This window comes from Globicephala melas, chromosome 9 (genome assembly GCF_963455315.2).
Source record: "Globicephala melas chromosome 9, mGloMel1.2, whole genome shotgun sequence".
In the NCBI taxonomy this organism is placed as follows: Eukaryota; Metazoa; Chordata; class Mammalia; order Artiodactyla; family Delphinidae; genus Globicephala; species Globicephala melas.
In genome coordinates, this window is record NC_083322.1 from 4,498,149 (window position 1) to 4,642,327 (window position 144,179).

Sequence of the window (144,179 nt, forward strand, 5' to 3'; positions counted from 1 at the left end):
ACTTCAATAAAAAAATGAATGCTATAACTCAGGCTGCACAGATTCCTCTGGCTGTACCCTCGTTGGTCTGAATCGCGGGTCTCCACAATGTTCACATACAGGTCTATCTAAGGTGATGCTACTGCAGGAACTTAGCACCTAGCTCAGACACTTAGGAAAGGTGGCAACAGTGGCAGAGCTTCTCTCTAGTTCTCTGCAGGGTACTTGTGTCTGCGGATCAAAGGAGGAGGTCGAAGAGGGAGTGTTAAGAGTTTCCAAAGGCCGGGCCGGTCACTGGGTCCACCGTACGAGGAGAAACCCTGACACAGGATGGAGAATTTGAGGGAAACAGGGGGAACCCTGATATGGAGAAGGATGAGAAGGGCCCCTCAGACGGGGAGCAAGGGGAATCAGGCACTTTTGGGGCAACAATGAAGCAAACAGTGGGCTGGACCAGAGCATTCATGAGCCGTACCCACACCCAAAAGACGCTGGAGGTGCCTTTTAACAAAAGACATGAACACAATGAAAATCATTCAAATAAGGGGAAATGACAAAATCTACTCAATGAAGATGAAAGAATAAAATGATTTTACCAGAAAACTGAGGCCGAGGAAATCTATCAAAATTCAACACAAACCTTCGCTCTGAGTCCCCCGACACTCCACGGTCCATAAATACAAAGAAATCTGGATGGGAGGGTATGGAAACCACACTAGCACTGCCTCCGTGGCCCAGTGAATGTCACCGCAGAGGACCAGCTGGCCCCCAGCATCCACGTCCCGTCCTTCCTTCCCCACGTCTGAGTCATCCCAGCCAGGGTCCTGGCTGTGATGTGGTCTCCGTGCCCTTGTCCAACCCCCAGCCCTTGGTTCTCACAGCCGGGCAGTTGGCTGGTCGCTCAGACCAGCGACTAGATGATGCTGGCCGGACACATGTGCTCAGAATCACGGCCCCAGGAGGAAGAAGGGAAGAGACAGACACCACTCCACTGGCCCTCAGTATTCTGGATTTATGATGATTGTGTGAAAACCACCAATTATAGGGGCTGCAGGGGAGAATGATATTGGGCAAGAGAAGATACAAGAAATGTTAAGAAGAGACGTGACCCAACCTTGAATTGCTGACAATCTGGGTGGGGATCTTAAGCCCACCCAGGCCCAATTTCTGATACTGAAGGTGTTGCTCTCCCACTCGAATCTCGAAGTTATAAACTGCTCCCTTGCAGGTTTCCTGCGGTGGTTTTCCCCCGCCTGTCTCTGAATCTTTGGCTCCACGCAGTAACTCGTCATAAAGCTTCCTGTTCTGCATCCACTCCTGTATTTTATGTTTAGTCCTCATCTATCAGCACGCTCTTATCTGCTCCACCGGCACTCTGCATCCCCTAACAGCCGGCACTTTCCCAGTTCATCTCACCAGAGCTTCTACTATCAGAGGCTCCGACTTCTCCCCTCTTCACCTCGTTTTAACACTTCACAGGCTTTTCACTGGGGGGCTTGAAAGCAGTGAAATTATTCAGGCAAACGGGAAATATTTATGAGGCATCTGCTCTGTGTGTGCAAAGCTGCAAGGGTCCCGCCCGGATCCCAGGGCCACCTGCCTCCTGTGTCTATGACCCTTGGTTTTGGGGTCTCTCCCTCCACCAGGTCCTGCCCCTCCCCACACCCTGGCTCTTAGTCCTCTCAGGGCTGCGACAACAGAACTCCAGACTGGGTGGCTATAAACAAAGAAATGGACTTCTCAGTCTGGAAGCTGGAAGTCCAAAGTCAAGGTACCAGCAGACTTGGTGTCTGGTGAGAACCTGGTTCTTGGTTCATTGATGGACGTCTTCTCGGTCACGTCCTCACAGGGTGGAAGGGAGCTCGGTGGGGTGTCTTTTATTAGGGCACAAATTCCTTTTGTGAGGGTTCCACCCTCATGACCTAATCACCTCCCAAAGGCCCCACCTCCTAACACCATCACTTTGGGTGTTAGGTCTGAACACATGAATTTGGGGGGAAACGAACGTTCAGTCCATGGCACCCACCCTGCTTCTCCGTGGGTGTTCAGTGCCTTTGTGGTCTCCCCCTGCCCACCTTCCTCCAGCAGAAACTGCTCTCAGGAAAACACTGGATTCCATCCTTTTCTCCTCTCCCTGGGGACGCACGGTGGCTCCTCCCCTCTCACTGTGTGGAGGATCGGTGCATCTAGACAGGGTGGAGACAGCTGGCCCAGCCTCTCAGGTGGCCTCTCCCCATCCCCCGCTACCTCACACCCAGAACCCTACAGAGCTGTGAGTGCACCTGGCACCTGGGTCCAGCATATTCGTGACACCTCCAGGCACATGTGCATTGAGGGGGAAATCACCCCACAACTTCAATGCCCCCCGATCCCACACAGCCCCTGCTGGCTCACAGCCCTATGGGCTGTGGGCAGGATGGCAGCTCTTCTGTTTCACCCGTGCTCTGAACTCCCATCGCAGAGTGAGAATTCCAGCCTCTTACTCTGAGAAACGTTCACCTAGAATTTAATCTTACCTTTAACCACCTGGGGAATTAAACTTTCATGTTTGATTGACCCTCACTTGTGAGCATACCTGTAATCTGAAAAGCTACATCAGCATTTGAGTTACCTACAGCGTGTGTGTGTGTGAGCCCCTCACTCTGCCCTGGGGTCCACTTTCTTTGGGTTTTCCTTTAATTGGCAAGTCTGGTAATACCACGTGTGCCCAGGTGAGTACTAGCATCTCCCCAGGTTCTATTTCCCCTGCAGGGTGCATGCAGGTGAGAAGGTCCTGGATCTTTGCAATAGAAAGTCATGAGCAGAAGGTGGGACTCACTCACCCCAGGTTGGAAACCCCAGGTGCTGAGGCGTCCACAGGAAGCAGGGTTGCCTCTGAGGGACCAGCTGAAGACACGTGCCCTGAGCCTGGGGCTGGGGGGGTGGTGGTGGTGGTCACAGAATTACTATGGTGTTGATGCCACAAACAATAGCTATTTGTTACGGGGCATCGCTTGGGAAATGTTGCAACATATATTTTACTGTTGGTGGCCTTCAAAAGCTCATATAGGTCATTTATCAGTCAGAATCATTTGCCCATGTGGACTGGTGTCACCTGTCACAGTGCAGAGAGCTTTCAAGTTTCTGAGATTTCTCCCACTTACACATTTACGGTTCCGTAATTCTGGTCCTGGGTGTGGGTTTTTCCCCCTGGGTACCTCTGAATACACACACACACACACACACACACACACACACACACACACACACACACACGCACACACGCACACACACACACACACACACACACACACGTTTAACCAAACACCGTGCAGCTCCTGGCAGTGCCAACACCTCCTGAGGCCTGCCGGCCACACTTCATCCTGGCAAGCCATTCTGGTGACGGTTCGCTGTGACCCATCGCTGACTTGCATGGCTCCCGTGAGGAGCCCCCAGCCACTGATCAGACGGCCAGACAACAAAAGGACACAAGTCATCATCCCCAGAACGCCCACTCCTTGGAAGGTATGGAGATTCAAAACAGGCAGGGCACACAGATGGTGACCATCAAGATCAAACATAGCACACAGGCACGGGAGGCCTGAGATAGCCTGTCTCTTCCTGCCAGTGACGCCAGCAAAGCAGAAGAGCCAGGTGCTGAGTTTGTTTCCCGGGATGCTCTGCGGGACTCCAGTTGTCAACGTCTGTGAACGAGCATGGCCCTAGGGCAGTACCCACCCAGGTGATGTGACTGCAGAGGCCCCGGAAAGGACTCCATGCCAGCTCCCACGAAGCGTTGGGGTAAAGAGGACCCTCCAGCAAACCTTAAATGCCCTCTGTCTCAATCTGTGTCAGAAACCACAGTCTCCCCAAGTTCTCAGTCCACTGATTCAAATGCTAATCTCTTCCAGAAACACCCTCACAGACACACCCAGAAATAATGGTTTGCCAGCTCTATGGGAACCCCTTAGCTCACTCAAGTTGACACATAAAAATCACCACCACAGTGTGTTAACTAACCCTATTGTGAAAGTCACTTTGTAACATGTATGTGCACCAAATCAGCACCTTGTACACCCTAAACTTACACAATGTCATATGTCAATTATATTTCAGTAAAGTTGGGGGGGAAATTAACCACAGCTAGTATGCCGTTTCTACTCTTCTTGGAAATCGGAGGAACGTGATTCTGGCCCCAGTCGTGATGATACTTAACTGTGTGGCCTTGGGAAAGTCACTTCACCTCTCTGAAAAGTTCAAGGGTAGGGCTCAATCAGGAGTCACAAGCTGAATGTCCTCAAAGGCTGGAAAGGAACGACGCTGCGTATAGTCAAGGTGTAAGACAACAGGGAACAGCAGGGCCTGGAGAGCCTGCATGGGCATCTAAAAATATTCCAAAAATTGTACATGCGATCCACAAGAAACACTCCTGCAGGCTACAAATCAGCAACCCTAGGACCACGTGGTCTCTAAAGCCCACTTTACATAAAATTTCTCAATTCCTATCTATATGAGGTAGGGCAGATCATCTCCTAAAGCAATCTGTTTTATGTCCCATAAAAAATCTGTTTTATGTTTTAATCAAGATATATTTGGTTGTCAGGAACATCAATCCAAGACGGCTCGCTCCAGAAAGGAAAATATATTGTAAGTTGTGGGTTTCAGGGATCCCAAGAAAAGCTGAAGAAATGGGGCCAGGACAACCCCAGGGACCTCAGGAGAAGGGTTCCGTAAGCCTTCAGCCCAGAGCCTCACTCTAGTGGGACAGGCTACACTGTGGGTGTTGCTTGATTCTAAGTGCCCACTTTCAGATTCCAAAGGGAGGACTCTTCAGGCCCATCTTAGACCCAGTGACCATCCTTGACCAAGCAGCCATGACCCGGGAGGGCCAGGTCGCATGGTCCAATCACAGCTGTGCAGGCACACCTCTTCATCAGGCGGTAGATGGAGATTTGCAACAGAACTTCCCAATTCAAAGTCAAAATGGAACGTACTCACGTTCCCAATTATGTTTTTCCTGGACATTTCAGATACCTCCTGTCCAGTGGCACCATCAGACCATTTTCTGCTTTCTTCCTCCTGCTAGTTCGTGGATAAAATCTATCCTTCTGCCCTCTCTGCAGTTTTGTTTCCTCCTGCCTACTAAGGACCTGCCTGCCCTGGGTCTCCCTGGCAGCTGTCTGCTGGGTGGGAAGGGAGCCTTAGAAGGTGAGCCCATGGATTAGGTGTCCTCCTGGGACCAGGAGGGTGAAGAGACACAGAGAAGCTTTACCTCGTCATTCATTCTTGGCACATATGAGATGTCGTGGGACTTTATGAGTGCTAAATCAGTTGTATTGCCCATATGATTTGATCGATCTTGTTAGACCTGACAAGAAATCAATTGGCAAAAAATATATGTACCTTCCCAGAATGGGTTCTCCATCTTAAGGTAAAAGAACAGTCTAACAACCACAGAGGAAGATCCAAGAAACAGTCTTGGTAAAATATCCCTGAGCCCATGGTCCTGGGAAGACGCTACTTTCTGACTTCCAAAAACCAGAAGTAAGTGAAGAGGGAAACGGACAAAAGGGACGCAGTAAATTCAGGGATGTCACCACCAGATGACCCTCTGAGCCTCAGAAAAGGCAAACTGTGTGCCCAGACATGCCCCAGGCTCTGACCACAAACACTCACAGACGATAGCAAGGCAGAGGAGCCATTCTGGAGACTCAGGAAGGTACCTGGCCATACCCAAGTCCAAGGTCGCCTAGCATGATAAAAAGAGGAAGACTGACTCGGATCCGAAGTATCCTGACTCTGCCTTTCTCTAGCCGGGTGCCCTGCAGCCTGCAATGTTCCTTCCCTGACCCTCACAGTGCTGGTCTGTAAAACAGGGGTAAGAGGACCTACCGTATCAGACACTGTGAATAATGGCATGAGGCTGACATGAGATAATACACGCAAAGCACTTGCACAGCCGTGGGCACTTGTGGGCACCGTGCAGGCTCCTGATCTCCTTCCATCCCCAGTGAGAAGGGCAAACCCAGTGTTGGATCAGCACAAAGGCGGAATGACTCAGTGAAAGAACCCGGGCCACACACCAAGGTTCACCTATGGATTCTGACAACATAATTAGCTGTGATATCCTTGATTCTTTGCCTATAAATGACCCTGCATCAGAATCACTTGTGGTGCTGTACCAGTCAGCTCTGGCTGCCATAAAAGAAAACCATAAACAAGGTGGCTTAAATACGGAACTGTATTTTCTCACAGCTCTGACACTGGAATTGCAAGATCAAGGTGCTGGCCAATTTGGGTTCTGGTGAGGGCCCTCTTCCTGGCTTGCACATGGCAGCCTTCTCACTGTGTCCTCCCACGGTGGAGAGAGAACAAACCATCTCATGTCTTTTCTTATAAGGCTACTAATCCCACGTGATCAGGGCCCCACCCTTTTGACCTCATTTATCCTTAATTACTTCCTTGAGGGCCCTATCTCCAAAAACAGTGGGTGGCTAGGGCTCCAACATATGAATTTAGGGGAGACACAATTCAGTCCATAGCAAGTGCTTAATAAAAACACAGATTCCTGGGCCCCATCGAGGCCCATAGAATCAGAGCCCATGGGGGTGGGACCCAGTAAGCTGAATGTTCAACAAGCCTCTCTTCCCCCCTCCAGGTGACCACCCTGCACAGTTTGATTTTGAGAACTGCTGGGTATGTCACAGGCAGGCTGGGGCTGCTGTGTCACTTGCTCACAGAGCAATGGAGCCCTTTATAAGAGTGACTTAGCTACCAAAGTGTCCCTTGTCGGCCCAATTTAACAGCAGCCCATATATGAGCAGCTATGGCTGTTCTGCCCCCACTTCCAACCACGGGCCTCTTTATGCTGCTGCTGGGGAGCCTCTGTGGGTTTGAGAATAAAAGTCAGAGGGAACTTTTAGAGACCCTGTTGTTTTAGAGGAGAAAGATGGGAAGAAGCTGAAAAGCAAGCGTGGTTCAGAGGCCAAGCACAGAACAGGCAAAGGCAATGCCAGCCTGCTCTGTGGCCAACACCCATCACCTACCCCTACGACGGCCAAAACTCTGCCAGGTTTAGTCAATGTTTTCTCACTTTTAATCACTTTGGTCAATAGGACTTTAGATATTCATCCTTAGAGTTCAGGAGGAACATTTTACAGGGGAGGAAGCAGAGACACTAAGAGATCTAGGGATTCTGGTTTTAAATTAATTTGGGTCTTTAGCAGCAAAATCCACACTGAACGAATGAGAGACCCGTACTTTCAGGATGGGAGTATCTAGAGAATTCGAGGGTTATCAGTCCATTAACAGTTCTGTGAATTGAGCAAACTGAGACTCTTCCTTTCTAACAGCCCCCAAAACAACTGCATGGATGGAAGGGGGTCTGGGTGGGGGAGCATCTCCCTAGAGCACAGGGCGCCTCTCATGACCACCAGCCTGAGTGGAGGCTCTCCAGGGGTTGGCAGACCCTTACGGTGTCCCGAGGGTCCCGGGGCTGTGTGGGCTGGGAGGGAAATGGGCTGGGAGGTGAAATGAGGTGCAAGGAAAGAGGGGAACAGGTGAGAAGGAGAACCTCACCTAGATTTCTTTAAAACTGCCTTTGGCAACAACGAGCTGTCACGACACACCAGATGCTGGCGAGCACGGGGAGCAACAGGAACTCGCATCATTGCTGGTGGGAACGCAACACGGCGCAGCCAACGGGGAAGACCACACAGGGGTTTCTCACAAAACGAAGCCCTCTCACCCTGTGATCCAGCACCAGCCCCATCTCACGCGGAGGCCCCGCTGCTGCCTGCGCCCTGGGCGCTGTCGATTCTCTGTGGAGACGCAGCCCCTCCTGAGAGGGACCTAAGAGGCAGGAGGGCTGGGTTCTCCACAGACAGTCAGGCCCACGGCTGAGTCATGACCCTCTTTAGGGCAGCCCGTAAACGATGATGGGCCAGCGTCCTCTGCACCCCTGCCCCTCACTCCAGCCCCCAGCTCCGCGTCAGTGTCAGCGGCTACACTAACCCACAGCCTGAAGCAAACCTCACACACACATATCTTCACACACACATACACACACCCCAATTGACACACCACCTACACACACATACCATCACGCACGCACACGTCCCTCTGGTGACAGTGGGCCGCACGAGTGATCTGGGGGAAGGCAGACCTCTACAGAGTAGCCCTAAGGAAGCACACGGAAAGGGTTTCCACGCCTCTGCACACCCCACACACGAGGGTGTTTGGAGATCAGAGAAGGGGCTGACATAGCTGAACGTATACACAAAATACACAGTGAAGCTTGTCCCCCTTTGCAGCTAGCCTCCTGCCCCCAGGCCCTGCGGCCAGATGGGGAGCCAGCCCAAACCACAGGGAGGGAGGCCACCTCCTCTATGTCCCTGGACGAGAGCTGGCCCATCGCCGAGTGACTCACAGACCCCAGCTGCTTTCTCCTGCGGGCCCGGCCTCCCGCCAACAGCCGCCTGCTCGGGGTGGCCCTGACCGAGTGGATTTCATTCTCAGTCAATGAGCTCCATCACAGAGCTATTCTTCACTAGGTGACAATACATTTCAGGCAAGGGCTGGTCACCCATTTAGTATACTAGCGCTTTGGGTCTAAATCAGTGGCCGCGGGCCCGGGCGAGGCAGTGCGGTGTCAGACCCGGTGTGTGTTCTCTCTGGTTCAGCGGGTGATGTATTGGAGTCAGGCTGATGAATCTGCTTTAGCAGATGATCTATTTCCATTTCAAGCCAGTAATTATGTTTTAATGTGTGATATATCCCTTTCTGGATGACATGCATTAAATCCCTAATAACTGTGTATTTATTTCACCGCGTTATGTATGCACACAGCCATTAATATACATTTCGACGTTTAGCGCATCCACTCTACCATGCCATGTATATCCCTGACTCTCTCTGAAGTTTAGAAATGAATGGCATCTCATAAAACACCACTTCATTAAGAATCAGCAGGAATAAGCCAACCAGAAAAATTTTTTATTGATGAAGGTTGAACAGAGAAATATCAAGTTCACTTCTCACTTCTCACAGGAGAACGAGACAATGAAATCTTTCCCGGGAAATTCTGGATGTCAGGAATGCACTTCATCTTGTCAGCGGTAGCACAGCCAGGAAAATAGATAGCCCGCTGTGAATCACTGCCCAAGAAGCCCTCACATCTCAACAGCTGGCAGTGCCTCTGTGTCAAACTGCCTTGACATTTCCATTCCTGAGCAGCCTTTTTGTAGGTGAGTCCTGCATTCCAGTCCCTTCTGGAAGCCCTTGGGTGTTGAGCCTCCGGAATCCTCTCTTCCCCATCACAGCTGGCTTCCCCAGAGCCGATGCTGTGATGGAGTCTGAGCAGGGGTACCTGGCAGGCATGAACGCCTGTGGAGGGCACGATGCTGCAGAGTTGCCCCACGGGGCCCGCTGGCCAGCTTCCACATCCCTGCCCCACATGGAGGTGGTACCCAGGACGGCAGCTGAGGCAGCTCTGTGGGCAAGATAGGTCCTGAAGGCCTCCCAGCATCTGGGGCTGCAGGATTCCCCCCCACGAAGGGGGACCGGCTGGCCACCTCCACACCCCCCTACAAAATACACCCCAGCTCCACTCCCTCTAATGAGGCTCTCTCCAGGAATTTCTCCAGCAATTCCCTCCCCTGTTGACCTTGTCATCTACAAGGAGAATGCTGCAGATGCTCTCCTAGTGAGTGGGATTTAGATCAAGGTCAAGCTAAGCTTTCCTGACAAATGCCATATGATATCACTTATATGTCGAATCTAAAATATGACATATGGGACTTCCCTGGTGGCACAGTGGTTAAGAATCCTCCTGCCAATTCAGGGGACATGGGTTCGAGCCCTGGTCCAGGAAGATCCCACTTGCCGTGGAGTAACTAAGCCCGTGCGCCACAACTACTGAAGCCCGTGTGCCTAGAGCCCGTGCTCCGCAACAAGAGAAGCCACCGTAATGAGAAGCCCGCGCACCGCAATGAAGAGTAGCCCCCGCTCGCCGCAACTAGAGAAAGCCAGCGCACAGCAACAAAGACCCAACGCAGCCAAAAGTAATTAATTAATTTAAAATAATAAAATATGACATATAAGTCATATTTTAGACCTATCTATGAAACAGAAACAGACTCACAGACATAGACAACAGACTCGCGGTTGCCAAGGGGAAGAGGGGGTGGGGAAAGGATGGATTGGAATTTGGGGATGAGCTGATGCAAACTATTATATGTAGGCTGGATAAACAACAAGGTCCTACTGTATAGCATGGGGAACTATGTTCAATATCCTATGATATAGCATAATGAAAAAGAATATGAAAAAGAATGTATATGTGTATAACTGAGTCACTTTGCTGTACAGCAGAAATTAACACAACATTGTAAATCAACTAGACTTCAATAAATTTTTTTTTAAATGAAGAGCTTTTCTGCTTGTTCCCCAGGAACGTGCCATTCCCAGGTACCCCCAGTCCTGCCTGTCACCGAAGAAAGATGTGATCGCTGGGAGGAATGAAGAAAGAGCTCCTGTGAAAGCAAGTGCAACCCTTTGCAGCAGAGGGAGGGTCCCTGGGGATGGGGAGCTGGCTGCATACGTGGGGGTCACCCGAGCCTTCACCTTCCCTTGGAGGTCTCGAACTGTGCCTTCCTGAGGTCGTGGGCTCCCGGGACAGAAATCCTTCCTCCTCTACCCTCAGGCCAGGCTCCCGTAGCACTGCTGGCACACAAGCCCGACAGCTCTTGGTTGCCGGCTTGCCTGTGCCTTGTAGGGTGTGGGCACATCCCCAGCCTCTACCCACCAAGATATCACCCCCCAACCAGCCATAACAGCCAAAAACATCTCCCAACGTGGCTAGATGTCCCCCGAGGCAAGACTGTCCCTGGTTGAGAACCACTGCTGTAGGCGTATTGTTATCAAATGGAACATAGCCAAAAGTGATTTTAAAAAAACATAATAATTATGGAAAATATGAACAGCATGAAAATAACCAATCTGAAAGTCTAGATTTACACTCTAAGTACCTCATTCAAATCCTCCAAGAACTGCACGGCACCCAAACAGCCTTCTTCCGGGGCAGCTGCCACCAGCTCGGGCTGCACCGCCTGGCGGGGTCCCTCCTTCCAGCTCCATCTCCACCCACGGGATCAGCAGATTCCACTCATCTTGCCGTTGCCATAAAGAAATGCCTACTTCCCAGTTCCTGCAAAAATAAAATAGGAGGAAGAGGCGAAGAAGGAGAAGAAGAAAGAGGAAACTATTAGAATCATTTCAAAGATTTTAAAGACATTTCAAAAACAGTTGTTTTTGTTTGTTTGTTTGTTTGTTGCGGTACGCGGGCCTCTCACTGCTGTGGCCTCTCCCGTTGCGGAGCACAGGCTCCGGACGTACAGGCTCAGCGGCCATGGCTCACGGGCCCAGCCGCTCCGCAGCATGTGGGATCTTCCCGGATCGGGGCACGAACCCGTGTCCCCTGCATCGGCAGGCGGACTCTCAACCACTGCGCCACCAGGGAAGCCCAAAGACAAAGGTTTTTTTTTCATTTGAATGACTCATCATCCGCATCACCTTTAGACAAGTATTTTCACTTTTATACATTTCTATCCAGTGTGGGCCACGTGTATATTTTTCAATGACTATATATCAACTACATGTAATTTTGTAGCCTGATTGTTTTACTTAACCTTGTATTATAAGCCTTTTCCCAAGATGCAGTATAGTTTCAGAATTATAAGTAATCATGGTTAGCAATATCTCAACAATGGCAAATCAGTTAGGAGAAGCTCGGTTTCGTTGTGATTAGAATCAATTCCAGACTATCCCAATGAGGTTTATCCTGTGCTCACTCCAAGTCCAGTGAGGGTCTGGATAGCTCACTCACTGTGACACAACCTGACTGTGATATCAGAGTCCCTGCATCAGGGGAAGAGCCCATGGAGAACCCCCAGCAGCTTTACCTGCTCCCCCCAGGTGACCCAGACCACGTCTGCTCCCAGCCCAGCGGCCGGGATTAGTTATTGCCATGGGGCTGGGAAACATTTCCTGTGTATCCAGGAAGAGAGGAAGTGCTGAAACTTCTGTGCGCCCTGATGGTATGTAAGGTACCGTTAGTAAACCGTTCACTCCCATTGCTGAACTTTACTTCCAAAAGCCAACGTTTTATAACTCAAACTCCCTAGTCCTCGTAGGGGAACTCTCAGTTACTTAAATCCTTGATTGCAAACGTCACTGATCGTCAGGGGTGAAACTCAGAAGGTGGTTCTGTTATAGCCAGGTTGGGGACCACGACATTTAAGTCACAAGTAGTTTTCAAGGCAAGGGTGATAGATGCCTCAATTTCCAATGATCTATGACAGGGGTTCCCAAGCTCAGAGCTCTGGGTCCTTGCTGGGAGCCTGGGAAATCATTACAAGGGGCCTACAGATCTGTACTCAAACCAAGCATTGATTGAGCACTGAATAAGTAGTAATGATTGTGCATACAATTTGGGGAATATATGTGACGCTATTGTGACTTACAAAATATAGATGCACTAAACACATTCCTACAATATTTCTGACTTTATGAGTTGGCTCAAGATAGACTATATCAGTCAAAGTCCCAGAAGGAAATAAATGGACACTCAAAGGGGGTGATTGAGGAGTTTACTGAGAGGACTATTAATCCAGGGAAATCAGGAAAAGACGGTGATGCTCCCCAGAGCTAGAAGGAGTGGAGAGCCTTCCACCTCTAGATGAGGGGGCAGCGGAGGGGCTGTAGCCAGTCGCAGCTCCACAGCTGAAGGGGTCAGAGAAATTAGCACCACGACCTCATCCTCCTCCGGGCTCTCCCCACCCCCACGGGGAGCCTAGGGCCCAGGACCTGGTGAGTCAATATAGGGCAACCTCTCAGGGCTCAGAACAGATGGAGAAGGCCAGAGAGTGTGTCTGGAGAGGCACAGAAGAACTTTGGCACTGATGTTAAACATTCATCTGTCATTATGTGAGCACCTACACACTTCTTTACGTTAAAAAGTGTCCTCATACCCTGAAGAGCTGGGAAGCATTGAGCCACTTGCCAAGCCCAGGTTACCCCTGTAGCACTCATTCTGTGATGACTCGGACAACAGAGCCATGTCTCTCGAGGAAGGCAAGTTGTTCTGCAAAATTCCATTCACCGCAACTTCCTTTAATCCATCCCATTATCATAGCATGCTGTGTTAGCCAGGATTCCCTATAACACAGCCTGAGCAAAGATGATGTGCTCACGTTTGATTGCAGGTGCAACCTTAAGGAAGCAAGAGCGACAGGGAAAGGAGAACGAGGTAGGGAAGAGGGGAAAGAAGATAAAAGGTCATGCTTTTCAGAGCTGGCTACACTTTCACGAAAAACACACCTAGTTGCTTAGTCATAAGAGATGTTATGGGAATGTCTAGAACCTCTGCATCTCGGAACCATTCATCTGGGAAGGAAGTGGGAGGATGCTGGCTACTTGCATGTACCTTCCCTCGTTGATCAAAGTCATCCCACGGGGCATTTTCTCCTCACGCATCAAGGCTGTGTCACCAGCACTTCTGGGCAGCCACGGGGGAAGACAGATCTCACGCCCACAGCCTGGCACCTCATCAGAGTTCTGAAGTGGGGGAAGGAACCAAATTCTCTATGGATCCACTGGTCAGCTCCAAGCCTTGGATGTTACCTGCCCCTGTGCCCACTATCACAGGACAGGAAGAGAGATACCTATAGCCCATTGATAGACGACCACGTGGCCACCATCACCAGGGAAACAAATCTCAGCCCTCTCATTCTTCCTCTGCTGCAGGACCAAGACAGAGCATCACCTGGACCATAGAGCTGATGCACCCAAGGCCAATTCTCTTGACACTCCCATTCCATTCTCAGCACCCAAAACACATTATTATCATGCACTACCCAAGCAAAGACTATAGACGTTCATCATTGCCTAGAGAACTCCATTTTCACCCAAGATGTGTGTGGGGGTCTATGTGATATATCCGTGTCAGTGGGTCCCCAAGACTACTCTCGAACTTGATGATTCACTAAAAGGACCCACAGGACTCAGGAAAAGCTGGTATCCTCGTGGCTATGGTTTATGATAAAGAAAAGATACAGATTAAAACCAGCAATAAGAAAAGGTCGTGGTTGGAGGAACCAGCCCCAAGCTTGCAGGTGTCTCTCCCAGTGCAGTTACAGGGGAACACACAACTCCCAGCAAGTGTGTGACAACACAACGCATGCAAAGTGTTGCCAACCAGGGAAGCTCACCTGTGCCGTGGTGTCCAGGGTTTTATCGGGTCTGTCATGTAGTCCAGGCAGCACACCTACAAGGCAAAGAACAGCAGAGATTGCCAGCGAACTACCAGCAGCCAGGAGAGGGGCCTAGAACAGCTTCTCCCAACCAGCCTCAGAAACCAGCCCTGCCAACACCTCGAGCTCAGCCTCCAGACCTGTAAGACAGATCCTCTCGTGTAAGCCACCCTGTCCACCTAGCAAACCAACACAGCTAGGATGTCTACTGCAGGGTCCCCGCCTTGGACAGATGCTTTTTCTCATATAAAGTTTTCTCCCTGTATGAGTTTCCTATGGCTCCTGTAACAAATTATCACAAACGGTGAATTAAAACAACACACATAGCTTCTTTTACGGTTCTGGAGTTTAGAAGTCAAAAACCAGGACTGGGTCAAATCAAGGTGCTGCTAAAGCCATGCTGCATCCCTGGCTCTAGGGGAGAATCTTTCCCTTGCCTTCTCCAGCTTCAAGGGCTCATTCCTTCTGGAATGAGCCACAGCAACTGCCTTCAGCGTCAAAGCAAGCAGCATAGCACCTGCTTCCACTGTCACGTTGCCTTCTCCTGCAACCTAAGAGTCTCCCTCTGGCTCCTTCTTACAAGGACGTTTGGGATACATTTAGGGTCCACCTGGATTATCCACGGTAACTGCCCCATTTTAAGATCTTAACTTAATCGTATCTGTAATGTCCCTTTTGCCATATAAGGTTAACATCCACAGGTTCCAGGGATTAGGAGCTGGGCATCTTTGGCAGGCGTTATTCAGCCTTCCACACTTCTCCCCTGAGCTTGCAAGGAGATTTTATTATGGATTAAAGACCTAAATGTAAGACCTGAAACCATAAAACTTCTAGAATAGAACAGAGGCAGAACACTTTTGGCATAAATCATAGCAATTTTTTTTTTTACCTGTCTCCTAAAGCAAAGGAAATAAAAGCAAAAATAGGGCTTCCCTGGTGGTGCAGTGGCTGAGAGTCCGCCTGCTGGTGCAGGGGACACGGGTTCGTGCTTCGGTCTGGGAAGATCCCACATGCCGCGGAGCAGCTGAGCCCGTGAGCCATGGCCGCTGAGCCTGTGCGTCCGGAGGCTGTGCTCCGCAACGGGAGAGGCCACAGCAGTGAGAGGCCCGCGTACCGCAAAAAAAAAAGAAAAAAAAAAAAAGAAAAAAGAAACAAATGGGATTATGTTGATTTTTAAATGCCAATCTCACATTCCTGGGATAAATCCCTTTTGGCCATGATGTATTATATATTTATATATTTTTAGATTCAAACTGCTAAAGTTGTGTTAAGAACATCTGAGTTCATCATGTCTATTGGTCTGTGGTTTTATTTTCTTGTATTGTCTTTTTCTGGTTTGGGTAGCGATGTAATACTGGACTTTGAGAATGATTTGGAAAGTATTCTCTCCTCTTCAGTTTTCTGAAAGTTTGTTTAGAATTGGTATTACGTCTTCCTTAAATTTTGGTAGACTTCACCACTAAGGCTATAGTTTCCTTTATGTGAAGGTTTTTAACTACAAATTCAATTTTTTAATAAACGCAGGGTGATTCAGTATATCTACTCCTTCTTGGGTGAGTTTTGATAGTTTGTCTTTCAAGAAATTTACCCATTTTTATCTAAGTTGTGGAATTTGTGGATGTTTTTGGCATAAATTGTTCAAAATCTTCTTTTATCCTTATCATGTAGGATATTTCCCTTTTATCCCTGACACTGCTAATTTGGGCCTTATCTCTTTATTTCCCAATCAGTCTTGCTAGAGATTTATCAATTTGGTTGACTTTTTCCAAGAAGCAACCTCCAGTGTCATTGATTTTCTCTCTCGCTTAACTGCCGTTTCCGTTCTTGTCTTTATTGTTCCCTTTTCGTCTGCTTAGCTGGAGCTTCCCGTGCTCTTCTTTTACTAGTTTGCACGCTAGGAAAAATCACGGATAAAAACGTGACTTCTGCACGATATGGAAAACACTCTTCTGTCGGCCGCTTGCACTTTGTTCATTCATTGTTACAGCCACATGCTTTGCAGCAGAACAAAAGATATTCCCTGCCAAGGCGGACAAAGTTTCCTTTAAGGTCAAATTGGACATGCTCTATGTCTGGTCATTATCAGCCTCCATCTTCAGAGAATTTGCCCTCATTACCTACCTATAACCTTAAACCTAGATTAACTCAAGATCCCCTTAAACGTTTGTTAGAAGAAATCTTAGAATATGCTTTTGCAGAAAATCATGCCTGTCCCCTTAGAGTTAGGAACAATGTTTGCATAGAAAATTGAATTCACTTACCAACTTGCTATAATTAACCCAGTAACTTTGACCTAACCGATCTCTTCCAAGTAACATTGCCTCTATGTAAACTGAATCCATTCTCTTGCTAGCTTACAAAATCTCTCATATTACAGGTCTAGATCTTTCTTCTTGCCAGCTATGCAAGTAAAGTTAAAATGGAAGCGTGAGCATTCATTTTGGAAAGCAGTGGGAAATATTCTTCACAGCTCACGCCTTGCCAACAGGCCCCTGGGAGAGGCATTCGGATCGGATGGTAAAGAGTCCTCCACTCGTTGGGCAGTTTTCATTTAAGCTTTGGAATCCTCTGAAGCCCGTGCACGTGGGCTGATCCGCGGGACGGCAGGGAGCTGCCCGGGCTGCAGTGCTTAGGGCGCGACAACACTCCTGGGTGTGCCCTCACCCCTGTGAGACCCCCTGCTCCTGTGGTCCCCGGCTCCCTGGGATTCCCGGTGCTGCGCGGTGGGACTGGCTTCTCTCCTGTCCTGCTGCCTGCCTGAGAAAAAGTCAGGAGATCATCAGGAAGCTCTGGTTCCAGGAAATTACACAAGGTTTTCTCTTTGCTTTAAATTTGATGTTATAAAGAGATGTGAGCAAGGAGAAATCAATCGGGCAGCCTTTGCCGGGAGTCAGGGGGCCAGGGAGTCACGTGATGAGGAGACTGTGGCCTCATCTCTGCTCTGTGGGTGCGTCGGAGCTGCAAGGAGTCACAGCACCATCTCCTTCTGCAGCCCAGCTGCTTTTTTGAAGTACAGTTGATTTACAATGTTGTGTTAATTTCTGGTGGGTAGCAAACTGGTTCCGGCATATGTATACACACATTCTTTTTCAGATTCTTTTTTTTTTTTTTTTTTTTTTTGCTGTACGCGGGCCTCTCACCATTGTGGCCTCTCCCGTTGCGGAGCACAGGCTCCGGACGCGCAGGCTCAGCGACCATGGCTCACGGGCGCAGCCGCTCCGCGGCATGTGGGATCTTCCCGGACCGGGGCACGAACCCGTGTCCCTGCATCGGCAGGCGGACTCTCAACCAACCACTGCGCCACCAGGGAAGCCCTTCAGATTCTTTATCGTTATGGTTTATCACAGGATATTGAATACAGTTCCCTGTGCTATACAGTAGGACCTTGTTGTTTATCCATTCTCTGTATAATAGTTTGCATCTGCTAATCCCAAACTCCCAATCCATCCCTCCCGCTCTCCCTTCCCCCTTGGCAACCACAAGTCTGTTCTCTGTGTTTACGAGTCTGTTTCTGTTTTATAAATATGTTCATTTCTGTCATATTTTAGATTCCACATATAAGTGGTATCATATGGTATTTGTCTTTTACTCTTTCTGACTTGCTTCACTTAGTATGATAATTTCTAGTTGCATCTATGTTGCTGCAAATGGCAATATTTCATTCTTTTTTATATTCCATTCTAGATATATACCACATCTCCTTTATCCATTCATCTGTCAATGGACATTTAGGTTGCTTCCATGTCCTGGCTATTGTGAACAGTGTTGCTATGAACACAGGGGTGCATGTGTCTTTCTGAATTATAGTTTTGTCTGGATATGTGCCCAGGAGTGGGATTGCTGGGTCACGTGGTAGCTCTATTTTTAGTTATTTCAGGAGCCTCCATACTGTTCTCCATAGTGGCTGCACCAATTTACATTCCCACCAACAGTGCAACACCACTGTTTGATGATGTCATCGTGATGTGTCAGTGATGTCACAGTGGCCCTTCTCTCCTTCGATTCCCCCTTCCTTTCTCTGTGATGTTTTCCTTCGTCCACCACCAGTCACCCCCGTCTTCCCCAGGGTCGTCTGTTTCTTTCCAGCAAGCCCTACAGACCTCTGCAACCAAAGGAAGCCACACGCACATTTCTTTATCCCTTTCATTTTATAGGGAGCACCTCTGACTAAAGGTTACCGAGCGCTTACAATGGGCCAGGAATGTGCACCTTTTGAATTCTCAGACAACCCTATGAAGCAGCAACGATTAGGACCTCCATCTGACAGGTGGGCAAGTGAGGCTCAGAGGAGGGGAAGTAACTCACCGAAGATCTCTTGACCAGAAAAGAAAAGGTTGGAATTTGATCCCAGCCCCACTCCAGAACCCCACCTCTTAGCGCCCACACTGTGCGTTATGCATTTTCATTGTCACTTAATGTATGCTATTGTTACAAATAACAGTGGGAAATGTTATATTGATTGTTAGTAGAAACATGCAGAGGGACACACCTAGGACCGCCTCACCTGCCATTACTTTTCATGGGAAAATCTGCAATGTGTGGCTTTCCAGGAACACGCCTGTCTCGTAAAGCAAGGGCCAGCTGTGTCTGCGTTTCAGCCCCATGGCCACCCTGCAGGTCAGGGCCAGCCAGGGCCCTGTTACGGAGGCAGACCCGGCAACACTGGACTGTTGGAATAGCCAGGCGTTGGCTGACACGGCACAGGACAATTGAAATACAGAGAAACCAAGCCAATTCGCAGTCGGGCTGACGTCCCAAGTCACCATCCTGATGCCATAACCCCAGATCAGAAGGTCAGTGTTGCCCTGAGTCTGTCAGACGGCTAACTACCCACCTTGCAACATCCTCGGGGGACAGGGGACAGGTGGGTTTGGAAGAAAAGGTGATGGAGAAGACCTGGAGGAGGTAAGCCAGCCGGGGCCTGGGGTGGGGAATGTCAGGGTCGCTCAGGGCATGGGGTCCATCGAGAGAAGCCACCACGTTCCACGTCATTCATAACAGGCCACAAACTCACAATGGGGTATGACTGCTCCCCAAAAGTAAGGGAATCCATGGACTATATTTTTGGAATGGTGGTCCATGCCTGCTTTGAACGTGACCTCCTGGAATACGCGAGCACTTAAAAGCAGGCCCCATGCATGGGGGACACGCTGACCCGCCCACAGCCAGGAGCCCGGTGCCCGGCCACCCAGCGAGGGTCCAGGAGCTCCGGCTGGGCCAAAGCTGGAGAAAACCCTCCCTTTCTTCACCACATCACCACGAGCCCCTCAACCCCGTCCTCCCATCCCCTGCCCCGCAGCTGCCTGCAGATTCCCCAAGGCCCATCTCCCCACCCGGAGGGTGGCAGGGCTCGACCTCCCCTGGGCACCTGCCCTCCCCCGTTCCCTCCCCTACCAGCCCTGCCCCTCCTGCCTCCTGAGCAATCACTGGTTCCCAGGACACATCCCTCACCACCAGGTGTCCCGAGGCCTTCTCCATCTCACACCACCACATTCAGATCGCCTCCTCCCCCTGCCGACCTCTGCTTCCCCCATCACACTGTCCCTCTCCCTCCCCAAAAGTAGAAGCAGATACAGTGATGGGGACTCAGGGAACCTGGTGGCCAGTTTTAGGGACATAAATAAAATAACGAATCACAAGAGGGGGCAGTGGGAAACATGCTCTTCGGTGGCCTTGTCGGGGGGCAGGGGGAGGGTCTCTGAAACCACCTTCTGAGTGACAACTGCCCAGTGACTGAGCGCTTTAACCAGGTGACTGTAGCCAGACACATGATCGGCTCTAATTTTATTCCCGACATACTTCATGGGGAGAGAGAGAATAAATGGTCTGATGAGAATCTTTGCACCAAGAAGCTGTTTGTTCTCAGAATCTCTTCAGAGATTTCCAATAGAAAATGCTAGAAGGATGTAATTCTACAAGGAAGCTGCACGGTTGTCTTATCTGAGAGCTGGTCAAGTAGATGCACAGTCTGGTCAGAAACACAGGCTCTGTGAGCTTCTCTGATACTGCCAGTGGTCCCCAGGGTCCCGGGGCTGCGGGTGATGGATGGGGCGGGAGCTAGGCACACACGGCTGACTTCACTCCCGCGCCTGGCCTGCCCTCCCAGCTCGGCCTGGCTGCTGCTTACAGATCCAGTTCTGAGTAGATCATCCTGAAAAACAGCTTGAAACCAACACACCGTCTGCGGCTCTAAACTGGAAACTTTGGACAGAATTTAATTTTTTAAAACAGTTTAGGGGCTTCCCTGGTTGCGCAGTGTTTGAGAATCCGCCTGCCAATGCAGGGGACACGGGTTCGATCCCTGGTCCAGAAAGATCCCACAGGCAGCGGAGCAACTAAGCCCGTGCACCACAACTACTGAGCCTGCACTCTAGAGCCCACGATCCACAACTACTGAGCCCACATGCCACAACTACTGAGCTCATGTGCCACAACTACTGAGCCCACATGCCATAACTACTGAGCCTGCGCTCTAGAGCCCACGAGCCGCAACTACTGAGCCGCGTGCCACAACTACTGAAGCCCGCGTGCCTAGAGCCTGTACTCCGCAACAAGAGAAGCCACAGCAATGAGAAGCCTGCACACCTAAATTAAGAGAAGCCCGCGCACCGCAACGAAGAGCAGCCCCCACTCTCCACAACTAGAGAAAGCCTGCGCGCAGCGACGAAAACCCAACGCAGCCATAAATAAATAAATTTTTAAAAAGAAGAAAAGAAAACCATTTAAGTTACACTGGCAGACAGTTGCCAAATGTCTGCAAGAAAACCCGCGACTTATCCCTAAAGCTCCACGCACCCCTCGCCTTCGGCAGCTGCCCCCCACTCCCTCCCCCTCCCGTGGGGGAGATCTGTGGGGAAGCCCGGTCCACGCTGGGTCCTCGCTGGGGAGCCGGGTGGCTCAGCCCCAAGCGGGCTCCCTGAAGAAGGCGGGGGAGGGGCTGCACGGCACAGAGCGCGCGTTAGAATCACAGATGTTAGACGTGGTTTACTTTTTTCCACCAGAAAAGATGTCATTGACTGCAGGCTTGACCAAGAAGTTTCTTTTAATTCTGGAAAGGACACAAAAGAGTGATCTGGGTCGTGCTTAAGAGCTTGGAGCAGAGGCGCTGAGCACGGGGCCTCCAGCTCCGGAGAGAAATTAAGGTCCAAGGGAGGGACGTCCTTTATGAGGGAGACTCTGGCCGTGCATGTGCATCTGTGGGCAGAGGCCAGGCCGGCAGCCTGGCAGTGCTGGCCACCCAGACTCCGCTTCTCTCTTCCTGGGCTTATGGGTCACGATGCTGACCTGTTACAGGAATGAAATTCCACACGTCTCTTGCATGGTTTGGGGAAGCATGCATACGCTCTTGCAAATTATAGGGATTTAGGCATAGATATAAATATAGACCAAGACACCCTCAAACATGGGGCAAAGGGGAAAGAAGGACTTCACACCCCGCCAACTGTTGGAGATCAAACTGGGTCCTCCCTGAAACGCGTATTTCGGAGCCCTGACCCCAGTACCTCATGACGTGGTATTATTTGGAAATAGGGTCTTTACAGAGCAAATCAAGTTAAAATGAGGTCAGCAGGGGAGCCCTCATCCAAGATGGCTGGTGTCCTTATCAAAGGCGGAAATCCGAACACAGAGTCAGACGTGCATACAAGACAGGCAGACATGCATTTATGTGGCGATCAAGACCCGTGTCTACAAGCTGAGAAGAGAGAGGCCTCTGAAGGAACCAACCCAGCAGACACCTTGATCTGGGACTTCCCACCTCTAGAACCAGGAGACAAGAAATCTGAGTTGTTTAAACCACCCAGTCTGTGGTAGTTTTTTGTGGCAGGCCTAGAAGACTGATACACTGGCATATAATAGGCCCTCAATAAAATCTGAAGATGAAATAAATCATATAATGGTAACTACTTGGAAAACTCCCAAAAGGGACGGAACCCCCAACTACTACGTAATCCTTTTTCCTCCCTCCTGGAGCAAGTGACACCAACAGAGCTGATGGCAAGGTCCACCCAGGTGCCAGCCTTCTCCAGGAAGACAGGCCCTCATCCAATGGAAAATACGAACACATGCTTATCTCCTAATTACCGGCCCTGAGGAAGGAAACCCTGCTTGCATGCTCTTTCTGATATATACAGATTAGAGAGAAAAGAAAGCGGTAATTGGATTTCTCCAACATCGACAATCTCTCCCGAGAAGTCACAGATTAGGGAGATATGCACCCTTTGTGCTCCGAATAAGGTAAAGAGGTTGTCCTTGGTTTTCACCTCAAGTCTCTAATGGCTAAAAACACGACAGAAATGGAGAGAACCCCTCTGTGGTGTTGCTGGTGAGGGGGCCAGGCTTCTGTCTGCCCGTCCTGTGAGAAAGCCCCTCTGCCGTTGCTCTGTGTGCCTCTGCGTGCACCCCCAGGGCAAAGCACTGCTCAGACAATTCTTTTTTAAATATTTTTTTTTATGTGGACCATTTTAAAAGTCTTATTGAATTTGTTACAATACTGCTTCTGTTTTATGTTTTGGTTTTTTGGCCACGAGGCATGTGGGATTTTAGCTCCCCGAGCAGGGATCGAACCCGCACTGTCTGCATTGGAAGGTGAAGTCCTAACCACTGGACCGCCAGGGAAGTCCCTGCTCAGACAACTCTAAATCACCCCCCCCACCAGAGGCAGGGCCGAGAAGCAGAACAAGCTGGAAACTCTCCGACCACTGCCCTTGGTAGAACATATAGGGCCTTCCAAACACATGAGCCAGTTTCTATATCTTGGTGTCTTAAAATTTCTCTCTGTGATTAAAAGAAGTCAAAGTGTGATCTGGTCCAGAGAACAGAGGCAGCCTCAAATATGGCGCACCCTAGAACAACTGGCATACCCTATGACCGAGGCATACCTTATAACCACTGGCACAACCTATAGCCAGTGGCATATCCTATGACCAATGGCACACCCCATGACTGATGGACTTACAGGGGCTGTATAGGAATCCACAGGAGAACGTGTGGAGTTTTGTGATACACACCAGGGGGTCTGGTAGCATTAAGGAAAGGAGACATCCATTCACAGGAGATGGCATCCCAGTTGTATCTTAGAGGCCTGGAGGCATTTGAATCGGCAGAGAGGAGCGATCTGGACCTCCAGCTCTCGGTGGGAACCCTGCCTTCCCACCCCCAGTTGACGCTGTGCTACAATAATGGCCTTTCTTGCAGAGAAATATGCTCACATTCCTCTGCTGCTTGCAGTCCTACCATGGCCTCCACTGGCTCCAGGGTGAAGCCCCGAGCATGGCAGCCAAGGCTCCATGGGTCCTGCCTGGTCTCTCCACACCCGTGCCGGGCCATCCCAACCTCTGGCTGCAGTGCTCACCTCCCTCTGCACACCAGTCTCTGTGCCTTTGCCTCTTCATTCCAGGCCACCTGGGGAACTCCTACATCCTTAAAAATAATAAAGTCCCATTCAGATTGTTGTGACCACCCCCCCCAAGAGGGGAAAATCCTCTCTCCCTATTTTCTGGCATGCACACCTCTGCACTAGCAGACCACACAGCTATCACGTGATCACAGGGCTGTCTCCTTTGTGAAACCATAAGCCACTTTGTCAGAATGGGTCCTGGGAGGCCAATTCTGAGATAGAGATAGAGATGGAGATGGGGATGGGGATGGGGGTGGGGGTGGGGATGTGGTGGGGGTGGGGATGGGGATGGGAATGGGGTAGGGGTGGGTATGGGGTGGGGGTGGGGGTGGGGACAGGGGTGGGGGGGTGGGGATGGGGATTGGGGTGGCGATGGGGGGGATGGGGTCGGGGTGGGGGTGGAGTTGGGGGTGAGGGTGGAGTTGGGGGTAGGGGTGGGGATGGGGGTGGGGGGTGGGGTGAGGTGGGTGTGGAGTTGGGGGTCAGGGTGGAGTTGGGGATGGGGGTGGGGGTGGGGATGGGGTGGGGATAGGGATGGGGGTGGGGATGGGGATGGGGACGGGGGTGAGGGGGTGGGGATGGGGATTGGGGTGGGGGTGGGGATGGGGTGGGGGGATCAGGGTGGGGGTGTGGGTGGGGGTGGGGATGGGGATTGGGGTGGGGACGGGTGGGGGGGTGGGGATGGGGATTGGGGTGGGGGTGGGGATGGGGATGGGGGTGGAGTTGGGGGTGAGGATGGGGATGGGGGTGGGGATGGGGATGGGGGTGGGGATGCGGTGGGGGTGGGAGTGGGGATGGGGTGGGGGTGGGGATGGGGATGGGGTGGGGATGGGGTGGGGGTGGGGGGGTGGGGATGGGGACAGGGGTGGGGGTGGGGATGGGGTGGGGGTGGGGACAGGGGTGGGGGTGGGGATGGGGTGGGGATGAGGGTGGGGAGGGGGGCGGGGGTGGGGGTGGGGAGGGGGGCGGGGGTGGGGGTGGGGATGGGGCTGGGGGTGGGGATGGGGGTGGGGATGCGGTGGGGATGGGGGTGGGGATGCGGTGGGGATGGGGTGGGGGTGGGGATGCGGTGGGGATGGGGTGGGGGTGGGGATGCGGTGGGGATGGGGATGGGGATGGGGATGTGGTGGGGGTGGGGGTGTGGATGGGGATGGGGTGGGGGTGGGGGTGGGGATGGGGATGGGGTGGGGGTGGGGATGAGGATGGGGATGGAGTTGGGGATGTGGGTGGGGGTGGGGATGGCGATGGGATGGGGATGTGGGTGGGGATGGGGATGGAGGTGGGGTGGGGATGGGGATGGGGGTGTGGATGGGGGTGGGGATGCGGTGGGGATGGGGATGGGGGTGGGGGTGGGGTGCGGTGGGGATGGGGATGGGGATGGGGGTGGGGTGGGGATGGGGATGGGGTGGGGGTAGTGATGGGGGTGGGTATGGGGTGGGGATGGGGATGGGGTGGGGGTGGGGATGGAGTTGGGGATGTGGGTGGGGATGGGGATGGGGCTGGGGGTGGGGATCGGGATGGGGATGGGGTGGGGGTGGGGATGCGGTGGGGATGGGGATGGGGATGGGGACGGGGGTGGGGGTGGGGATGGGGGTGGCGGTGGGGATGGGGGTTGCGGTGGGGGTGGGGATGGGGGTGGGGATGTGGATGGGGTGGGGATGGGGGTGGGGATGGGGTGGGGGATGGGGGTGGGGATGTGGATGGGGTGGGGATGGGGTGGGGATGGGGTGGGGCTGGGGGTGGGGATGGGGTGGGGATGGAGGTGGGGGTGGGGTGGGGAGTGGGGGTGGGGTGGGGGTGGGGGCGATGGGGGTGGCGGTGGGGATGGGGGTGGCGGTGGGGATGGGGGTGGCGGTGGGGGTGAGGATGGGGATGGGGTGAGGATGGGGATGGGGTGAGGATGGGGATGGGGTGAGGATGGGGATGGGGTTGGGGATGGGGGTGGGGATGCGGTGGGGATGGGGGTGGGGATGGGGGTGGGGATGGGGATGGGGTTGGGGTTGGGGAGGTAAGGGGAGAGAAAGGAAGGGAAGTGGAGGAAAGGGGAGGGGAGGGGAGCACTGTCAAGAGGGAGGGGTCAAGCCGGATGCAGTCTAAAGAAGACTTCAGCTGACCCTGCGTGGAGGCTGTGAGCCAGGGATCACCCTTCAGAGTTGATCCAAGTTGAAGCCAGAGGGCAGTGACTCTGTTACCTCCCTCCCCCCACTTCAGCGAGTCACTGGAGGGGGAGTGGGCGGGAGAACAGGGGTCCATGAAATGGATGTGACCTTGGGGAGGCTGCAGCCCAGGCATCCCCATAGGGGCTGCCGGCTGAGAGGTGTCTGCTGGAGCTAAGACCTCCATCACTGGGGGCGGGGGGGAGGGGGATGTATGTGGTGCATCGCAGCATCCACCACACTCCCTGAGGGAACAGTCCAACTCTCACTCATTACTAGGCACACTATCTCTAGAAAGGGCATCTAACAAGTTCTATTATCTTTAGGACAATAGAACTACTACTCCATTCTGCCGTCCAACGTGTCCCCTGTGGCCTCAAGGAGCTTTGCGACCTCTTATCTCCAGTGCTGACCACAGCCTGCTGGTGATGAAGAACCTTCCAATTTCTCCAGATCGCCAAGGACAAGACTGCACAACCCAAGGGCATAGATCAGGCAGTGCTGTATGTATTTGAAAAGCCATAGCTCTGTGCCTAAGATGTGTATACAGCATAAGGTCCATAGAATATAGCCCACTAAATGTTCTGGTTTTCATACTTAAAACCTGGTATGGATTAGATGCTCTTTTGAAAGAACTTCAGTTAAATCTGCTGGTCAATCTTAGACTCCTATGAAGACAAGTGAAACAGCCAGGTGGGATCACAGTCCTATACCTTGGCGCACTGGTCTGTTCTCTGAGAAGCAGTGTTTGCGTTTTCAGCTCTCCTGTCAGATAAAAACTGCCTTATGTAAAAGAAGGTCATTTCTCTACATCATCCTGCTCGTGGGGTGCACTGCGGCTCACCCCCAATCTCTCCAACTGAGAATAATGCCAGCTCCAGCACCCCACCTGGGCTCCCCTCCAAAATATTTCACCTGACAGCGAAAGCCCAGCCAAATACCATCTTTTCACTCTCATTTCTCATCTGAAATCCTGCAGCATTTGTAGATAGATCAGAGGCTTAACCTCGATCACATATTAACGTATATAGTTTTCCTAATAAGACTACAAAATCTCAAGGGTCGAGAAGGTGCTGAATATTTCCTTCTGGGCACCTGCGCATTCAAGGTGAGATGGTAAGGCAGCTCCAGCCCATCAGTGCGGCGGTGGGCACCTTGGGTGTAGCAAGTGAAGGATGGGGTTTCTATGATCCAGGCTCACACACCACAGTGCAAAGCGGATGTTAGAAACGGGATGGATGGAGGAGGGAGAGGAAGGGGAAGCATCTCGGGCGGATGGAGAGGGGAGGGACCCTCCTGCCCTCTCTCCATCCCCACGCACCCACCTGTGCCCACTCCCTGATAACACTCACTCCCAGAGGCACTGCGGAAACGTTTTCATCCTTACCATCCGTTAAAGCCGGCAAAGTACAGAGGACCTTTGTCTTTACGAATCAACACAGCAACTTCTCAGCTATGGTCCCTTACGTAAAATTTCTAGATGACTCAATTAGTTCCATTTATTCATTCACCAAAACCTTATTTTATCCATTTTAAGCTAAAAGCTTTCTTAAATGGATGACACACCTTCATGCCTTCTTAAGCAGTGAGTACTGATCCTCTACCCTCTTCCTTATTCAGAATCGCCATCGTGCATACGAACTCCTGTGCTGAGCTGACCTTTCTCACCATCGGGGTCAATCCTACAGTTGGGGTGCAGCCCCTTGCCCCCTATGAGTTGCGGCTTCTGGTGGGTGAGTCACAGGGGGGTGGGGGTGGTGAGAGAGATAGAAAGAGAGAAAAAAAATTGTAGCCCTGAGACAGGGAGGCTCCTGGACCCCCCAGCACGAGGATTTGGTGACAGTCACCTCAGCCCTCCTGGGTTCAGGCATCTGGCTCCACCTCCCAGGCGAATTCCGCACAGTGAGAAAGTTGGGTGTGCGGCCAGCAGGGAGAGGGGGGGTCCTTGGACCCAGGCTTGGCCCATGGCTCTGAGTTCTTGTTTCCAAAGAGCCAAGAGGGTTTTAGGGGCACACTGTCTCTGAAGGTAAAATCGTAAAATAGTTTGCTCTCTGTCACCCAAATCCCATTTGGTTCATTACCACTCCGTGCTGTGATAAGGTTTTTAAATAACCTGGAAGCGTTAATGCATGTAATCTGTCCTCCCTTCCCTCAGATTTCAGCTCGGAACTGCCCTCTGAGGATGGATCGTGAGCGCAGCACTTTGCAGCCACGCGGGCCCCCGCACACTCGGCGCTCAGCCCGGAGCCAGAATCCGCGAGCCGCCCAGGACCAGAGCGGACGGCGGTGCTAGGACGCCCTCTGGTGTCCGCCTATGGGACACGCGTCCTGGAAACCTGCTTCCAAGGGTCAGACTGACCGCGGGCATCCGGAATCACACATCTTGACGGGTGACGCTCCCCCAACCCCCGGAAACCTAAGCAGTCGGAAAGCAAAGGCAGGGAAGAGAGCGAAGGACCAAGTACCCAGAGACGGCCCATCTCACACTCTCGCATCCCTATCAGCTTTCCCCCTCCCGGCAAACTCGACAGCTCAATTTACATCCTCCGTTTGGGGACCAGGAAACTGAGGGTCAGAGGTTAAGAAATACACTGAGGGGCTTCCCTGGTGGCGCAGTGGTTGAGAGTCCTTCTGCCGATGCAGGGGACACGGGTTCGTGCCCCGGTCCGGGAAGATCCCACATGCCGCGGAGCGGCTGGGCCCGTGAGCCATGGCCACTGAGCCTGCGCGTCCGGAGCCTGTGCTCCGCAACGGGAGAGGCCACAACAGTGAGAGGCCCGCGTACCGCAAAAAATAAATAAATAAATAAATACACTGAGGTTCACACAATAAGTGAGGACCCAGGATTGAAATCTTGGCCTCCAGATTTTCAGCTCAGGTCTTTTAAACACCGTTATGTACTAATTAATGGAAGGCATGAGTGGATTGCACCAAAAGAAAGCTTCCTATGGTTTGGAGAAGCAGGATGTGGAGAACAGGCACTTGACCTTCTTGTGTGCTCACTGATAAAGGAAAAGAGACACGCCTCTCACAAGCACCGTCAAAGTGTCCAGCGATGTCGTGTACAGGACAGCATTCTGCACAGTGGGCTTACCATTCATATTCTTGTTTTCACTAAGAGATGATTTTGTTGTTAAATTATAAACCAAAGATTAACTTACCCAACCGAGCAGTCATTTATACACTTCCACCACAAACACACATACACACACCCACCTTTCTACCAAGAAATTACTCAAAATCACTACTGAGGTCTACCAGGGCAAGGAAAGTTGCCAAATGTAACAAAGTTTAAGGTAAACACTGAATAACGTTTTAGTGTAAGTTTGTCCCATACAATGTTTGGAATGTGCTGCAAATATTGCATGGGACATAGTTATGCTAAAAAATTATTTGTTGTTTATCAGAAATTTCCATTTAACTGGGTGTCCTGTATTTTTTTCTGGTGACCCCATGTGAAAGCTGACTGGGGCAATCTTCAGGGTCACAAAAGCAGCTTTAGGAAGCCAGGTATGTGAGGAATAGCAATGGGGGGGTCTCAGAATGTGGAAGGTGTACAGAAAGAGAGGTAAGAGGGCACATCAACACAGACACTGCTGGGGGCCAGCCCAGTGCACTGTAAAACAGAGCTGGACAGAGAAACGAAATTCTGCCCAGAAAATTAGGACTATGATGCCCCTTCAGAGCAAGTCTTTAACATTCGACCAGTGTATATTTAGCAAAGGTGGAAAGAAATGACTTTTCTATTAGTAAACATATTATATCTCTTTATGTTCCAAATAAGACATTCATTAAATGCCTTGAGCATCATATAACATTTTACCCTATTTGGAGTGGACGGCAATGAATTTTTTTATGAGTCTATTATCACATGAATGGGGCTAATAATTTACATTTTGTTCATTATGTCAGGATACGGGGAAGCGGGTACTGTGTTTCTGAGTTACTTAAATATTGTCTAAATATATATTCTAGATCAGCACCCCAGTCAGGTTCTTGGCAAACCCATCCCTTAATCCAAATGTGAACAGTATCTCATTACGTACAGCATAGCTTATGTTTTTGCTGGGGCAAGGTACTGAAGAATATGAATACGGCAGATGACTTGAGCTGGCTTTCCAAGTTCTTAATTGATTTGTCTCCACCCAGCTTCCTTTCTATCACCATCCCTAATTTTAAAATAAGTATTTTCAACTTCTATGCATGGAAAAATGTGAGTATATATCCCCCTCGGCCCACAAAATCATCAAAATATCAATGAGATGCCAAACCTCCCACAAATTTTGGAGATGAGGGCCAGAATTATTTTATCTGAATAGTGAAAACAAAAACCAAATACTAATCTTTAAGGCCTTTCAGGTGCAAAAAACTAAAATCAACGTTGTTTATTAAAGTATATGCTAGTCAGGAAGTGCCTCTTCATGCTTCTGTTTGGCCATGACAATAGCAATTCACAAGGTTTTGTCAGAATTAGAGGAATTGATCACAGAAAGCATTTAGAACCATGCCTGGCACAGTATAAGTGCTTAAACCAATCCATGTCATTATTATTATTATTATTGGTGTTGTGCTACGTGAAATAAGTCAGACAGAGAAAGACACTGTATGACATCACTTATATGTGGGCTCTAAAAAATACAACAAACCAGTGAATATAACGAAAAAGCAGCAGGACTCACAGATATGGAGAACAAACTAGTGGCTAAAGGTGGGGAGAGGGAGGGGGGAGGGGCAACATAGGGATGGGGGAGTGGGACGTGCAAACTACTGAGTGAAAGACAGGCTACGAGGATGTATTGTACAACGCGGGGAATAGAGCCAATATTTTGTAATTACTGTAAATGGAGTGTACTCTTTAAAATTATATTAAAAAATAAAAAAATAAAACCAAAAAAAAATTTTTAATAAAAGGCATCAGATGACATCCAAGGGAAGATACTTGTTCTAGGCTTAAGCATAGTCCCAGTCTTCTCCCTCTTTTCCAAGCTAGTTGGGCAGATATTGAGAACCCTCCACCCCCAGGACCGCCGGTCAATTCAAGGAGAAAGTTCATGGAAGGTTCTACGAAGCAGCCCGGCATGTGACTCCACGGATCACAGGCTGCTGTGGTCAAAGTCAGCACACAGGCCGTTGGGGGTGGTTTGGAGGCACCAGCGTTTCTGAGCATCTGAACCGTGAATGCTGTGTTCGTTTGCTAGGGCTCTCGTAACAAAGTACCTCAGACTGAGGGGATCGCACGACAGCAATGCATGGTCTTCCCGTTCTGGAGGTCCCTGGGGACCGGCCGTCTGTGGTTCCGGGTCGAGGACCTGGTATATTTAAGTCCTCCTCTTCCCCCACTTGCTCCCTACCTGACGGGGTCCCACCCCCAGCCCCCCGTGAGAATAAGAACACTAGGCCCAGACAAAGAAAGATAAATATCAAATGATATCGCTTAGATGTGGAATCTAAAAAAAAAAAAAGATACAAGTGAACTTATATACAAAACAGAAATAGACCCACACTTACGGTTCCCAAAGGGGAAAGGAATAAATTAGGAGTTTGGGATTAACATATACACAGACTACTATATATAAAATAGATAAACAGCAAGGACTTACTGTATAGCACAGGGAACTATACTCAATATTTTGTAATAACCTATAACGGAAAAGAATCTGAAAAAATTGATATGTGTATATATATGTATAACTGAATCACTCTGCTGTACACCTGAAACTAGCACAACGTTGTAAACACTGTAAATCAACTTTACTTCAATTTTTAAAAAAACCACACACTAGGCCCTCCGTAGATCTGAGGATGATATAATCAAACTACCGTGAATGGCCTGGTTCAGCGCCTGGCACACAGCAAACATTCAATACATGCAGGGCCTGTCCTCACTTGTAATAGGATTAAATGGATCCATGTCCGGACCTGGCACACTGTAAATGCTACCTATGGCCATCATTACTACTTATTATTGAATTTTACAAAGTAGAGTACGATTGCAACCATCAAGGCATTTAACATACAGCTCGAGAGTTGAGCAGTAAACCCACAGGAAGGTGAATCAGGCAGAGATGGCCATGACGAGGGACCAGTATCAATGTCAGGGGTCCAGGAGCTGAAGCAGGATTTGTGCTGAAGAGGAATGGGTCTGAGGACATCAAAGCTAGAGGCCAAGGTCCTTTACCCGTGTTTAAACGGTGTACTTGAACAACTTAAGATTAAGGGGAAGGGGGGAGGAGGTTGGGGGAAGGATGGAGTGTGAGGTTGGGATTAGCAGATGCAAACTATTATAAGTAGTATGGATAAACAACAAGGTCCTCCTGTAGAACACAGGGAACTATGTTCAATATCCTGTGATAAACCATCATGGAAAAGAATATGAAAAAGAATGTGTGTGTATATATATATATATATATATATATGTATGTATAGTTGAGTCACTTTGCTGTACAGCAGAAATTAACACAACACTGTAAATCAACTATACTTCAATAAAAAATATTATTTAAAAATGAAAAAAAAATTACTAAGGAAAAGAAAGATTAAGGGGGAATTTTCATGAGTTTGTGCTTTAGATCCAAAACCCCACAGGAGCCAGCAGCCCACGGTCCGAGTGGTCCTGGTTTGTGATGTGTGATGATCCAAGACCCACTGTTCACTTTTTCCAGTCCCAGGAGCTCCCCGTGTGTCCAGGCTCCCGAGTCCTTTGCTTCCCATCCACGTTTGCAGCGGCCCCATCACATCTGCCAGCGGTCAGCAGCCACCATCCAGGAGGTCAGCACGTCCCAGGAGCATCAGATGGACACAGACCCAGCCCGTTACCACACGCCCCTAGATGCCCCATCAGAGCCGCCGGGCTGGGCCGGGTGAGGGCGCAGTGGGTGTGGGAATGCAGCTTCCTCACCCAGATTGGCTTTCTCTGCACGTTCCCTGAGATATTCCAAAGATGACGACTTGGGTTCAAAAGGCAAGCAAGCCAATTCCCTTAATGCCTGGAGACACATGTATCCAGGCCTTCAGAGCCACCACGAATTCCCTTATCTGCCTTTGGCAATGAGTTCTTCTTAGAAGGTCTTCACGAATTCCTAATGGTCGGAATTGATTTGCTACATTTTTCGTGTTAAAAAATACTTAAAAAATTAATCTCCAATCTTGGGCTGCTATTCATTTCAAAGCTCCTCCTCCTTTATTACAGGCATCATTTGTTATTTCAGTCAGACCCCCCAACCTCCACAGCCTCCCACACGCCAGAGCACAACACGATCACTGCTTTCTACACCCTCCTCGGCCCGCTGTCCTTTCTGCTTAAAGACTTGACTCCCTCATCACCCAGTGACTGCCGTCACGAAATATCCAGTTGGCTCGAAGAGGTCATTTGACGATCACTAGCATTAAAAAGGGGGATGGGGTAGGCGCGTCCTCTGACGCTGTGAACCCAGGCTTCTCTGGCTTCAAGCTCACAGGTGCCTACGCGGTCCCCTCCCTCTGCCCATCATGCATTCCACCTTGCCTCCCTCCCGTATCTGCGGTTTATCAAAGGTAGCAGGTGGTGGAGGTCATGGGAACTGGTGATGCCTCCCTGCCCTGGCCACTCCCTTGCCTCTGCCCCCAGGAGCTCCCAGCTCAGCCCAGATCTTTCCATGCTCTGTACCTTGTCCATCTCTTTTCCCTTAAACAGAGTACTGTGGCATCAGAAGCCCACAAACATTAGCTGAAAATTTAATTAACTGGTGCTTAATACGAGAGCACTTACTGATTTATTAGTCAACATCCATGAAGAATGTCTCCTACAATTAGAAAAGCAAACAGGTTCCCTCTCTAGCATCCTCTGGGTGATTCTGAGGCCGGGCCCGGGCTCTGGAGGAAAGCATTGCCGGCAATTTCCCAGGATGCCCTGAGCCCGAGAGAGGGGGTTGGAGGTCAGGTGTGTCAGTCGGGGCTCCAATAGCAGGCCCAACAGGAGATGTGCATGGACGTGAGGGCAGGGGCCAGAGAGGGATTTATTTTAAGGAACTGGCTCACATGATTGGAGGGACTTTGCGCATCTGAAACTTAAGAGTGTTGGCTGACCATTTAGGAAGTCAGGAAAGAGTTGGTGTTACAGTCTTGAGTCTGAAATCTGCAAGGCAGCCAGGCTAGCTGGAAACTCAGGCAGGACGTCTATGTTAACAGGCTTGCGGCAGAATTCCTTCTTCCCCAGAAACCCTCAGTGTTTGCTCGTAAAGCCGTCAGTTGATGGGATGCAGCCCAACCACATCAGGGAGGGTGATCTCTTTAATGTCAGCTGATCGTAGATGTGAATCACATCTACAAAACACCTTCATGGTAACATCTAGACTAGTGTTCGGCCAAACAACTGGGCACCAGAGGCCAACCAAGTGGACACATAAAATAACCATCACAGGTACCATGACTCTTCCTTCTGTTTTAGAAAGGGCTGCTCATCTAATCTGCCAATGCCTTTGGGTACGCTTTGAACAAGGCTTACGCCATTAGGTTCTCAATGGGACCATTTCTTTTGGGTCTGACATCTTTGTTTATTTTTTTTATTGAAGTGTAGTTGATTTACAATGTTCTGCTAATTTCTGCTGCACAGCAAGGTGATTCAGTTAAACATATATATACATTCTATTTTTATATTCTTTTCCATTACGGTTTATCACAGGATATTGAATGTAGTTCCCTGTGCTCTCCATTAGGACCTTGTTGTTTATCCATTCTCTATATAACAGTTTGCAACTGCTAACGCCAGACTCCCACCCCATCCCTCCCCCAGCCCCTCTCCCACTTGGCAACCACAAGTCTGTTCTCTGTCTGTGAGTCTGATTCTGTTTCATAGATAAGTTCATCTGTGTCTTATTTTAGATTCCACACATAAGTGGCATTGTATGATATTTGTCTTTCTCTGTCTGACTTACTTCACTTAGTACGATCATCTCTAGGTCCATCCATGGAGCTGCAAATGGCATTATTTCATTCTTTTTTATGGCTGAGTAATATTCCTAAATGGGACCACTTCTTAACAGACTGTGGAATTAATAAAGTTGATGCTTGATTGTAGAATTTTAAAACCTTGAGGAATTTAAAAACTCAATCGGAAAGCTCTGGGAAGGTCCAACATACGTCTAGTGAGCACCTGGTTCATTCCTCTACTTCTTGGAGGTCCCGCGTTCACCATTTTTAAAGTCACAAGAGACTCCTCCCTGATGCCTGAGAAAGGGGAAGTGGGAGAGGGATCTGACGGAAAAATGGAAGGTAATATCCAATACGCACTAAGAGCTTAATACACAGGAATAAATGGATGTTCCATTAAAAGCCAAAAGGCAACAAGTTAAATAGGCCTTCTCCTGCTTATGGCCTGTACACGTGGTGATATATAGATGCAATAAGACTTAATTGGTTTTGTCGAGACGGCACAGAAGAAAAAACTACAGATCCCAATTGCTGCCCCTAATTAGAATTTCAGAGAAACTGATTACCCACTCCTCCATCGTGTTCTAATCTTCTCGATCAAATCTGTGCACCCAGCCTTCCTGGTGAGTCCTCTGATACCCCTCCCATTGGGTCTGAATGATTAGGTCACCCTTGCAGATCGCCACAGATGCTCAGCCCGGGCTGACTGGAGCGCCTGACCCCTAGCATCCTCCAGCACTTACACATGACCTTGTGTTATTTACGATGTCATGTGGATGTCTTGTCTGTGCATCAGAATTGCAAATGTTTAGAACAGCAGCCATATCTTACCACCCACTATTGTGGTCAACAAATGCTCCACGAATGATGCTCCTTTACACAGACGTCTGCAAAATTTTAGACACCATCATGACAACAGTGATTGTGCAGACGGCCAACAGAGCACTTCTACGTGTTCCCTTATTCGATTCTCCCCACATCCCTGTAACATAAGTGACTTCATTTCTCATGTGGTCAACAGGAAACTGAATCTCTCATGTCTTCAGTTACAGACAGTGCTGGAAAACTGCACAGCTACATGTTAAAAAAATGAAATTAGAACATTCTTTAACCCCATACACACAAGTAAACTCAAAATTGATTAAAGACCTAAATGTGAGACCAGACACTATAAAACTCTTGGAGGAAAACATAGGCAGAACACTCTCTGACATAAATCGCAGCAGTACCTTTTTTGATCCACCTCCCAGAGTAATGGAAGTAAAAGCAAAAATAAATGAATGGGACCTACTGAAACTCAAAAGTTTTTGCACAGCAAAGGAAACCATAAACAAAAGGAAAAGACAACCCACAGACTGGGAGAAAATATTTTCAAATGATGTGACCGACAAGGGATTAGTCTCCAAAATTTACAAACAGCTCATGAGGCTTAATATCACCAAAACAAAAAACCCAAGCAAAAAATGGGCAGAAGACCTAAACAGACGTTTCTCCAAAGAAGACATACAAAAGGCCAAGAGGCACATGAAAAGATGGTCAACATCGCTAATTATTAGAGACATGCAAATCAAAACTACAATGAGGTATCACCTCACACTGGTCAGAATGGCCATCATCAAAAAATCTACAAACAACAAATGCTGGAGAGGGTGGGGAGAGAAGGGAACCCTCCTACACTGTTGGTGGGAATGTAAGTTGGTACAGCCACTGTGGATAACAGTATGGAGGTTCCTTAAAAAACTAAAAATAGAACTACCATATGATCCTGCAGTCCTGTCCACTCCTGGACATATACCCAGAGAAAAACATGGTCTGAAAGGATACATGCACCCCAATGTTCACTGCAGCGCTGTTTACAATAACCAAGACATGGAAGTAACCTAAATGTCCATCGACAGAGGAATGGATAAAGAAGTTGTGGTGTATATATACAATGGAATATTACTCAGCCATTAAAAAGAATGAAATAATGCCATTGGCAGCAACATGGATGGACCTAGAGATTGTCATACTGAGTGAAGTAAGTCAGAGAAATAAACATATCATATGATATCACTTATATGCAGAATCTAAAAAAAATAATAATACAAATGAACTTATTTACAAAACAGAAACAGACTCGCAGACTCAGAGAACTTATGGTTACTGGGGGGAAGGGTCAGGGGGAGGGATAGAGAGTTTGGGATTGACCAAAAAAATTGTATATCCCTATATTGTACACCTGTAATTTATATAATATTGTAAGTCAACTATACATCAATAAAAAAGAAAGAAAGGGAAAAAAAAAAGGGGAGAAGAGGGAATTCCCTGGTGGTCCAGTGGTTAGGACTCAGTGCTTTCTTTGCCATGGCCCCGGGTTCAATCCCTGGTCGGGGAACTAAGATCTCACAAGCCGCACAGCTCAGCAAAAAAAAAGAAAAGGAGAAGAGACGCAGGAGAAAGCCATGTGAAGACAGACACCAGAGGGCAGGTGGCCATGGGGTGGCAGAGACAGAGGCTGGAGTGATGCAGCTGCGACCCAAGAAAGGCCAAGGACGATGGCCACCACCAGAAGCCAGAAGAGGGAGCCTGGCCCTGCCAACACCTTGATCTTGGACTTCCAGCCTCCAGAACTGGGAAAGAAGAGATGTCTGTTCTTTAATCAACCCAGTTTGTGATAGTCTGTGCCAGCAGCCCTGGGAGACTCACACAGGCGCTTTGTTTTAATTTGTTTTATTTGCTTTAAACAGTAGGCAGAGGGAAAGGGGAATAAGGAAGGAGACTGATAGTATAAGATAAAAATGAAGGATTCTTCTTGTTATTTCTATCACCTCATTCCTAGTCTCAACGGGCCGAATAAGACAGAATCGTCTGTGTTCATGCGGAATTAAAAGCCAGCAACGAGCATCTTCCGGGAAAGTGTCCTATTTCCTTAGGCTAAGATCAAAGAAAAGAGGCCTGAAAATCCCGTCAGTGCTCCTTGAAGCGACCAACCTGACTCTTGGGAAATGGAGACTGATGTCAGCACATGTGGGATCTCGGGGCAGGGGCAGCTCTGAAGCACTTAGGCCAGGAGAGGAGGCCCTACTGTCCATGAAGCGTCAGTCCACCCTCTTTAAAAAGAAATCTATAAAAACTGATCCTTCAGCTCAGCTGTGACAGAGACTGCTCATCAATGCCCAACATCCACTCTCCTATTTTTCAGTCATGGAACACTGATTTTTAGCTGAGCCCACTGTCCCCCGGCCACACGACTCCATTTACCACCGTCGCTGGCAGGTGGTTATTGCCATGCAATCAAGTTCAAGAAAGTGCTGGATGGTGCTTCCGTGAAATACCCTGAAGAGGGAGGAGTCACTCCCTTTCTAGCCACTTTCTTCTTCCTGCTGGCTGGAGAGCATGTGTGTCAGCTGGCGCTCCAGCCACTACTATGGGCTATGAGGACCAGGGCCACAGTCTAGGGACTGTAGGCCAGAACGTTTGGAGGAGCATGTCCCCGAGGCCCTCAGGGAAATCGTGATGCCAGCCATGGAGGGCCTGCCTACAGGAGAAAATAAAACCTTATGTATTGAAACTACTAGTGATACTAGTTTTTTCCACAAGCAGTCAAGTAAGTAGATCCTTTTATTTACAAATAAAAGCTCCCCTCTTACATTAGACCGATAAAGATATGAAGGGGAAGAAAACAGGCTTCTACACTAAGTTGTGGGGGTTTTTAAAGATTTTTTGATGTGGACCATTTTTAAAATCTTTATTGAATTTGTTACAGTATTGCTTCTGTTTTATGTTTTGGTGTTTTGGCCCTGAGGCATGTGGGATCTTAGCTCCCCGACCAGGGATCAAGCCCGCACCCCCTGCATTGGAAGGCGAAGTCTTAACCACTGGACCGCCAGGGAAGTCCCTACGCTAAGTATTTTTAACCAACCTCCTCTACCCCTGAAATCTTGTTTGTAGATAATTAGATGCATGAAATGGGAATATTTTCTTACTTGCCTGACGGAAATCATTATCCACCCTGAAGAAGAAGTCAGAGCTACTACAAGAGCAGTTTAAATTCTTTCTTTCTGTTTCTTCCCTGCTCTTATCCTTAGTACATCTCATGTTCCAATCTAATAGTAAAATCGAGCCTCTGTCTTCAGCTGACCTGGGGAACTTCTGCTCCCAGTTCTTCGTTACTGGATAACATTGTCATTTCTAAAGTGATTAAAAGAATTTGATCCTATTAAAAATACAACTTTACCAAATTTGAAACTAGCAAATCTATGTCCTTGCATCTTCTGACAAAGGGGACAGAGGGTCCAGCATGTCCTTCCCACACAATCGTTTCTCTTGTTCTTTCAGTTCTTTGGTCCCTGAGTTCAGCCTCTTCCACATATGTGCTGCTTCCAGAGAGGAACTCAATTTGCTTTCATTTTAACAGCTTCAGAGACACAGTTCAGATGCACCGACGAAGGAAATAAATCACCATATTTAGGATCAGACTGGTAACACATGTACGGGGAAAAAGAGCTGGAGTCTGAGGAAGCCTGAAGTGAACTGGGCATTGCAACTGCCTTCTCCCAGACACAGCACCATGAGTCACCCATCCAGGACACATCCACCCAGGGGGACGTGTCCACCCAGGGGGACACATTCACCCCGGAGGACACATCCACCCAGGAGGACACATCCACCCAGGGGGACACGTCCACCCAGGAGGACATATCTACCCAGGGGGACACGTCCACCCAGGAGGACACATCTACCCAGAGGGATGTATACACCCCTGAGGACACATCCACCCAGGATGACACATTCACACAGGGGCACATGTCCACCCAGAGGGACACATCTACCCCAGAGAACACATCCACCCAGGGGGACACATCCACCTAGGAGGACACATTCACCCAGGGGGACGCATCCACCTAGGGGCATGCGTCTACCCCAGAGGAGACATCCACCCAGGGGGACGCATCCACCCAGGAAGAAACATCCACCTAGGGGGACACGTCTACCCCAGATGACAGGTCTACCCCAGAGGGTGCGTCCACCCAGGCAGACACAGATGGCCTTTCCCAGATGGCCTTGCAGCTGGCGTTCCACATGTGACCAGGGTCTGCCCAAGCAGGAGGCAGCAATGGGAAGGAGTAGCCCCATCCTGAGAAGTCATCTTGGGCAGCACAGGGTTGCAGCCTTGTGTTTTCTTCAGGCTGTAGCAGCAAGGGCAGGAGCTACGTGGTGGGCTGGGCCAGTGCTTCCGCATTTCCGGTTGGCTTCCAGGCATTTCTCCTGATGATTGTGTTCTGGCCCTCCTGGGTATTCTGAAGCCACCAGCACTCGTTCTTTTAAAATCTAACTTGGTACAGCCATTATTTTATAATAATTTTTTTTTTTTTTTTTTTTTTTTTGCAGTACTTGGGCCTCTCACTGTTCTGGCCTCTCCTGTTGCGGAGCACAGGCTCCGGACGCGCAGGCTCAGCAGCCATGGCTCACGGGCCCAGCCGCTCCGCGGCATGCGGGATCCTCCCGGACCGGGGCATGAACCCGTGTCCCCTGCATCGGCAGGCGGACTCTCAACCACTGCGCCACCAGGGAAGCCCATATTTTATAATACTTTTAAGTGGAGTATACTCTATAAAAATATTGAATCACTGTGTTTTACACCTGAAACTAGTATTGTAAATCAACTGTACTTCAATTAAAAAATAATTAATATAAATAAATAATGAACTTGCATTCTGTGGTCTGTAACTAAAACCCTGATACATGGGAAAGTGGAACATTGGGATGCTGTATTTTGTATGCAAACCCCTGCTCATTCCCTCAGGAATTCTATACTAAACCTATGTATTATTCTTCAAGCTCTCTGCTGCTGAATATTATTTAAATTTGAAAGTATCAAGAGCAGAAGCAAGTTTTGATGCAGGTATTTCTTAAAATCCCCTCCCAACCTAACTCTGTTGAAATAACTTATCTCGTTTTCAATGTATCCTATCTGTAGGTAAACTACACGCTTTGCAAATGGAAAACGAGAATAATCAGTTCTGAAGGACAACCTCAATTTGGCCAACCTCTAACATTTATTAATAGAATACACTTTGGGGGGAAAAAAAGACAAGCTTGAGAAAGTGAAAGATAGATGTTGTTTGAATTGATCAATAGTTTATAAAAACTCGAGCATGAAATCTGTGGACACGGTTGTTCTTACAATCCTGTGCTTGCTTCATTTCAAGGAGAGACTCCCTTTGGAAGTGATACCCACAGTCTATGCCCACCGGGGGCCCTGCCAACTATGCTGAGCATATGATACTCATGACACCTTTCTGCAAATTTTTTAATTCTCCACTTTCTTACCTGTCTGACACAAACAACAGGTTTAAGCTGGATAATCAGTTTGTGCTTGACCAGAAGGAGAAGGAGATTAGGTGGAGAAGCAAACTGGTCCGTCAACAGGAGTGTCCTTGCTCTGTCCCAGGGCTGAGCCACAAGCCACACGGCTGCCCACCACGCTCAAGCTTCCCCCTAAACCCTGAACCCAAGGATACCACGGCGACGCGCCGGGCGGGAAGAGCCGAAGGCCCTTCCAGGCAGCCCTGCGGCTGCTCTACTTTACTATTCAAGTGTAAAAGTTTAATGGATGCCCTTAAGAAATCAAAATGTGTTTTCCGGCACGTAACTGTTTCTTTTCTCCTCTGCTTTACAAGAAGACTCATGAATCAATAAATACCACGCCCGCCCCCCCCCCACCCCGCCCCGTGGCAGGTCCATCCCTGAGCTGTCTCACCACCTGCTCCTCCGGGAGGGACACAGCCTTGTAATAAGAGGCATCCTTAACGAAGGACCTGGAGGAAGTCGGGGTGTTAACAGCAGCGTCCTCTCCCTCCAGGGAGGGGCTCCCCCTCCAGCAGTGGCCCCTGCGAGGTGGGCGGTCCTCACAACATCCAGCCGCCTCTCCCTCCTGCGCGCCTCTGCTTCCCGGCATGTCAGTGGTCCTTTGAATGTCTCTTCCTGGGAAACTCTGGCGGCTTCGTGGACAAACAGCCACACAGTCCTGTGATCACACAGGACTCCTCACCCAGGCAGAAAGACCTACGCCTGCCGTCCTGAAATTCTGAATAATTTTTGCACAGGGGTCCTGCCCCCAGTCAGCGAGGGGCCTGGTGATGAGACGCGGAGTCCAGTGTGCAGAGAAGAGCCTCAGCGAGGCCCTGCCCTCAGGAACAGAGCCCCGGGCGTCGGGGAGCAGTAAGTCCTTGGGCCGAAGGAACACAGGAAGATTGCCAACTGCTTCGAGGAAAAGCGAGCCCTGAGCTGGGCCTTCCATGTCTGCAAAAGTCAGACTGGCTGAGAACGCAGGCTGAAGGAAGCAGGTTCTCCCCTGAACCTGGACACCCAATCCCTTAGTGAGAGACACGCTGTTCCCTTTCTCCTCATGCAGATCCCTGCATTCCTGCAGACCGAGGGGCTCCTGGTTACATTTCTTTTTTTTTAAAAAAAAAACATTTATTTATTATTTATTTATTTATTTTTGGCTGCGTCGGGTCTTAGTCACGGCTTGCAGGATCTTCATTGAGGCGAACGGGGTCTTTCCTTGTGGTGCGCAGGCTTTTCTCTAGTTGTGGCGTGCAGGTTTTCTCTTCTCCGGTTGTGGCTCGCAGGCTCCAGGGCACTTTGGCTCTGTAGTTTGCAGCACGTGGGCTCTCTCACTGAGGCCCACGAGCTCAGTAGTTGTGGCGCGCGGCCTTAGTTGCCCCGCAGCATGTGGGGTCTTAGTTCCCTGACCAGGGATCGAATCCGCGTCCCATGCATTGTAAGGCAGATTCTTTACCATTGGACCACCAGGGAAGTCCCTGGTTACATTTCTAACAGCTATTCTGTTCCAGGAATTGTGCTGAGCCCTTTCCTTTCCATGTATTCCCTCTTTTAATCCTTCCAATCACACGAGGTATGCATCACGACCCTCCTCTTACAGGTGAGGAAATTGATTGGTACCAAGCTCACAGCTGCCCACTGAGACCCCAGGAGCACTGTAGATAACCTATCAGCTCCAAGGAACCCAAGGCCTGTGTGTTCACAGGGTCTCGTTATGCATTGAATGGCCTCCCCACAAACCTGTATGTCGTAGTCCTAACCCACAGTACCTCAGAACGTGACCTTATTTGGAGATAAGTAGCTTTGTGTTTTTCAGTTTTTTGGGCCACGCCATGCGGCATGCGGGATATTAGTTCCCCAACTAGGGATCGAACCTGTGCCCCCTACAGTGGGAGCGTAGAGTCTTAACCACTGCATCACCAGGGAAGTCCCAGGAAATAAGTAGTTTTGAGGATGTAAGTAGTTGTGATGGTCACCCTGGAGCAGGGTGGGCCCCTCCTCTGAGATGACTGGTGTCCTTAAAAACAGGGAAAAGGTGGACCCAGACGCGCACAGAGGGAGTAAGCCATGGAGACCAGAGTTCTGCTGCCACAAGTACGGCCCTGCCAACACCCTGATCTCGGACTTCCGGCCTTCAGACCGTGAGACAGTGAATTTCTGTTGCTTTAAGTCCCCCTGTTTGTGGTACTTTGTTACTGCAGCTCTGGGAAACTGATACAGGTCTCCTCAACTGTTTCCAGGGCTTCACTATATCATCACAACACCCCAGAGAGAGTCGTGGGACCTCATCATATCCACGCCAAGGCCACTGGAGGCCCAGGGACTCACGGGGACCACACAGCACAGCAGGAACAGAGCAGGGACCAGAACACTGGCACAGCAACTACGTCTGAGGTTCTTTTCACCATCACTTGAAGTCTTCTAAGGAAAAATGTATTCAGTGGTAGAAATACTTCAAAGGTTTTATTGAAATAAAGTGACAGCAGCACAGCAGCATAGACTCAGGGTTGGGGCTTTTGTGCTTTGGGGAACGGAAAAATGTAGATGGGACTTCCCTGGAGGCCCAGTGGTTAAGACTCTGCGCTTCCAACGCAGGGCGCGTGGGTTCGATCCCTGGTCGGGGAACTAAGATCTCGCATGCTGCGCAGCACAGCCAAAAATTTAAATAAATAAAGCATATGTATTCTTTAAAAAAAAAAAAAAAGAAAGAAAAAACTTAAAAAAAAATCTAGTCTGGATCATTCACACATCACTCAAAATTTCATTTTTCCAATTGAGAGGCTAAATATGTGAACAGACAGCAGCCAGACCACATGTGACAACCTGCCTCGGACCCACAACCTGCAGCGTGTGAAATAAAATTCATGTTTTATGGCCAGACAAGAAAAATCTAAACATGAAAACTCTTCTCTGCCCTTTGGCCTCCTCTCTCCCCACACTGTGCACTGTGTACCTGCACCACGCATCGATCAAACCTCCCCCATCAGCAGAAATACCTGCTCAACCAAAAAGAGCCACGTTCTCCCAGCACCAAGACAACCCCTTAAAAGAGAACGTTCCTCCTTGAGCTCGTAAGGGTCACGTGACCCCCCGCGAGGGCACTTAGATCTGGATTACGCAGGCTGTCGATAATACATCATTTAATGTACACTCTGCTCTGTCTCAAGAAAACGCTTCTATAACTATGCCGTGACTTGTAAAGGGCAGAACAGTTCTCAGAGCTTTCTGAGATGCTCTTCCCGGGTTATCATCCTCAAATTTGGCTCAGATAAAATTTTCCAATTCTTTCTTAGATCGACTGATGAATTTTTCATCGACAAGCATCATCAGCCCAGGAAGCCAAACCGCACGAGCAGCAACCAGCCCAAGACAGCCAGGATAACGGACAGCTTCCCTGATTTCTGACCCCACTTCCAGCTCAGGACCAACTGGGGAAAACCCAACATGCTCCCCTAACCAATCACGTGGGGAAGCTGGCTGCCCTAGGTCCCCCGCGCCCATAGTCTCCACCAGGGCGCCCCGGAGCCCCCTTCCCCTGGATGGACCCCTGCGCTCCACCGGCGCTAAGTAAGCAGCCTCTTACTTACGCGGTTCTTCATTTATTTCCATACAACAAAGTTTTATCTTCTTTACCACCAATTATTTTTCCCACAACTAAAAGGAAAGCCGTTTTCATCTTTAATGTTCCTCTGCATTCTCCAGAAGAGGGGCTGCCGTGAAAAACAGCCGGAGGGCAGGGCAGGGGGACAATCACAGTCCCCCCTGGATACCGAACGGGCAGAGCCCACGCGATGGAAGGCTGACCACAGTCTCCAAAGTTCTGAACCAAAAACGTCTGAAAGTAAATGACCTTTAGAAACTCTTTGCCCTAACCACAAATAGGATGCCCACTAAAACTATTAAAATGAATAAAAATTACTTTCCTCTTTAAGAATATCCACCCCACCCCCGAAAAAAAAAAGAATATTCCCCAAAGCACACAATTGTGACTGGAGATTAAAGAAAACTGGGGGTTCTCACTCAAGAACAAAGGATGTCGGCATAACATCATATCGTTCTTATTTTTATCATACTTGTTAAAAGGAATCTGTTTTCCCTAAAAAATAAAAATTGTTGTCCCAGTGACCAGCACACTATCAATCCCCCACCCCCACCCCAGTTAGCACTGTAGGAACCCCTGGCATCTCTCAATCTTTTCCTGTCAGGGATTTTGTTCATATTTGAAATCAAACTCCAATGGATAGGAATTATGTCCTTGCAGAAAAACTGCATAAATGCAGCCTGCAGACTGTAACGCACTGAACGTGTGCATCCTCTCAGATGATGAATGAGAGCATAAGAAATGAAAAATTACGGAAAGAAATGCCCAACAGCCCATTTTCTTAATTACAATCTTCCTGCAAAATATACCAAAATACTTGCTGTAACTTCAACTTTCCTTAATTTTTTTTATCACCAATGACCATCAGAAGCACAATTATCATTTCTCTTCAGTTCACAGTAAAATAAAAGTAATTATTCCAAAGTAAAAACAAAAAACATCCTTTTTAGAAACCTCAATTTCCCTCAGTCTACCAAGAGCAAGATGAGAGAGGGCCCTCATCCGACAACCCGATCCGAAGGCGGCTCTCCCTGGGGGATCCCAGTAGGAAGGATCCCCCAAACTCTGTCCTCTGGACCACTGGTGCCGAGAGGTGTTCCTGTTTCGGGGGGCAGGGTGTAGACACGGAACGCAGTGCACTATATTGTGCTCAGAAGGACACGACGCATCCCAGCATATCAAAAGCTCTCGTCAACTGAGTAAAGAAAGATGCGTTCTAAAAAAAAAAGAAAAAAGAAATGTGCTTTCTTTAACACAAGGTTTCCTAAATATATCTGAGCTTGGAACTTGTTTTTCAGTTCTCTGCTATAACAAGCACATCGGAAGCAGTTGCTTGGTATTAAGCCACAGTTCACTTGTGAGCAGGCCTGAGTAATTTTTGTTGGTCTCCATGGGGTCTCTGGTTCAAGTCCTGTGTCATCCAGCAAGCCCGACTCTGTGTGGTGGACACAGACCGGAATTCTGCTCATCATCAGTCACTTCTCATCCCACGTGGTCAAGAGGACCTGGTCGTGGGGAGGCCGGGGAGACGCAAACTGCTTGGTCTAAAGGTCTGTAACTCTCATCCCCACAAACCCATCTCTGATGTTGGGGAAAGAACACCAAGTCCCTTTCCCATTCTATTCACACCAGCAACAAGCATCCCCCTTGGGTAAGGAACTGAAGAAGCAGATGTCCAGTATTTACAGCCCCAAGGCTTTCTAGAGCAGTCCGCTGGAATGGCAGAGTTTAAGATTTAAGAAAAAATATATACGCTCAAAAATGTATATCCCTTTGTGTGAATGTATCAGTGATTTTTTCTTTTTTTTAAGAAAAAACAAAATCCTGAAAAACTATCCCCAGGTGTGCTTTTTAAGCCCTATCGACATCATTATTCCGTTTTTATGTAGCTGATTTCCTAATGTGACATTGTGAAACCAGGCACCTACTTTACTATGCCATGAATATAACAACTTCTCAGGGCACTGGCACGACAAACTTAGTACACATATCATTATGAGTGGTTTAGTGATCACCACCAAATTACAGAGGATGGCTTCCTCCTTGGAAGGGACACTGTTCATAAAGGCTCGGCACATGTGCTGTCAGTTCTTTAAAAGTTACTCAACTGTAAATCAACCCGGACATGAACGGCATACCACCAGAAAGTTCATAATGCTATTCATCTTTGCCAGTAGGGGACGTTTAAGGTACATATACTATTGTAATAACGTTCTTAAACTCTAATTCAGAGCACTGTAATGATATCACGCAATAATGTTTTGATTACCTATAACGTTTAATTTATCATAGACTAAGAGCTAATGAATAAATGTTAAAACATACTAATTCAGCTCAAGAAAATGACTGCATAATCAGAAATGCAAGTTCAGTATACCATCCTAATTAAGATGAGTCATGTCAGTGGAAAATACCAGTCACTTGTACCTTTATAGCTCACAAACATTTCTCTTGATAGCTTATTTCTAATTATTCTTTAGAGCACTTTTTCTACACTGTGCTGTATCATAAGTCCTTCTATAACAGCTCTCAAATACCACTGATTATGGACGAATCATAGGAGCTCTTTTTCTACAAAAGAAACAAAGCACAGAGCTAAGAAGAGTGAAAAACACCTACTGCTTCTCAATTCAGCAGGAGCAACTGTCTTTCAGTTTTAAAACTGAAAACTAACTGCATCCACTGGCCGTATATTCTATTATACTAAAACCCCAAAAGCCCACTCCCCACCTTCATCTGAAGATCGTAGGCGCTGGCTGCTCTGATTCCTTTTGCCCACTGTTCCACAGGGTAAGGCTCGAACTTTCTGCCAGTCTTCCCTGGCTGCCTCTGCCAGACCGTCTGGTCTCACGAACAACTTTCCCAAGAGAACTCTCCAGAGCAGCCCTCGCGTCTGGCTGACTCTCCTCTTTTCTTCCACGTCTGCTCAGACTCTAGAGAAAAGCTACAGCTCTTGGCTGAAACTTCCAGGCACGGCTGTACCAACCTGACCATCCATGTTTAAAATTGTTTCACGTGCCGGAGGACTTTGTTCTCCAGAGAACAACCGAGTTCTGCAGCCAGCCCCACCTTGGATGCCTCTACTCCATCCAAACCGGGCCTGTGTGTTAGTGAGGCATTTCATTGCCATATCAGCCCCTTCTGGCTGCTTCCCCACACCTCCACCCGGCTGGCGTCTCTCGTGGTCTCAGCTGGGTGTCACTTGCTCGGGAAGCTGCGACGCCACCCAGGGCCCCTGTGGTGTGTCTCAGCGCACCCCGCACTTCTTTCTCTCGTGGCCCTTCCACAGTCTGTGATAATCTGCGATTATCTGCTTAATGCACAGCTCTCCCACTGGAAAGGAGACTCCACCTCAGACTGGCACATCCTGGGGCTAACAGGCACTTAGCAAACGTGCGTTGATGGAACGGGGACTTAGCACAGTACCCAGAACCCAGCAAGCACTCGACAAATGATGGCTTTTCCCAGTTTAAAAAAACAAAAACCGGAGGCAACCGCACAAACCCAGAGGGTGTGGTTCTATAGACTACAGTCTGAGAAGTGCAGTGAGAGCTAGACCACAGCCTCCTGTGGTTTCCTTGACAATGTCCCCATCCCCTCCTAGCTCATCTTTCCAGGAACTCTGGTCATCGGAGTTGTCCAGTAAGGTGGGATTCCTGCGGCCACTGGCTCCCCTGGAGCACATAACCCCCATCAGCAGGTGAGCAAGAAAAAGAAATGAACTGATATTAACAAGGACCAGCAACAAGCCGACAGCAATGCCAGGGTCTGAAGGCAGGATTTCAGCTGGCCCGTTCTCTGCTCAGTCGCCAAGTTCAGCCACACTGCCGTGAAGAGGGACACCAAAAGCACCCCTCAGAACTCGTTCTCATCTGGTCACCACGGCCAAATTAGCTATAAGCACGAGGACAGACTACTCAGGCCAAAGTGTGTCTGATGGGAAACCATTAAAACTGTATCTGCAGTAGGTGCTAGTGCAGCCACGAGTGACTTAAATGGCGCTCTGATCAATTACTACAGTTGATCTGACCCCTTAATGTTGAAAATATAGCCAACGCCGTATCATTTAAATTTCATTGGCCATCATAAACTCTTGGGTTTGTAATTATTAATTTTTAACAATGTATAGCTATATTCCTCTTTTATCAATCAAAAATTTTTGAAATTCTTAGTAGCAAATACTGTTAACTTATATATATATGATTGTACACACACACACATAACCAGAAATAATCTGTCGCATCCCAAGCTAAAAACAAGGGGGTAAAACCTGAGAAATTAATCTTCAGAAAATAAACAGCTGCTTACTTTTGAGACATAAGACAGGGTAGAAAGAACTAATATTTTAACATGAGAAAAATCCTTCCGTGATACCAATATCAAGCGATAGGTCTTTTCCTCCTTTTAAACAAGATTTATTTCCATCCGACCAAGTGAAATTGATATAATTGCCAGTTAGAGCCCCACACAATTATTTTGCCAATCAATTTATATTTCTATTTAACAAGCGTGACAGTTACTTTTAAAAGAAACATTATGAAATAGTCTTCAATCAAGTAAAGAATTCTTTAACAGATAAATATTCTTAATGGCGCTCTCTTGCGGTTTGAAATAAGCTACACGCTTGATTGACCTCACAAGCCTGTTCAGCACAATCGTACTTTTTACAAATGAGATAAAACGCAGGGATCATAAAAAATGAATTCATCACAAAACTGTCGGTACTGCAGTCACACGAGAGCTCGTCAGGCGTATTAGTTAAGTTGGAGAATGAACTGGCCATCGCTACCATAAAATATACTTACGTCTTCAAGATTCCTGCGGGGTCATTTCTTCCGCTGGGCTCTCCCGCTGACCACACTGCAGACGGTGACACAGCGGAGGGAGGTCCTCTCACACACGTGTGCTACGGCATCGCACACCCACCTGTCAGGTATACGGAACACCTACTGGAGTCATGGCTTAAGAGCCAGATTTTTTTTTCAGAAACCTACTAAGTTCTTAACAGCTTTACTGAGATAAAATTAACTTGCTACAGAATTCACCTACTTAGTGTGTATAATTCAATGGCTTTTAGTGTATTCCCAGAGCTGTACAATCCTCACTAGGATCAACTTTGGACACTTTACTCATCCCAGAAAGAAACCCCGTATACCTATTGGTAGGTACATTTCCTCCTAACCTTCCCCACCCCCCAACCCTCTCCCAGGCGACCACTGATTTATTTGATATAAGAGCTAGATTGGGGGAAGGATGTTGTGTACAATTTTATTTTTTATCTTTTTAAAAAATTTTTATTGGAGTATAGTTGATTTACAATTTTGTGTTAGTTTCAGGTGCACAGCAAAGTGATTGTTATACATATACATATATCCACTCTTTTTTAGATTCTACTCCTATATAGGTCATTACAGAGTATTGAATAGAGTTCCCTGTGCTATACAGCAGGTTCTTATTAGTTATTTATTTTATATATAGTAGTGTGTATATGTCGAACCTAATCTTTCAATTTATCCCTCCCCCCTTCCCCCATAAGTTTGTTTTCTACATCTGTGACTATATTTCCATTTTGTAAATAGGTTCATTTGTACCATTTTTTTAGATTCCACATATAAGCGATATCATATGATATTTGTCTTTCTCTGTCTGCCTTACTTCACTTAGTATGATAATCTCTAGGTCCATCCATGTCGCTGCAAATGGCATTATTTCATTCTTTTTTATGGCAGAGTAATATTCCATTTTATATATGTACCACATCTTCTTTATCCATTCAAGAGATACATGTTATATCGTTAAAAAGTCTTAAAGTTATGATGGGTAACACCCCAGACACCCAAAACCCAGCTTTCATCCAAGGATACCCAAACACACAACACTTCTCACTATACAGCATACCCAGCCTGGAAAAACCAGGGATGGAGTCTTCGTGTGAATAGAAATTTAATTCAATATTTAACGGGCACCCACCACGTGCCGGGCACTGCGAAGGTCCTGGGGGCACAAAAATCAGTCCCGTTTTCCAGAACCTCAGCCAGGTGAGGGACAGAGGGCATAGCTGGTGCGTGGGTAAGAAGAGGCTGACTCGGTGGGGAAGGTCCAAGAAGGCTCCACACATTGATGATGCTGGAGCCGAGGGCGAGAGCACTCAGGGAAAGAAACCCCTTCTGGGGCTGATCCCTTCAGGATGCTGTGCACCAACCTCCCCTTGAAATAACACCGTGATACCAAAGGGGGACTTTCAGATCCCAGTGTGTTCAACTAAAGCATGTCTATGGAACACGCATAGCCAAAACTGAGGCACCCTCACACTGGCCATACAGCAGCAGCTCCCAGCACAGAGCCAGGTGTAGTGTGCATCTGTTAATCCCAAACTCCTAATTGATCCCTCCCCACCCTCTCCCCTTTGGTAATCATAAATTTGTTTTCTGTCTGTGAGTCTGCTTCTATTTTGTAAATCAGTTCATTTGTATCATATTTTTAGTTTCCGCATATGAGTGGTATCATGTGATATTCGTCTTCCTCTTACTTCACTTAGCATGATAATCTCTAGGTCCATCCATGTTGCTGCAAATGGCATGATTTCAGTGAATGCATACTTTAGATCAAATAATGACTTCTCTGCTTCCTAACTGTGTGGTCTCGAGCATGTGATTAAATCTCTTTGAGCCATAGTTTTTAACCTGGAAAATGGGGGGATAATAGTAATGCCAACTTCACAGGCTGCTAAGATTAAATAAGGCCACGTGCACTCAGCACTTGGCCAAGTTCCCCACACACTGTGCTCAGCTCGGGGCCACAACCCAAATGGACTCGGGACTTTGGCGACTGGGTCACAATCTTGCTCTCATCTCCAAGGCCCCACCCCACCCGGATGATGCCAGCACGCACCAATCTATCCAACACGCTCATCTCAAAATTCCCTCATCTCTCCCATTTCCAATGGCCTCTACACCATGCCCACTCACTTCAGTGATCCTGTTCTCACTGAGAAGTGCTCTACCTCTGAAATCTTAAACACTTACATCTTCCCTATGAGCCCACCCCCCTGACCTTGAAACTCAGGACCTTCAATACTCCCTTTCCTTTACTCCCCACCCACCCGGACTTCATAGACTTCAAGGACAGAGAAGCCCCAGGACACCTGCCCTGTCGCCACACTTGCCCAGCAAAACCCCACCCCTAAGGAAGCCAACTCGCTGCCTTCCTGCCTCTTCCGTCCGGGCTCCATGGAAGTTCCAGTGAAGGGCGTCCCCTGCCTGCCCTGTGGATTTGTTCCACTAGAAGGATCGGGTGCATCCTGGGCTTCTCCTCCCCTCAACTCTGGACCACATCATCTCCCACCTCTGCGAGGACCTTGATCAAGGAGTTACCTACCCCTCCCCCATTGGTATCTTTTTTGGGTTTTTTTTTTTGGCTGCATTGGGTCTTTGCTGCTGCGCGTGGGCTTCCTCTAGTTGCGGTGAGCAGGGGCTACTCTTCGTTGCGGTGTGCGGGCTTCTCATCGCAGTGGCTTCTCTTGTTGTGGAGCACGAGCTCTAGGCGCGTGGGCTTCAGTAGTTGTGGAACGTGGGCTCATTAGTTGTGGCTCACGGGCTCTAGAGCACAGGCTCAGTAGTTGTGGCGCATGGGCTCAGCTGCTCCGCGGCATGTGGGATCTTCCCAGACCAGGGCTCGAACCCATGTCCTCTGCACTGGCAGGCGGATTCTTAACCACTGCGCCACCAGGGAAGCCTCCCCACTGGTATCTTGAACTTCCCTCTCCTGTTTTCTTCTCCTACCCCTCACACATTTAGGAAAAAAATCATGAGCCTCATGTTCTTTGATCCAGTCTTGGCTAGAAAATTAATCAAAGCAGAAGTGGAAGCCCTCAGGAGGAGGTGATAATGCTCCCTCCGCAAAAACTGAGAGGCTGTTCCCACAGGTGGGCTGTAAAGAGCAACCCAGAGCCAGCCACCGCATCTTGTTAGAAAGGGAACGTGGGCAGATACTCACACACCAGTTAACCAGGTTTTCCTTAAGTAAGGCGTTCCTGTTATATTATCATCATCATAAAGTTATGTTTACATCTGTCAAATGGGGTAAAGTGCCTTCTTGTCATACCTACAGGTTTAATAGTTGTAAAAACTACTGACTTGTAATTTTAGAATGTTTTGTTAAAGTGTGCATTGGTTGAAATTTTTTATAGAAAACTGTTCGCTGAGAGTTATAAGGCATTTTATAAGGCATCACAGAAGGTTGATTTTACCCATCGACTCCATTAATACTTAACTCATTGCTACATTATGATCTAGTGCTAATTCAATCTGAAGAAGAGGTATGTGTAGATTTTCTTAAAATTACTAACAACTCTAAGCGTTTTTCCTCCTTATAGAATGACCAATGCACATTGCAGAATCACATCCCATTTCTACATACAGTATCTGGCAGGTTTATTGAAAAAACCAAAAAAATTATAACTCCAATCTACTAACAGCAACGAGGCCACTGCAATTCTCAACTAGATGAGGAAACAGAAGAGAAACCATCTGCATAAGGAACAGCCAGAATTTAGATTCAGATCTTTCAGATTCAAAAGTCCTTCCTCTGCTCACCAGGGTTTTCAGCCCCAGCTACAGACGGGCATCACCTACGGGGCTTAAAAACAGAAAGTGAAAAATGAATGCCTTCCTTGTTCCCTCCCTCTCCCTGCATCCTGATGCACGTGATCTGGGAGGGGTCTTGGCCGGAGTTGAGGGCCCCTCATCACACCAGTCACGTTCTCATGTATGACTCTGTCCCACCAATGTTATGTTAAAACAAAATGCTCTGATGAAGATTCTGTAAGACGAGAAACAAAAGTACAGTCTCAAAGATAATCTTGTCCCAAACAAGGGCAACGGGAGCTTTACAAGTTCTGTGGTTGAAGGACGGGTTACAGTAGTTCTAGCTCAGCCGACGTGGGTGATACTGGGCTCCTGACACAGGGTCACTTGAGGGGCAGCTAAAACAGGAAGTGGGCACGACCCCTCTGAAGCCCGGGGCCGGCACTGGCACACAGGAACGCATTGCTCTAGGAGTTTGGGGGAAATGCACCTGCTAGCAAGGCACCTGGCCAATCAAAGCAAGGGGGGACCAAGCAGAGGCAGAAACAGTGCGTTCTCTGTGAGAAGCGCAGAGACGGTGAAGCTGGGGAGGCAAAGAGCCCCAGTGGGAAGATGCCCACCAAGACGGGAGACAGGAGGGGCCCCGAGGGCCCCACGGTTCCTGAACAGAAGAGGAAGGCGGCGGAAGCGGTGTTAGGGGAGGTGACTCCTGCCAACACGCAGGGTGCACAGGGCGCCTGCATGGGAGTTGGGAGAGTTGGGATACAGGGGCTGGAATACCAGGAGGAAGCAACCCGGCCCCGGGGCTCTGAGCAGAGCAGACCCCAGTGGGGTCCAAAGCAGAGTTTGGACAAAGGAAGAACCAAGTGGCCTGAGACTCTCCACCGCGGAGCTGGAGGGCCCAGGGCTGCTGAGCATCAGGTGCAAGTGGCAGGGCCTGCCTACGGCCCGGGAAAACCGACTTCACAACACTGAGCGGAAAGATTCCTGTATCACCCCAAACTTCTTAACCTTAAAAAGTAAAACCGGGCTTCCCTGGTGGCGCAGTGGTTGAGAGTCCGCCTGCCGATGCAGGGGACACGGGTTCGTGCCCCGGTCCGGGAAGATCCCACATGCCGCGGAGCGGCTGGGCCCGTGAGCCATGGCCGCTGAGCCTGCATGTCCAGAGCCACGGGAGAGGCCACAACAGTGAGAGGCCCGCGTACCGCAAAAAAAAAAAAAAAAAAAAAAAAGTAAAACCAAATGTTTCTTTACAAAGGCAAATTTTCAGAGAATAAAACATACTTCATGACCTTGAAGAAATACCATAAATAATAGTTTAAAAAGTAACCTAAGTATTATATGAAGAATGCGGTAAAACTAAATCTCCTAATTTAGGAAATTACCTTTCAAGCCAGCAATCCACTCAGCAGATGTCAGAGTAGCTACTCAAAGCTTAAAGCCATGAATTCTGAATTCCCAGGAAGGGGCGGTGGGAACCACGAGGCGTGTCCCTCCACCCGGCCCCCGACGCTCACAGGCCCATCCACACCACTTTCGGCGGCCGAATGGTCACTGCAGGACAGGCAATCCACATCACTTCAGGAAACTTCCTCCCCAAAACTTGGTGTCAATCATCAGAGCCTCCACAGACGTGAAACAAATTTCAGTATTCTTTGAAAGAAGTTCAGGCACAAAGGGGAAAACCAAAAGACCACTACAGCACAAGAGGAGATCTTTATAAAGAGTCTAACTGCTTTTATTACAATGGTGCAAGGTAGTATTTCATCGAACACTCACCAACAGCAAACCGGCATCTTCTATAAAACAATTCCAGTAAGTTCAAACAAGAAAATGAAAGGATACGTTGTCTATACTAATTGTCACACAACGCTGCTTAGTGTTTAACCTCCCCATCCTCCAATAAAGCGTAACCATTTCCTAGCAAACACATGACCAGAAAAGTGTGCTCTGCTTTATTTTGTTTGCCTACACACACATCAGAACATGCCTCACAATTAGAAACGTTTTATGACAACACTCCATGACATGGACATCTACGCGTGCTCGGGATCAGCCAGTTGTACCAAATACCATAAAATACAAAATGATAGGAAATATAAACATCAATTTGTATTTCAAGTTTATAACATTTTATTTACAAAAATAGTCTGGGAGGAAAAGGGTTGAGAGCCCCATACTCGGCCCTGGGTGGGGAGCTATTTTGCGCCGTGTTCTAGGGTTTTCCGTAACAAATCTGAGAGTCGCAGCTGAATTCCTCCAGAATTGGATCTGTGGACTCGAAGCTCGGGTGGAGAGGAGAGCAGGGCGGGGGGGCGGGGGGAGGCTGGGCGCGGAGATGGCTTTGCTGGGCTGCCCGGCACCACGGCACGCGCGCTATGTACAGGAGCCGGTCTCCTCCGGGTCTGAAGGACACTTGCGCACCTGCCGCGACACCACTGGAAGGGCGGTGTCAAAGCCGCCACTAAGACATGACTCCAAAGACGGGGTTGTGGCGGCAGATACTGGGGCCGTACTCCTCGTAGCCCTTCTTGGTGTGACAGACCTGGAAGAACTCCGGCTGCGAGAGGCAACCAGCAGGAGGAGCATAAATGCTCCAGAAGGGAAATGAAACCAAGTCAACGACCAAGCAAATGAGAAACTCTCCTCACCCCAAACCTCCATCCTCTCCCCGATGGCCTCTGTCACAGATTCTGACCTCTTCAAAGCGGGAGCTTATTCCATTTTTTCCAAACTTATTCAGCTTCTATTTAGGAACAACTACGTGCTCGCCCTAAATCAGCAGTTTGTTAGCTAGTCCCAAATTTGAGGCAAGAAAGTAGTAATTACTCGGAAAAGTCACTGGAACTAATGATTAATGCAAGATGTTTTAGGTTATTTTTGGATTCTCTTATCCATATTCTCTGTAACCCCTAATTGGCAAGGATGCCTACGAATTAGCTGTGCAGTTTAAATGGTCATTAAAGTTATTTCTTCTATCTCCGAATTAAACGTGCGGCTGTTTAGAGCCACACACAATTAGAACACACATAATTTAACCTCCAGAAGACAGTATTTATTCAAACTCAGCAGAGAACACAGAGATGAAAAGACAGCACAATCTAGAAAAGGACTTACAGTTGAGGCCAGCATCGAGCCTCCGAACCACACCGCATAGCGCTGCATATGATGTGTTATCACCTGGACCTCCACGGGCTTGGGCTGGAAGGGGAAGTGATGTGTGCTGACTCACCTGTGCAGATGCCCTTCCACACCCTGACGCCCTTCCACCTACTGGACGGGGCTCCACTCTGAGGGCCTCCTCCCATCCCGCAAGCCCTGCCCTCAGGTTCAAGCACCTCTGCACTCCGCCCTAAAAGGAAGGTTCTCAGCCGCTCCTGCTGCCAAATCCACCTGGCCCCCAGCCCCCAGCCCCCTCCCACCCCCCACCCCCGCCCGGCCCCAGGAGGTGAAAAGAACAAAGCACACAAGTCAGGGCAGGTTACCTCTACCTAAAGGCACTTTAAAAAGTAAAATATCCAAGCAAATAACCCAACTGCTTTTTTTTAACTAAACAAATTAGATGTTGTAGCATTTAGAGAGAATTCCAAATAACACTAAGTGTCCCAAAAATACTATAAAAATTACACTTTGCCAACAGTGTGATCCCACTAGGTGAGGACACACAGGTTAGCTCCCATTCACCCCACACCAAAGCCCAAGCTTGCTTGGGTAAACTGAGTAAATTCACCAGCTAGTCAAGAATTATTATCTTGGAGGAACACAGCATGAATGCCCTGCTCGTGTTAGTTATCTGAGTTTAATGAGAATGTTCCCAAAGGGCGTCAAAGTTCCTCACTGTGAACTGACCCATCTCCTTGGGATGCTGGTCATCACACTCCACACCTGACCTCTTACACAAAGGAAACTGCTGGCGTGCGTGGGCCGGTGGGCAGCGTAAAGCTGCACAGCTGCCTCACGAGGTCCGTACCCGCCCTGAGCGCACACCTGGGGTGAGGCCAGGTGACAAACCTCTGAAGTCACTTCACACGGTGGCTGAGAGTGGCTGCAACTTGCACTTCTCCCTCGCTGCCCAGACGGGCACGCCCGCCGGCCTGTGCTGGCGAGGGGCCTCACCTTTATTCTGCCGCCACTGAGCTCCTCGCTGAGTCTCAGTCTGGCGTCCACCACCCTTTTTAAGTCTCTCTGCAGGCGACGTCCAAAGTCCCTGAACATCGTCGAGCCCCCCGAAAGAACGACATTCTAAAAGACACAAAGCAGAGGTTTCCTTGCATGAAATCACCCGCCCACGCTGGCCTAGTGACCTGCCCACGACACACCCCACGCGCCCAGTCGCTTGTTTGAATAACACACTTCAATCTATGTGAAAAGATGATCACCGAAGCAGAGCTAATGCTATCGAGAAAGTATAAACTGTACTTTTCTTCCTGTGTCACAAATTCTTTCTCTTGGTGCTCCTCCTCAATTATAACCAAGTGAAAACACACTGCCTGTTCCATTTCTCAAAGGGCCATCTTCTACCAACACCCCTCCCCGTTTTCTCTTGACAAACTGCAAATCTAGATCTTTCAGACAACATCCTGCCCCAGGATCAACATCACGAATAATCACTGCTGCACCCGGTCACCCGTGGAGAAATCGCTCAGAAACAACAGGAGACGGTTCGGCTCCTATCAGGGTCAAGGGGCCACCAACCCATGCTGCTCTCAGAGGTCACCCCTGCTCACCGACACTCCTCCTCGACCTGGCCAGGAGCTGAGAGAACCAGGACCAAGTCCCAGACAGGTCAGGTGGCAACCTTACTAGAGTAAAACAAGGGCGTTCTGATCCCCACCTTCTTGAAGAGACAGGTCTCTTCACCTGCTAACACCTTCACATAAACTGTGTATCTGTTTGCTACTGAGAATCACCATTTAAAAGCGTTCTTGATATTCTGGGCATCATATCTTAGAATAAGCCTCACAGTTCAATTCTCGACTTCATAAATTATATTGATAAAAAAACTTTATCTAAATCCATCCTGCTCTTCCAATTCTGTCACATGCACTGCTAGCACTCTTTCTAGCATTTTTCTCTCCAGTCCAGGATACAGTCTTGGGTCAGTTGCTGCAATTACTTCTCATATCTCTGTAATGGATTTTTTAATTTAAAAATTAACTCACCAGGGTATGAAAACGATTGTTCATTAAGATCAGAAGCATTGCATTGCTTTCAAAGGTGCAACACATAAGATTCATTTTTTCATTCATTCACACAACAATAAAAACGGTGCTGTGGGGCTTCCCTGGTGGTGCAGTGGTTAAGAATCTGCCTGCCAATGCAGGGGACACGGATTTGAGCCCTGGTCTGGGAGGATCCCACATGCCACGGAGCAACTAAGCCCATGAGCCACAACTACTGAGACTGTGCATCTGGAGCCTGTGCTCCACAAAGGGAGAGGCCATGACAGTGAGAGGCCCGCGCGCCGCGATGAAGAGTGGTCCCCACTTGCCGCAACTAGAGAAAGCCCTCGCACAGAAACGAAGACCCAACACAGCCAAAAATAAATAAATAAAAATTTAAAAAAAAAGGTGCCGTGTATACACTGTGTATACGTGGTCAGATGATTTTAGACAAAGTAGCCAAGATACTACAACAGGAAAAGAATAGTCTTTGCAACAAATGATGCTGAATAATTAATATCCACAGAGGAGAAATGAACATTTGCTTACTTGCCTTACTTCACACACACAATTTAACTCAATATGGATCACAGATTTAAATGCAAGGGCTAAAACTTACAGAGCTTCTAGAAGAAAATATTTTCTTAAAGTCTTCATGACTATGATGTAGGCAAAGATGTCTTTGATCGAACATAAAAAGCGTGAACCATAAAAAATAAAAACTGATAAATTGAACTTTATAAAATGAAAACTTCTGTTCTTCAAAAGATACCACTAAGGAAATGAAAAGACAAGCCACAGACTAGGAAAAAGTATCTGCAATACATACGTCTAACAAAGGACTTATATCCAGAATATAAAAAGAACTCTTACAACTCAATAATAATATAAACAAGCCAATTGAAAAATGGGCAAAAGATTCAAGCAGACATTTCACAAAAGAAGATGCACACATGACCGATAAGTACGTGAAAAGAGAGGCAACAGCATTTGTAATCAGGATCATACAAACCAAATCCATTACACACCAAGTTTAGGTTAAAATACAAACAAATGAAACTCCTGCACATCGCTGGTGGAAGTATGAATGATACAACCACTTTGGGAAAAGTTCAGTCGTTTTTATAAAGTCAGTGGTTACTGTTTTCTTTCCTAAAGACTTTGGCACTTCTCAAATTTTCTAAATGCATTTTAAGCCAGAAACGATCATCCTCTCTCACCTGTAGAGTCTACGTTTCCTACACTAAGACGGTGTTTTATGGTGCTGTCCGCTGACCTGCTGAAAGGCCGCGGAGCCCAATTTGCACAGCACCTCCTCACTCAGTGCGGCTTGTGCCATCTGCTTACCCAGACCACCGTGTGGACTGGGTTCTTCTACAGACTGCAGCTTACTCTGCTGCGTAACTGTTTATCCCATGATGCCAAATAAAAGCCTCAATCGTAAACTACCTCTACAAAAGCAAGGGCCCTGTCTTTATGCTAGTAAAGAACATCCTAGCACACATCATCATGAACACTACACACAGCCTGTTAGCCACCTGACGTTTAAGCCAGAAAGACAAAGTCTATGTTAATAATAAGCTCGTTCAATACCTTATATAGTATTAAAAATAACAAAAACTGCCAGTCCTGTGACGCTAAGTATATTCTGTGCTGGAGACTCTATTCGTACTCTTATCCTGTCTGACAGACACGCCATGCCCCTACCCACCATGCTATTCCTCCGTTAACCAGAGGCACAAAGTAAGATGCTCACAGCGAAGTCTCCACCCCCACCGCTCGCTACAGGTTAAGATGACAACTCTCCCGGCAACCACCCCTACGTGGAAATTTTGAAAGGCTTATACCTCTTTAGGGACAAGAGCTTTTTTTAAAATAAAAAAATTCACAGCTTTTTAGGGAAGCATGCAACTTACTCTGTTACAGCACTTCTGAAACTTTTTTTTAAATATTTATTTTTGGCCACGTTAGGTCTTAGTTGTGGCACGCGGGCTCTCTAGTTGTGGCGCATGGGCTCAGTAGTTGCGGCGCGAGGGCTTAGTTGCCCCACGGCATGTAGGATCTTAGTCCCCAACCAGGGATCGAACCGGCGTCCCCTGCGTTGCAACACGGATTCTTAAGCACTGGACGGCACAAGAGCTTTTTTACTCTTAGACGGAACCCAAAGACTGCAATCCCAGCAAAGTTTGAACAAACTTACTTCTCAAAGATGGGCCGTATGATGCCCCGCCCTGTCCTAGAGGAAATCCAACTCCAAGCTGGCTCGAAATGGCTGCCTGACTGTAGGAGACGTAACAACCGACGACAAATGTCTTCCGAGAATTACCTGCATGTCTCCTCCCCCAGTTACTCCTCTTCTCCCCTCAGCTGCTGTAACCTGGCCTCTGCCCGCATCCTCACCTCGACCCTCGTCCTGCGTGACCTCTGGGCGTCACCTGACACGGCTGATGGCAGCTGTCTCCCCTTGACTCCCAGAGTGTTCTTTCTCTTCTCTCTTCGACTGCTCCTTCCTGGCTTCTTGGATGATTAACTCTGTGTGTCAGCTTGGTCTGGCCACAGCACCCAATGACTGACCCACACGGCAACCTCGGTGTCGCTGTGAAGGTACTTTGCAGATGTGGTCAACGCTAAGAGCGTCCTCCCTAACGCGGATTGGGCCTCTTCCAAGGAGCCAGAGGCCCTGGGCGCAAGAATGAGGCGCTGGCCTCAAGCCCGACACACTCCCGTCAGGGTCTATCCTGGTGCCCACGTGAGGCCGGGCCCTCCTTGGAGGCTCAGTGCACATTTGCTCAACGTTGTCAAAACGGTGTCAAAACAGTCACCATCGGCCCCTCCTCACTCTCTCATAACAATAAGCCTCTGGAAGTTCCTCTCCACCTGGCAGGTCAGTGCTCAGCTGTGACATCACTCTTCCCTCCCCAGCAGCACACGGATCCTGCCATTCCTGGACACCTGGGCAGGAAGCATCAACTACGGGGGTGTGCGTGGAGCCGGGGCTGGACCAGCAAGCCCTGGGCCTGCTCTGTCCACCACCTGGCCCCAAACCACCCGCTCATCTGCTCACACGTCACACTGCACTTGGGAATCTCACCTGAATAGAAGGCCTACTGTGAAAAGGGTTGAACAAACCAATAACGTCTTAAAACGTGTATTTCGCTCTCTCAAGTATTAAAGATATTTCAACTCGTTCACCATTAAGAATAAAAATACATATATAACTCACTTTGCAATAGCTCCTCCGATTTAAAAGGTATTAACATACTTACATAGAACCCAATTCAAGCAATCTGTTCCAGAAAAATAATTCCTTGAACCACATCAAGATGCAGTCACGTCTGCTTGACAACACAACGAATGAGATGTTTTAACAACCCCCAGCCCACTGCCAAAGCAGGTCTAAAAATATTTATTTGCCAGCCCTGCTCTCCCTCCTGGACTTGGTGCCCACCACCTTCAGTACCACTCTGGGCTCCACCCGGAGCAGGGTTCTGCAGCCTCTGCCCTGCGCCTGTGCTCCCACCTATGCCAAGTGGCTTGCACCCCCACCTCATCTCTGCAGGCCGAGCCCTCAGACCAGCTCCCTGCCACCTTCTCCAAGCCCTCCTTGAGCCCCTCTCATTAACTTTCCGTGACACCTCAATAAACGACATTTAGCTTGTGGTGGTTCCCGTGAGAATTATTTCGGTATTATTTTTAGCGTTTTTATAAGCTCTTCAAGACAAGATCCATCTCTCATACATACTTAAATCCTCTAAGTTAACAACAATAGTGTCTTGTATTTAGTAGAGACCCAGCTGCATTACAAAGCAACTCAAAATTGGCTTTGCCCTCGAGTAAAGCATGAAAGCTACTAAACGCTGACTAACCCCAGAGCGAACTAGTTGCTAACAGTGGTTCTCAATTTAGCTGCACATTAAAATCATCTGGGAAGCTTTTAAAATCCGGATGCCCAAAACAGTTACATCAGAATCTCTGGGGGTGGGACCCAGACATCAGTATATTTTAATGCTGCTGGGGTGACGCCCATGGACAGCCAGGGCCGAAAACGTCTTGTTTCAAGCAGCACCTGCTGCTTGCAATGACTTGGCTTCGTGGGGAAATCACAGGCCTCCCAGACTTGGCTCTCACACACGAGTCCCCTCCAGACCCGACCTCCATCATACTTAGAGACTGAACAGAAAAAGGGGGCATGTGAATACCCTTCTGATCTACAGGCCAGACTGAAATAGAAATTAGATTATAACTCCTTTTGTCCAAAATAACTGTTTTACGTTTTTGAAGATTCTAAATTTTCAAAGTCACATTTCATTCTCCACTGACTTCTTTCCCTTGTGCACCAGCCTGAGGAAGGTGTTAACTCAGGACCAAGAAGGTCTCGGGTGCTTCCTCCTGCCCGCTTCTCTGTAAGCAACTCCACCTACAGTTCCCAAGACTGAGCCTGGGAAACATAAGAGGTCCAGGCCCGACTGGTCCAGACAGCGCCTTTGGGAGAAGGTGAGGCAACGGGGAGACCCCTTCCTCTGAGGCTGAGAAGCAGAGCCCTTCCCGCGGGGCCTGTGGCTTCCCCTCTGGCTGGTTCGGCCACCTCGGCCGCCCGTCTGAGCCTGTGGGCACTGCAGGGACAGTGCACCGAGGCAGGAGTCAGGAAACCAGCCTCCTGGAGGGGCACCTTGCCCGGGCACGGAATCCAGCAGGGCACAGCAGACGGGCTGCTTCCCGTGGGCAATCATGAGTTTCTTCGGGTACGAACCTGCTTCCTACTTCTTTAGTGGTTACTGAGTACTTTTTAAGCCCCACGGCACGTGTCTGGGACACTGACAAAAGGGGGCCCAGCAGGTAGGAAGAAACATCGGTAACAGAGGAGGGAATGACAAAGTAACGGTAAGACTGGAGAGGAAAGACGTGCTACCTAAAGACACGTGAACACAGCTCTCCAGAGCGAGACGCCCACGTGCTCTGCAGAAGCACTTGTATGTAGTATGTCTCTAATTACTTTCAAAATCCCACAAACTGTACATCTGTGCATTTCATGAACACAGATGTCGCGGTGGAAGGTTCTTTCCACAGCAAGCTCACGGCTAAACTCTGGAGGGGGAGGAGGAAAGCGGGACCAAAAGTTCACAGTGAATCCGAAGAACAAGGCCGCCCGCCCGGGATGCTGCCCCCGGAGCCCGGAACACGCGGTGACGGCCTCTGGACACGAGGGGGCAGAGCAGTGGCCGGCGGGGGCCACAGGGCCCTGCGGTGAGAGGAGACTTTCCCAACAGCAGCCCTGGCTGCAGTCAGCGAATGAGTGCGTGAGGCCTGAGCCGGAAAGTGTGAGAATCGCGCTTCCCACCTACATCCCCAACGCCTGTTTTCACATACAAAGTTCCTGGGAACACAGACCCTCCTGGTCACTCACGTGTTCTCTGGCAGCAACACAGACCGAATGGCCCACAAAGCTGAAAATACTTACCATCTGGCCCTTTGCAGAAAGAGCTGGCCAACCCCTGGTCTAAAACCACCACGGGGAAAAGCATGACGACAGCCATTATTACCCAGCAGGCAAGCACGCAGGAAAGGGCATGTTTAGGCTTCGATGTTACACCTGCATTCACTCATCAAGCCCTTTGTTCTGGAAACAAGTCCCTTTCGTGGTGGCCGTGGCGGAGGTGCCAGCAGACAGTCCTCACCCTCCCCACGCCCAGGGCTGGCAGTGTGGCTGGGCCACGTGGCAGCGACGGGCCACAGGCGGGAGCCAGGTGCCTGCCAGCCGGCTCCCACGCAGGGGTGACCACCAGCGTGACACTCCAGGGGAGCCGCCTCACAGGGGACAGTCCGTGAACACACAAGTGAACGTGTGCTGCGAGCACCGAGACGCCAGGGCTAGCTTCTCACCTGCTGGGTGGCAGTGCAGACCGGGCCCCGCTGTGTCCCTCCTTCCCCACGGGGTACAGAGCCCAACAAAGGAGAAAAACACGGCCCACCCCCAGTCAGCCCCCCACCAAGCCTACTGAGATCCTAAACCACTCGCAAGCCTACCGTAACTCGGCCAAGGTCCCGCACAGAAGCACTAACACGGCCGGCGGAGCAGGGCCAGGCAACCAGGGCCAAGCAGAAAGCCCTCGAACACCTCAGGGAAGAAATGACTTTTCCAGGGGGTGAAGCAGTCGAGACAGGGTTTCCCTCTTTGAGGAATCGTCTTCCTGCCACATTTTACATAATCTTCAGTGTGATGTGGTGGAAAAAGCACGAGTTTTCAAAGGTGTGGCAAGTGGACTCAAAATCCAACCCTGCCACTTAGCTAAGTGATCCTACCCGGAGCTTAACCCCTCTCAAAACTCAACTGTCTGTCGGACAGCTACACATAAAAGAATGAAATTATAACACTCTCTAATCCCATGTACAAAAACCAACTCAAAATGGATTAAAGACCTAAATGTAAGACCAGAGGCCATAAAACTTCTAGAAGAAAACACAGGCAGAGCACTCTTTGACATAAATCATAGCAATATTTTTTGGATCCGTCTCCTAAAGCAAAGAAAATAAAAGCAAAAATAAACAAATGGGACCTAATTAAACTTAAAACGTTTGCACAGCAAAGGAAACCATCAATAAAACGAAAAGACAACCGATTGAATGGGAGAAAATATTTGCAAATGATACGACTGATAAGGCGTTAATATCCAAAATATATAAACAGCTCATACAACTCAACATGAGAAAAAACAAACGACCCAATCAAAAAATGGGCAGAGGATCTGAACAGACGTTTTTCCAAAGAAGACATACAGATGGCTAAAAGGCACGTGAAAAGTTTCTCAACACCGTTAATCATCAGAGAAATGCAAATTAAAACCACAATGAGCTGTCACCTCACACCTGTCAGAATGGCTATCATCAAAAATACCACAAAAACAAATGCTGGAGAGGGTGTGGAGAAAATGGAACCCTTGTGCACTGTTGGTGGGAATGTAAATTGGTGCAGCCACTATGGAGAACAGTATGGAGGTTTCTCGAAAAGCTAAAAATAGAACTACCTAATGATCTAGCAATTCCACTTCTGGGTATTTATCCAAAAAAAATGAAAACACTTGGGGCTCCCCTGGTGGCGCGGTGGTTGGGAGTCTGCCTGCCGATGCGGGTTCGTGCCCCGGTCCGGGAAGATCCCACATGCTGCGGAGCGGCTGCTCCTGTGAGTCATGGCTGCTGAGCCTGCGCGTCCGGAGCCTGTGCTCCACAACGGGAGAGGCCACAGCAGTGAGAGGCCCGCGTACCGCAAAAAAAAAAAAAAAAAAATGAAAACACTTAACTCAAAAAGATATATGCACCCCTAAGTTCATAGCAGCATTACTTACAATTGCCAAGATATGGAAGCAACCTAAGCGACCATCAACAGATGAATGGATAAAGAAAAATGTGGTGTGTGTGTATATATATATATATATATATATATACACACACACATATACATACATACACACATACACAAGGGAATATTACTCAGCCATAAATAAGAATGAAATGTTGCCATTTGCAGCAACATGGATGGACTTGGAGGGTATTATGCTAAGTGAAACAAATCAGAGAAAGACAAATACTATATGAGCTCACTTATATGTGGAATCTTAAAAAGAAAACAAACCAGTGAACATAACAAAAACAAAGCAGACTCACAGACATACAGAAGAAACTAATGGTTACCAGTGGAGAGAGGGAAGGGGCGAGGGGCAAGACAGGAGTAGGGGATTAAGAGGTACAAACTACTATGTATAAAATAAACAGGCTACAAGGATATACTGTACAAAAACAGGGAATATAGCCAATATTTTATAACAACTAGGAATGGAATATAGCCTTTAAAAATTGAAAATCACTAGGTTGTACACCTAAAACTACATAATATTGTACATCAACTATACCTCAATAATTTTTTTTAGACGTCCAAGACCAGTTTGCTCCACTTGACCCAGGTCCCTCTAGCTTTGCCTCCTTTTCCCATCTCTGGGGCTCAGGGCTATCATCTAATAAACAAGGAGCCCAGGTTACAAGGCCATCTCTACTTCCTGTAAATGTACTGAAAGTGAACTAAACTGTCTGATGAGAAAAAATCTCACCTATGAACAATCTGTAACTGCTGGCAGAAGTTTCTTTTCCGTTAGGATGAAATAAAGACTAAAGAGTGGGGCTTCCCTGGTGGCGCAGTGGTTGGGAGTCCACCTGCCAATGCAGGGGACACAGGTTCGTGCCCTGGCCTGGGAAGATCCCACATGCCGCAGAGCGGCTGGGCCCATGAGCCATGGCCGCTGAGCCTGCGCATCCGGAGCCTGTGCTCCGCAACGGGAGAGGCCACAACAGTGAGAGGCCCACGTAACACACACACACACACACAAAAAAAACTAAAGAGTGCACACCTGTTCCTTGCTTTCATGGACAAGAAGACACAGCTGATGTTAAGTGAGATTTAAGAAGTAGGGAGAGCAAGGCATGTATTTTACTAAACTTACTAATACTCCCACCTGTCTCTAGTTTCCCTTTCTTGCACATTTTGTTGGAGGACAGAGCTGTTTAATTAAGCACATGTAACAATAAAAATAGAATTATAATTTGTTTTCACCCATAAAAAGTTGTCTACATAGGAAAATGTTTTCCAATAATAAGAATAACATTTGTTAACTCTAAAATTTCAATCTTAAAACACAAGTAGAAGGTAAAAGTTATGCATCTTCTACCCCCAAAGATATGTTATTTTCTTTAAGAGTTTAGCATTCATTCAAAACCTTTTCAATATATATATGCAAACTATATTTTTAAATAAAGTAATACTACGTGTGAACTTTACAACTTGCTTTTTCACTTAACAATGTATACTACAGACATCTTTTCATTTCAGTTTACACTGATTCACCTCATTCTTTTTAAAGACTGCGTAGTATCCCATTGTGTAGATGAAACAAAAGTTATTAAGCCCTCACTCCTGAGCCTGACACGCTCCTCTTTAAACTCAAGTCCCTGGGCTGAGAAGGTAAGACAGGGCAGAGGCTGAGGGCTGAAAATTACATGAGTATTTTCTACCTGACTGCTTCACTTCAGGCTCTGACCTCTTCCTGGCAACAGCACATTTGGCACAGACCTAAATATGCATGAAGCAAGACCAGTGAATTCATGGGAACCATGAGGGGAAGGATGCCCTTCATCTTTCCATCAATACGTAAGGTTAAAATTGTCCAGTTTAAAATACAGCTGGCCAGGTAAGAATAAAGCCATGAGAATACTTAAACACTTCTGGTGAGCTGAGTCCTATTTCCAAACATTTAAGTCATCTCCACTCCAAGAAAAATATTTCACCAGTATGCTGGCCTTTAACAAATCCTGTAAGACAGGAGTGAAACAGGAACATCTGCATACTGACGTTAAGAACCTATTATTCCAAGAATGCTGGGCCTTTAACTGTGCAATGAACCCGAGCACCTTACCCTTATAAGGTATAAGCTTATACCTTATACAGCGGACGACGGACATCGATGGGGCAGCTCTGAATGACTTCATCAACAACGTCCGAGATGGACTCCATAAAGTCTGGGTTGGCAAACTGATTTCATATAAATATAAAAGAAACATTACACATTTCTCTCAATAACCTTTTTAAAAAGTAACTAACAAATACAAAATGTACTATACCGTTAAAACCATCACACTGGAATGACTACGTCAAATGTTCATATGTCAGAAGAACCCAAGTGACTGTGCATGGGGTGATGGTGACACGTGCCCTCAGGAGATGACATGTGTGGGGTCAGCAAGGGGAAAACATCAAAGAGTAGCAAAAACAGACCAGCTCTGCATTAGGACACACGGTGAATCCTGCTGTCAGAGTGTGAAACGCGTGTGCGTGATGTATGTGACATGTAATGAAAACGCCACGAATACACAATAAGTATACCACTTATGAATATTAACATCATGATAAAACTAGCCATGATATAAGAAAAAAACACAGTCAATGAAAGATCACACTGTGAACCTGAGCTAGAAGCCTGGGGAGGGTTCGGGGCGGGGGGGTGGCTTTTAAATGAAACAGTCAATATGGTAGCAATCATGTCACTGAGTAAACAGTCTTGGATTCAATTCTGTAAGTTAAATAAGTTAAAGTATAAATAATTCAACTTAAAAAAACTTTAAATACACTTTAAAAATCAAGGAAAGCTTTAACGTACTCAAGGGGAAGAAGGTAACATCCAGTTGCTCACCGGCTGTTCACTGGACGTTTTCGGTTTTATGTCTATTTTAAATCAGTAATATCAAAGGCATGATTATTAGATTATAGTAAGGCATACATTGTGTGCCACTTCCCTATACAAAATGGTCATACACAACTAAAAACAGGCAGCCGCTTGTAACCTACCTATCAAATGTAAACTGAATTAGGCAGAAAAATATACCAAAATACAAATAAAATCCACTTTATTTAAACCTTAAAATGTTGCCTCTTGATGACTGCTTCTGCAAAAGTAATAATAATTCTTTGTGACTATAGTTAAAATGATGATATCTGTAATTCCTAAAGTCCATCTAACTAATGGAAAGGTTAGTCCTCAGACAGAAGCTTTAACTAACTTGCAGCAGGGAACACAGCAGGACCAACTGTCTGGGGTTAAAAGCTGCAACTAGGATGGACCATCACCGAGGATGGAAAGGCTACATGTTACTCTACTCCCATACAAAGGCAGATTGCATTCGGTCCCCGGGATTAACTAGTTTTCATATTACTATGGATTAATTTCATTTCCATTATCTTCTATTGCTCTTAAAGCTTCTCCCTAATCACTCATTATCTCTAACGGAGAACCAAGTCTAAAGAGGGGCATCAGTCAAGCAGGCAACCTGCACAGGGGCTGTAAGAGCTGCAGAGGGTGCAGCGTGTATCCCAGCGTCCTCACGACAGGCGGCCTGAGAGCTGCTCAGGAAACCCCACTGGGGACTCTCCGTACACACATGAGGTGGCAGTATCGCTCCACATGTGCCATACCTCACACTCAAAAAGCTAACATCTTACCTCCGGGTGAAAGAAAATCTCAGGGCCCAGGAACCTTTCGTAGCCAACATCTATGATGAACTTCTTCTGGTTGACTGCATTGATCCCCGTGTACTGTTTGATCCACTTCTGAGGATCCACATCATACTTGGCAAATTCCTTGACGATATCAGGACAAATGTAACAGTATTTCTCCTGCAGACACACACACAGAGATGCCACCAGAGTCTGCCCTCTGACAAGTACCCAGCATCAAACACCCTGAAATGAGTCCCACACACACACAACTCCAGTATGGACGTGTGGCCAAGCCTCACAGACTTTTCATGACTATGCTCTGGACTTGTAAATCTGCTTCCTTTGCAGCTCGGCTATGAACCTCAGCCTTACCCTATCAAATTTTGCTGCATATCATCTGAAGTGATGTCTAAAGGTATCCCTCTCCGCTTTCCTTATTCCTCCTGGGCTCCTACACAGCGCCTGGCCGGGCACACACCGCCATCCACCCTGCACCAGTAGACCGCATTCCCCACGATGAATGCGGTGGATCTCACCCCCATGCCTACCACGGCCCACCGGTGGGTCGTGAACCTGCTGTGCAGCCCGACACAGCACGGTCATCAGCTCCACGACAGTACTCCCTGAGTGCCTAGGCACACGGGATGCGCAAGTGAACAAAACACACACAGACCCCTGCCCACTGGAGCATACGCTCTGGCTAAGTCAAGAGAGTAAAGTGACAGCCGTGATATGTAAGTAAGTGACACAGCACGCTAGAAGGCGGCAGGTACCACGGACAAAAGAAAAGGCCCACTTAGGCAGGATGGAGCTGCCGTACGCCCATACACGAGAAGGCACTCATGGTTTCCACCCCAGCACCGGACCAGCCTGACAGGTGGAAAGTGTCTCCTCAGCATCTAGTGACGCTCGACTGGGGATCTCTGGGTCGATCATCTGTCCTGAGAGCTAACCTCAGCAGAGCAGCAGGTGGCACTTGGGTGGCAGATTCTGAAAGCAAGCTGCCTGTGGGCAAGGTGGGCTTTGCCCAACACCAGGCACACAGCTGGAGCTCACTACACATTTTAGAAGGACCTCTGACGGTCTTTTCATGATACTAAGTTTAAAGTTCCTGAGAATCCCTGAAACAGATCCTAATACCATCCTTGATATACTTTGTCGAATTATAAGCTACACAACCCTGCTCACTGACAACAGAGCGAGTCAGTCCACATGACTTTAAATCTACAGACTGGAGACAGAGACGTTACGTTGCCTCAAGAGGCCTGGTCAACTTCTTAGGGCACCTCAGCTGGCTCAACTGATGGCATGAAACGCCTCCTTGAAGCTGGACGGAGAGCAGCCCCGTCAGCCCTAAGTTCTGGACTCCCACTGCAAGGACAGTGTGTGCCAGAGCCCACCAGCCTCAGGCCCACCTGTGACCCTGGGAGTGACAGGATGCAGGGGCTCTAACCACCCTTTCCAGGATCTCCTCCATCACAGAGAGAAGTGAGGCGAGAACGAACAGCAGAGTCGGGGCAGCTCACCTGCGAGAACACAAGGAGTCTCTCGCACGCCCGACCTTCACTGCTGAGCGACACACTGTCAGGGCCGGACTGGGCCAGCTCCGGGCTCAGGGCCAGAACCGGACCCCAGAGAGCCAGCAAGTGAAGGAAATGCCTCCCGATCATCACACTCAGGGCTCTGCTCACCCCACATCCACCCCGAGGGTCGGGTCCCATTTGTGAAAGAGGGCGTGGTGAGGGAACCTGGATCAGAGATCCAAATCTCTTTCCTTGAAGAAAGGCAAGGAGAGGAAGAGGGAAAGTTGGGGAAATATTTTATTCTAAAAAGGAAGTCTTATGTTGCTTCTATAACCTTCCCACCAGAAGGAAAGGACGGGCCCTGATGCCTTGGCTGGGCATTCGAGGTGCTCCCGTCCTGGGCACACGGGGCAGCAGGCCCCTCCCTCCTCACAGGAGCCCTGACCACTGCCAGTGTGCCTGGGCTCAAAACACCTCTGTTCACCAGGAGTGGCGGGTGAAACGCGGAAGTCCCGCCCCTGCCCCATGCTTCCTTTCCTTTTAGCCAGCCCGGTCCTGGGTGCTTAGTGCGAGGAAGCCAGGGAGCAGCGATGGGGGCGCAGGAGAACAGGCTAGACTCCCCTGCGGCTCAGAAGCTAAGTGTACGCTCAAGGCCATGTGTCGTGCCCACGTTTAAATTCTTCTCCAGAAGCAAACAAAACCCTTGCTCCTCATCTATATGAAGATCACGCTTGTATTACTAAGAATCTCTTGCATTTTGGCTTAAAAAAAAACACAATAATTTGTCCTAATTTTGCAACCTGAAAAGAAAGCTCCTTTCAACAGGGTCTGTCAACTGCTACATACAGAGTCGTACAAAGACCAGACTGATGGATCGGGTCAAGCAGGCATTTTAAAAAGGAACAATGAGCCATTTTTCTTCTACTCTTACGGATTTAATTTTAAAACCTCCTGTAACTTTTCCGGCATGGTAATTACAGTCTGGAAACTACATGTGGATTCTGCTTTATGATCCCACCCTAGAACAGCATTACTCTGAACGGTAATTCACAGGGCACAGAACCACAGACTACAGGTACTGGGAGGTCAGCCAGTGTGAATACTGGCTGACCTCACAGGATTCCTAACGGTCGCTGCTGCTGACGCCTGTTCCTTATTCTAGAAATGAACTTGAAGGGAGACGTGGGAGACACGTCCAGCTAACTAAAGGTTCTACCTGCTCAGGCGCCAATGAAACGATGCTGTACTGTGTAGGGCACTCAATCCCAGCGATCGGGCTGTTCGCATCCGTAGCTGGAAGCTCCACAAGCATAAACAGATCGAGACCCACATTCGTGGGGAGTGGGGAGAAAGGAAGGTGAGGGCGGGGGGTCTCGGCAGCGAGGGAAGCACCCAAACACCTCTCTCACCCGCAAGCCAGCCCCGTTTGCTCCTGCTCTTACCTTGATGGCTTTGGCAGTCTCCAGCGACTGCTCCGGAGGAATCCCCACCTCCCGCTCCCTCAGCAGCTGTTGCATGAAATACGTAATATCTCTCCCTGCGATAGGGATGTGTTTGATGCAGCTCCCAATGACATACCCTTCTGCCTAGGAAGAAGAGGAGACAGACGGTGTGTGAGCGACTCCAGGAGAGAAGGGCTCCCTGGGCGCTAAGTCAGTCTCCCGCCCCGCCCGCGTCACTGCATTTACTGAGTCCCCACTCTGTGCACAGCTCAGGCCTGGAAGTCTTTTCAAACGACCACTGGCACAATTCTGTTAGTAGAACCGGAGATGCCCTGTAAGCCACCAAAATGACGTCTTCGTCAGGAATGTGAAGAGAAAAACCACATGAAACGGTTCATTTCCAAAAAGTACTGCCGTTTGTCAGAACAATGGATCATCATTTTTTTCTTCCTCTAACAGAAAGGAAGAAGTTTATCTATAAAATCATTAAAACGACTATAAATGGACCTGTATTTAAAAGTCAACAATTTGGTTAGCAGGCAGGACACGGCTTCTAACAACCTGGACTCAATCCGGTTCCACGTCTGTGGGCTGAGTGACCGTGGACACATCTGGCAACATGTTTCATCCTCAGTTCCTTCATCCATAATATGGGGCAAACGGGGTTTATAATACAGAATTCATGAAACAGAGTAAGTCCCGCTCACAGCCCTGTTTGGGACCAGTAGTTAGGTACTCAATAAATGGTCCCGTTTACTGTACAAAGAGCGGCACTTGTTAGGAGTGATTCTGGCCAGTTCACCCAAATGCTCTGCCGTGTGAGACCACGCTGGGAGGAGCTGCGATCCTCTTGCTGGGCCGCCCCCTGCCAGCGCCAGGAAGGGAGCTACAGCTCTTTGCCCACCGCCCGCAGCTCGGCCCGAGGGCCCACACCTTTTAAAAGGAGGTATACACACACACACACCCCCCATATGTGCAGAAAATATGCCTGTAATATACATAAATAACTAGTAACAGGGCTCTCTGAGCAGGGGGCCTGGAGGAGGAAGATGAGAAGGAAGAGGAGGTCTGACTGTCCACTGTGTGTCCCGTTGCAGGCAGCTTCGATTCATCTTCAAAAAAGCAAACTTCAGGGGCTTCCCTGGTGGTGCAGTGGTTGAGAGTCCGCCTGCCGATGCAGGGGACACGGGTTCGTGCCCCGGTCCGGGAAGATCCCACATGCCGCGGAGCGGCTGGGCCCGCGAGCCATGGCCGCTGAGCCTGCGCGTCCGGAGCCTGTGCTCCGCAACGGGAGAGACCACAACAGTGAGAGGCCCGCGTACCGCAAAAAAAAAAAAAAGCAAACTTCAAATAATTCATTTAAATAGTCCACTGGACCGAAAGAAAAATATAGACATTGTCTCTTGAACCTGAATTAGGAATAATTTCTCTAATATTTTGAAAATTAAAACCAAAAAGTGACACTGCAGAGCATTCTGCAAGTCAAAAGGAACAATCTCCCCTTCTTGGCTCTTAAATAAATTTTGAAAAACAAGAAGCGATTTCTCTAAAGCATGAGCTGGGTAAAGCCGTCCACATCTTGTCACAGAACACAGAGCTCATCCTTCAGAGCGGTCGTGCACCACACCTACTGATACCCAAGCTGACAGCTCAGAACGTAAGCGAGGAAGGCCCTCCTGGTGATGTACCCCCGGTGATCAAGCAGAGCCCTGGAGACCCCGAATGACTGCTGACATCCTGATTGCAGAAATTTCCCAGCATGAATCCCAACTTGCCAGCACCGAAGACACTGGTTTTCTTCTTCTTTCTCACATACCTGAGTTTAAAGACTCTTGTTACCTTTGCTAAGTACAGTTACGGTTTCTAAAGTGGTATTTTAATTACAGAAGGGTTTTTTCCTTTAATCTCTCCCCTTACCTCCAGTCGAGGGAGGCCTACAGAAAGTGAAGCACTGAACACTCTGCTTACCACTGGGATAGCATGGGTGACCCCATCCCCACTGTCGATGACGATCCCCGTTAACGTACGTTCGCCCACTTGTCGCGAGGTCCAAGACGCTGCTAAGGCCAGCACTGCCTGCACCAAAGACACGGAGACCATCAGCATTCGGGGAAACTCTTCCCAAGGACTGCACCTGATTGTTCTCAGGTTCAATCAATAAGACTTTTCTTACGAGTAACTCTTTCCCTTCCCTATCCTCCATCTTCCCCCCAAAATTCAAATTCCAAATTGAACAACTAACACACAAATTTTGTATACTTCATCTGGAGGGGTCAAGTTTTCAATAAAATAAATCAAAGTTTTGCAAAGAAAAGCCGGAGAGAATCACCAGAGGCAATAGCCTGTGCTATCTCCCAAATTAATTTTCTATGCAACTCCTTCTCCTTTTTCTTAGAAGGGACTGGAATATGCAGAAGACATTTTAGGAGATACTTTTTAAAAATTTATTCCCCAAGATCCCAGTCAATTCCCTTATACAGGGTGGCAGATAAATAACGACATCCAAAACCAACAAAAATCCCCACACTAAGAACAAGTAGCTTCAAAGGAAGTCCTACAAGCTCATGGAACCACAGGAGCCCAAATCCCAAAGGCGGAACCCTCTAGAGACATATGTTTTGTTTTAAAAAGAACCATCATATCAATCTTGTCATCCAGAGAAGAATACATTAGATTCTAAAGCATGTAAAAAGACAAAAGCTGGACAAGCTCTATACCAGCAGTAAAAACATGAAGATATAAATCACAGAACATGGTCTGTACAGTGTTTGAGTTCAAACCTGAATGGGGTGGGCGTGGTGTGTGTGTGTGTGTACGGTGTGGAAAAGGAAGAACGCACAGCACAATCTTACAACAGAGGCCTTGAGAATCACCATTTCTTCCACTATTAGACAGCTAAGGTCATTTGGGAATCATAAAAATCACTTTGTTTTTACCTGAACTGCAATGTAGAGTCCTGGTACATTAAATGATTCAAACATAATTTCTGCAAGATATTCTCTGTTTTCTGGTGTGTTCAGTGGAGGTTCTGTCTGTAAGAAAACATTCACTGTATTTAGTGTTCACCCAAATTTCATGTAACTATATCAGAATCTTAAAAAAGTTAACCTAAAAGCATGTTATAATTAGGATGCTGTACAACTTCCTGATTTGACAGGTAGCGCACACCCAGAGCATCCTCTAAAGAAATTTGTACTTAAAGAAATTGTCTTAAAGAACTTTGGCTGCGGGGCTTAAAAGCTTTGACACAGGGCTTCCCTGGTGGCGCAGTGGTTGAGAATTCGCCTGCCAATGCAGGGGACATGGGATCATGCCCCGGTCTGGGAAGATCCCACATGCCGCGGAGAGGCTGGGCCCATGAGCCATGGCCACTGAGCCTGTGCGTCCGGAGCCTGTGCTCCGCAACGGGAGAGGCCACAACAGTGAGAGGCCCACGTACCACCAAAAAAAAAAAAAAAAAAAGCTTTGACACAGCAGAGTAAAGCCCTCTCTGAACACTTCTGCTCTTATTAACCACCCCAAAACAGGAACAAGTTAGAGAAAAGTGAACTCTACCTTCAATAACATAACAGCCAAACACCCTGAAACTGAAGAGCCCGGCAGCAAGTTGCCAAGGGTAGTAATAACCCCACCAAGACGAGTGAGGATGCCAAGAGGGAACACCAGTGACTTCAGACCCCAGGCAAGCTACACAGGTCTCCAGAGGGAGGAAAAGCAGTGAGCCTTGCTTGGAAAAAGACCAGTTGAACAGAACAGCTGAGAAGCCTCCCTCCACAAGCCCCACCTGCCATCAGAGCACAGGCCGCAAGGTTAGACGAAGCATCTTTGCCATCAGCTGTGAGGCAGAAAAAGCTGGGCAGAAGCAGCTTCACCCAGACACCTTCCCCCGCCCGGCCTCAACTCACACACACACCCTGTCCAGGAAGAATTCCCCTCATTCAAACATGAGGAAAGAACACAAAGAAACCAGCCAAAGGCCATATAAAGACACTGAAAGAAAAAGAGAGGGAAGAGGGGAAAGTAACAGGAAAAACAAATGGCAGGCAAAAAAACATGTACCCAGAAAAATGTAAAAATACAGCAGATGAAAATCATGATAAAGACATTTCAAAAAATTCAAATATCTATTTTAAAATAATAACCATTATCAAATAGGAGGAAATTAACAGGATTACAGAAAGATAAAAAGAATAAATAAACCTGCTTTTTTGTCATTCAGCAATAGGTTGTGAACATTTTTCCATGTCATTAAATATGGTTATACATCACATATTTAAGCTGCAAAACAAAGAAAGAAAGAAAGAAAGAAAGAATAAATAAAAATTCTCTGGACCTTTTGGCAAAAACTCCCACATTACCCTTTGTTATAGACTGAGCTGTGTCTCCCAAAATACCTAAGTTGAAGCCCAACCCCCAGTGTGACCGCATCTGGGGACGAAGCCTCTGGGGAGGTAATCAAGGTTAAATGAGGTCATGGGGGAAGCCCTAATTCGAGAGGACCAATGTCTTTGCAAGAAAAGGAAGAGACACCAGAGAGCTCTCTCTCGCACACGCACAGAGGAAAGACCGCATGAGGACACAGCGGGAAGGCAGCTATCTGCACACCAGGAAGGAAGGTCTCACCAGAAACCAACCCTGACAGCACGCTGATCTCGGACCTAAAGCCTCCAGAACTGTGAGAAAACAAATGTCTGCTGGGTAAGCCACTCAGCCTGTGGGATTTTGTTATGCTTAGTTCGAGCACCTAAAACACCCTGAAAGCAGGAAAAGTACAGCCAGCCTTGGCCATCAACACAGATACGTTTGTAGCACTGGGACACATGGGGCCACACTTACAGAGTCTTCAGGGCAGGAAGGTGTGACCCAAGAATTCTACATCTGGCCACACTGCCAATCAAGTATGTTACAAAAACAAAGGACCTTTAAACATGTAAGAACTTGGGAGAATTTGGTTCCTATGAAGCCTTCATGAATTAACTATTAGAAGATAAGAATGCAGAAAGTATGGCCAAAGATTCACAGTGAGCAATTAATCCATTTAAGATGTAGGAATACAGATTCTTCTTTCCAGGGAATAACAGCTATAGAACAGAATGCAAACATTATAAATTAAAACAGCAGAACCAGCATCAAGTTGAGAGGTACAGATGGAAGGAGAGGCATAGATGGAAGGAGAGAATATAGACAGTGATATCCTCGTACCATGGAATCAAAAGATAATTGTCTTATTATAGAGTATCAGAGACATCAGTAAACCTAAAGTTGTAAATAGCAGAATAAGTTTAGTAACATGATCAATCAAAAGCAGGTGACAGAGGAAGAAAGAAAAGGTAAGAAAATGTGGAAATGTACCAACCTGATCACTAAGCACAGTAGGAAGTAATCACACCTAAACAAACACAGGTAAATATACAGAAGGGTAGTTACATTAAATAGTTTTAATTAATTATTATGAATTATTTTTATAAATAATAAGTCTTAGAATACTAATACATAAATAAAACATATTAAAACCAGAAAGCAAAGCATATAGTAGAACAGCTGAACTAAGGCCACACACACCTGTCGCACAGTGGCAGGCCACACCAGCCCGGTTAAAAGGAGAGCTTGTCCCACCTTCAATTTTACTAAGTTTAGAAAGTGATTTCCTGTCTCAGTGTGTAATGAGCACTGACCTCACAGGAGTCTAAATAAAGTGCTCATGGCAGCACACAGCATGTGGTGAGTTACTGTTACTAAAATCATCAGCAAGTACCAGTGAGAAACTCACTAAAGACTAAAGTTTCTTAGCTAAGACCATGAAACAAAATCAAATTACATTGTCTAGGCAAGAAAAAACAAGGTGCCTCAGAGAGGTCCAAAGTCGGCGTTGCTTCCAAGATCAGAAAAAACCTTGGGACTTCCCTGGTTGTCCAGTGATTAGGACTCCATGCTCCCAACGCAGGCAGCCCGGGTTCGATCCCTAGTCAGAGAACTAGATCTCACGTGTGTGCCGCAACTAAGGAGCCCGCAAGCTGCAACTAAGGAGCCCACATGCCGCAACCAAGACCCGGCACAGCCAAATAAATAAATAAAATATTAAAAAAGAAAAAACCTAAATGCCCATCACTAGGAACTGATTAAACAAATTATGCCACATCCATAAAACGCTACACTTTGCAGCAATTAAAAAGGATGAGCTTTTTGCGTGCTGGTATGAAACAATCTCTATGATAAACAGTTAAGTGAAAAGAGAAAGGCATCTCCACACTTTACACATTCTTAAATGTTCTTCTGTATCAACGACTTTTTTATAAAAAATCAAGGTGTATGGGGGCGAGGAATAGGGAGCTGTTCAATGGGCAGAGCTTCAGTTCTGCAGGATGCGAAGGTTCTAGAGACCTGTCACACAACAATGCGAATACAGGTAACACTCTGAACTACACACTTAAAAAAGGTTAAGGGAGTAAATTTCATATGTTTTTAATCACAATTTTTAAAGGTTTTACAATAAAAAACAAGGTTACCACCATATGTGTATTTCATTACCATTTTATAAAACAAGATTATGTATAATCCATATGCCTGCACACAATTATCTCTGGTTAAGAACCGGTAAAGGTGCTTTCCTCCAGGAAGGGGATCTGGGGGGCAGCACAGAGCTGGGAAGGAGACACACGTGCACTGGAAATCCTTCTGCACCTTTTGAATTCTGTGCTGTGCATGTCATCGCTTCAAACAAATAAGCAAGTCTGGCTGTCAGCTCGCTGGGGCCTTTAGCTTAGACTCTTGTATAGCAATGATGGAAAGCTCAAACGCAGCACCCCAAGTTTTAATTACTGTGATTAGAATCAATATATAATATTCCCTGGATGGGAGAGAGAAAGCAATCTTAAGACATATGTGAGAAATAATAAAGTCATCAAAAGCAGATTGTAAATAAGGGATCTGAAAGTCACCCAACAACAACATAACTTATTTTAACATTCCTACCTCAGGGGGTTGAGATTAAATTTGTTAATACCTTAAAGCGCCCAGCACACAGCTGGCACTGTGTTATGATTACTATTTTAGATTTCTTGCATTTAAAGCACATGAATAATAGCTGCACCTTCCAACAGTACTGGCTACAATGTATTTCCTTAAAGCACCTCCTGTCCATCTGAAAAAGAGGCCTAATAACTACCCCCTCCCAGGGTTGTTGGTGGGATTAAATAAATGAGTGAATAGATGTAAATACTTGGGGAGGGGAGGGGCAGGGCACATAGCAAGCGCTGAATAAATGTCAGCTATACCATCAATAATGTAATTCACACCAGAAGAAATTATATATATTAGCTACAGAGATCTATAAAATCTTTTCTCACCATGAAGAGAAATGCAAGCACCTTAATAAGTTAACTTTAGAAACAAAGCATTTAAACTGAGCAGAGAGGAAAAAAGGATCAAGAGAAAAAGACTAAAAAGGCATGAAAAGTGTGAGCACAGTCGAGGAACATTTCTTCCCCACTGGCTAAGAGCTGCCTATTTGGTTTGAAGCAAAAAGTGAGCCTACAGGAGACATTCCCAGCAAGAAGTAGATTGACCCTGGCTCCTGGATTCTTCCGGGTTTAAGTCCAGTGTCAAATGAAGTTCCAAATATATCCCAAATGGATGAAAATTATGTATAAACATCAAAGGAAAACAGGTTTACTACATAAAAACTTACAGATTCGAAAACATAATCTACAAAGGGAAAAAAAAAAATCAATTGAGAAACAAAGTATCTGCTCCTGACAAAAGCTTCCTATTATAAGGAAGAGTTCACAGTATAAACAAAGTGTGATACATATAAAACAGAATATTATTCAGCCCTGAAAAGAAGGAAATTCTGACACATGCTACAATGTGGCTGAACCCTGAAGACATTATACTAAGTGAAATACGCCAGTCACAAAAGGAAAAATACTGTAAGATTCCACTTATATGAGGATCTAGAATAGTTACAGTCATAGACACAGAAAGTAGGATGGGGGGGGTGCCAGGGGCTGGAGGAAGCAGGAAGAGGGAGCTATTCTTCAATGGGGTCAGAGTTTCAGTTTGGAAGACGAGAAAGTTCTGGAGACGGATGGTGGTAACGGGTGCACAGCAATGTGCATGTACTCAATTCATCAAACTGTACATTCAAAAATGGTTAAAATGGTAAATTTTATGTACATTTTATCACAAAAGAAACTTTTAGGTAAAAAAAAGATCATAGAAATCACAGCAATAGGAAAAGCAATAAAACACTGATATGTACAAAACACAGGACATGAATAGGCAATTCACGAAAGAGAAAATACAGCTAATAAACACATGAAAAAATGTTTAAGGTCAAAGTTATTAAAAATGCAAGTTGACAACAAATAATCAAAAATATTAATCAATTCTGACAAGAGTTCTAATAATGTGGCCTCTAGTACACTGAAGATTTCAGCGTGAAATGGTATGCTAAAGATTCAAAATTATTAATACTTCTGTACCCCCAAATTATATATAATTTTTATACTTTTAATATAAAAAATGCTAATATAGAAACCACTGTGCAAAGATTACTTCATATTACTTCTTAGAAAACCAAGAAATTGGAAACAAAAGTAAACATCTAAAAATAGTGAAACTGCTAAACAGGAAATATTCACTGGATAGAGGATTGTATAGCCATTAAAATGAGGATTATGAAAAGAGTGTAAGAAAATGGGGGAAGAGGGACAGAGGACACAATATTAAATGCAAAGTCATACAAAAACATGGGTGAAAAGATTAAATGAAGATATACTAAACGTTAATATTTATGTTAATGAGATGTAAAAAGTCCCACAGATATCTTTCAAATTTTCTAAATCACACTTACAGTTCTATAATAAAAAAAAATCTTTACAAGAGTTGTGAAACCCTGGGTTACAGCCTGTGTGTAAAGACCACAGAAACTCCCAATACAACTTCCTGATCTATTTATCCAGACGGAGAAACTCACAGAGGCAAGACGGCAACACAGAGCAGAAGCAGCTGCATCTCGACATGGCTTTCCTGGCCTTCTGGCTGCCGATGGGGATGACACTCGCCACATCCAGCCAGAGTTGTGAAGACAGTTGAATGAATTCTCGTCTTGCCACTGTCTTCATACCTGTAGTCACATCATTATGGAAGGCACTGCAACTTGCCTACCCTGTACCCATTCTCCCTTCTGCCTTAATGACAGACCACTGATCAATCACAGGCCCAGAGGAAAAGCATTTCCCAGACTTCCTCACGGACAGGGGTGGCTAAGTGAGTAAGTTCTGGCCAATAAGAAGCAAAAGCTGATGGATGTGGCTTCTAGGAAAGCTCCTTACAGGGGTGAAGGCAGACTCAAGCAGTAGACTCGCTTCTGCTTGCTCTTAATGCCTTCTTTCCTGGAATGCAGAGGTGATGATGGAGCTGCAGGAGCCAGCGTGGGGTCACCAGGTAACCGTGGAATGAAAGCCATACGCTAGAGATACTAGAGCACAGAGACCGCTAATGACAGACACCAGGATGCTGCCCTGCCAGCACTGCCCTCCCTACTACAAATGTATGTAAGGAAAATAAAACCCTTAACTTGCTAAAACCAATATTTAATTACCTGCTGCCAAACGATTCACCATCTGTGAAGAATTTACATTAAAACCTACATACTTTTATTTAAGGGAATGTTTACAATGTAATTAGGCTCTCCTGGCTCCTGAATCAAATTCAGCATTATTAAAGGCATATTCTTATGGGTTCTGAGAATCATAATCATAAACCCATTTTTTCCTCAATCCTCCATTTCTTTTATGTTTACCACCAGTAACTGTTCCTTTAGGAGACCAATTTAAATGAAACTTTCCCCAAACCATTATTTACAACAAGATCTAAATAGGAGATATCAAGTTTTTCTTATTTTTTTTTAATACTGAAGCATATGATTAAAACATCACATGAATGCAAGTTACACAAACAAATTTATTCATAATAATGGTGAAACATCATCTGGTATGAATTCAAAAATAAAGAATTAATCCGTTCCATAAAACCAATCCATATTTCTGGATAAAGACAGCAAACTGAACACATGTACCTAATACTGTTCCACCCCCAAGCCTCTCTATAACTGCAGTAAAGAAACCTTTTTAAAAATATAAATCCTGAAGGGAGGGAGACCAGGAGAGGAGATAAGGTACTGTAAGGTGGAAAGCACGTGGGCCAGGGGTGACGGACTTAGCATACCCAGGGCTGTCAACCTTCGCACTGGCTGGTGGCTTCCGTACTGGACACAGCAGGTCTACTTCATTCTCAAGAGCCAAGAAGGCAACTATTACGGCGAGTCAGGACTTACCACATGTCATGGACCACATGTCATGGTCAGCTTGACTAGGCTAAGGGACACCCGGAGAGCTGGTACATCATTTCTGGGTGTGTCTGTGAGGGTGTCACTGGAAGAGATTAGCATTCAGCGGACTGAGAACAGAGACACGCCTTCACCAATATGGGCGGGTGTCATCTGAGCCACTGAGGACCCGAATGGAACAAAAGACGAAGGAAGGGCGGTTCTCTCTCTCTCTCTCTCTCTCTCTTTAAGCTGGGATGTCCGTCTTTCCGGCTCCTGGCTCTCAGGCATTCTTGATCAGCACGTGCTGCTTGCTCTTCCTCCTTGATTCGTATTCAAAAAGTCTGCCAATCTCTTCTAAAGTTGTAACTCGATTTCCACTCAAGAGCACTGCAATTCTTTAAAATATATGCTTCTGTTTTGAACTCTGGGCACTTCAGTGTTGGAGAAAAGAGTAGGATTCCCATTTGCCATCTGTTCAATCCACATGACCGATACAGCCAAGTCTCCGAAACGTCTTGAAAAACGTGAGCTGTAATGAGCTCATTCTCACCTATATGCTCAGGCATCTGTTCACCGCAGCCAGAAAGAACAATTTGGGGGGCTACTGAGGGACCTTTAATTTAACCCCTTTAGACTCTCTTATACCAAAAAGCATTATCTGATACAGCAGTTCAGTAAATGTCTTCAACTGACTTCTAGACTCGGCCATAAATCTCTATACCTGCTTTACTCCCCTTGAACTATTCCATTAACTGACGACTAAGGGCATAAACCTGAAAGCAATGTACCATTCTCATTACTTCCTCAATCACATCATGCAATGAACTGACCTTGCAAAATTCAAAGCACAATACACAGAACACGATATCTTCTCTGTTTAATTTAATAAACTTGATTATTTCTGAATATTCATTACAGGTACTCATTTTTGGCAAATGGACTTTTTCATATTCACACCAAACACCTCCAACTCCTTCCGAGAAAGTGGTTTTATCTTACTAGCCTATAATGCCAGCGAAAGCAGAAAATAATTTCCTGTAGGAAACAATTCCTGTGGGCTGTGTCCTGGTGGTGTGTGTCTGCTCCACAGGCTAGGACTAAGCGTCCCTCTGAGTGAAGCGAGAGGGGACCACCTGGCATGGGAAGCTGAGGTGGACAGAAGGAAGCTGCTGGGCGGCATGCGCTCCTGAAGTCCTGTCCAACAGGTTGTTGCGCAATGCGTGAGAGATGGAAAGACGCCAAATGGGACAGGTAGGAATCTGTGATCTGCTGAGGCTTTAAAGACAAAGCCACTCAGACACACTGTCAGTTCCTGGCTCCATTTATTTTACATAAACCACTGTAGACGCACAGGAGAGAAAACACATGGTGGCCTGTAAAACACAGTATTCACACTTGGCAATTCCTAGTTACGGCGATATAGCCAGAAAAAAAGATCAGGGCACTTTCAAGAACTTGTTGTAATAGATTTTAAATATACAGATTCCACTAACTACCATAATAGCCTTGTAGTTAACATATTTTAAGCCAGATAATTCTAAAGAACACTCCATATTTAACATTAGAAAGAACTACATAATTGGGGATCAGGGACCTTTTGACAATATACTTGCATGGAAAAAATCCAAAGCTAAATTATGGAGGTTGTAATGTACAGCTTATGCTATGTGCAATTGCTCTCCACAAAGCAAGTGTTCTGTACATGTAATTAGTTTTAACTTAAAAAGAACATTTCATGGAAGGAAACGTGAAGTTGAGTCGAACAATCAGAACAGATTCCATAACCAAGAGATATTTCTTTTCATTTCTCTGTAATGCTTTGTTTTGTTTGAACAAGATCAATTAAGTACCACAATATCAGGGCCCATAACTCAGCTCAATTTTATTTTAGAGTGCGATTTAAACCCTGGCAAAATATCATCTTGACTCAGTTTCCTCTGCTATAAAAGAAGCAAAAATCAGAGTCATCCGGTTACTTCCCGAGGACATCCAAGTGCACAGTTGGTTTCCTACCCAAATCCATTCCTCCTTCCACCTTCCTTGCTGTTAGAGGCCTGTTTACGTACCTACCCTCTTGGGGCCAGGTGATCAGACATCGTCCCCTCACCAGCCCAAGGGAGAGAATCTTGATCAATCTAAACCTGTCAAGGTAATTCCATTCCCCTTGCAAGGCACCAGGCTAGGCATGGACGGATGGGGTAAATCTGCTGGGAAGGTTTCTAGGAAAGGGATTCTTAATTCCTAAAAAGTGCTTCTACCTCTGACAGCAAATACACCAAGAGGTGGTAAAGGAACTTGGGCAGCCATCCTGGGGCTTGAGGGGAACCAACACAAGAGGCCAAACTACTGAACTAGGCTGGTCCTTGCCTCCGTCCCTGAGCTGCTGAAATAACGAGCCCTGGAGTGGCCTGACTCTGGCCTTTCTGTTTCATGAGATAATAAGTCCCTTTTGGCTTTCAGGCATTTTTGTTGAGCTTTCTGTTATTTGCCCAAAAAGCACCCCCATTCATACAAACAGCTTTAGCAGGCATTAAAAACTCCCCAGGGAAGAACACCTTGGGTTTAAAATCTACGCAACTTGGAATTGACAGGGATATACCCTTCTTAGGTCCAGTTACTCACCATTAAAAAATAATGATCCTCAGGCTCAGCTCGAAGATATTTAAAAATCACTTGTTCCATGAACCTTTCCATTAGATCCCAGTCTTCAATTATTCCGTGTCTTATTGGCCACTAAAGCAAGAGAAACCAAACTACATCAAGCTTCAGTTCACATCAGTAAGAGCAACAGTTTAACAACAGCACTGGCCCGGAAGAGATGGAAGACAGCGAGTTGTTGAACAGTGTTCCTCTGCATGGAGTGAATGTTAATTTATAGAAAGAAACAACAGGCACTTTACCAGAAAGAGTCCATGACATTACTGTTTATATTCTACTCCACCCATTTCTAAGCACAAAGAATCATCTTAACAATGGGATAACAGATGGAAAAGCAGAGCTAATCTACAATACCATTCGATCTGGAGTTTGGGGAGTGGTTTTTTTTTAGAACAAATGTCTAGTTAAATAACTTTAGTGTTTCTTTTTAACTGATCAATCTGCAACTCTCCACATGACAGGTTAATTAGTCAACCTACAGGTTTCCACAGGAGCAGACCTTGCTTTCCACATAACCCAGCGGTCCCTGAGTCAACTCTGCACTTGTAAATTCACTCGATTCCCCACATCAAAAGTACCTTCATCAAAAACAACAACAAAGCCTCTTTTCAAACATAAGAATAAAATATATTCTACAACTCACAAGTACAGTTTCTACATAAAGCGCCACTTTGCATCACTCATCCTGCTGCTCTGCTCTTGGCTGTGCACTTACAGAAGCGAATCCCAGCAGGCGTTTACCTTTGTGGCATACGTGGGTTTATCTATGGCTTCGTCCCCTATGAAGAAGTCCAGGTCGTCGACACCCCTCAACACCCTCCTCTGGGCTTGGTCGACCACCTTTGCAGACTCTCTGATGGCAATACCTTAGGAAAAACAATACAAAGAGCCCATTACCATACTCATTCATTTCAATGGTCAAGAGAGGATGATAAAATCCCTATGTATGCACAAGTAAATTTTCAATATTACGGTTTTATTTGGAGTCGAGTGTGTTCATAGAAAAGACTCTACCAATGAGTACGTAAAGTAACACAGAAACAAGTTACCATGTTCCAGCATTATTTTCAGCATGGCACAAAAGAACTCAGCTGGTCTGCTTTTAATGCTGACAAAAGCTACATTACTAAATTTCTCAGTTTCATCTGAAAAAAATTCCTCAAGATAGTAAATGAAATGCCCATGGAGTATCAAATAGATTACAAATTTTAAAATATAAAATAGGAGACAAAATTTAAAATATAATACAGAAGAAAAGAGTAAACTGAAAAATGCCTCATGTCATTTTCATGAAACTCTGTCAGATTTAAAACATATTTTTAGTCTTGTTACCAAAAAAAAAAACCTGATTTCCCATTAAAAGAACAATTAAGAGGTTGCTGACTAGTATCTGACAAAAAGAAAAGTACAATAATCAAACAATTGTATTATGTAAAAATATTAATGGCTTTTTTGAAACATTATTTTAATAAGAGCTTAACCTTGATACTTAGGAGTATACTTAGTAGTAAATAATCATATAAAACTTAACTCCAGAATTAACATCTAATGAAATGTGGAAAGCTTCACAAAGATTCAATTTTCCATTTAAACTCCTAACCCCTGGTTAAACTCTGAGTTCCTAAAAACTACTCTTCATCAAATTTGTTCCAGAACAAATTAGAAAACAAATACAATTATTTTTAAAGGTAGATTATCTGAAATCCCCAATTTATTACAAATGAAGAATAGCAAGAAAGCTACGGGAGTGAATTTTAATCCTTTTTCTCAGAAAGCTATCTTTAAGTAACAGGCTAAAGAGGTGGAAAAAAAAAAAAGGACAGAAATCACTTTGCCCATCTCCTTTTCTCACTCCAACTCATTGCCACATTTAGTCTCGAAGCTTTCAAGTTACGAAAGGTGGCACAAATCTAAAGGACAGAATTTCTGCAGGAAATGCTAGGGGCTGAGCCTAGAGAAAGCATCCATGTCGGAAGCAGTGAGCCCATCAGGGCCATGAGGCTAAGAATGGGGCCAACCTGTGGAAACCAACACAACCCATCTCTGAACACCGACCGCGCCATCCAGTGGCGCACTGACACAGAATCATCCGATGCGCCAGTTAGCATTTCAAGGGCCCCTGGAGAGAGGGCTTGCAGCAGACCTCAAAACTCCTCACAGTGTGGCAGTGCCAGATTCCACCCTCTGGGCAAGACCAAACTTCACTATGCCCGAATTTAGAATTAAACGGCCAAGTCAACTTAAAAGACTGTAAAGAGACAACGACAAAAAGATCCTTCAATTCATGACTTCATTCAAGTTTGCCAAAAATTTGAGGGCAATATATCGAACCAAGTGAAAACTCACCACCTTAAAGAAAACAATGCTAACCTTAGTGAGAATGAAGCTACCACGCTCAAAAATTCACCTGAGAACAAAGTAAATCTTATCCCTCCCAAAAGGGAGATGTAAGTACTCTGACCCCAAAGCACAGGAGATCTATGTTTTAGTGGCCTTTAGCAGCAGCAGCAACAACAAACCATAAAGCGTGCTTCTTTTAACTATTACACGGAAGCAACTACAGCCATGAAAGAGAGTAAAGCTTTATAGAGCTTATATTCAAAATCTTTTGTTCATACCTATGAAAAGCAAGATGTGGTCCAAATAGTCCTTGAGAACATGACGGAGAAATGTGTCTAAAGAGTAGCTATCAGTGAGCACCTCTGAGTATTCACGGAGTATACACATGACTCGCCGTAGCACACAGATCTAAATCACCCGCAGCTTTCTCCAGCACACCACAGCTTCCTACAGGACCCTGACTCAGGTGTAAACAAAGACAACAAGTGTGCGGAGAACATTAAGATGGAAAGGACAACAAATATATAGATAACAACAAATATATATATAGATATAGATATATATATATAACAGATAACAGGATCAGCACCTAAACATTCCAACTGCTTACATACATGTGGCATCTCCATGCAATGGAATATCATGAGGCCACGAAAAGCAATACAGGAGTTCACGAAGTGACCCACAACGTTCTCAGAGATGGAGCGTCAGGAGAAAAAAAGCAAGGTGCAAAATGGTGTCCGTGGTACGCCACCACTTAGGTAAAAACACGTCTGTGTATATTCGCCGGTACATGTACAGTTACCTCAGGAAGGAAGAAACCAGAAACTGTAGTTGCCATCTAAGAGGGGAAGTGGGTGGTAGAGAGTTAATTTCCGCTGTACATCTTTTTACAGCATTTAATTTGTATGTCACATGAATGTATTACCTATTCAAAGTTAATTAAATTTGGACTTCTGCTTCTGGAAAGATGGAGTAAACATACTTTTCTCTACTCCTCTCACTAAGCACAGCTAGAATCCCTGGACTTTATATTTGAAAGAAACATAAAAATGCTGAGAGGTGAAGAGAAAGCAGCAGACTGGCTAGGGACCTCAGGACCCAAGGAACAACACGCTGGTGACTTCCAGGTTTTCGTTTGTTTGATGTGTCCTACGCTGGCTGCCAGGGAAGCCAACAACCCAGAAACACCAGTGGGAACAAACAAACACAGTCCCCAAAAGCCTGCTGTCTCCAGCCAAAGGAGGTGAAAGGGGCAGTGAAAACATACAACTGCCCGACTCCAATCAAACACGACAGAAAAACAAACCCCCCACGTGCAGTGTAGACACCACGCAGGAGCCAGGACTCATCCCACCCCTCTGCCTCCACACCGGGGTCCTGCCAGAGGAGGCCTGGTGGAAAGTCAGCACTTCCACCCCTCACCCTTCCGGCGGATGGTACCTGCAGAAGCCTAGTCAGGGGTCTGATCCCCCGCCCACACTCAGCAGCAACATGGAGCCCCTCCCCAAATGAGTGTCAACAAAGGCCAAGAGGAAAACCTGAACTTCAGCCCCAAACTGGCATTAACAAAGGGTATCCCCCTTCCCCTGCTGGAGCGATATCAGAAATGACTTGCCAAAGCATAAGATTTAAATAAGATCTGGAATCTCATAATATAATACCCAAAATGTCCAAGTTTCAATAGAAAAAAAAAAACTCTCACCATAGCAAGAACCAGGAATACCTCAAGTGAAATGAGAAAAGATGATCAATAGATAGCAACACTGAGATGACACAGATAACAGAATTACCAAACAAGATTTTAGGAGCCATCATAAAATGCTTCAGTGAGCAACTACAAATGCACCTGAAACAAATGAAAAATAAAAGGAAGTCAGCAAAGGAACACAAAGTCACAGCAAAGATAAAAGATATAAAGACAAAACCCACAGAAATTTTAGAACCAGAAAACACAATACCTGAAATTAAAATGTCAATGGATGAGCTCAGCGGCAGAAAACGACAGGGGAAAGAGTCAATGAACTTGAAGACAGCAACAGAAATAACCCAACCTGAACGACAAAGAGAAAACAGACTGAAAAACAAATGAACAGGGCTTCAGGGACACGTGGGCTGGACAACAGCACATCTAATATTCATGTATTCCGAGTCCCAGATGAGAGGAGAAAGGAGGTAGGGCTGGAAAATCATCCAAAGAAATTACGGTTAAAAATTTGTCAAATTTGGGAATTCCCTGGTGGGCCAGTGGTTAGTACTCCGTGCTTCCACTGCAGGGGACCTGGGTTCGATCCCTGGTTGGGGAACTAAGATCCTGCAAGCTGCGTGGTGAGAAAGAAAAAAAAAATTTGGCAAATTTGGCAAAAAAAATAAAATAAACCTATAAATTCAAGGTTGAATAAACTCTAAAGAGGATAAACCCCAAAAAAAAAATCCAAAAACTAAAGAGCAAAGAAAAAATTCTGAATGCCTCCAGCAAATTTCTCATCAGAAATCAGGTAGCCCAAAAGGAAGTTGCATATTTTCAAGTGTTGCGAGAACTGCCCACTCAGAATTCTATATTCAGCAAAATTTCCTTCAAAAATGAGGAGCAAATCTAGACATTCTCAGATGAACAAAAACTAACAGAATTTGTCACCAACATCTCTACTCTAAAAGACTGGCTAAAGAAAGTTCTCTAAACAGAGAGGAAATGATAAAAGAAGGAATCCTGGAACATCAGGAAGGAAGGAAGAACAAGAGCAAAAATATGGAAATTACAATTACTTTCCTTCTCCTCTTGTGTTTGCTAAATTATGTTTGGCAGTTAAAGCAAAAATTATAATGCTAATGTGCTTCTCAATGTATAACCTCAATTAAAACAGAAAGGGAGGAGGGTAAAGGGACATAAAGGGAGATAAGGTTTCTACATGTCACTGAAACTGGTAAATGCTGACACCGCAGACTAAGAAAAGCTATGTACATATAAGATAATAACTAGACCAACCACTTAAAAAGCTACACAGAGAGAAGCACTCAAAACACCACGGATATGGGACTTCCCTGGTGGTCCGGTGGTTGGGACTCTGCACTCCCAATGCAGGGGGCCTGGGTTCGATCCCTGGTCAGGGAACTAGATTCCCATGTGCTGCAACTAAAAGCCTGTATGCCACAACAAAGATCCTGCGTGCCACAGCTAAGATCCAGCGCAACCTAAATAAATAAATAAGACACCACAGGTAACTCAAAATGAAATTCTAAAACATATTCAAGTAATCCACAGGAAGTTAGGTAAAACAAAACAAAACAAAGAAATTAAAAACAGAAAGAACAAACAGAAAAAGAACTAATCAATAATCACAATAAATGTAACAGTCTAAACACACCAGTTAAAAGACAGATATTGGTAGAGTGGATTAAAAAAACGTGACTGAACTCTACATTGTCTACGAGAAACTCTCTTCAAATCTAACAATATACGGGCACACCTGGTTTTACTGTGTTTTGCTTTTATTTAGTCTTTTTTTACAAATTGAAGGTTTCTGGCAACCCTGAGTCGAGCAAGTCTACTGGTGCCACTTCTCCAACAGCATTTGCCCACTTCATGTCTCTGTGCCATATTTTGGTAATTCTCACTATATTTCAAACTTTTTCATCATTATTATATTTGTTAAGGGGATCTGTGATCAGTGCTCTTTGATGTTACTACTATGACTTGCTGAAGGCTCAGATGATGGTTAGCATTTTTTAGCAATAAAGTATTTTTTAATTAAGGTACCTACACTGTTTTTTTAGACATATGCTATTGCACACTTAACAGATGGCAGTACAGTGTAAACATAACTTTAAAATCGACTGGGAAACCAAAATTTCGTGTAACTCGCTTTATTGTGATATTCACTTTATTGCAGTGGTCTAGAACCAAACCCACAACATCTCCAATGTATGCCTGTATGCAGGTTAAAACTAGAAAGATGTAAAAAGATACTCCACAAAAATATTAATCAAAGAAAGTATGAGTGGCCATACTGCTATCAGAAAAAGTACACTTTATAGCAAAGAAAATTGCCACTGATAGAAAGGGACATTAAATAGCAAGAGTCAATCTGTCAAGACAGAGCACTCCTAAGTGTGTATGTACCAAAGAATGCTGCAAAATATGAAACAAAAACTCAAAGGAGAAAAAGACAAGTCCACAATTACAGATATAGACTCTACCTCTCTCTCAACTAGTGATGGAAAAAGGAGAGAGAAAATCAGCAAGGATACAGAAGAACTCAACACCATCAACCTACAGGATCCAACCGACATGAAGAGAACATTCCACCCAACAAGAGCAGAACACACATTGTTTTCAAGTGCACATGGGACCAAAATAAATCTAATACTGGACCATAAAACGAACCTCAACAAGTTTAAAAGAATTAAAACCATAAAAGTGTGCTTTCTGACTACAATGGAATTAACTCAGAAATCAATAACAGAAAGATAATGAGAAAATCCCCCAAATACTTGGAAACTAAACAACATAGTTCTGAATAATCCATGGATCAAAGAGGAAGTCTCAGGGAAACTAAAAACTGCATGAACAGAATGAAAATTAAAATACAAAATATTAAAATGTGTCGGACATAGCTAAAGCGGTGCTAAGAAGGAAATTTTTAACACTACATGCTTACATTAGAAAAAAGAAGTCTCAAATCAATAATCTAAGTTCCTACCTTAAGAACCGAGAAGAGTAAAATAAACCCAAAGCAAGAAAACGGAAGGAAATAAAGAGCAGAAATTAGTGAAATTTGAAACAGAAAAATAGAGGACCATCAATGAATCAAAAAGCTGATTCATCAAAAGTTAAAACTTTTGCTCTGCAAAAGACCCTGTGAAGAGGATGAAAAGACAAGCTAAATGATAGGAGAAATTACTTGCAAACCACATATCTGCAAACGACTCATATCTAGTATATACAAAGAACCCTGAAAACTTAACAGTAAAAATACAAGCAACACTATTAAAAAATGAGCAAAAGACACGAAGAGACATTTCAAAGATGATATGCAGATGGCAAATAAGCACATGAAAAGATGTTTGCCATCACTGGCCGTTAGGGAAACGAAAATGAGGAGAATGAGACATCACTGCATACTTACTGGAACAGATGAAGTAAACCAGTGACAATGGCAAACGCTGTCAAGGTGAAGCTGGCTCTCTCATACATAGCTGGTGGGAGTGCAAAATGACACAGCCACTGTGGAAAGCACTCTGGTAGTTACTGAAAAACACTAAACACAAACTTGCCATACAACTTGCGCTATGCACAGGATTTATCCAGAGAAATGAAAAATTATGTCCACACAAAGACCTGTACACAACTGTTCATAGCAGCTATATTTGTAATAGCTAAAAACTGGAAATAACCAAGATGCCCCTCAAAAGAAGAATGTTTAAACATCTGTGGTACACATCCACACACTGGAACAATACCACTCAGCAATAAAAAGGGACAATCTACTGATACATGCAACAACCCGGATGGCACCCAAGGGCTTTATGCCAAATGAGCAAGCTAATCTCAAAAGGACACATACACTGTATTACTCCATCTCTATAACAGCCTCTAAACAGCAAAATTATGGAGACGGAAACAGATTAGTGGTGGTCAGTGGGCAAGGACGGTGGAGGAGAGGGATATACGTGTAATTATAAAGAAATAACATGGGAAATAACACGTGTAATTATAAAATAATAATACGTGTAATTATAAAGAAATAACACAACATCTTTGTGGTGATGAAATAGTTCTATATCGTGACTGCAGTGGTGGTTACAGGCATCTACACATGGGATAAAATGACAGAGAACTGCACTTACACTGCTCCAATGTCAAACTCCTGGTTTTGATATTGTACTATGATTGTGTAAGATGTAACCTTTGGAGGGAACAGGAAAAAGGGTAAACAGAACCTCTCTAAACTCTCTTTACAACTTCCTATGACTCTATATTTCAAAATAAAATATTTTAAACACAAATAAAATATAGTTGTAAGGTATGTATGAGCTTGTAAATTATTTAAACAAATTAAAAAATAAAGCACCTCAGTTAGCTATAATGATGAATCAAAACTAAGAAGATTAAACTTAAACAATGTAAAAGTTCTGCAGATCAAAAAAATATATATATGGGTATAGAATGTGTATAACCAGAAGACATAGGCTATTCTCCAAGTGCTAAAAAGTCATCGGAAGGCAATCTAAGGAAGATTATCAGGGAGAGTATATCTAAGGAAGAATACACCTAAAGATTGAGATAAAAATTCTATACCTCAATAACACTTGCTACAGCAGTTGACAGACAACAGTAATTATTTTTTAACATTTATTTATTTATTTGTTTGTTTGGCTGTGCCAGGTCTTAGTTGCGGCACACAGGATCTTTGTTGCTGCACGTGGGATCTTCGTTGCAGCATGCGGGATCTTTAGATGTGGCATGCAGGATCTTTTAGTTGCAGCATGTGGGAACTTTAGTTGCAGCATGCAAACTCTTAGTTGCGGCATGTGGGATCTAGTTCCCTGACCAAGGATCAAACCAGGGCCCCCTGCATTGGGAGAGCAGAGCCTTAGCCACTGGACCACTAGGGAAATCCCGACAACAGTAATTTTTAAAATAAAAATATCCAGTATATTTCTCAGAAGAATGTCAAACATTTTACTAAACCTTCAAACAATAATTCCTAACTTATATAAACCATTCCAAAGAACAGAAAAGAAAGCTAACAACCTCATTTCATAAAGCCAGTATAATTTTGATGTACAAACCAAACAAAACTGGTACAAAATAAAGAAAATTATAGACTAATCTCACTAGTGAAACAGTAAAATCATTCTTTTTAAAATCAGAAAGACAAAAGCACCAGCTATCCCCAGTTCTAGTCACTGACAGAAGTTCTAGCCAGTGCAGCCGGATCAAGGAAAAAAATATGAAGTATTGGGGTTGGAAGAGACAAAATAACCATTATTTGCAGTTAATACAATAGCTTGCATAGAAAACTTAAGAGAACCTGCAAGCTATTCGAACAAATAAGACAGGGCAGCAGGACTGTTGGATTCAAAAACAACTTTAAAAATTCAGCAGCATTCCTACTATGGTGGCGACAATTAGAAAATTTAATTAAAAAAAAATTCACAACAGCAAAAAACCATAAAGGTACCTAAAAATAAATATGGCAAAAGGTATGTATGAGCTTTTTAAAGAATACTGAAAAACATTACTGAAAAACATAAGAAACATGAATAAACAATAAAACATATATACCATATTCCTGGATAGGAAAATTCAATTCATAAAGATTCATCAAAATTTTTTTAATATTTATTTATTTAGGCTGCACCGTGTCTTCGTTGCGGCATGCAGGATCTTTAGTTGCTGCATGCATGGGGGATCTAGTTCCCTGACCAGGGATCGAACTCAGGCACCCTGCATTGGGAGTGTGGAGTCTTACCCACTGGACCACCATGGAAGCCCCAAGATATCAAGTTTTTCCCAAATTAATCTACAAATTCAATGTGTCTCTAATCAAAATCCCATCATAATTTTTCACTGACCTTAAACTGATTCTAAAATTTATGATAAAGAGTAAGGGCCTAAGAATAGCCAAAGCTACTCTGAGAAAGAAAAAGGAGAAGGAACCAGACCCACCTGATATAAAGAGACATGCCAAAGTAATAGTATTTAATACAGTATGAATTTGCAACAGAAAAACACCATAAATATTCCCAACCATATACAGCGCCTCAATATGATTGAAGAGGCACCCTGCAATAAGTGGTGCTGGGCAACTGGCCTTCCATTTGGAAAACAATTAAATTAACTCTCTCCCACACCATAAAAAAAAAACTTTTTTTCTTAGAAGAAAATACAGACAGTCTTTATGACTTTAGACTATAAATGCATTTTTTTAATAGAAACAAATTATAAAAAAGGTAAGACTGAAAAACTGAACTACATGAAACTTTTAAACTTCTGGGATTAAAAAATAATTTTAAAGAGATCTTAAAATAGGAGAAGAGGGACTTCACTGGTGGCGCAGTTGTTAAGAATGCCCCTGCCAATGCAGGGGACACGGGCTTGAGCCCTGGTCCGGGAAGATCCCACATGCCGCGGGGCAGCTAAGCCCGTGGGTCACAACTACTGAGCCAGCGTTCTACAGCCCAGAGACACAACTACCGAGCCCACGTGCCACAACTACTGAAGCCTGCACACCTAGAGCCTGTGCTCTGCAACAAGAGAAGCCACCGCAATAAGAAGCCCACGCACCACAACGAAGAGTAGCCCCCGCTCACCGCAACTAGAGAAAGCCCACGTGCAGCAACGAAGACCCAACACAGCCAAAAATAAACTAATTAATTATAAATAAATAAATAAAATAGAAGAGGATATTTACAAGACATTAGTATTCAAAGTATACACAGAGTTTCTGTAACTCCATAAAAAAGACAAAAAAATGCAACAGAAAAATGGGCAAATACACAGACAATGAAAGGTGCTCAACCTTCCTAGTAATCAGAGAAACGCAGACTTATAAAATAAGACATCATTTTACATTCATTAGACTGGCAAAAATTTAAGTCAAATAAGATCAACTGTCGTCAAGGATGTGCAGAATCAGAAACTCCCATCCACTACTGATGGGCATTTAAATCAGTCCAGGCACTTGGAAAAGCGTCTGGCAATACCTGACAAGGCTGAAGGGGTGCATACCTGAGTGATGAAACACCCCGTTTCTCATATTTTCTCTTGGGAAACTAGCACATGTGGCTGAGAAGATACTTACTGTATCATTCTGTACAACAGAGAAAAAACTGGAAAATGCCCAAATGTAGATTCACATCTTACATTTTTGATCTAGATCTGTATATAGCAACACTGATACATCTTAAAAACAAAATATTGAGGATTTAAAAAAAAACAATGCAGAAAGTTATTTACAGTATAATTATCATTTTTGAAATGTTTAAATTCACAAAATACTACATACTGTCATTGTATCCTGCATCTGTAACATAAGGATGAAGCGTGGACTGAATACAGCTAATGTCCAGCAAAGGAGGGAGAGCGGGGAAGGACTGGAGGAGAGGAAAGGGGGCTGGCACTCACAGGGATGTATGCCTGTATTACGCACTTACAAGATGCAACTGTGTTAACATTCGTTCATTCTGGGTGGTAGGTAAATGGGTCTTTGTTATATTATCTTTCTTTCTTTGTTTTCCAAAATAAAGATTTAAAAGACATTCAGAAACAAAAGCATCTCTGGGCTCAATCCCTGTCTCCAGTCTAGACCTTTCCCCAGAGCATCAAACCTTTTACCCAGTTGCCTACAGGACGTTTACACCTGAACTCTTCAAACATCAACTGTCTGAAATGTACTTACTTTCTCCTGACCCCTCCCACATCCTCTTTCTATGGATGTGATCACCACACATACACTCCTCTGCCTGAAACTTTTCAATGACTCTCAACTTTCTCCAACAACTTAAAGGAAAAAAAAAAAATAGGTAGAGAAAACCTTTCTTCAAACAATCAAGCAAATTCTGCACAGAAGCTCAAATAAATAAGATACAGGCAAGGCTGCCCTGGTGGACCAGGACAGGGCCCCGCGACTCTCTAGTCTGGGACAAGGCCCCTGAGGGAGCCTGGAAAACAATGTGAAGGTTCCCCATTTGCAAAATAAAATGACAATTCCTTAACATACAAGTGCTGGCACTTCTCCACGTTCCCAGCCCGCTCTCCCACCACCCTCTGCCTGGGGGGTGCCTCCCCTCTGTGCCCACCAGAACCAGAAAGGCCCTGTCCTGGCACTCTCCACACAGCCACACACGTACAGACAAGCTCCCTTCTCTCTTTGGAAGCCACTTTGCATCTTGAACTTCACCTTGTGAACAGAGCCTCTGTAACGACAAACAGGGTTCGGTTGCCAGGACTGAGAGTGCAGCAGGCCTGCTGCCCAAGGTACCCGAGGCCCTCTGCCCACCTGTCCCAACGCACTCCCTTCTGTCCCCCACGGCTTCTCTAACTCTTGCAATAAATTCAGCCAAGGGTATAACTCTTCCTTTACTCCTGCCTCCTTGACCTTTTTCTTTCTAGCTTCCACCACTGCTGTTCTCAGCACCAATGTGAGAGCTGCCGCGCCTGCTGACAGTGAATGGAATCCTGCTAATAGCTGACTTCAATCCCCTCTCTGTTAATGATGACAGGTGAAGTGGTGCTGCCAACAACTGTATTAAAGCAAGAGGTGCAAAGTAATCCTCTTAGAGCTGCTGCACTTCACAAGGTTAAAACTAATCTGCTTTGAAAAATCAGAAAGTCCAATTCCAATTTACCAATTCAGCATGGAATGATCCAGTTCTCTGGCATTCACAATATAAAATTCACAGAAGACTGATCTACCCTTCAGAATGCCAATTGTTATGGACTGAACTGTGTCCCCTCAAAATTCCTATGTTGAAGCCCTAACCCGCAATGTGACTATATTTGGAGATGGGACCTCTCAGGTTAAATGAGGTCATAAGGGTAGAGCCTCAGTTCCACAGGACTGGGGTCCTTATAAGGAGAAGAGATACCAGAGGTCTCTCTCTCAGCCATGCACACAAACAGGAAAAGGCCATGTGAGGACACAGTGAGAAGGCACCATCCACAAGCCAAGGAGAGAGGCCTCACCAGAAACCAACCCTGACGGCACCTTGATCTTGGACTTCAAGCTTCTATTCTGTGATAATGTCTGTTGGTTAAGACATCCAGTCTACGGTATTTTGTTATGGCAGCCCTACCAGACTAATAAAACAAATCATGAATTTAAAATGAGGACCAGCCGACCAAGCGTGCCTATTGTCAAGGACACCCCATCATAGTAACCAAGTATTTAGACCTAGCAAATCAAGTTCACGATCAGTTATCCAGCAAGCAAGGACCTGGAATGAGGTGAGCTAAACGTTCTCAAGGAATGAGGGCGCACTTTCTAGCAATCTGAATACCCGTATCCACCAGAAAGGCTTTGGTCTCCCTTGAACAAATACTAAGAACTCAGCTCCTTCCCCGTCGCTCTGCGAGGCTGCTCACACTCTACCGGGGTCAAGCAGCCTGTTGCTCAGAAGTCCCTGCGCCCACGACAGCTTACAGTTTCTAAGATCGTGACTTATCTTACAAGGGCTACATTTAGGAGACAGAACTTCACTCCACTCTTGACTGACATACCTGCCTCTTTGGTAAACGGTCTCCAAAAAATAACCCGGAAGTTAAACAGTTTCAAAGAAGAATTCTACCCTGTGGACAACCAACCTGACCTTGGGGTCTCCTGTGAATAAAGAGTGGGCAGGATGCACTCTGGCCAAAATGTGGACATTTCTTCCCTTATTATGCTCTACTGACTAACATTTAAACAAAAACAGAACACTTCAGAACATAATAAAACAGGCCTCTCCTTTCAAAAAAAATAAAATATCTTTCAATAAAGTGAATAGTGTAATACAATAGATAGTCCACCAAAGTGCTAAGTTAATAAAACTGTACTTACTTAAAATTACAAATTAACCTTAAGGAACCACATATACGTCTTTTAAGTAGCTGAGACATGTATGACTGAATGAAGGCCTCTGCCAACCACCCAAGCTGAAACTCCAATGACTGTGACAAAGGACTGTATCAGAAGAGAATCAAAGGACTAGAAAGTTGGGAGGGTTTAGGTGACAGCTACGGCCGATAGCAATACTCAGCAGCCAGATGGCAACATAAATAACTCCCCAGTAACCAGAACAATCATCTAAAAGAAGACAGCAAGTAAATTCATATACCGTGAAAAACAGAATTAGAATGTTTAGAACAATTATAAGAAACACAATCCTTTATAAACCGAGGGTGGAGCTTTACTTACATGAAGGAATAATGAACTGTGGCTCAGTGTTGCCTGCGTAGCCAAGCTTGGTATACCTAAAAGCACAAAGTCATCAACACATGTTTAGATAATAATACTCTCTTCTATATCCCATTAATGTCTTTTATTATAAGCTCTCCAAGTCCTAAAATATCAAGACTGAAAATACACCCGTGAAATTAAAGGAAAAAAAAAAAAAACCTCGTGATGACTAAGAATCAAACGCTAATTTCAGATAAGCAAGCAGTTACAAAAACATAAAATATTATGCCTGTTTCTACTGGAAAAATTCATATATTAACACATGAATTACATTTGTGTATCCCTAATAATTTTAAGGTGTTTTTATATTCTTTTAATCTTTACAAAAATCCTACAAAGGAAGTAAATATTATCCCTGTTTTGCAGATGAGAAAACTGAGGCACTGAGAAGTTCATTAAGCTGCCCAGAGCCAAACAGCTAGTGAACAGAAAAAGACCCAACTCTGAATATGCAGGCTCCAATTCCAGAGCTGCCCCTCAAAACAAGGTACTTGCTTCCCACACTTCACGACCTTTTGGGGGGGCTAGGGAATTCCATAATTTTCTTAAAGTGTCATGGCACATGTCTAGAAGAGCTACTGCCAGGTACTGAGAGTATCCGACAGAAGCAGCTCTCTATCATCTCATTTCAGAATGAGCCCATCTTCTGTCAAGATACTCTTTATGATGGATTCCAAAAGTCTTAACTAAAATGAATGCCAAAATACTACCATCTGTTCCAAAAGCATTTGCTTATCTCCTAAATTTAAAAAAAAAAAAAAAAAGTGGGGTGGGGACCACCCCCCGGAACCATCTGCTGGAAATGTGAGGCTGGAAAGACTCCTGAGTGCCCCCCTTCTCAGCAGGTCCTCCGTACCAAGCAGTCAGGTCGAGACAAGGAGCCATCATTCTGCAGTAATGCTCCCGAGGAATACAAACGCTTCCCAGCAGTGCTGAAAGCAACTTCATTAATTCATGCTATTTTACAAGTTATTTCAAGACGCTTGATACTAAATTTTTTGATGTAATTAATACATTCCAAGTTCTAATAAATTAATTTTATGATTTTTAAATGTATTTTAATCGTATGCTAATTTTACTATTTTTGAACACACATTAAATAAATAAGATTTAGGGAGACAAAAAAAGCAAGTCGGGTCCACTTAAATCATGCCTTACTGCTCAGTCTCCAAGGAACTAAGGTCTCGGTGTCACAAGAGTTTGGGCAAGGCCAGGCCCTGAGACCTGTCAGGCCCAACAAGGAGTTTATAAAAGGCAAGACCCATCTGAGGGCACTCCCAAGTTCTACCGAAGTACACAAACCAAGTGGACCCACAAGTCCTCGACTCCAGGGCTCGCCAGACCCAAAAGCAGAGTCAAAGCCAACCCAGAGTCCAGGGGAGGCAATATATACTGAACTTTAAGAATTCTGGATCATCTTCAACTGAACCATTTTTCTGGAAGTAAATTCCAAATAACAAATATAAACGAAGTGAATGACTGACCCAAAGCTAAAGAAGTCCAGAGAAGCTAACAAGCAGGCCAGAAATCACTAGAATCACTGCACTGCACCTAAGTCTGTGCTTTTAACAGGGGCCACTTCGCTCACCAGCCACACCACCCACCTCGTACTTAAAGAAGCCCACCCTACCACACTGTTAGATTATAAATTGCAGGATGACCAGAACAGGGTCCTTCTATTTTTTTTTTTTTTTTTTTTGCGGTACGCGGGCCTCTCACTGTTGTGGCCTCTCCCGTTGCGGAGCACAGGTTCCAGACGCGCAGGCTCAGCGGCCATGGCTCACGGGCCCAGCTGCTCCGCGGCATGTGGGATCTTCCCGGACCGGGGCACGAACCCGTGTCCCCTGCATCGGCAGGCGAACTCTCAACCACTGCGCCACCAGGGAAGCCCCAGGGTCCTTCTTGATTTTATCTCCACCCTGGCACAGTCCTGGCTGTGGCAGACACTCCATAAGTATCTGCTGAAAGAGTTCTTACCAGGTGTAAGGAAAGGCAATCACTGGCAAACTGCTGGGGAAGGAACCAGTGTTTGAAAGGGGGGGATGCTGACAGTCAGAAAAACAATTTGATGGGACAAGAAAAGACCAAAGACCATTGTCTAATACAACCTCTCACACTTGGTTTTGTCTAATAGGGTTATTTCAAAAAAAAAAAAACCTGAAACAAATATTAATACCACTGACCCTCTGAACAACACACGTTTGAACTGCACAGGCCCACTTATGTGTGGATTTTTTTCCAACAAATATACAAAAATATATGTGTAGAAGATCGTGTGCAAGACTTACACTGAACTGGATAGCCTATCCTTACACAGGCGCAAGGTTAAGTGATATATAAAATTAATAAATGAATCAACTATATACTTCAATAAAAAATAAAATAAAAAAATAAAATAAAATTAATAATGTGTTCATTTTCTTACTTTGCTTTCAAAGAGTTACATTACAGTATGCCTCCCTCTCTCTCTCTCTCTCTCTCTCTCTCTCCAGTACTTGCAGAACCTGCAGATCAGTCTATCATCACAGGTAAGTGGTGGTGTTTAAAATGCAACGTTTCCAAAACTGTATTATGAATATGACTGTAATACTGTTTACCATAAAAATTCTATAACAATTCATCCATCAGTGTATATAGGCTGGGCTACCGAGAAGGAGATGTATCAATTACACTAGGTTTCCATCATACTGCTGCCTCTTCGTTATTAATGCTTGAAATGCATTGTAAGTAAATATGAATTCCTTTTTCACATTTTCTTTTCATTTTTGATGTCTAGTGTTAGTAACACATATAACATCTACAGTGTTTTGTATAATACTGATATAGGTACTGACAGATGATTCATCTTGTAAACAGATGATGTAAACTTATGGTACCAATAAATACAGTACAGTGCTATAAATGTATTTTCTCTTATGATTTTCTTTTCTCTAACTTACTTTAAGAATATAGCATATAATACATACAACAAAATATGTGTTAATCGACTGTTTATGTTGTCAGTAAGGTCAACAGTAGGCTATTAGTCGTTGTTTTGAGAGAGTCAAACGTTATACACGAATTTTCAACTGTGGGGCGGGGGGGTCGGTGCCCCTAGCCCCACTGTTGTTCAAGGGTCAACTGTACAGAAAAATGCTAACATTTATTAAAATTAGGCGCTAAGTATCATTCATGTCCTTTATATTACTTTTAGTATTTCTGAAAGGCAACAGAGTGTATTGTATTGGTTGTGACCATGCACTTTGGCACCAGACTGCCGAAGTTCAAATCCGAGCTCTGTTATTTGCCAAATGTGTAACTATCTGTATCTCAGTTTCTCCATCTGTTAAAAGGAGGATCATAATACAACCTACCCTCTAGGATTAGTGAGTTAATATATATTAAAAAGATAAATAGAACGAGCACTACAACAATGCTAGCTATATGTTTCAGTTATTTTTTACTATTATTTTTCTGTATCTTTGAAATATTTCCTAATTTAAATTTTTGGAAAAAAAATTTAACTTATTTATTTATTTATTTATTTACTTTTGGCTGAGTTGGGTCTTCGTTGCTTCACGCAGGCTTTCTCTAGTTGCAGCAAGCGGGGGCTACTCTTCGCTGCGATACGCAGACTTCTCACTGTGGTGGCTTCTCTTGTCGCGGAGCACGGGCTCTAGGCGCATGGGCTTCAGTAGTTGTGGCACATGGGCTCAGTAGTTGTGGCTCGCAGGCTCTAGAGTGCAGGCTCAGTAGTTGTGGCGCACGGGCTTAGTTGCTCCGCAGCATGTGGGATCTTCCCGGACCAGGGATCGAACCCACACCCCGTGCGCTGGCAGGCAGATTCTTAACCACTGCGCCACCAGGGAAGTCCCTGAAATTTTTTTTAAAAAACAGGACGTTCTGTGTCCCAAATCATATTACTCAGTCTTTCTGCCATGCCCACTCTAAACACCACAAACTAATTTGTGAAGTGATGGAGATAAACTGCACCGGAAGTGAAACTAAAAGTACCACGTGTCCTTCAACAACCATGGCTCAACTCCATCCCAAGTTCTATGCCCTGAAATCATAAACAATGGCCCACAGCAGCAAAAGGTCAGGCTGCAGAAGTGCATGGGGCCCTTTTCAGGCCCACAGCTCTAAAATTCAACTACATACTGATGATGCCACTACCACATGCCACTTGGCATCAGTTGCTAGAGTGTTCAGATTCTGAAGTCACCATGTTCTGAGACAGCACAGCCTTCACAGGAGGGAGGCTTTCTGTCACAGAATCACATGAGTACCTTGCAGCAGTAACATTCGGCAAACAATGATCTTCATGACTGAGACAAACTAACATTAAACTATATTAATATTTGTAGGTACTAACAACTAACTATGAGGTCTTCCCGTCCTTTGCTAGCAAAACTGAAACAATTAAAACCACTGGCAAAAGTAGAAATTACTCAGATCACTTTATGGTAATTTAATGTCTCTGAATCTTCCTGTGCTATTTTTTATATAGCATCAAATACACTTAGGTTTTCTCACTTTGAATAATCACAACGTAAGGAACATGTAACAATATTTTTTAAGAGACATTCAAATATTAACAAAATCTTCAATACAGTTTCATATACAACTTCAACAAGACCCTATTAAACAGAACACTGTAAATATAACTAACAAGTGTTCCTCCTCCTACTACTACTACTATATATAAAACAGATAAACAACAAGGTCCTACTGTATAGCACAGAGAACTATATTCAATATCTTGTAATACTCTATAATGAAAAAGTATACATGTATAACTGAATCACTTTGCCATACACCAGAAACTAACACAACATTGTAAATCAACTATACTTCAATTTAAAAAAAAGTGTAATGTAAAAATAAATAAATGAAAGCCATACAATAAATGATGTGAATTATACTTTTTTTAAAATGGTCACCTGTTAGAAACATGATTTCAGATTTGAGTTTTTCATGGTAGCATGGCCCACATTATCTGGCAGGTGAGTTTAAGATCATCTGGGTAGGCATCTAGAAAGAATGTACCAAGCCTGACTGATGAGATCACCTGGGAAGCTTCTGAAAATACACATTCCCAGGGCCTGTCCCAGAATCACAGAGAAGGAGCCTGGGTGTCCATATTTTAAACATCCCCTGCCCCTCCCCTGCCATGGTTCTGACGATCAACCAGCCCAGGAATCACTGACTAAACTGTACCACATGCGATCACCTGTGAATTTTTAGGTAACGCAAGCTCCCCATCCTCACGCTCACGTTCTAACAAAACCATCTACACCTACCACATTATCAGATAAAATGTACCTGTAATGTTGAAGTTTAATACTGGCTAGAGGCTCAGAAGAAAGGACTCAGATGTACCAAGTCTGTCTTATTTAGAATACTGTGTGTTTAAGTATTCTATAGAAAAAAAAATGTAGGAAATGCTTTTCAATGCAAACTATTTATGTAATTAGGGTGTGATGAAAACAATCTAGTAGTGGGAAAAAAAAAAGGCTCAAAACAGAAATAGTTAATCCTTAGGAAGAGATCATGGGGGGGCGGGAATCTCTCAAACCAAAAGACAGTGAAAAACTAGAAGCATTCCTATTGAAGACAGAATGAAGCCAAGGAGACCCACCACCATAACTCTCATTTAACATTGTTTTGGAAGAACCAGATAATACAAACCACAAAGAACTAAATAAAAGGAACAGTACTGGGAAAGAGGAGGCAAAATTTATTTGTAAATCATAATTACAGACCTGGAATATCAAAGGAAATTAAGTGAAAAACTAAAAGCAATAGGGAATTCAGCAAGATGGCCAGTTACTCAATGAAGAGGCAAAAATCAGCAACTTTCCTACCAGTAACAAGTGAGACTATACACTGGATGAAAAGATCCCATTCACAATGGCAACAACACAGAAAAATATTACCCTTGAGAATAAACCATATGTGAAGAACTCTCCATATACAAGGAGACAAACAGAGACACACCTTATTCATACAGGAGGAGTCAAGAGTTTTAAAAGAAACATCACATATCACTAAATTCATCTATAAATTTAATGCAAAAGCATTCAAAATCTGGGCAAATACGGAAGAAGGTGGTAGTAAATTATACATGGGTGTTATTAAAAGGCTGAAGTGTCATTACAAAGAGACGTTTCACATTACCTATCAACATTATAAATGCATATACCATATTATCCTAATAGTTTTAAATGCATACACCCTACTGTCCAAATAGCACATTTCTAGGTATTTACCCCACAGAAGCACTTTTACATGTATGAAAAGATATGCACAAATAATGTTCTCTACAGCATTATAACAGCAAAACAATGAAAAAACTGGAAATACTCAAATGCCATAAACAGAGGATAAACTATATTGCAATCATTCAATAAAATGCAACACAACCAACAAAAATGAAGCAGACTTATGTTACTGGCCACATATAGATATAATTTGAAAAGTTGTGCTAAAAAACCAATGGGTCAACAATGAAACCAAAGAGGAAATTAAAAGATACCTTGAGACAAATGCCAGTAAAAACACAATCTTACACAATCTATGGGATGCAGCAAAAGCAGTTCCCAGAGGGAAGTTCATAATAAAAATAGTTGCAAAACAGTATATTTTCATATTGTGAGGGAGTTAATGGGGCCCACAGTGCTGGGTTCAAAGCACAGCACTAGCTCTGTGACTTTAATCCCTCCTATTTTATTTGCTTCATTGGTACAAGGTGAGTAATAACAATCCCTACTTCAATGTTAAACATTACCATTTCTGGAAAATACCTCCTAATTCAAAAAGTAAAAGGATCTCACAGTCAATAATTTTATTTTACTACTGAATGTTATCTGATGTGTAGTCATGATCTGTATTTCTTCCATGAATTGTCCTTGATAATTTTTCTACTAGACTTTTGGATCTTATCAATTTGTGTAAACTCTTACATACTGAGGATATTAATGCTTGCTCATATATATTACTAATTTTTCTGAGTTTGTTGTTTACCTTCAGTTATACATTTTCTGAAATATAATTGTTTAGGGGCTTCCCTGGTGGCGCAGTGGTTGAGAGTCCGTCTGCCAATGCAGGGGACACGGGTTCGTGCCCCGGTCCGGGAAGATCCCACATGCCACGGGGCGGCTAGGCCCGTGAGCCATGGCCACTGAGCCTGCGCATCTGGAGCCTGTGCTCTGCAATGGGAGAGGTCACAACAGTGAGAGGCCCACGTACCGCAAAAAAAAAAAAATATATATATATATATATATACATACATATAATTGTTTCAACAATTTAGGTGATCAAATCTGCCAGTTATTTTCCTGAATAATTTCCTTTGCAGTTTCTACCTTGAAAGTCTTTCCCTATACTAAAATTCTGTATCGTTTCTCTTCCAGTTCTGTGTACATCTGATATACCTGATACATGAAGAAACACATCAATCAGATTTTCCCAAACATGTGTACATAAGGAATTAAGATCAACAACTTTTATATTAAAAGGCTTTGATTTTTGGTTTGTTTATTTGAACACCATCTTCCCAAAGGATAGCCAGCATGGTGGGGGCAAGCATCATTCTCAAAAATACATAAACTAAGCTTACAGACTGCCAGCCATATTCTCACACTCAGTGCCACCTTCCACACATCCCCTGACCTGAGACCTTTTCTCATATGGAAATCAGGACAGACAGAAGATACGGAAACAGATCAATAGCTGCATAAAGCAAGACCAAGAGTTACAACTCTGCCTGTTAACCAAATATGTTCTCATAGTTCAAACTTCCAAACACTCTAAAAAGGTACCTATAAAAAGTCTCACTCTCACTCCTACACCCATCTACCCCATTTCACCTTCCATCCTATTCTCATGTGTCCTCCAATGTCTCTTTCTGTAAATAAAGTATATCCTTATTTGCCCCAAACATTTTAAAAGGTCCTTGTGCAAAACTTCTTTCGCTCCTCTTGTTAAAGGCCCCTCTGCCCACAGCAGTAACTGCCTGCAGTGAGGAGGATTAATCTGACTACCGTCAACTCAACATACTTATATATATCCCGCCTACAACCATGTGTCTAGAGCAGAAGGTGACAATGTAAGCTCGATTAATTTATGTTTGAAAGTGGAAATGTCACATTTTAAAACAATGTTTTTGAAACTGTATCCTGCAGGGAGGTTTTTTTGATTGAGACCTCTTATGAGGTCCAGTCTCAAACGCCCAACTTCAACCAGAATAGCTCTACTCCCTAAGATGTTTTCAGTTTTTAAAAAAGTGACTACACTGACTCAGAATATGATTTTTTTTCTTTTTTTTGCAGTATGCGGGCCTCTCACTGTTGCGGCCTCTCCCGTTGCAGAGCACAGGCTCCGGACGCACAGGCTCACAGCAGCCATGGCTCACGGGCCTAGCCGCCACGCGGCATGTGGGATCTTCCCGGACCGGGGCACGAACCCGTGTCCCCTGCATCGGCAGGCAGACTCTCATCCACTGCGCCACCAGGGAAGCCCCAGAATATGATTTTGATAAAACTAAAATTGCTCCCAGATCCTAATGATAGAGTTCTAAATAATATACGCTCCCCACACTGTACACTGTATATTAACATATGATCAAGTTCTTCAAACGTTTCTTGGGTTGTCTGTCATACAGAAAAGGGTAGTCTTTGTTTATAGGACACAGTTAAACATGTAAGTTCAAATTTATTAATTATTTTATCTAAATCCAATATCCTTTCTTTTCTTTTTCTCTATTTGATCTGTAAATTTTACATTACCCTATATACCTGTCCATTTCTTCTTCTACAGCAGCATTCTTTGCCCTATGGCTAGTAAATATAAGATCATGATGTGTGGCCTCTTTGTGGGTTTGGCGCATTATCAAGTGAACTCTGACTTCCAAGGTAAAATAGTGGACTAAACATGATCTAATTTCACTCTGTCCCGAAGCCCCACTAAAACCAAAGCAAAATGATTTTTTTAAGATATATAAACCACAACAATAGGGAGAAAAGAAGAGGAGGTAACAGCAAAATTCTGGCCCTGGATAGCAGAGGACCAGTAGTAAGTGGCTTTGGAGGTATATAAAATCCAGCAGTGGGCAAAGCTGAGAACCAGCCCAACACTCCCCAGACCCTGAAAAGCCCCGGAATGGGTGGCTGCACAGGCACCTGTGGAACCAGGACTGAAGGGCCCAAAACACGAAGCTGAGGTGATACTGCTCCCTCCCGCCCCACACCTCAGGGTGACCACCCTTCCCTGACCCCCGCATTCCCACAAGCAGACTCTAGAGAGTGTAAAGCCAAGGGCCTCTGGACTCCCAAGTCACCTGGCCTGGGCGAGTCCGGGAACCATTCTGAAAAGAAAGGGGTTACCTGACTGAATACAGAAAAAAGTTGACGGCTCAGAGGCCCTCTCCCACGCCCTTCTCTGCCCCCAACTCAGCTCTCACACAAAACACAAGCACCCAGACCCCACCCTCCAAGCAGATAATCAGAAGTATATCCTCTGGGGAAAATGACCAGCTCAAAAGGAAAGAGCCAAAGACCATAAGACCAGGAGACTTCCCAACAAACAACCCACCTATATCACCCCTGGTGAAGTTCAAAATCAGTAAGTCAAATCTACACAGGCAGGCACTCAATAAGGCAGCAGTAACTTTCACAAAGCAAGAAGAAATAAACAAGAAACACACTAGTGATAAGAGCACTTAACACACCATTCTCAGTTAAAGAGTAAGTGGACAAAAAAACTGGAAGACCTAAATAACATCATTAATAAGATAGCTCATACAGATATACACTGAACTCCTATCATACCAATAGGGAATATTCCTCTTTCCAAGTACATACAGAACATTCACAAAATTGACCATATCTTAGACACAGTGAAGTCTAAAGAATAGAATATAAACAGCACTCTGACCATAATGTAATAAAACTAGAATTAAAAACAAAAAGGCCCTTTTACCTGAAATTTTTAAAACATACTAGTATAGAAATATTGAGTTAAGAGGGAAATTCAAAAGAAAAATACAGAAATGCCTTGAAAACGATAATGAGAAACTATACCCAAATCCCTGTACATAAGGAATACATGTAGTTAAAGACATAACAGCCAAAATTAAATACTTTTTCAATATAAAGGGAAAATTAAAATGAATTTAATATCCAACTCAAAAACAAAAAAAAAACAGGAAGGCAGAAGAAAGAAATAAAAGTAGAAATAAATTAAAAAACAGAAAAATAGGGCTTCCCTGGTGGCGCAGTGGTTGAGAGTCCGCCTGCCGATGCAGGCGACATGGGTTCGTGCCCTGGTCCAGGAAGATCCAACATGCCGCGGAGCGGCTGGGCCCGTGAGCCATGGCCGCTAAGCCTGCACATCCGGAGCCTGTGCTCCGCAGCGGGAGAGGCCACGGCAGTGAGAGGCCCGCGTACCGCAAAAAAAGAAAAAAAAAAAAAAAAAAAAACAGAAAAATAACAACTAATAAATAAACCCCAAAGCTTATCTTTTAAAAAAAAAAAGATCCACAACATAGGCACATCATTAGGTAAGCCATGAAGAAAAAAGGATGGGGCTTCCCTGGTGGCACGGTGGTTGAGAGTCCACCGCCGATGCAGGGGACACGGGTTCGTGCCCCGGTCCGGGAAAATCCCACATGCCGTGGAGTGGCTGGGCCCGTGAGCCATGGCCGCTGAGCCTGCGCGTCTGGAGCCTGTTGCTCCGCAAAGGGAGAGGCCACAACAGTAAGAGGCCCGCGTACCGCAAAAAAAAAAAAGAAAAAAGGATGAAAACAAAATAAATTTGAGCAACAAAGGGAAAAACAGCCATAAAAACAAAGATTTTTTAAAATCATGAGACTAGTACATAAATAAATTTGAAAAATCTAGATGAAATAGAATTTTTCTTTAGACAAATACAACATACCAAAATTGATTCCACTCGAGGGAGGAAGTCTAATCAGCCTTAGAAGAAATGTAAAGGGCAGCAGGACTCTCCTCTCAAGAAAGCACTAAGCTCAGACAGTTTCACTGGGGAATTCTACCAGGACTTTAAAACTCGGATAATCCCAAAATTACTTAAACTATTCCAGAGCACAGAAAAAGAAAGAAAACTTCTTAATTTGTTTTATGAAGAGAGTGTAACACTGATCCCGAAATCTGACAAAGAATGCACCAGAAAACTAAACTATAATTCATACTAATACTGACATGAAAATCTAAATAAAATATTAACAGAATCTACCTACACATCAAAAAATGATGCAGCATGATCAAGTAGGGATTATTACAGAATGCAAGGGTGGTTCAATATTAGGAAATCCACCATATTAACTAGCTAAGGAAGAAAACCACATGTTCCATTTATTATAAAGAAATCATACAACATGCAACACTCATTCATGTTATAACATTCCAAAATATAGCAGTTGACAGATACTTTCTTAACATATTTGTATAACTTTCTTAACATATATTTGTATACGTGTGTAAGTATGTACATACACACAGCAGCCCAAAAGCCAGCATCTTACTTATTTTAGAAACACCAGAAACTATTCCACTAAAGTAAGGAACAAAAGGATAATGCCCACTAACTCCACTCCTATTTAACATTATTTGGAGGCAATGGCCACTGCAGCATGTCAAAATAAAGAAAAGAAAAGGCAATCAGAGCTCCTAAAAACAGCAAGGAAGAGGGAAAGCAATCTCTATTTGCCAATGACAAAATTCTGTATCTGGAAAACCCTAAAGATCAAGGGAAAAATTCATACAAACAATAAGAGCATTTTGTAAAGTAGCAGATTATAAAATTAACACAAATACAGTTTATGCTGAACACCTGCCTTCCTTCTGGGACTCTGGAATTCTGGTCTGTGCTAGGCAGGAGGTGCCATGACCAGCCCCCAATAAAAACTCTGGGCACTGAGAAAGGATTCCGGATGCTTGCTCCTGGTTTCCTCCAGACTCTGCCCCATGTGCCTTTTTCCTTGGCTGTTCTTGCTTTTACCTTTTCACTATCATCCTGTGCTTGTTCCTAGCAAATTAATGAACCTGCGGGTGGTCTGTGGGACCCTCACCACACCCCAATCCATAAAGAGCTTCTAAAAATAAAGAAGCAAAAGACTTAAAAACCCACAGAAAAACTGGCTAGAGAAACGAAGAGACAGAAAACAGAAACGCAAATGCCTCTTAACCATACGAAAAGATGCTCATCTTCCCACATAATAATATAAGAAATTCAAATTAAAACTACAATAAGATATCATTTCCTACCTTCTAGATTGGTAAAAAAAAAATTTAATTTGGCAATTACTCTGCTGGTGAGTCTGTAAGAAGCCGTAGGCACTCTCACACGTTGCTGGTGAAGACACACACTACGGAGTGGGATTTGACACTGTCTAGCAAAATTACACATGCACTTACCCTTTGACCCAGAAATCCCACTTCTAGAAACCTATCTCAGAGATGCTCCAGAAAAAATGCAAAAAGACAAATGCACTGCACTGGCTACGTTGCAGTCTTTTAGTAATAACAAAATGCTCAAAAAATGACGGGGACATGTCTAAAGAACTCCAGAAACAGCCTGAATGGGCTTCTGCTGGCCACATCTGGACAATTTAAGCATCAAAACAAATAATGGCAATAAGAAATCATAATCCACTGAATACAGTAAGAATGACATAAATAACTCTTTGAACAAGATAATAACCCATACAGACGATAAATAAATAAATGGGAACCACAGAAAAGTGCATCCTTACAGTAAAATGTTAACTAATAAATGTACAAGATACTAAAGTTTAAAAACCACAATATTGCAACCATCACTGTAATAATCCATTAGAAGAAGAATCACCACCAATGGATACTAAAACTAATGGCTGAAAGTTTAAGGAAGAACAGGGCATCTGCATAATCTCATAATATCTCTCCACAAATGACATTAATTACAAAGGGGAAAACAGTAACCGTACAATGAAGAAATCTAGTCGACACCACCGTATCCAAACAATCCAAATGAATGTCATCAACTGTCTTCAGCCTTCTGATGGGATGAGTAAGTTCTGGGGAGCTAACGGGCAACACAGTGATCATAGTTCATAATAATGTTTTATACTTGAAAGTTGCCAAGACAAGTGGATCTTAAATTATTCTCCCCACAAAAAAAAAAAAAGGTAATTATGTGACGGGATGGAGGTGTTAGTATCGTAATGTGATAATCATTTTGCAATATATAAATGTACCAAATCAACACGTTGTAACCTTAAACTTATGCAGTGTTTGTGTCAAGTACAGCTCAATAAAGCTGGAGGGGAAAAGCCTTCTGATGTGATGCACTGAGAAGCTTTGACATCACTTGTGGTACTCCTGACAAAAATACACACCCTGTATCTGTCAGAAAGAAACACCAGACAAGCCTAAATTGAGGAACATGATCTATAACAACTGACTGTCAAAAATGTCGCTGTCCTGAAAGACAGAAAAAGGCTAAGGAACTGGTCCAGTGAAACGAGACTAAAAAGACACGATGACAGGCAAACACAGTGTACGGTGCCGGATGAGGGCAGAGAGCTGCACGTCCAGAGACATAATGGGACCATTCATGGGATCCAGACTTAGTAGACAACTCTACTGCATAAACGTTAAATTTTCTGATTTTGATCACTGGTCTGTGACTATATGAGAGAAGGTCTTTGTTTTCATAAAGGATACACTGAAGTATCTTGGTATAAAACAGCACGATGTCTGCGACTTACAAACAGTTCAGAAAATAATAATGTGTATAGTATATAGAGAACAATAAAGCAAATGTTAATAGTTGGTAAACTGGATAGAGAATATACAGCCGGCTTTTTGGTACTCTTATTGCAGCTTTTCAGTAGATCTGACAGTTTTCAAAGTAAGTTTAAAAATATAAAAATCTTCAAAAATACGAAAAGTTCAGTTAAGACAAGTAACACTATAGTTTTTGTGGGATATTCTCTGAACACTAAGCAGCCTAGTAATTCACTTAAGTAAATGAAGCCTCATCTCCGGAGCAGGCAGAGCCGTGGTCCATATTATCATGGCTCCCAGCTCACCTGTGCTCACTGAGCTGGTCTCAGGGCTCATTAGAGGAGGCCAGGCTCCCAGGATGAAATTTATTTGCAATTAAAAAATACTATTTAGTACACTGTCTACTCAGTCATTAAGGTCCACTATGTATAATTCAGTGTGAATTTTTCTGTTAGAATTTAGTACTAGGAAAAGTTTTTTCACCTGAGAAACAGGTATTTCTCTTCCTTCCCGATGACAGGAATTAAATAACTGATGATGACCCTCTTATAATTTTGTCAGACAGGAAAACTAAGGCCAAATGTAAGGCCGGTCGGCTGCACCACTGGTCTACAGTTTAGGGTGACGCCCCAGGCCCATTCTTTTCCTTGGTCCTAGTTATTTTTAATCTGCATTTTACCCCTTTTTATTGTATTCTGAGGTAAAAGTCAATCCAAAAACCACTTAGCTGTATGGGAAATATAAGAGCTACTAACAAGCTTAAATAAATTTAGGCTCTTCCACGCTGCTCCATCTGGCCACACACTGGACACTGGAAATTTATCATTAACCACTGTTGTTTCCACAACAGAACATGTCCATGTGAAACCCACTGGGAAGATTCCAGGCCACTGTTTCTAAGTCCTGACACCAAAGCCTACGACGGCCTGAAGACAATAACATAACCGGGCCATAAAACAAAGAGATTCTGAAGTTACATCTCCAAGTGAGATACCACCTACCTCAAAAGGTCAAAACTGAGCACCACATTTTAGATATTTACAGCAAGAATGATGAGTAAGGTCCCCAGCTTACTATTAGTAGAGGTATGACAAACCCTGTGGGCACATGTTATTGCTTCTGCCAAGAAATGCTTTGCATTTCAATAGTTTTACAAGACCAAAACCACAAAAACAAAAAATCTCACGTGCAAATGTGAGAAGGAAAAATTCTTTTACCTGCTTCCTGCACTCTTGACACAAACAGACCTCAGGTGGGTGTGGGGTGAACACCAGTTCCTGGAAGGAGGGGTTGAATAAGGAAGCCAACAACTGGGCGGGGGGTTAATATCAATACTGGTTTGGGCTTGGGTTTTGGATAGCAAAACAACTTCTAAAATAAAGAGCCCTGGAACTTCTGGTACAATGTGTATTTCAAAAAGGAAAATTAGTACAAGCAAAGAGGCAGTTTTTTTCCAGCCTGTAACCACCACCGGTGGCTTCAGCAGCAAAAGGAAAGAACGATCCGTAGGAGACGGACTGAAGCAAATTAAAGAGACACCCCTACAAGGTTGTCAAGGAAACTAAACCACGTGCATTTCTCTACAGAAAAGAATCAAGGCTAAGGTGAACATACCATGGAATATTTTGTGGAAAAAATGATTAAAACCCCATCTTGAAAGACCTTTAAGCGGCTAAATTTACTTCCAGCCTACTTTATTAGGTACTTCACCTACACTGCAAGCAGGCAAGCTTGAATTTCTAGACCACCAGCTAGACGGATTCGGTGAGCACCTTCCTAAAACCAGCGAAGCGGGGGCCACTGAAAGAAAGTACAGGAAATTTCCTAAGGTCTCTTTTGCATATCCCAACAACATCAAAAGAAACAATCACACCCCAAAAGTAATGCGAAATAAAAACTATACCACAAACAGGCTTTCCCAAATTTAGACTTTCTGTTTTTCAAAATGGAGTCTTTTGGGGTTTTTTTTTTTAAGTGAAAAGGCAACTCTATGCAAACTAAAGCAAGAGCTTAGCCCGAGAGAACCATTCACTCCTGGAAGAGAGCAGAGTAGGCTGCAAAAAAAGGTGTCAACTTGGTAGATGAATATAAAAACCTCCACAAGTGAGAATCATGAGCAAGGAGAAATGGCATGCGTTTGCGAACCCAAAACGAGGGTCCCTTTTAAGAACGTGAAAAGGTAGGGGCACCGTCAGGCAGGCAGAAGGCAAGCGACGGCAGCGGGGTCTGCAGCCACCTGCCTGAAACCTGGCATCCCGGGAGGCCCCGGCCGAGCGCGGAGAAAGGAGGTGGGAGGCGAGGCGAGCCGGCCCGACTCCTCCCCTCGGTCCTCTTCGCATCAAGGGGAGCGAGCTCCGCGCGTGGCCCTCGCGGGCGTGGAGGAGAGGAGCGGGGCGCGGAGACGGGCCGGCCCCCCGAACCTGCCCAGCTGTAGGCCGAGACCCGGGCCCCGGGCGGAGCGCCTCCAGGTGAGAGAGGGGGCGGGCCGCGGGCAGGTGCTCGGCGCCGGGGCTAGAGCGGGGCCGCGCTGGAGCGGGGTGGGCGCCCGCAGCTCTTACCCGGTGCCGCAGTCCACCACGCAGGGAGGCAGGGAGCCCGCCATGCTCGGCACGCGCGCCGCTCCGTCCACGCTGGCTGCCCGGGAGGTCCCGCCGCTGTCCGCTTGCCGCGCTAACCCTGCGCCGCCCGCTCCCGGGAGCCTCCGCAGCGCCTCTGCCGGGAGCCCGGATGCTCTCCTCAGCCCACGTGACGCCTCTCCTGACTGACCAATCACGGCGCGGGCACGCCCCGTTTCCCCGTCCCCGCCCCCTGTCCGCCATCTTTAGTGATGGCGGCGGAGCCTCGTTGCCCATACGCCCAACCTTGCTGCTGGAGAGCCTGCGGGCTATTTTTAACTGACTTACGGTGAACGTGACCCCGTTTCCGAAGGCTGACTCCTTCTCATCCTTTAAGTCTCCGCCTAAATGTCACCTTCTTAGATTAGTTGTCTGTGATCACCCACTAGGTGCCCTCCCTGCACCTTACTCTCTTATCTCAACAATCTATTGCTTTCATTCACAACATTTGGAGTTTATATTTTTATTTGTAGTCTGTCCTCCCATTGGAATATAAACTCCGCTAGGATAGGGCTCCTGAATATCTTACCATTGATCACCGGATGCTTAGCACAGTATTTGGTGCATTCATGGGAGGCACCCAAATGTTTTTTGAATGAATAAAGAAAAAAATTGCCGTTAGAATTCTTATACCTACCAGAACACTGCATGCCTTCCTCTATAAAAGAAAAACCTATAAAACAAACGCATGGTCAGCCTTTAGGAATGAATGACCTTAGATTGGGTTAACACTACCCCAAGATCATTATGGAAAATGTTTTCAAGTATCAAAGATGGGATGATGTCCAAAAGTTCTTACTAGAACCCTGGGATCAAAGTAGGCAACCACTTACCGACTATGTTATAAAGGTACTGAAAGTCCCACTTCCTTCCTCCTCCCTCTCTATAATAAATTCCTGACATTATTTTTTAGGAGCTTTCTGGAGACATAGTTCCATGTAGTTTAACTGGTATTAAAAGCACATGGTTTTTTTTCCTGTTTTTTTGGAGGGTCTTGCCAGACGGCTTGTGGATCTTAGTTCCCCCGACCAGGGATGGAACCCATGTCCCGTGCAGTGGAAGTGTGGAGTCCTACCACTGGACCAGCAGCTTTTAAGTCCCTTAAAAGCACTTTTAAACTGCTTTTTCCCTAGGAAAAGTAGTAGATTAGTTGGTCATGCTAGGTAACCCATGATCATTCCTTTTTTTTTTTTTAACCTATTCAGTTCAAATAAGAGCCAGATCTATAAATTTTTAAAGGGAACTAGAAAGAAAAGTAGAAGGTGGGAGGAAAAGGAAAGGTCAGGAGTGTGGAGGAATCCCAGTATAGGACCCAGAGGCTGGGGGCAAAGGCTCACTCCTTTGTATTTTGCCAAAGCCCTGCCCAGCCCCACTTTTCCACGGCCGTCATCAGAATGTTGTAAACTCTAGACTGCAGACTGCCAGCACTGCCACGTCTTTCATTCGCTTAATACATATTTATCAAGTGCCTACTATGAGACAGGCCTTGTATTAGATTGGGTATGAAACAGTAAGTGGGACATTTACAGTGTCTGCCCCCAAGACTTTAGAGTCTAGTGAGAGATAGCAACAGTAAACAGGCAGTTGCAATACAGTGTAATCCAAGTTGGTGCAAGTCCAGGGTGACCAGAAAGCCATTAACAGGGCACCTAAACCTGTCTTGGGAGTCAATGAAATCTTCTCAAAGCAACGGTGTCTAAGCTGAAAGCCAGAAGGTGGGTGGAGAATAGCTTGATGGTGGAGAGGGTGGGGTGGGAGAATGTTTCTGGGGTGGGAAACACATACAAAGGCCTGGAGGACCTCAAGACTCATATATGGGCCCGTCCCCTTCACCAGGGAAGAAGCCTTAATGGAATCTGGAACTAGCTCGTAATAAAGGATGTGCCTTTTGGGGGAGTGTCCCTTTTGCATAGGACTTATTGGAAATGGTGACCATGGCCAGTAGCTGGTAGTAAACAAAAGACTTCCTGACTTCAATTATTTCCTCTAGACACCACTAACCCTTGATGTATGAGTTAAGGTGTTTTCCCTTAAGATGGCACAGGAAATAGCAAATTTTATTATTTCATATAATAGAAAATCCAGAAATCCCAGGATAATTCAACCACTCCATGACATCACTGTGGGCCTGTACATTCTGTTCTACCAGACTCTGCAGATTGGCCTTGGTGCTCAGACAGATCCCCTTGCTGTTGTGGAAATGGGTACAGCCGCTCCATCCACCATAACTGTAATGGGCAAAGACAGAGGGAGAAATGCCCCATCTTGGTTCTTTTCTAAGAAGGAGAGGGAGGAAGGTGTCCCTAGAAGTCCCTAGCTGCGTTCTCTCATTTCATTATCCAGCTCCATGAGTTTCCCAGGGCTACTGTAACAAAGCACCACAAACTGGGCAGCCTAAAGCAACAGACATTTATTATCTCACAGTAGGGTAGAAGGCCAAAATCAGGATGTCAGCAGGGGGCTTCCCTGGTGGCGCAGTGGTTAAGAATGTGCCTGCCAATGCAGGGGACGCGGGTTCGAGCCCTGGTCCGGGAAGATCCCACATGCCGCGGAACAACCAAGCCCATGCACCACAACTACTGAGCCTGCGCTCCAGAGCCCACGAGCCACAACTACTGAGCTTGAACGCCACAACTACTGAAGCCCGTGTGCCTAGAGCCCATGCTCCACAACAGGAGAAGCCTCCGCAGTGAGAAGCCCGCACACAGCAACGGAGAGTAGCTCCCGCTCGCCGCAACTAGAGAAAGCCCGCGCACAGCAACGAAGACCCAACGCAGCCACAAAAAAAAAAGATGTCAGCAGGACCAGCCCTCTCGAAAGACTCTAGGAGGAAAATCAGAAAACCCTGGTGTTCCTTGGTTTATAGTTGCATCTCTCCTGTCTCTGCCTCTTCATGACGTGGTGTTCTCCCTGTGTGTTTCTGCATCATCAGATGGTGTTCTCTTCTTATAAAGACCAGTCATATTGGATTAAGGCCCACCCTAATGACCTCATCTTACCACGATTCCATCTGCAAAGGCCTTGTTTCCAAATACAATCACATTGGGCTTCCCTGGTGGCGCAGTGGTTGAGAGTCCGCCTGCCGATGCAGGGGACGCGGGTTCGTGCCCCGGTCCGGGAGGATCCCACGTGCCGCAGAGCGGCTGGGCCTGTGAGCTGTGGCCGCTGAACCTACGCGTCCGGAGCCTGTGCTCCGCAACGGGAGAGGCCACAACAGTGAGAGGCCCGCGTACCGCAAAAAAAAATAAATAAATATATGATCACATTTACAGGTACCAGGGTGAGGATTCCAACATATCTTTTTGGGAGACAGTTCAACTCATAACACCAGCCTATGCCAAAAACAGTCATTGGTAAGGGGAACTGATAGACTGTGATTGGTTTAGACTATTAAAGACCATACTCTTGGGCTGGAGCGGGGTTTCAAGTCCTCAGAAGCATATGGTACCAATGCCTGATGGGAATGGGATTTAATGAGCAATAAGGGGAATGACAACAGTCTCTGCCTCACTCGCTATTTTCCTAATTAAACCGTATATTCTAACTGATTCTATGCCTTTTCATTCCTTTAGCCTCTGCTTGGAATTGTCATTTAAATAACTCATCCTTAGGGAGTTCCTGGCAGTCCAGTGCATTCCAGACTCTGTGCTTCCACTGCAGGGGACACAGGTTCCATCCCTGGTCGGGGAACTAAGATCCCCCATGCCAGGCAGTGTGGCCAAAAATATATATAAATAAATTAAATAAATAAATAAATAAATAATTCATCCTTGCTGACCCAGGTGGAGATCTGCCCCCTCTCTGAAGCTTTCCCTCAACTTCCAGAAAGAGTAATTGCTCTCTCCTCTGGGCTCCCAGAGAGCCTCCTACATCTTTCCACATTTTCACTTATCTGATGGCATCATTATGGTTATGCTTCCATAGCCCTTGGTACACCAGGAGCTCTCTGAGAGTAGAACTATGTCTCGTATAATTTTATGTCTCCAGTTCATCGGACACTTCCGGCATTTTGTAGCCACCCAGTGAATGGTTACTGAATAAATGAAAGTCATCCAGCAATTTTTAAGCCTCTCAATTATACATGACACTTGCTTTTATTTGCTGTCATCATCAAAAGCAAATAAAAGCGAAGGTTATGTAATAATTTCTGTGTTCGTGTTTTTACTGTTTTTTCTATACATTACAGCCCATTCTTCTGTGTTATTCTTCTTATATCATAAACTCCTATAGATCAGAGACTGATGGCATCCCTTTTGACAAAGGTCAAAACACCAACAGAGAAATAAACGTCCCATTCTGTAAGTAGCACTTCAAGTACAGTCTCTATTAATTATATTGCTAAGGTTTGCTCCCTCCAACATACTTAGCAAAATTCTACCATCTCCTTGTAATGAGAGGAATGTTTTATCAGTAGCTGGCTTTCCGTGGCAGGAATGAGCATCTCTTTATGGTGCTTCTACCCAACAATAGCCTCCTACTCCCCTCCCCCAACCCGCAAAAAGGCAGAAACAGGGGAACTGGAATGCTTCCTGTACAGAATTCAGCATCACTTCCGTGGCAGATGATGTGACCGTTTCCTACTCTCCTGAGGGCTGCATAACCCAGCATCACTCTCAAGTGAACTTTTAATAAACATCTTTTGATGGTGGTTACAATGGATTTTTATGCATATGAAGACAACTTAAAAACAAAATAATCAGGACTTATAGAGATTGTCAATCTAATGGAATTTAGTCAGGGCACACTCGGACAATGTGATCTTAATTTCCTGCATTTAACTAGTCGTGCTGGGCCAAGAAGGGAAAAGAACACAAAAACTAAAGGATGTCTTGAAAAACTGCCCACCTAGCAGCTCTGTGAATCTTAATCTGCAGAGCTGTGGGTAGGAGCGATCTGTGTGTTCTCTGTTGCCATGAGCATACAAATAGAGAAAGGAGTACCCAAAAAGTAGGGCCCGTTCCTTTGAAAGCAGCTGGCATTCTCCTTTAAGAGGAAGGGCCTGTCACTGCACTCAAAGGACCTCCCAGAGGTCTTGGCAATAGTGTGAGAAAATGGTCCAAGCTGGAGTTGATTGGCCGGAGTGTGCTGAATTGGTAACAGACATAAAACCACAAGATTGGTAAGGAAATCACCTAAAGCTCTGACCTTATTCAGATCAACCCTGCTGTTTCTGCCTCCACCCGTGGCAATGATTCCGACTGGAACACTCCATCCCCTACGCCTCTTCCTGCTCCCCTCCTGTGCCGTTCATTCAATCCCTTGTGTCTATGACCCTGCTTTTTCTCCTACTGTCACTCTTGCTAAACTACTCCATAGCTTCCTGCCAGCCAGCCTATCTCCATGTTTTGCCCATCCAAGACATCTTGGGGTGAATTATGCTGCTAGGAGAAGCAGCATGGCAAAAACCCAGAAAGTTTGTACATCATGTCAGTCTCCCTTCCCCACAACCTTCAATGACTCTTTGTTGTTATGGAATTTGATCCAAACCCTCAAGCTGGCATTCAGGGTCCTCCATGATCTGTTCCCAAGTCACCTTTCCAATCTCATCTCACATGATGCCCTTGACACGTCTGGGCACAGCCGACCGCGGACCAAACCATTGCTATTGTCTGGTCTTCGTGCAGGCTCCTCAGTCTAGAACATTCTTCTTTACCTACCCCATCCTCTACATCCATTCCATTCAAAGCTCATTCGTCCTTCCAATTTCAGTTCAAATCCACTTCATTTATTCATTCAACAAAACAGGATGCGTGCTTCCTCACGGCTCTAGTCAGAATCAATCACCAATTCTGTGTCAGAGTCTACAGATGAAGTCTGCAGATGTGCATTTTAATGAGGTCTTCTGCTCTACTAAACAGTCTTATGGTTTTGTTTGTAACTACTCCCTATCCACTTCTCATGGAGAAAACTAAACTATACCAGTATCTTAGTTTACAAAGCATTTTCACTCCATCACACATTTAATCTTCATAACAATCCCATGAGGGAGATATTATAAAAACCTCTCTGAAATAAAGAACTGGAGACTCGTACTTTTCAAATTAGGATATATTAAAAGTTTAATTTTGTCCTGGGCACTTTCTTTAGGCGCCCTTGAGAAAACAGGAAAAGGCTAAAGTGTTCAAAGCCAGCATCTGGTATGCATAGGTTCAATATATGTTAGAGCCAGAAGGAATCTCAGCAGTTGGTCCTTCAGCCTAACCCAGTCCTTTGATAATTTCAAATACACTTTGAAATTTTTGAGCTCTTCACCTTGAATGTTTTCTATTTCCAGTAACAAATGCCCATGAACTCCCATTAGGCAATTACTATATGTTCTAGAGACTGAGTAATATCCAATAAAAATCTAATTCTTTTGCCAATCGGAATGAAACTGCTGAGTAGCGGAATTGGACGCCAAGCAATCTGGACGGAATGTACTGCCAAGAGCTCTAAGTACAAACGTTTCTCGCCATTGTGCAATCTCACAAGCAACAGGTTTTGGAGGAGTTGTCTTCCCAGGGGCCTCTCCTTTCCTTTTTGATGCTCATTCTAGAACATTTTTTAGAAGCATCACAGAACTCATATAATTATAAGGGAATAAAGGAAGCAAGACTGTTCCATTTCAACATGTCTTCACTGGGTATTGACTTGGTCCCTTTGGGCAGGAAAAGATGCGCGGGGAAACTTAAAGAATTTCTACCCGAACAGTGACAGGTAGGAGGGTGCAAAGTGAGAACCCATACCTGCTGAGTTTGTCTTTTCATCCAGCTGAAACTCTGGTTGCAACAAAGTGTATCTGAAACTGGACACACAACCACAATGTTTCCATGTCTTATCTTACTATTTCTTGTGCTTCTTACTTATCAAGGTACAGTATGAATTCTAAGCAAGAGTAGTTTGCAGAAAAACATTTGGTCACTGTGTTCCCAATAATTATAACTGATAAGAAATAGCTATCAGTAGCTAGTGGGAAGCAGCCGCATAGCACAGGGACATCAGCTCGGTGGTTTGTGACCACCTAGAGGGGTGGGATAGGGAGGGTGGGAGGGAGAGAGACACAAGGGGGAAGAGATATGGGAACATATGTATATGTATAACTGATTCACTTTGTTATAAAGCAGAAACTAACACACCATTGTGAAGCAATTATACTCCAATAAAGATGTAAAAAAAAAAAAGAAAAAGAAAAGAAATAGCTATCAGTTAAGATAAAAATTATACTGTATTCTTAATCCAGGTATTTTTAGTTGCATTAGTTTGTACCAACAAAAAATGTATAAAATTAAATTTACTTGTTTATTGGAGTATGGAAAGAGGCTAAATTTTGAAGTCTTTCAGAACTGTGTTCAGATCTCATCTTAGAAACTTAAATATGTTTCTGCATGAGTTAGTTAACATCTCTAAGCTTTAGTTGCCTTATCTGTAAGGAAGGATTTTTCTGAGTTTTCAAATTAGCTTATAAAAATACCAGGCATTGTAACATGTAAAGTGTTCAATAGCATTACTGCCCTGATTCTCAGTGACTGCTTTCCTCTGATTAGTAATTCTCTTAACCTTAGATTTTTGTGGCCACAATCACAGCTCTGTTCCAGCTATTCGGATTATAACTAAGGGATTAAAAAAAAAAAGGATTGACATAGACCTATCGTCACTCATACTTAAGATTTGAGACATTTTTCCATTAGTGGAGATGAGCTATGTTGAATCATTCATGTCCTCTTCCCAGCTCTCCCTTGTGACCAAGGACACTTTATTGTCATGGTGCTAAAGATTTTGTGATTCAGAGATAAATAGTCTGTATTGGTGAAAGGTCCAGGCTTGGAAGCCAAATTCCCTTGGTTTGAATTTCAGCTCTGACTTTATGCATTTATTAGCAAGTAACTTTTAGATGCTGGCAGTGGGCTAAGTGATTGGGGTCTAAAGATGAACGCCTGTGCGGGGACGGGTAGAGGAGGAAATGTATACATGTCAGCCTCTGAACATGCTAGGATAGACGGGGACATTGTAGGGAACGCCAAGAAGAGAAGAATTAATTCTCATCAGGAAACCTAAGACAAGCTCCACAGGGGGAGAGACATCTAAAAATAAAACAATGAAAAGTGGGAAAAGAAGAACAGCATTTGCAAAGGCACAGAGGCTTATTCCAGGAAATGACTAGTCCAGTGTGAGCCAACGCAGGATACGTTCGTTGGTTGGGATGAAGTTAGAAAGAAGAGTCTGAAATCAAATTGCGCAAAACCTTCAGCACTATTGTATGACATTATAGTTTATTCTAGACAATAAATATCCAAAGATTTCGCAGGAGGAAAGTGTGTGTGTGTGTGTATGTCTGGAGGGAATAGAGAGGATGAGATTGAATGCAAGGATGTTAACTAAGGAACCAATGAAGTAGTTGAAATAGAGGGTCATGATGGCAGTAGGAATAGAAAAGATATTTCAGTGGTAGAAATATGGAAATAAAAGGTCTCAGGGACCAGTTGGCTTTGTTTTTTTTAAGTGAGGAAGAGGAAGACAAAATAATTGCTATATTTAGCTTGTATGGTTCTGTGTATGGGGAAGCCATGAACTGAGGTCAAAGAAGGACCAGCAGGTTCCCTTTGAAGCACTTCCTGGACATCAAGGGAAAGATGCTCAGGAAGCAGTTGGAAATGCTGGTCTGGAGCTGAGCAGAGAGGGGAGATGCTCTTCATTCCTCCAGTGCCATAAAAAGGATGTCACTAACTCTCTGTTATGTTTGGAAGAGGCAAGGTGGGGCTTTGGGTTATTCATCTTTGTCTCTGCCTATGGCACAGGGACATAGAGATGTCAAAACTCTTCCCACTGCACCACAAGACTACTCTCTCCAGTTATCTGCCCGGCTCTTTCAGCTATCATAAGTTTGACGTGCATCCCAGTTTCAATTATTTGGTCCCATTGTCTCCATAAATTTATTTATACTTAGATCATGTGTCCTAAATTTTAGCTTGGACAATACAGGAACCTTACTCTTCAGCTATCTGTCACCCACACACTCTGTCACTGGTTTGCATATCCTTCTTGTGTTCCGCTAACACAGCAAAAATCTCTTAGTCACTGAACAAGCACATACTCCATCAGAGGTCCCAGTTTTTACTAGAGTCCGTCTACCTTACAACTATTTATTTTTTTTAATCCAGGAGCTCTTAGAAAAACTGGTTTAAGGAATGGAAGAAGGAAAGAGGTGATAAAGAAAACAAGGTCAGCTTATGAGAGATGATCCCAGGTCAAACTTCCAGGTTAAGCTGGTCTGCCTCAAAGTACCTTCCGTCATACAGGTATTATGTAAGAAAACAGATAGTGGACCCATTACCCCTGTCTGAGGGAACTTCATTCTCAAAACGACATTGTAAGAAGGGCATCATTAATATCCCAGTGCTACAGATTCTGGGATTGCTCTCTGTGTCGCTGCCTGAAACTCTAGATTCCATTTCTTCAAAAATGTAAACACCTCTTGGGCGGTTAAGAGGTTTAGGGCTTTCACAGATCATCATAAATTAGCGGTTGCTTTCCTGAGCCAGCTACTGAGGAAATAGGATATTTGATGCAGGACACAGAGGGCAGGCGTGGCGGGGAGAAGAGGATTGTTTGTTTTTTTTAAGGTTTGGACAACGGCCAGAGGCACTGAATATTTAATTACTACTGCAGGAAGAGAATAATATCGAAGCAGAAAACCTCACAGAACCATAGAAGAAGGGCTTAAGGCAGCTTGAGGGCTCTAGGACCTGGCCCCCCAAGGAGAACAACCCTGGGATAGAGTAGATTGTGCTGTGCTCCTTCCTTACCCTGCAGAGCCCCGGCTTCTGGGATGCAAATCTAAGTCCATACATTGCCAGCGACACAATAATAGTATTTATGGGTAATCAAATAGAACATCTAATATTCTTCATATGTTCTGAGTCCAAACAACTGAATGTAAAATGAACTTTTGGAACTCCATCCATATTTACGTGGGGAACTGTCTAATAATAAAAATAGCTATCATTTTAAAATTTTGTTTTATTGAAACATAGTTAATTTACAATGTTGTATTAATTTCTACTGTACAGCAAAATGATTCATTTTTACATATATACATTCCTTTTCTTATTCTTTTCCATTATGGTTGATCACAGGATGTTGAATATAGTTCCCTGTGCAAAATAGCTAACATTTAAAAAAACTCACTAATCACTGTGCTAAATGCTTTACATGAGTACTTTTATTTAATCCCTAAAACAGCTCTGGGAGGTTGTTGCTATTGTTAATATGCTCATTTTGTAGATAAGGAAGCAAGTTTAGAACTAAGTGGTGGATCCAGGATTCCAAGGCAGCAATCAGACACACTCATCAGGCAAGACACTTGTGTTCAATGATAGTCACTGGTTTTCTCATTCCAGAAAGAAGAAAATCTTGTCAATCAGCCCGGCAGTTCTGGGTGTTATCTTCACAAGAGATGGTGTGAGTAGTGATTAAAGGTGGGGATCTTGATCCAAGTGGACATGGGTTCCAGTTCTGACTCTGCCACATGCAATCTGAGTTACCCTGGACAAGTTCTCACCCTCTCTGAAACTTAATACATTCATCTGTAAAAGAGGGGGAAACAAGGCCGACCATGTAGAAATGGTGTGAAGATTAAATAAACTGACAGAAAGTGTGCCTGGAACTTCATAAGCATTCAATAAATGGCAACAACTCCTCTGTCTGCCATCCCTGCTTTGATGGCAGACATATAAGCTCTGGAGTATCTGGAAATATGCAATATCTACCAAGAAATTGCAAGGATTTCACCAAAACAGTAGAGGTAGATCATGCCTTCTAGTTCTTCTCTGGATTCTTACCTAGAATCCCCACCGTGACCGCGCCCCCCCCCCAAGTAATATACAAACAGGCAGATGGTCAGAAGCATTTCACAAAGCCTATAGCAGTAGCCATCCTCATAGTGATGCAGTTATATCTATAACCCTCACTGAGATTACCTACAGTTGACAAAAGAGAAAAATGATGCAAGTTCTCAAGCTCAATTGGTTGGGCCGGTTAGATCAATTGCTAGGTTAAAAAACAAACAAACCACAACAAAAACCCGGCCACCTCTTGTATTTGCCTTTGCTACTTTGTCCATGGAGTAGAAGGTACTGGAAAATAAGGGGGAAAACACAAAAGATGACAAGCTATTCCAGAAAAGTTTCGGTGGATTTCTACGGTTACGTATGCTAGTCTTAAATAGCTCAGTCTACAAGCCCTGCTCTGCCACTGACCGGCTCCGCTGTCTTGGACAAGTTACTTAACCTCTAGTTTCAGTTTCCTCATCTGCAACTTTGGAATATCGAAATGCCCTCTTTACAGAGTTGGAAAAGTTAAATGATCAGCAAACATTTAATAGCTCCTTCAACTGTTCTTCCACACACCTGTGCTGTGCTCCAGGGAAGCAGTGATGAACAAAAATAGACAACACTCTTTTGCACAGAGTGTATTGCCTCTCTAGGTGGGAGTGTTGCCCACATGTAAAAAAAGGTTGGGCAGGACCTTTCTCGGGAGTGGGAGCCATGGAGAGAAGTGAGTGTTAAGGATGCAGTAGACACTCCGGTTTTTTCATAAAGTCTACCTTATTTGAACCTAAACTTCAAGAACCCTCTGAAGATGCATAGTCATCACTTTATAAATGAGGGAGCCAAGTCCCAGAGAGGTTAAGAAATTGCCCAAGCGCAGAAGGCTGGTGAGCAACAGAGTAGGAATTTGAATAGGTCCCTCCCATCCCACACTTCACAATGCTAATGCATTTTAGCAAATGTAAACCCATTAAACTGTCATCTCTCTCTGGGAATATTTTTGCATTTTTTTCCAGATTGGTATTTTGGCGTTAATAACGAAAATGTTCAATCCAGCTATAGAGAATCAGGGTCAGATATCATCATTCCAAGGCAAGATGGGGTCAGAACCAGGGACACCTGCTGAGGGTACAGGGCAGGAGCTGGTCCTGGGGCAGTGGTCTCCAAATGCTTGATCATACACTGCTATAAAAAATGTTTGAACTTGCTTTGTGTGTGTGTGTGTGTGTGTGTGTGTGTCTGTGCATATATATATTGTTTTGTATATACGCTACTGCATTAATATTATTCTAAAACATACACAAAATTTAAATGTAAAAGAAAAAAATAAATAATATTTTTAAATAATTTTATTTCATCTATTAATGGAACAAAACACACTTTACTTTGTGATTAGTTGTGCTTATTTCACAAGATCTTGATTTAACACTGTGATACAGTTATTCAAAGTCTGATATCAAATTTGGTTTCCTTCTGTACTCGCTTCATTACTAAACCTTGCCCAACTTGCTGAAAAAGATACTTCACAAAAGCTAAGAAATGAATAGCTCCTCTTTAAACTCGAAGACTCTTTGAGCTACTCTGTGATGAAATAACCAATGAACCTATGTGTGGTACAAAATATATCCAGGGTCATTCCCCATCTCATTACAAAACTTTTGTGAAGATCACACAATTTAAGATAATACATGGTACATATATAAATTGGAATATTACTCAGCCATAAAAAGACTGAAATAATGCCATTTGCAGCAACATGGATGGACCTAGAGATTATCATACTAAGTGAAGTAAGTCAGACAGAGAAAGACAAATATCATATGATATCAATTATTTGTGGAATCTAAAAAAATGATACAAATGAACTTGTTTACAAAACAGAAATAGACTCACAGACAGAAAACAAAGTATGGTTACTAAAGGGGAAAGCTGTGAGCAAGGGATAAATGAGGAGTTTGGGATTAGCAGATACAAACTAATATATAATAGATAAACAGCAAGGACCTACTGTATAGCACAGGGAACTATGTTCAATATCTTGTAATCAACTATAAGGGAAAAGAATCTGAAAAAGAATATATATATATATATATATATATAGTGTATAACTGAGTCACTTTGCTGCACACTTGAAACTAACACAACATTGCAAATTAACTATACTTTAATAAAAAAATGATAAAAATTAAAAAAAAAATTTAAAGATACTACAACGTATAAAGCCACTTAACCCTGTGCAGGTAAACTGCCGTCTTCACGATGTGCTGACAGCAAGGAGGCATGGAGGGGTTGTGTCAGCCCCTTGGAGTGTCCCCTCTTCCTCCTTTTCCAGCAGTGTCACATCACCAGCTACAGTGCTGACCCCTGGCCACCAGGCTCTTAGATATCAGCAAAGCTTTGTGTCTATGTAAAAAGTAGATACAATCAGAATTCTATGTGCCCTGCAACCTCATGGATTTTCTTACATATACCCAGCTTGGATGTCCAAGCTCCAGGGAGGTGACAAGCTCTCAACAGGCTGTGAAGGCCCCGTGCACCAAGCTTCAGGCATGGAACCCAGCAGGTGTCCCTGAGTGGATGCCGAACCCCGAGCCCTGACCGCGGAGCCCCAGGTCTGGGTCCCAGGTCCCAGGTCGCAGGCGTGATGGCAACAAAACCAAGTCCTCACCCCACCCACCGGGGATGAAGGGAATCCTAATCATTTTTTATTTTGTCTTGTGCTGTTTTCTCATTAATTCGGGGGGGGTAGGCAGGACCAAACTAAAAGGCTACAGATGTTCGATTCTGCAGTTGGACAGGGCCATTTATAGGCAGCGACCTGATTGATAATAAGTCGCTGAGAAAATCATTTTGAATGTCCTCTATGGGTTTTGGTTTTGGTTTTAATAAATTTATTTATTTATTTTTGGCTCCATTGGGTCTTCGTTGCTGCACACGGGCTCTCTCTAGTTGCAGTGAGCGGGGGGCTACTCTTCATTGAGGTGCGCAGGCTTCTCATTGCAGTGGCCTCTCTTGTTGCGGAGCACGGGCTCTAGGCGCACGGGCTCAGCAGTTGTGGCTCGCGGGCTCTACAGCGCAGGCTCAGTAGTTGTGGTGCACGGGCTTAGTTGCTCCGTGGCATGTGGGATCTTCCCGGACCAGGGCTCGAACCCGTGTCCCCTGCCTTGGCAGGTGGGTTCCTAACCACTGTGCCACCAGGGAAGCCCCTGCTATGGGTTTTGAAATACAGGAACTTAAGCAAAGCACGTAGCCTCCCTAGATCTTAGCTGCCTCATGTGTGAGATGAAGGGGCTAGACCAGGGGGTCCTTCTCAAAAAGTCTTTTAATTCTATGAAATACAAAGGAGGCCAATGTGAACTACCTCTGGAAATTTAGTATCATTCATACATATTATTTGTGCCTTCTTAATCCTTTCTTTTTAAAAAGCTAAGAGAAAATATTTAATACGTTTCTACAGTCCTTAATCCACAGCCTTTAGTTCCAGGTGCATTTCAGAATTCAGAATTTCGAGGCCTCAGAAAGGAAATGGTGCAGGTACAGATCGTCGGGTAACACCAGCGGGGGTCGGAGCAGCGTGCTGTAATCAATCATTCTAACGTTTCTGCAGTGAAACATAGGACTTCTCACAATAAGTAGTATAAAGACTAAAAATAGCCTCACGTTGGTTCAGGTCAAGTTTTACAGCCAAAAAGTTTGCCACATACTGAACAAAAACCCTTCTGTTTTCAGAGCCCTTTTGAACTTCAGAATTGTTGCAAGGAATCACAGCCCCGTGGTAGCTCATGCTAACCCCCAGGTAATCATTTTATGAGTGTGTGTGATGTAAATCAACCTAATATTAGTAGGTGCCAAATATTTCACGACCTACTAGGACGTGTATTATTCAGAACTTAAAGGCCAAAAATTCCCTAAAATTGAAATGTCTCATACTCATTCTAAGCTCTTCTAGTAGTTAATCACTATTGTAGAAGAAAATTAGGATTGGTCTGATAAAATGTGTCCTTTACAAAGCCAATGTTTGAGATTTTCGCAACTGGCTTTCTGAATATTTTTAGAATTAAAATTAAGTAGACTGGACTATAATCTCTAGTTATACCCTTTGTCCTCATTTTCTAAATATAGCCAGTGCATTTATCAGCTCCAGCTCTCCCCCCCTTTGGATTTCTAACAACTAGTGTCCTTCAACATCTTACATTCTACAAGTTCCTAGAAATTCGATATGTCAACAGCGTCTCACTCAGATGAGCAAAAACAACCTGGAGAAAATGTGGACAAAGATATTCCAGAAGTGTCTTATCCTCTTCTGGAAGAAACCTTCCCATAATTTGTTTCATTTCTGCCTATAAATAGTGAGCAAGGACAGTAGGTCTTGTCAAACGTTCCCTTCTACCAGGATTGTGTTCAGACATGTACAACCTTACCGCTCACTTTCCATTACCAACATGGGATGGGGAGACACGTGTATTTTAACTGACCATTTATTATAACCATCTGTTCTCAGAAATATTAAAAGGCAGCAAGATGAACTAGGTTAACTTCCCATTACTGTCACTGTATTTTCTCAGCTCACCTTCAAGTGGAAATCCTAATGACTTTTTTTTCTTTTTTGGCCATGCCGCGAGGCTTGAGGAATCTCAGTTCCCCAACCAGGGATCGAACCCAGGCCACGGCAGTGAAAGCACTAACTTCTAACCACTAGACCACCAGGGAATTCCCAGAAATCCCAATGATTTTAAACTCTCACCCCACTGGCTCCTCAGAGGAAGAGAAATGAAAAGCCTTAATCAAGATGTGTAACTATGAAGGGACCATTTACCCACCCACCCCTTACTTTATAATGATGTGACATCTAGAACAAAGATATGTACTCAGAGACATTACATATATAGAATATATATATTATATTTTTATATATTTTATATTTATAGCTGCTGATGACGGTGTTACTCAAAATATAAAACTTAAGTGCTCCATGAAAATCAAAATATTGCATGTCTTTTGCTTTGCTGTATCTAGCAATCAAAACAGTTACTCCATTGGAGAAGAAAATTAAAAGGGACTAACGAGTCTTAGTCTCATAATTGTGCTTTATAACTGACTGATTGATGGCTGTCAGCCATTGATATCACTCTCCTGTCAATGTCTTAGGTGGATAAATGGAAAGTTAGAAGATTTGATTAGTTAACAACTAAAATAGTACAAGTAAAAGGATATAAGTAAAATTCAACTAAAATAGTATAAGTAAAATTCAACTAAAATAGTACGTTTCCTTAATCGAAGGTGCCCCATCAATTCCTGCTTTAAATTAAGTGTTCAGGAAATTTAGCGAGTGAAAAAAAGTGATACCTTATAACTGAAGAAAAAATTTAAGTGCATATTCTCGCAAAGTGCCAAACGTTTATTACAGTGCCGTATCCTCTCCCTGTAATCAACAGTGAAGAGCAAGTCGAAGTACATCCTCTTGGACAAACCCTCAATGAGCTTTCACCTTTTTGTGGCTTTGAAAGGACATGTCACCCACCTTTTGACCCTATATCCAAGTTCTGGATAACTTTTTAAGTAGTCTCCCACCTTGTGAACAAGTAATATCCGAAGATTATTTTTGATGACAAGCAAAGGCTGGTATCCTTATGTTTGGTCTGATTGTTGCATGGTTGCAGCAAGAGTGTTATATTAATTTGTCAATGAAACTCTCAAAATATTTGTGGATTGAAAGTAATTATTCTGCTGTTTAATTTGATTTTGAAATTAGTTGGTAGACTCTCCATCTCAGCATATGAAGCTTGAGGAGCACTCCATTTTTCTGATGAAAAAACAAATTAGCAATTAGCAGTAGTTTTGTCCTGCCCCTGTGAGTGTGTGTGAGTGTGTGTATGCGTGTGTATACTCTGCAAGTATACTTGCAGAGACCACTCCAACGCTCATCACCCTCAGTTACTTATTTAGAGCCTCTGCCTTTCCAAAATTGCTGTGGCCTCACTCCCTAAGTTCTTTCCTGTCTCCAGGAAAGAAGGTCAGTAGACATTTACCTCTGGATACCACAAGGACACCTCAAGTTCAAGCACATAGAAAGAGATGTTATTATCTTTATCAACAAACTAGATATTCTCTCGGCGGACCATCCTCATTCTCCACACTGTCACCAGAGTCAGATACCCAACGTCCTGCATGCACTTTACTAGATTATAATTTTCAAAATGAGAAAATCATGACTCTCATGTAAATGTAAAATGAACATTTGACAAATATATTATTCAACTCACTATTTAATGCAGGAAATAGTAAGATGTTAATACTGGTGCAAAGACGGAATGAGAAGGTAGGTATGTATAAGTAAATTAATGAAGAAACATTAGAATAGGATTGATGGATTGGATTAAAAACTGGCTAATACACTAGAGGGCAATCAAACATAAACTTTAGGGTTTTCTTTTCCACTGGACCGAAATTATTTGCCTCTCTACCAGACAAAAATCTACAAGTTAACATGTAACTTCTTTACGTCTGGGAACTTCAGTCGCTAGTAAACAATGAACTAAACAAAGTACATTCTGTGATAATCATTGGGTGGGTTTTTCGCCCTTTTTTGTCATTTACATTGGGGCCACTTGTGGGTCTTGTCCTGTCAGAGTAAATGAGCTGCTGGCCCTATGGGAAAGTAAATCGAGGTGCAATCCCTCTCCTGAGGGGAAGGTGGAGGATTTGTGCACAGCTGACTCAGAGTTCCGCAACTGGAGTTCAGTGAGTCCCTTAAATCGCTTTGGGCCGCTCTATTCACTGAATCACCTTGATTGATCTTTGTATTTGTTTCCTGTGGCTGCTGTAATGACAAACGTGGTGGCTTAAAACAGCAGAAATTTATTCTCCCCCAGTTTTAGAGACCAGAAGCCTGAAATCAGTATCACTGGGTCCACATCGGGGTGTCAGCGGGGCTGCACTCCCTCCGGAGGCCCTAGAGGAGAGTCTGTTCTTTCCCTCCTCCAGTTTCTGGTGGCTGCCGGCACTCCTTGGCTGGGGCTGCAACACCACCAAGCTTCAGACCAGCATCTTCACATCTCTCTGTTCCATCTTTACATCACGTCTCCTCTGTGTGTCTCTTTATAAAATCTTCTTCTGCCTCTTTGCCTTTTATAAAGATACACATGGGGCTTCCCTGATGACGCAGTGGTTAAGAATCCACCTGCCAATGCAGGGGACATGGGTTCGAGCCCTGGTCTGGGAAGATCCTACATGCCATGGAGCAACTAAGCCCGTGCGCCACAACTCCTGAGCCCGCAAGCCACAACTACTGAGCCCGCGTTCCTAGAGCCCATGCTCCACAACAAGAGAAGCCACCGCAATGAGAAGCTGGTGCACTACAATGAAGAGTAGCCCCTGCTCACCGCAACTAGAGAAAGGCCGCATGCAGCAACGAAGACCCAACGCAGCCAAAAATCAAATAAACAAATAAATAAATAAACTTATTTTAAATAAATAAATATATATATTTAAGGGACTTCCCTGCGGGTCCGGGGGTAAGACTCCACACTCCCAATGCAGGGGGCCTAGGTTGATCCCTTGTCGGGGAACTAGATCCCACATGCATGACGCAACTAAGAGGTCACATGTCACAACTAAGACCTGGCACAGCCAAAATAAATAAATAAATATAAATAAATTTTAGTAAAATAACTGGACTTTTTAAAGAAAAAACATCCATTGAACAGCTAGGTAAACAAATATACATAAGAGAAATAGAATTAGATTATGATCAAACTTCTGGCAGTAACACTTCATATCAGAAGAAAATGGAGTACATTCCTGTGAGCCAAGGATTTCTTATTTGGCAAAACTAACCCTCAAGTATACATGCCACAGACGGAGAATATTGTTTTCATTGGCCTTTCCTAAGGGATTCACTAGAGAATGGGTGTCAAACACCAGAATAACTAGAGAGAGAGATAGACATAGCAGTAAATAGTGAGCATTAATTATATAGTTAGTTGTAGAACTAAGACTAAATGTGAGTTTAAAAGAAGAAATATGAGGGGTTATGGGGATAGTGTATGTCAAAATATTTTACTGTTTTATTAATCATAATTGGTGGTAGTGGAATTATTGTTCTTTAGAGAATGTTGTGTATAGTTAAGAGGTGTTAATTCCATGAGTCGGTAAGGAATATTCCAATTCCATATTCCCCTGAGAATCAAAATTCTTACTGTGGAAGAAATACAATACAAATGCAACATAGAAGAGGTTAAGGAAAAACCCTATAGTCCTGAATTTGATTTGGAAATAGCAATATGAACTCATGAGGTATTTTATCTTTCTATAATTCCTAGACCTGTCCAATGTAAAAGACTGAACAACCCAGCAGCAAAAAGCATGCCTCGTTCTCAGATCGTAGTCGTGAAAAACCATTCCCTGTTAAAATAAACCTGAGCTTCTTGGTGAGATGCCTGGTTCAGGGCTGGGGCAGGAAATGTATAAGAAAAGCCTCAAACATCTCCTCATACTAGAAAGCAAAAAAGCTATCAAAGACTTTAGAGTTATGGTAAAGCACTTAAGAGTCAACCTAAGGAGGCCCCCACTGGCCAAAGGTGGGACGATTTGAGTTTCAATAAAGATAAGAACTACGGTAAAATAAACCCCATCAAATATGCTTAAATCCAGGAGTTCATGATCATATTTCAAACATGGGGACTTCCCTGGTGGCACAGTGGTTAAGAATCCACCTGCCAATGCAGGGGACATGGGTTCAATCCCTGGTCCGGGAAGATCTCAGATGCTGCAGAGCAACTAAGCCTGTGCACCACAACTACTGAGCCCGCATGCTGCAACTACTGACGCCCACACGTCGAGAGCCCGTGCTCCGCAACAAGAGAAGCCACCACAATGAGAAGCACGCGCAGCACAACGAAGAGTAGCCCCCGCTCGCCGCAACTAGAGAAAGCCCGCGTGCAGAAATGAAGACCCGACGAGGATATCATCTGAGGATGGCAGGAAACCATTATTTGGAAAGTCAGTAAATAAAAGGAAATAATCAAACATTTTCCCTCACTTTCCTGTATGAACTTTATTAATGGGTTACTTAATAGTAGATGAGGGGTAGCTTTCTTATAAAATCATTTCTGCTTATCCATTAAAATGAAAGATAAATTAGAATATCATTATTTTGCAACCTCTAATAAATTAAGGGATCTTGGCATTGTGTATCAATGGCTGCTAACATGAAAGAAGAAATAGAAATAAAATGAGATTATGATCAAACTTCTGGCAGGAACACTTCATACCAGAAGAAAATGGAGTAAATTCTTGTGAGCCAAAGATTACCTATTTAGAAAAACTGACCCTCAAGTATAAATGGCACAGATAAACTACTATCAGGAAAACCTGAAACTAGGTGTGTTTTGTTGAAAGAACACAACATCACCCCCAGGCTTGCTGAAATGATCACAGCTCAGTGAGATCAAGCCTCTGGCTGCGCTAACCAGTATAGGGAGGCTGTGCAACACCTAGACATTTCGTACGTTGTTGGTGTGAGCGTGCGATGGTCCAGCCTCTTTGGAAAACTGTTTAACAGTATTGATTAACGTTAATGTATGCCTACCAGGTGACCCAACAATTCTACCCCCAAGTATATATATACCCAAGATTAATACTACATATATCCTCCAAAGACATGTATGAAAATACTCCTAGTGGCTTTGTTATAATAACCCAAAACTAGAAATAACCCAAATGCCTATTTACCTTGGAATGGATAAATTAATAATGGTGTAGTCATTCATGGAATACTACACAACCGTTAACAAGGACAAACCACTGCTGCACACAACTTGGATGAATCTCACAGCGATTGTGTTGAGCCAAATTATAAACCCTCTGGTTCCATTTATATGAAGGTGAAGAAGAGACAAAACTCATGTGACAAAATTATGAATAGCTCCTAGCTCTGGGGTGGAGGAGTGCCTGGGACGGAACCTAAGAGAACATTCTCAGTTGTTGGAAATAGTCTGTGTCTTGTTTTGGGTGGTGATTACTCCATTGTACACACTATAAAAATTCATTGAACTGTTTGTACTGAATGTATGTTATATACAAACAGGCACGTATAAATGAAAAACAATAAACTGAAACATGTACTCCCACAATTTCCAATCCTCAGTAACCATGCTAATATAGTCTCACTCATTTCTCAGATTATCATTTCCTATTTACCCTACAAATTTGTCTACAAATTGGGCTAAAGTTCTGTTACAATTTATCCAGTCTTTCACTCTGAAACAAGAGTCCACAGTTTCCTCCCCATTCCCCTTATATATAAAGATTCCGAGACTCACGAACCAAGCAAAAACAAAACAACATTTCTAGGTGAAGTACCCAGGCAGTGGAAGTCGATAGAAATGGTCATATCTTGGCATATCTTGGTCACTAACTGGCAAATAGGGACTTCAGCCAAGTCCCTTCATCCTTGTGTACCTCTTTCTTCACATGCCAAAAGGAGAGAATAATATCTATGCTGTCCATCCATCTCAGAGGTTATGAGAGTAAGGGGGAAAATGAGTATGAACATGCTTTATGTTTTAAGCGTTTTTTTTTTCATTGAAATATAGTTAATTTACAATGTTGTGTTAGTTTCCAGTGTAAAGCAAAGTGATTCAGTTATACATTTATATATATATACTATTTCATAGTCTTTTTCATTATACTTTATTACAAGATATTGAATATAGTTGCCTGTGCTCTATAGTAGGTCCTTGTTGTTTATCTATTTTATATATAATAGTGTGTATATGTTAATCCCAAACTCCTAATTTATCTCCGCCTTCCCCCCTGCCACAAACATGCTTTAGAAACGAGTGATGCAATTGTCAAATGTTAAGCTTTTATAACTGGTGCCTATCACAGTGCAGAAAACAAAATAAATGCTCAATAAACAGTTGAATAATGGATTGACAATTACTTGCCAGCCAGCCAGGCTGCTTCAGGAAACCCTAAAAAGACGCATATTCCGTACAAATTATTTTTATTTTTATTTTTTAAACATCTTTATTAGAGTATAATTGCTTTACAATAGTGTGTCAGTTTCTGCTTTATAACAAAGTGAATCAGTTATACACATACATATGACCCCATATCTCTTCCCTCTTGCATCTCCCTCCCTCCCACCATCCCTATCCCACCCCTCTAGGTGGTCACAAAGCACCGAGCTGATCTCCCTGTGCTATGCAGCAGCTTCCCACTAGCTATCTATTTTACGTTTGGTAGTGTATATATGTCCATACCACTCTCTCACTTTTTCCCAGCTTACCCATCCCCCTCCCCGTATCCTCAAGTCCATTCTCTAGTAGGTCTGCATCTTTATTCCCATCTTGCCTCTAGGTTCTTGTGACCATTTTCTTTTTTTTCTTTTTTTTTTTAAAGATTCCATATATATGTGTTACCATATGGTATTTGTTTTTCTCTTTCTGACTTACTTCACTCTGTATGACAGTCTCTAGGTCCATCCACCTCACTACAAATAACTCAGTTTCATTGCTTTTTATGGCTGAGTAATATTCCATTGTATATATGTGCCACATCTTCTTTATCCATTCATCTGTTGATGGGCACTCAGGTTGCTTCCATGTCCTGGCTATTGTAAATAGAGCTGCAGTGAACATTTTGGTACGTGACTCTTTTTGAATTATGGTTTTCTCAGGGTATATGCCCAGTAGTGGGATTGCTGGGTGGGGTGGTAGTTCTATTTGTAGTTTTTTAAGGAACGTCCATACTGTTCTCCATAGTGGCTGTATCAATTTACATTCCCACCAACAGTGCAAGAGTGTTCGCTTTTCTCCACACCCTCTCCAGCATTTATTGTTTCTAGATTTTTTTGATGATGCCCATTCTGACCAGTGTGAGATGATATTTCACTGTAGTTTTGATTTGCATTTCTCTAATGATTAATGATGTTGAGCATTCTTTCATGTGTTTGTTGGCAATCTGTATATCTTCTTTGGAGAAATGTCTATTTACGTCTTCTGCCCATTTTTCGATTGGGTTGTTTGTTTTTTTGATATTGAGCTACATGAGCTACTTGTATGTTTTGGAGATTAATGCTTTGTCCATTGCTTCATTTGCAAATATTTTCTCCCATTCTGAGGGTTGTCTTCTCATCTTGCTTATGGTTTCCTTTGCTGTGAAAAAGCTTTGAGGTTTCATTAGGTCCCATTTGTTTATTTTTGTTTTTATTTCCATTTCTCTAGGAGGAGGGTCAAAAAGGATCTTGCTGTGATTTATGTCATAGAGTGTTCTCCTATGTTTTCCTCTAAGAGTTTGATGGTGTCTGGCCTTACATTTAGGTCTTAAATCCATTTTAAGTTTATTTTTGTGTATGGTGTTAGGGAGTGTTCTAATTTCATTCCTTTACAGTAACTGTCCAGTTTTCCCAGCACCACTTATTGAAGAGGCTGTCTTTTCTCCACTGTGTATTCTTGCCTCCTTTATCAAAGATAAGGTGACCATATGTGCGTGGGTTTATCTCTGGGCTTTCTATCCTGTTCCATTGATCTATATTTCTGTTTTTGTGCCAGTACCATACTGTCTTGATTACTGTATCTTTGTAGTATAGTCTGAAGTCTGGGAACCTGATTCTTCCAGCTCTGTTTTTCTTCCTCAAGATTGCTTTGGCTATTCGGGGTCTTTTGTGTTTCCATACAAATTGTGAAATTTTTTGTTCTAGTTCTGTGAAAAATGCCAGTGGTAGTTTGATAGGGATTGCATTGAATCTGTAGATTGCTTTGGGTAGTAGAGTCATTTTTAGTGTTGATTCTTCCAACCCAAGAAAATGGTGTATTGCTCCATCTATTTGTATCATCTTTAATTTCTTTCATCAGTGTCTTATAATTTTCTGCATACAGGTCTTTTGTCTCCTTAGGTAGGTTTATTCCTAGATATTTTATTCTTTTTGTTGCAGTGGTAAATGGGAGTGTTTTCTAAATTTCACTTTCAGATTTTTCATCGTTAGTGTATAGGAATGCAAGAGATTTCTGTGCATTAACTTTGTATCCATCTACTTTACCAAATTCATTGATTAGCTCTAGTAGTTTTCTGGTAGCAACTTTAGGATTCTCTATGTATAGGATCATGTCATCTGCAAACAGTGACAACTTTACTTCTTCCTTTCCAATTTGGATTCCTTTTATTTCTTTTTCTTCTCTGATTGTTGTGGCTAAAACTTCCAAAACTATGTTGAATAATAGTGGTGAGAGTGGGCAACCTTGTCTTTTTCCTGATCTTAGTGGAAATGGTTTCAGTTTTTCACCATTGAGGACGATGTTGGATGTGGGTTTGTCATATATGGCCTTTATTATGTTGAGGATAATTCCCTTTATGCCTACTTTCCGGAGGGTTTTTATCATAAATGGCTGTTGAATTTTTTCGAAAGCTTTCTCTGCATCTATTGAGATGATCATATGGTTTTTCTCCTTCAATTTGTTAATATGGTTTATCACATTGATTGATTTATGTATATTGAAGACTCCTTGCATTCCTGGGATAAACCCCACTTGATCATGGTGTATGATCCTTTTAATGTGCTGTTGGATTCTGTTTGCTAGTATTTTGTTGAGGATTTTTGCATCTATGTTCATCAGTGATATTGGCCTGTAGTTTCCTTTCTTTGTGACATCTTTGTCTGGTTTTGGTATCAGAGTGATGGTGGTCTCATAGAATGAGTTTGGGAGTGTTCCTCCCTCTGCTATATTTTGGAAGAGTTTGAGAAGAATAGGGGTTAGCTCTTCTCTAAATGTTTGATAGAATTCGCCTGTGAAGCCATCTGCCTGGGCTTTTGTTTGTTGGAAGATTTTTAATCACAGTTTCGATTTCAGTGCTTGTGATTCGTCTGTTCATATTTTCTATTTCTTCCTGGTTCAGTCTTGGAAGGTTGTGCATTTCTAAGAATTTGTCCATTTCTTCCAGGTTGTCCATTTTATTGGCATAGAGTTGCTTGTAGTAATCTCTCATGATCCTTTGTATTTCTGCGGTGTCAGTTGATACTTCTCCTTTTTCATTTCTAATTCTATTGATTTGAGTCTTCTCCCTTTTTTTCTTGATGAGTCTGGCTAATGGTTTATCAATTTTGTTTATCTTCTCAAAGAACCAGCTTTTAGTTTTATTGATATTTGCTATCGTTTCCTTCATTTCTTTTTCATTTATTTCTGATCTGATCTTTATGATTTCTTTCCTTCTGCTAACTTTGGGGTATTTTTGTTCTTCTTTCTCTAATTGCTTTAGGTGTAAGGTTAGGTTGTTTATTTGAAATGTTTCTTGTTTCTTAAGGTAGGCTTGTATAGCTATAAACTTCCCTCTTAGAACTGCTTTTGCTGCATCCCATAGGTTTTGGGTTGTCGTGTCTCCATTGTCATTTGTTTCTAGGTATTTTTTAATTTCCTCTTTGATTTCTTCAGTGATCACTTCGTTATTAAGTAGTGTATTGTTTAGCCTCCATGTGTTTGTATTTTTTACAGATCTTTTCCTGTAATTGATACCTAGTCTCATAGTGTTGTGGTCGGAAAAGATACTTGATACAATTTCAATTTTCTTAAATTCACCAAGGCTTGATTTGTGACCGAAGATATGATCTATCCTGGAGAATGTTCCATGAGCACTTGAGAAAAATGTGTATTCTGTTGTTTTTGGATGGAATGTCCTATAAATATCAATTAAGTCCATCTTGTTTAATGTCTCATTTAAAGCTTGTGTTTCCTTATTTATTTTCATTTTGGATGATTTGTCCATTGGTGAAAGTGGGGTGTTAAAGTCCCCTACTATGAATGTGTTACTGTCGATTTCCCCTTTTATAGCTGTTAGTATTTGCCTTATGTATTGAGGTGCTCCTATGTTGGGTGCATAAATATTTACAATTGTTATATCTTCTTCTTGGATCGATCCCTTGATCATTATGTAGTGTCCTTCTTTGTCTCTTTTAATAGTCTTTATTTTAAAGTCTATTTTGTCTGATATGAGAATTGCTACTCCAGCTTTCTTTTGATTTCCATTTGCATGGGGTATCTTTTTCCATCCCCTCACTTTCAGTCTGTATGTGTCCCTAGGTCTGAAGTGGGTCTCTTGTAGACAGCATATATATGGGTCTTGTTTTTGTATCCATTCAGCCTTTCTATGTCTTTTGGTTGGAGCATTTAATCTATTTACATTTAAGGTAATTATCGACCTGTATGTTCCTATTCCCATTTTCTTAATTGTTTTGGGTATATTATTGTAGGTCTTTTCCTTCTCTTGTGTTCCTTGCCTAGAGAAGTTCCTTTAGCATTTGTTGTAAATCTGGTTTGGTGGTGCTGAATTCTCTTAGCTTTTGCTTGTCTGTAAAGCTTTTAATTTCTCTGTCAAATTTGAATGAGATCCTTGCTGGATAGAGTAATCTTCATTGTAGGTTTTTCTCTTCCATCACTTTAAATATGTCCTGCCACTCCCTTCTGGCTTGCAGAGTTTCTGCTGAAAGATCAGCTGTTAACCTTACGCGGATTCCCTTATGTGTTACTTGTTGTTTTTCCCTTGCTGCTTTTAATATTTGTTCTTTGTATTTAATTTTTGATAGTTTGATTAATATGTGTCTTGTTGTGTTTCTCCTTGAATTTATCCTGTATGGGACTCTCTGTGCTTCCTGGACTTGATTAACTATTTCCTTTCCCATATTAGGGAAGTTTTCAACTATAATCTCTTCAAATATTTTCTCAGTCCCTTTCTTTTTCTCTTCTTCTTCTGGGATCCGTATAATTCGAATGTTGGTGTGTTTAATGTTGTCCCAGAGATCTCTGAGACTGTCCTCAATTCTTTTCATTTTTTTTTTCTTTATTCTGCTCTGCAGTAGTTATTTCCACTCTTTTACCTTCAGGTCACTTATCTGTTCTTCTGCCTCAGTTATTCTGCTATTGATCCCTTCTAGAGAATTTTTAATTTCATTTATTGTGTTGTTCATCTCTGTTTGTTTACTCTTTAGTTCTTCTAGGTCCTTGTTAAACATTTCTTGTTTTCTCCATTCTGTTTCCAAGATTTTGGATCATCTGTACTATCATTATTCTGAATTCTTTTTCAGGTATACTGCCTATTTCCTCTTCATTTGTTAGGTCTGGTGGGTTTTTGCCTTGCTCCTTCATCTGCTGTGTGTTTCTCTGTCTTCTCATTTTGCTTAACTTACTGTGTTTTGGGTCTCCTTTTCGCAGCCTGCAGGTTTCCGTTGTTTTTGGTGTCTGTCCCCAGTGGCTAAGGTTGGTTCATTGGGTTGTGTAGGCTTCCTGGTGGAGGGGACTAGTGGCTGTGTTCTGGTGGATGAGGCTGGATCTTGTCTTTCTGGTGGGCAGGTCCACGTCTGGTGGTGTGTTTTGGGGTGTCTGTGGCCTTATGATTTTAGGCAGCCTCTCTGCTAATGGGTGCGGTTTTGTTCCTGTCTTGCTAGTTGTTTGGCATAGGGTGTGCAGCACTGTAGCTTGTTGGTCGTTGAGTGGAGCTGGGTCTTGGTGTTGAGATGGAGGTCTCTGGGAGATTTTCGCTGTTTGATATTACGTGGAGCTGGGAGGTCTCTTGTGGACCAGTGTCCTGAAGTTGGCTCTCCCACCTCAGAGGCACAGCCCTGACGCCTGGCTGGAGCACCGAGAGCCTGTCATCCACACGGCTCAGAATAAAAGGGAGAAAAAAAAGAAAGAAGAAGATAAAATAAAATAAAGTAAAATAAAATAAAGTTATTAAAATTATTAAGAAAAAAATGTTTTTAAGTAATAAAAAAAGAAAAACGGACAGACAAAACCCTAGGACAAACGGTAAAAGCAAAGCTATACAGACAAAATCTCACACAGAAGCATACACATACACACTCACAAAAAGAGAAAAAGGGGAAAAAATAATATATCTCTGCTCCCAAAGTCCATCTCCTCAATTTGGGATGATTCATTGTCTATTCATGTATTCCACAGATGCAGGTACATCAAGTTGATTGTGGAGATTTAATCCGCTGCCCCTGAGGCTGCTGGGAGAGATTTCCCTTTCTCTTCTTTGTTCGCACAGCTCCCGGGGGCTCAACTTTGGATGTGGCCCCGCTTCTGCGTGTAGGTCGCCTGAGGGCGTCTGTTCTTTGCTCAGACAGGACGGGGTTAAAGAAGCCGCTGATTCGGGGGCTCTGGCTCACTCAGGAGGGGCGGGGGGGAGGGGCATGGAGTTGGGGGCGGGGCTGCGGCGGCAGAGGCCGGCGTGACGTTGCGCCGGCGTGACGTTGCAGCAGCCTGAGGCGCGCCGTGCGTTCTCCCGGGGAAGTTGACCCTGGATCCCGGGAC

General features: G+C 44.7%; 1 protein-coding gene across 7 annotated transcripts; it reads right to left on the reverse strand.

The window, feature by feature from the left end:
- Positions 1 to 54,959: 54,959 nt before the first annotated feature.
- Positions 54,960 to 116,172, reverse strand: ACTR3B (actin related protein 3B). 7 transcript variants are annotated; one of them, XM_030854285.2, is made up of 12 exons: positions 116,009 to 116,172; positions 99,640 to 99,695; positions 86,141 to 86,265; positions 85,364 to 85,474; positions 75,345 to 75,440; positions 74,377 to 74,484; positions 72,409 to 72,552; positions 69,447 to 69,620; positions 67,890 to 67,982; positions 57,363 to 57,488; positions 56,364 to 56,447; positions 54,960 to 55,840 (listed from the first exon to the last, which is right to left on the reverse strand). In XM_030854285.2, the coding sequence occupies exons 1-12, from the start codon at positions 116,050 to 116,052 to the stop codon at positions 55,445 to 55,447; spliced, it is 1,557 nt and encodes a 518-aa protein (XP_030710145.1). In that variant the 5' UTR covers positions 116,053 to 116,172; the 3' UTR covers positions 54,960 to 55,444. The 7 variants fall into 7 exon arrangements, with proteins under 7 accessions (XP_030710145.1, XP_030710144.1, XP_030710151.1 ...); XM_030854284.2 differs by lacking the exons at positions 99,640 to 99,695; positions 116,009 to 116,172 and adding exons at positions 88,018 to 88,196; positions 88,354 to 89,410; XM_030854295.2 differs by having other exon boundaries at positions 55,562 to 55,806; positions 116,009 to 116,170.
- Between the last annotated feature and the right edge of the window lie 28,007 nt (positions 116,173 to 144,179).

Bases quoted from the DNA above. Each gene is read 5' to 3' on its own strand.
- ACTR3B (XM_030854284.2), bottom strand. From the start codon at position 88,126: ATGTGTATACTCCGTGAATACTCAGAGGTGCTCACTGATAGCTACTCT. The intron at 74,485-75,344 runs GTAAAAACAAAG...TCTTTGGTGCAG, and splicing joins GACTCTACATTGCAGTTCAG to GCAGTGCTGGCCTTAGCAGC. The intron at 56,448-57,362 runs GTGAGGCCCCTC...TTCCCCTTCCAG, and splicing joins TCAGTGGCGGCAGAATAAAG to CCCAAGCCCGTGGAGGTCCA.